Source organism: Lepidochelys kempii, chromosome 1 (assembly GCF_965140285.1).
Source record: "Lepidochelys kempii isolate rLepKem1 chromosome 1, rLepKem1.hap1, whole genome shotgun sequence".
Lineage (NCBI taxonomy): Eukaryota > Metazoa > Chordata > Testudines > Cheloniidae > Lepidochelys > Lepidochelys kempii.
In genome coordinates this window covers 82105928-82223683 of record NC_136380.1, presented here as the reverse complement: position 1 = coordinate 82223683, position 117756 = coordinate 82105928, and the positions used below count along the sequence as shown (strand labels likewise).

At 42.5% G+C, this 117756-nt stretch overlaps 1 protein-coding gene across 3 annotated transcripts; it reads right to left on the bottom strand.

Annotated features, from left to right (window-relative positions):
* Window positions 1-50947: 50947 nt before the first annotated feature.
* On the bottom strand, window positions 50948-117412 carry SLAIN1 (SLAIN motif family member 1). 3 transcript variants are annotated; one of them, XM_073347261.2, is made up of 8 exons: window positions 116405-117412; window positions 112365-112504; window positions 68158-68307; window positions 66187-66336; window positions 61884-62222; window positions 58236-58391; window positions 56276-56558; window positions 50948-51192 (listed from the first exon to the last, which is right to left on the bottom strand). In XM_073347261.2, exons 1-8 carry the CDS (start codon window positions 116905-116907, stop codon window positions 51117-51119), a joined length of 1797 nt encoding a protein of 598 aa, XP_073203362.1. In that variant the 5' UTR covers window positions 116908-117412; the 3' UTR covers window positions 50948-51116. The 3 variants fall into 3 exon arrangements, with proteins under 3 accessions (XP_073203362.1, XP_073203386.1, XP_073203368.1); XM_073347285.1 differs by having other exon boundaries at window positions 112365-112482; window positions 116405-116481; XM_073347267.2 differs by lacking the exon at window positions 68158-68307 and having other exon boundaries at window positions 116405-117411.
* Window positions 117413-117756: the final 344 nt, after the last annotated feature.

Genomic DNA, 117756 nt, shown 5'->3' with positions numbered 1-117756 from the left:
AGGAACAGTCATGGCACTAATTTAAAGCAGTGGCAGCCTTGGGTTTCTGTCCCGAGATCCAGTTTGGGTCCCTCCTCTGAACATCTCATGTATCCAACTGACTGACAACTGCGTTGTTTCCTGGCTAATAGCCATTGCAATGGGGCACTTCTGTAACACTTCCCTTCTGTTGTCAGAGGCCTTCAGAGCTTGTCATGAAAATTCCTCCACTAAGCCTGGGAGGACGGTTAATATCATTGTTTCATTGCTGCCATACTACTTTTATTGTGTGTGTGTATATATATATTAAAATATTGTGCAGAGCTTTTACAAGTCATCCATAATTTCCACTTCTTCTGTCTTCCTTGTATCTCTATGAACAGACTACATAAATTTGCACTTTTATCCTCCTACAATGCGTCTTTGTTGTATTAAGGTTTCTGTTTATCTGCTGATTTGGGAGCTCATTGGACCTGACAAAACACACACCTGCCTATTTTCAAACTGACTCGGCAGGTATTGTGACAATTGTATTCAATACAGAAGGATTTCAATGTAAAACATGTGTCTGAGAAAGTTTAGAGAATGAAATCAGCCAGTGCTGGAATCTCTCATTGTGGACTTGATAAGCAGACGAATTGTGTGTAATTTGAAATATTTCTGTACTCCTTCCCCTCTTTCAAAAGGGATGAATGTTATTGATACAGGTGACTGGGGACTAAGCAGGGCTTAAAGTCTCCAGATTTCCTTTTGTAAACGAATATACAAAAATCAGAAGTGGCATATTTTTAATAAGAAAGGAATGTATTGCCTGTTATTTTTAAACTTTGTCTTGAAGAGAAAATTTGCCTTCATAAGACTGACCCTTTAAACTGCCCCCAGATACAGCTGAAACATACAAATAGTGTTTTATATGGGAGCAAGATGTCTATGGAAAAACTTCCTTCAGCCTCCGTCAGTTTTTTTTATCAGTCCTACTAACTGCTTTATCTACAATACCTTTAACTTATACTCAGAGATCTTGAACATACATCTATAATATGTTGTGAACTAACTGACTTCTAACACTCCCCACAAACATCTCTTCCCACTCTATAATTCCTGTCACTGATTTCCTCTTATCACACACCAAATTTCAGTTCCTGGTCCCCACATTAAAGACTCTACACAACTCTTTCCCCGCTTACATCTCTGCTTTAATTGTTCCCTACTCCCCTTGTTCCGTGACCCTGCTAAGCTTCCATTCTAGTGTTCTTTACCCAATCTTGTCATCATGCTTCTTCCATACTTAGAACTGTCTTCCACTTCTTGTGTGTCAGGTCAACTTGCGTTCCTTCTTCAAATCCCTTCTTAATTCTGTTCTTCCCAGGTTCTTATAATGCACTAGTCACCATTGTATCCAAGTATACTTATTTTACAATGCCTTCCTATGCTGACCTCTTCAATAACATTTGCATGTCATTGTTTTTGAGCTGTTATCAGTTGTATAGTATACCATAAGAGTTAAGCTGCAAGTTCCTTAGGGCCAGGAACTTGTTACTTATGTTTGTAAAGCCTGTAGTCTATCTATTGATAGCACAAAGTTCCCAACCTTGTTTCACTTGTGGTCTTGAAGCTCATAATATTTTTCTCCACATCCCAGAATCCTTTGCCATTTATTTTAAAAAGATCAGAAAAGCAGCTCTTTTGCTGATCTTTACCCATAAGACCATATCACTGCTGGCTGCTCCCAACATGGTCCCTTTATGACTACAACCAGTCATGGTAGTTTAGAGTCACTGTTAGGCAATGCCAAGACCAGAGACAATGTAGAACCAGCCCTCTCAAAATCAGGAGCTCCGTCTAACTCCTTTGTACCCATACCTTCTTCTCTTCTCCCTCATCACATGCAGCCTGTGGATTCTCTAGTTCAGCATGTATTATCATGGCCATGAATTTGGTGATCAGCTTGTTTTCTTTTAAGATAAAGAAGTCCGGCAGTATTTCAGGCTATATTTGCTACCTAAACAAAGTCTTTTTTTGTTTTTTAATTTGGAACCATATTGTACCATCTTTTTTAAGTCATAGCTTCATCAGGTTCAATTATAATTTTTTTTTCTGCTTAACAAAAAATATTACTTCTTCCTTTAAAAAAAAAAATTAATGGCCTGGTATGCTCCCTTATTTTTTTTAAAAAAATCTCAAAATCTCTGCATTCCCAGCATTCTCTCACCCCACCACTTTCACCACTAGAAAAAAACAAATAAAAAAACCCTGCTTTATGCACAAAGATATGTAAAGGGACATCATTCCAGTTCAATGTAGAGATTTAAATCATTCAAACATCAAGTTTCATACCTGTTTAACTGGATACTGTCATCTCCTGTGTCAAATACAAACAGTGAGATCAGGAGAAATATTTCTCTGTGGGAAGCATTTCTACTGTACAGGCACTTCCAAATGATTAGAATCCCTTTATTACCTTTCTGCAGTCTGTAGATCAGGTCTGGACTTTATAAAGTGCTAGCAGGAGTATTTAATGGCTGGTAGGTATTCAGGGGTCATGCAGCAAAGATAACATGGGGAGCCACTATTTCGTATAGGAAAGTAAATTAATCATTTCTTAGTACAGACTGTGGTTAACCATCGCTTGGCTCTAACTTAAAAATAGGATTCATTTGTATTTCTTTAACTTTTTCCATTTTTCTTCCCCTTGGAGAAAACCCAGATGAAAAAAATGTTATTCTGGGAAAGTGACAGGCTCAGTACTGTGTCATCCTTTATAAGATCAAAATTTCTGATAATTATCTCATATGTTCTCTGTGTGTTTCTTTCAAATACACTACAGCAGTATACAAAAGTATGGCTGCAATAATTAGGGCAATATTCTTATATAGAGAAATTATATTTATTATTAATTCATATTTATAGTGCAGTAACCTAGAGGTCCCAGTCTGGGCCCCCGTATGCTATGCACTGTAAAAACGTGCAGAAAGACATAGTCCCTGCCCAAAGATTTTATAATCTAAAAGCCTGACCCTGAAAATACTTATGCATGTGAGTAGTCCCATTTTGTTCAGGGGGACTACCTACATTTTTAAAGGTACTAACAGTTATAAATCTTTGCAGATTGTGACCTGAAAAGATAAATGACAAGTGAGGAGAGAGGGTTATATACAGTTTTATATGCACATATAATTTGTTTTTATTGCTGTTATTATAAATACTTAAAGGAAGTGTCACTCAATAGAGGCACACAAACTGATTTTGATCCAGATTCTGTTTTATCCATTCCATCACTTCTAATTTCTTTACAGTCTACTCAGGGCCATCCTTACCCATATGCAAAGTACGCAGCTGCGTAGGGTACCACGAAATTTGGGGCACCACATTCCCTAGTGCCCTGCGCAGCTGTGTGCTGCTCCAGCTCTTCCCCAGGGCCTCTGCCACTGCTCTGCCCCGCCCCTTACCACCCCAGCCCTGCACTCCTGCTCCCCCAAGCCACCCCCCCCACCACGGAGACCTGGGGCCCACTCTACTCCTTCCCCCGCAGAGGCCTGCGGCCTGGCACCCACTCCCCCCCCCCCCCCGCAGAGTTCTGGGGCCTGTTCCCCCCACGGCCCCAGCAGAGGCCGCGGGCCAGCCCACCTGCTCCCCCCCACACACCCCGCCCCTACGGGGGAGCTGCATAGGGCCCCAGAATTGCTAGGGACGGCCCTGAGTTTACTTCATCATTAATATACTATGCTACTCTACTACCTTTAACCTTTATTTTGGTCTTTCCTGAACAGCACATAGTCATGACTGGACTAAGGTACTGAAGAGTATCATTTCACCATGTTTCTGTCACCCTATCTAGTTTCACTTCCTGCCGCAGTATCTAGTTTCACTTCTAGTTTCACTAGTTTCTAGGGTCCTGGTGCCCCGCACAGCTGCGTGCTGCTCCAGCCCCTGCTCTGGCTCTTTCCGAGGGCCCCCTAATATCTAGAATATCTAGTTTCACTTCCTGCACCAGTAGTTCTAGTTCCTCCATTTTGTTACCCAGCTCCTTGCATTGATATACAGCCATCTTAGTGGTTTCTGCTTGGCTTCACCCAGATTCCTTGCCTGATTGGTTACAGTCGTTTTACTGCTTGTATTGCCTACCTGACTGTTACTGTCAGTGGCATTAGCACTATCTTTTCGCTTGTTTTCCATTCTCCTACTTTTTGTGGATCCTTTCTCCATTCCTGTATCCTTTTTTACTTGATTTTCCTCCTGTTCAGTATTAGAATCAAGCGTAAAGATTACAGGAGCGTCTCCCAACCATCTCCTCTAAATTCCTAGTTTAATTTAGGAATGTCAACCTACATCCCAAAAGTCTATTTCCCTTCCCCCTCAGGTGTAGTCTACCACATTAGAACATCCCAAAGACCCTAAAGCACCACTGGAGATCACCTGAGCCTCCATTTATTGAAGCATCTCTGCTAGACTGTTGTAATATTCTTTGATGCATCCCAGCAAGAATCTATCAGTATCATTTGTTTCCACATGAAGATCAAACAGTGAATTCTTTCCTGCTCCCATTATGATACTCTTCAGTCTCAGGTCCACAACCCTTATCTCATCTCCAGGCAGATAGCATATCCTTCTGTTTTTCAGATTAGCTCTGGTTAAAGGCCTGTCTGTTCTTAATAGGAAATCCCCAAACATGTAGACCTGCCCTTTCCTGGTATTGGTGAGATTCTCTGGCCTTCCCCTTATTTTTTTTTGATGGCAAGTCTTCTTGTCTTCTGTTCTTACTTGCAGTCTTCTGCGATTCATCCTCTATCCTGATTGGGCTCTGAATTCTGGGTATTTCCATTATCTCTTCCCCTCTTCTTGTAGGACTAGCCACTCTTCTCTTCTTCCTTCATCTCCCCTTGTCTGTTACAGCCTGCTTCTCCCCTACAGTTTTGAACTCAGTGAAGGTGTTCCAAAGCTCTATTTCTTCTTCACTAGCTGCTCTTTTCCTCTGCCTTGTTCTCAAATTCACATATTTCCACTGGCCACTTTCCTCATCCAAGCAGTCTACCCTCACTGTTCTCTGGTCCGGCATGCATATACAAGTCTGAGGTTTCTCTTCAGCCTCCTCTCTCGTTCCCTCCATCATTTGCTCAAATCCCCTTCAAACATCAACAACAGTTTCTAGCTGCATCTCCAAATCTCAGATCTTCTCTTCCATCAGATCCTACAGGCAGTTCTGTATACACATGAAACACCTTTCAGGTACCCTCTTTGGAATAATGTACATCCCAGAGCTTCTACTTCCAATCATCTTCATTATCTCTCCCATTCTTTGGGTCACTATCACTGTAGCTGTCACAGCCATGCCTTCTAAGGCCTTGTCAAGAATGAAAAGAAAAAAACTAAACACACACCACCACCCCCAACTTTTCTTAGGGCCTGGCTACACTTGCGAGTTAGAGCACATTAAAACAGCCCAGTGCACTCTAACTCATGATGCGTCCTGTCAAGGCACATAGAGCACTCTGACTCCGTGGCTAGAGTGCTCCTGGTACTCCACCTCGGCGAGTGGAATAACATTTTGTGCGCTCCCGCTGGAGAGCCGCAGTGCCCGTGTGGATGCCCTAGTCTATTAATGCACTCTGACTGGCCTCCAGAAGTGTCCCACAATGCCTGTTCTAGCCACTCTGGTCATCACTTTGAACTCTACTGCCCTGCCCTCAGGTGACCAACCGTCAGACCTACCCTTTAAATTCTCTGGGAATTTTGAAAATCCCATGCCTGGCTGAGCAAACAGGAAGGGAGTGCTCTCAACTAACTTTTTCAGGTGACCATGCCTCCATGCGCCAGGCGATACCCGGTATGGAGCAATGGCGAGGTGCTGGACATCATCAGTGTTTGGGGGGGAAGAAGCTGTCCAGTCCCAGCCGTGCTCCAGCCGTAGGAATTACGATACCTTCGGGCAGATATCAAGGGACATGATGGAAAGTGGCCATGACTAGGACGCTCTGCAGAGCAGGGTTAAAGTGAAGGAGCTGTGGAATGCCTACCGCAAAGCCCATGAGGCAAACCGCCGCTCCGGTGCTGCCTCCGCAACCTGCCGTTTTTACAAAGAGCTGGACACGATACTTGGGAGTGACCCCACATCCACTCCGAGTACCACCATGGACACTTCAGAGCCCAGTCCAACAAGGCGGGAGGAGGAGGAGCAAAGCAGGAGCAAGGGTGCTGAGGTGGAGGAAGACACCCTGGAATCCCTAGATGCATGCAGCCAGGAGCTGTTTTCAAGCCAGGAGGAAGATAGCCAGTCATGGTGGCTGGTGCTTGGGGAAGGACAAACACCAGAGCAGGTTCCCAGTAAGTGGCTTTTATTTTGGGAAGGAAGTTATTCGGTGTGGGCTCTTGGGGCGAGGAGGGTTAGGGCTGCATGCATGCCTAGATGCGGAATAGGGCGCTGATGTCCTCTCTCACATCGTGGTAATTGGCCTCAATGATCTCTGCAAAGGTCTCATCCAGAGCTTGGGCAATGCGCTTGCACAGGTTTCATGGGGGAGCCACTGTGGTCCTTGTCCGAGTCAGACTAACATGTCTGCGCCGCTGTGCTGTGAGGGGTGGGGAGACCATTGCTGCACACAGGCAAACTGCATATGGGCCAGTGCGGAAGCCGCATTGTAGTAGAAGACCCTCCCTTGCTTCCCAGTCACCCTCAGCAGCGAGATATCTTCCAGGACGAACTCCTGTGGAAAACATGGGGACAGTGTTCAGCATAGGGGTCCCCTGCAGCTCTTGGGTCTCCCCAAGGCACAGAAACCCAGAGGACAGTACAGCCATGAAAGAATCAGTCCCCCTTCACCCTGTGCTTACTCACCATTTTGGGGCTCCCGGGGGTTATGTGCGCTCGCTTTGGGACATGCAAATTATGCGATTGTGTAGACTGTGCTTGCCTTCCTTAAGTACAGGAGAATCATTGCTCTGTCTGGTGTGAACAATGCTGCCTCTGTTAAGTGTTGCGTTTTGCCTTTACAGATGTAACCTTGAGATCTCAGCCGTCTGTGTTATCACCGGCCAAGAAGCTGCAAAGAATCAGGAATAGGCCACGAAGAAGCAAAGAAGACATGCTGCATGAAGTCATACAGCACTCCCTTAATGAAAATCAAAAAGTGCAGGAGTGGCGGGAGAGTGAAAGGAGGGTCCGCCAGCAGAATGCGGATCGCCAGCATCAAAGCACAGAGCAGCTGATAAGCATCATGGAGCACCAAGCAGACTTGATCCAGGCACTTGTAGCCATGCAGGCGGAGCACCACCCCGCCCACCCCCACCTGCAGCCCTTGTCCCAAAACTCTTTTCCTTGTGCCCTTATGTCACCTCCAACCCACTTTCCCCAACATCCGGATTTTTATCACCACCAGCTGCCTCCAACACCTGTAGCTTCATCACCCAGCCCTGAAAACTATGACCCTTACTCACTGCACTCAACCCCCATCACCATGCTGTATAGCCATCCTGAAGTACAGCACTCATTGCACATCACTCCAGACAGGAAGGCTGAATATGATAACAGGATATATGCAAACCTGTGATTGTACCGTTCACCACCCCACCCACTTGCCCTTTGTGTTTACCAAGCAGTTGTGTTTCTTGTCAATAAATGCATTTTCTTTTCATTAAATGGATTTTTTTTGCTTTGAAAACATTCTTTATTATTGCATAACATAAAACATACCTTAGCCCAGGAAAGCAATAGGCACTGCAAGTCAGTGTATCACATGTAGCAAACACAGATTCCTATTAACATTAGAACCACTGCACTTCACTCCCGTGCAGGGCACCAGACATTACTGTTGGCTTTCAGCCTCAAATTGTTTCCTCAAGGCATCCCTAATCTTAGCAGCCCCACACTGAGCCCCTCTAATAGCCCTGCTCTCTGGCTGTTCAAATTCAGCCTCCAGGGGTTGAACCTCTGAGTTCTATGCCTGAGTGAATCTTTCACCCTTCCCTTCACAAATGTTACGGAGGGTACAGGACACAGATATAACCGCAGGGATGCTGTCATTGGCCAGGTCCAGCTTCCCATACAGAGAGCGCCAGCAGCCCTTTAAACGCCAAAAGCACACTCCACCGTCATTCTGCACCGGCTCAGCCTGTTGTTGAACTGCTCCTTGCTGCTGTCAAGGCTCCCTGTGTAGTGTTTCATGAGCCACTTCCCTTATGGTGATCTTCTGGTCTGGGAAAAAGTCCTGCTTGCAGCTTTCTGAACAGGCCAGTGTTCTGAAAGATGCGTGCATCATGCACCTTTCCAGGCCAGCCTACGTTAATGTCAATGAAACCCCCATGGTGATCCACAAGTGCCTGGAGAACCATAAAGAAATACCCCTTCCGATTAATGTACTCGGAGGCTAGGTGGGCTGGGGCCAGAATTGGAATATGTGTCCCATCTATCACTCCTCCGCAGTTAGGGAAACCCATTTGTGCAAAGCCAGCCACAATGTCATGCCCGTTACGGAGTCACGGTCCTTCTGAGCAGGATGCAATTAATGACCCTGCAAACTTGCATCAACACGATTCCAGCGGTCGACTTCCCCACTCCAAACTGGTTAGCGACCGATTGGTAGCTGTCTGGAGTTGCCAGCTTCCAGATTGCAATAGCCACCCAGTTCTCCACTGTCAGGGCAGCTCTCGTGTCCTTGCACTGCAGAGTGTGGAAGAGCTCCTCACACAGTCCCGTAAAAGTGGCTTTTCTCATCCGAAAGCTCTGCAGCCACTGCTCGTCATCCCAGACTTGCATGACGATGCGATCCCACCACTCAGTGCTTGTTTCCCGAGCCCAGAAGCACCATTCCACAGCGGTGAGCATGTCCATGAATGCCACAAGCGATCTTGTGTCGTATGCATTACTCGCGTCGATATCATCGTCGGAGCCCTCACTGTCACTTGGGATCTTAAGGAGTAACTTGACTGCCAAACATGACATGCTGGTGAGACTCGTCAGCATACTCCTCAGTAATTCAGGCTCCATTCCCGCAGACCGAAAGGGCAGACAGTGCGCAGTACAAAAAACGTTGAAAGATGGCGCCAATTGTGGACGGAAGCAGGAGGATGCTGGGATGCGAACCGATGCATCATGGGCATTGGGACAGGACCCAGAATGCCTCTCACCCCCCACCCCCTTCCCACAAGCCACAGCGCCAGAATGGGAAGAGGTGCTCTGTGGGATAGCTACCCACAATGCACTGCTCCCAATGCCACTACAAGTGCCGCAAACGTGGACATGCCAGTGCGCTTGCAGCTATCAGTATGGACAGACTGCAGCGCTTTCCCTACTGTGCTGTACGAAGGCGGGTTTAACTCAAAGTGCTCTACATCTGCAGGTGTCGCCATGCTCTTACAAACCTCCACTCAAACTCCCCTGTTTTCAATTCTATTTGCTGTCTCCTGCACTGCTGGCTGGCCAGGCAGCTGCCTTCACAGGCCTGCTGATTAGGTTCACCCCCTATCAAGGTTCAGCTGTAATCAAAGGCTCTGCCTCTCACATAGCACACTGCCCCCCGTCAGACTTTGCAAACTGAAAACAAACCAGTAAGCAACACACACACACATACCCAAGAACTCATTGCCCTGAAGGAACAGAGGCTTACCTCCCTTCTCCAGCTGATTGCCACTCAAACACCCCTGGTTTTCAGCTCTTTTTCCTGGTTCCTGTGCCATTGCATTCAGTCAATGGGAGTGTTGCCTGAGTAAGGACTGCAGAAAATGACCTGTTAACAACAGCTGAACATCTGTGCATTATATTTGTTAGAGATTTCCATGTAGTTCAACCACAAATAAATTATAACCAGCAATGCTTTGAAAAACAGTTACATTTCTCTCTCAATTCTAAATATACATGCTTCCTTTTTCACATCACAGCCTTGCTAAAAAATGTTAATGTCCCCTCCATTGTTTGTTTTCACATAATGACTTTAACATTGTTAATTCTCTTCCCTGTTACTGGAAACTACCTTTTATTTTACCCTCTCTTCAAATATCCTCATGTGCAGACCAGCAGGATACAGAAAGAGACACACCTATTTGCTTAATTTAAACATACCAGAGTTATCATCCCATCTTGAAAGTTCTCCTCTTCCTTCCACTCTGCCTCTCCCACCCCTCCTGTCACAAAAAGACTTCTGTTCTGTTCCCTTTGATGTCAGTGCATCTGGATTACTGGTTTTAGTGTCAGCCAGGATCTAGTACATTTAAAAGAAAAATCAGAAGAGGAGCTACTCAAGCTCTCCAAACACTTAAGCACATGCGCGACTTTAAACACATGAATAGTCCACTTGAAACATGCTCTTTTAAATCATTGGGATTATTGTGAGAAAAGTTATGCAGGAGCGGGGACTAAAAACCTCAATCCTGCAAACATTTAAGGATGGGCATAATTTTACCTACCTGATTCAGAACTGGACATGTGAGTCAGGGTTGCCAGGGCAACACTAGGGCAGTTTCATTACAAAGCTTAAATCAGTCGTATCTTCCAATACTCCAGATAGCACGTTACCCGCTTACTAAAAATCATCTCATAGGCCATTCCTATTTCTACACGATACTATGGGAATCTTTTCCTGAACATTTTAAAATCAATTTTTAATATTTTACAAACTTTTTTATATTTTAGAATGTCTCTGAGATGAGAAAAATAATTCATAACAAGAGTAAATAGTACAAAAAACAAATAAAGCTTTGTATTAATTAATGTGTATTTTAATGTTTGCTATAATAATAAGACTACAATCAGAAAATCTTTTCGGACAGTGGAAGCAACTAACAGAAAGGGTATAAATTCTATTTGCACAGCTGACTAATGGGGTTCCTATGTCTCATAGCCTGAAGGTCCTTTTAGCTCCCAGAGACTATCGGGACTCACAGGTCACATAGGGAGGTTATTTTTCTGCATTTGGCAAAATATTCTTTTCTTTTTGATAAAAACTTCACCGTTGTTAACTATACATTTGTCACCTCAAGGTTAGATTTATAGCACTGTTTTGATCCTGCCATTTCGTGAATGTTGAAACTCCTTGCTCCCTCATCAGCCAGTGAAAGTCATATCCCCATTTGCTTCATCATCTTTTATTTAATATTTATATTACAGTACTGCCCAGAGACCATACTTAGGATGGGGCCTCCATTGTGAATGGTGGTGTTCAAACACATATGAGAATAAAGTTCTTGTCTCAAAGAGTTTACAATCTAAACTGACATGAACCAGGATTATCTGATGCAAACATGATTGCCAGCAATAGAACTTCTAATTGGACTAAAGTAATAAATGACATATCAGATTAAATCCATTAAACCAGGGGTTTAAATAATACCACTAGTATTGATTTGAAACGGAATTGTTCATTCCAACTCCTGTTGATAGGAAGAAGCTCCAGAACAACAAAACAAGGAGCAAAATGACATAGAAATAGGCCATTGTGGTCAAGCCTTCCATGACTCCATACTAGTCCCCAAGGGGAAAACAATCATCAGTTTCCAATTAAGTTCATATGACTTGCACCTTGGCCTGAGCAAGATCATACTACAGATTACACTTTATTCACAACTTCTTAGAACTCCTGTTTTTAGAGCTGGTCTGAAAACAAATTTTCTGTTTTACAAAAAGTTTCGAGATTTTGAAAAAAAATTGGCTTGAATGGAGATGAAGCCAAAATTTTAAAATTTTTCACAAAACAAAATACCAAAACAACTTTATTTTGGGTCAACTGAAACTTTTTTTCTTTTGATAAATTTGAAAATTTCATTATAATTTCAGTCTTTTTTATTTTTAATGTTTTTATATAGAATAAAATAAATTTCAAAATAAAAGCCATTTTGAAATGAAAAATCAAAACTAGGGCTGTCAGTTAAGCACAGTTAATACTTGCAATTAACAAAAAACAAATTAACTATTTTAAAAGATATTTGCAATTAATCGCAGTTTTAATTACACTGTTAAACAATAACAGAATACTAATTTAAATTTATTAAAAATATTTTGGATGTTTTTCTACATTTTCAAATATAGTGATTTGAATTACAACACCGAATACAAAGTGTACAGTGCTGTCTTCATATTATTATTTTTTATATTTGCACTGTAAAAAGATAAACAAAAGAAATAGTATATTTCAATTCACCTCACACAAGTCCACTCAGTCCTATTTCTTGTTCAGCCAATCACTAAGACAAATAAGTTTGTCTACATTTATGGGAGATAATGCTGCCCACTTCTTATTTATGTCACCTGAAACTGAAAAGAGGTGTTCTCATGGCACTGTTGTAACCGGCATAGTAAGGGATTTACTTGTCAGATATGCTAAACATTCTTATGCCCTTTCATGCTTTGACTTGTAGGCTCTAAAGTTTTACATTGTTTTGGTTTGGAGTGCAATTATATAAAAAAAATACTAATTCTACATTTGTTAGTTGCACTTCCAGGATAAAGAGATTACATTACAGTATTGTATGATGTGAATTGAAAAATACTATTTCTTTTGTGTATCCTTTTTACAGTGCAAATATTTGTAATAAATATAATCATATAAAGTGAGCACTTTACACTTTGTATACTGTGTTATAATTGAAATCAATATATTGAAAAGGTAGCAAAACATTCATAAATATTTATAATAAATTTAAATTGGTATTTTATTTTTGTTTAAACAGTGCGATTAAAACTGCTATTAATCGCTTCTTTTTTTACTCTCGCAATTAATTGCAATTATATTTTTAATTCTTTGACAGCCCTAATCAAAACCATTTGTTTCAAAAATGTCAAAATGAGACACTGCAACATTTTTGAAATGTGTTTTCCAATTTTTTTCTACACAAAATTTCACCAAAATCGATGTGACTTTTGTGAAAAAAGTTGGTTTTGTCAAAATGTTTGACAAAAGTTTTCCCCCTGGTTCCACCTGTTTTTTCTTTTTTTGCTAAAGGGAACATGCCATCCTGAACAACCATCAAAGTGAGGGAAAGTAGATAATGCAAATATCATCATAACAAACACAGTTTTAAATATCAGATTTAGCAAAAATCAGTACTAGTGCTGCACAAATACATTATTTATGCATCACTGCACACCATGGTGAGGTAAATGACGGATGAAAAATATTTTGATTTAATATGTTGGACTTTGTCTATCGGAAACTCTGTCGTAGGGAAGAGATATAAACAATTCTGGTAACTATGGACCCAATTCCTGTTCCCAGTGTTATCAGTGGCATAACTCCACTGGGAATTGGATCAGGCCCCATTTCATATAATGTTAAGAAGTATTTTTTATACCTCCAGGGTAATAACGGGGAAGAAAACACAGTAAATGTGAACATGACCTCCAGTCCATCAAAACATTTTCCCTCACAAATCATTATGTACCATTAGTCTTGACATTTAGAGCAAGACTGAGCATTTGATTACTCTCATGATTTCCATTTTCTTATTAACTTGTACACTCTAAGCCCTGAATAAAATAAAATAAAAAAGACAATAATTTGGAATACTTCTGTGCAAGAAATACAAAAAGTAATGAAAAAATCAGTTCAGTTTTCAATACCAAAATAGCACCCACTCAAGGATTCATTTAAAAGTAATATAGTAAGGGCATCATTAATCTGTTAAAAACATTTAACTCTGAAATCAATTAATAATCTACTGCTATTGATATTCCTATCCATACATTAATTAGAGCAAACTTCATTAAGTAGCAAAGTGTAAGGCATGATAGAAATGAGTTCTAAATACACATTCTTAATGTGTAACATTTATTTGAGCATAAGCTTTCGTGGGTAAAAACCCCACTTCCTCAGATACTTATGCTCAAATAAATCTGATAGTCTTTAAGGTGCCACCGGACTCCTTGTTGTTTTTGTGGATACAGACTAACACGGCTACCCTGTGATTCTTAATGTTGTGTAGAGAGCAAAAGACTCATGTTCATATCTGGCATCAATCTACGGAGAAAGAGAATTGCTAATGGACAAATTTTCTTTTACTCTCTTTTTTTAATAGATTATAAATGGGACTGAATTCACCAAACGCTAGAATATGCTGTGGGAGGCTGCTTTGAAGTTCGGAATTGTCTGGCTTTAACTACAGCAAAATAAATAGGTGTGATGTAAAGGTCCATTTTATATTTTGTTTTGAGATATTAACATGAACATTCTACAAAAAATGATTTAAACCGGGTTTTTTATTAAGATAGTAAAAAAACGTAACGCTTGAAATGTTTTACCTGCACTTTTGCCAAACTCTATACTCAAAAATGACAAACAAAATATGGATCAAATGTTTTAAGGTAAAATTGCAGGTCCAGGTTGTATTTCATTAGGTTTTAGTATTATGAATGTAACAAAAGGATATGTGTTTGTAAAGAAGCAGATATTTATGTTTGTAAATTAAGAACATATGAATTGCCATAGTGGAATAGATTAATTGCCTAGCTAGACTGGAGTCCTGAATCCAATAGCAGCCAATATCAGACGCTTTAGAGAAAGTGGCCTGAATGTATGATATTATAACTTGGGGGCAAATTTCATAGGCCACCTAGGCAAGAGCAGGGTATTGTGGGATGTGTCGTTACATGACAATATTACAATTCTGTTTTCTGTGTATTGCACTTTTAAAAGAAAGATGTTCCCTTGACTGACTGGCTACCTGCTGGGGCAAGGCTGTGACTGAACTCTAGAGGCCTGGTTCTCTACTCTGTTACACTAGTTTTACGCTAAAAGAAAAGGAGTACTTGTGGCACCTTAGAGACTAACAAATTTATTTGGGCATAAGCTTTTGTGGGCACACACACACTCAGAACATGAAAAGATGAGGGTTGCCATACCAACTCTAATGAGACAAACCAATTAAGGTGGGCTATTATCAGCTGGATTTCAATGGAGTTGCACTGGTATAAAACTGGTATAACTACTGTAATTGTCAATCAGACACCGGTTCAATTTCCAAATTCATATGGAGCCAAAGCCTGCTGCTTGATACTGTTAGCATTTCTGAGATTCCTCATCAACCAGGATTGAAGTTTTTCCCTCTGTGTAGTTTTGGAAAACAAGGCTGTTCTTTCTGCTCATGCTGATTTGATGATTTTCAATAGCTCCATCATTGTGAAGCTAGTGACAGAGTACTTGGTTTCTACAGTTGTACAGGTTTGAAGCACAAACCTACTTTTGACTAAGAATACAGATGTAGCTTTCACAGAGTCTGGATTCTCTCACTGGAAAAAGAACAGGAGTACTTGTGGCACCTTAGAGACTAACAAATTTATTAGAGCATAAGCTTTTGTGGGCTACAACCCACTTCATCGGATGCATAGAATGGAACATATAGTAAGAAGATATATCTATATACACACACACACATACAGAGAAGGTGGAAGTTGCCATACAAACTGTAAGAGGCTAATTAATTAAGATGAGCTATTATCAGCAGGAGAAAAAAAAACACGTTTGTAGTGATAATCAAGATGGCACATTTAGACAGTTGGCAAGAAGGTGTGAGGATACTTAACATAGGGAAATAGATTCAATGTGTAATGACCCAGACACTCCCAATCTCTATTCAAAGCCAAGTTAATGGTATCTAGTTTGCATATTAATTCAAGCTCAGCAGTTTCTCATTGGAGTCTGTTTTTGAAGCTTTTCTGTTGCAAGATTGCCACCCTTAAATCTTTTACTGAGTGGCCAGAGAGGTTGAAGTGTTCTCCTACCAGTTGTTCAATGTTATGATTCCTGATGTCAGATTTGTGTCCATTTAGTCTTTTGCATAGAGACTGTGCAGATGTCCACATATTTATTCAAGTGAAACCATCGTAGGTCCAAATCACATTAGCCACACCATCAGGGGCTCGTTCACCTGCACATCTACCAATGTTATATATGCCATCATGTGCCAGCAATGCCCCTCTGCCATGTACATTGTCCAAACCGGACAGTCTCTACACAAAAGAATAAATGGACACAAATCTGACATCAGGAATCATAACATTGAACAACCGGTAGGAGAACACTTCAACCTCTCTGGCCACTCAGTAAAAGATTAAAAGCCACGGCCAGGGTCAGGGGAGGCTTAGCCTGCCCTGGCCTTTAATATCCACCACCCATGGAGAGGAGAGGAGACTCTGCTTGCTGGGCCATTTCCTACCCAGGGAAGAAAGGAAACAGAGCCTGCTGCAGGACAAAACTTCAGCCCAGTCCTGGCAACCAAGATGCCAGCTAATGGGAAAAAGAGATGGGTTTAAAGCTGTCAATACCATCAGATGACTGTACCCCTCCTGGGGTGAAGAGAATAAACTGATAGTGTAAAAACTATATTCAACAGCTCTTTTATTATTATTTTTAAATCTAGTCCTCCTCCCGCGCCACCCGCCCCCAAATCAGTTAAAGTTGTCTACGTCACTGTTGCTTCAATGCATGTTGAAACATAAGATCTGCATTGCAATTAGTCTTTTGGAACCATTCTGACATAAACCTTTTGACAAAATTTTGGACATTTAGAAGTATTTGCAAATACTCCAATTTATATCTTGAGGTTTTTGTATTATTATTATTATTATTATATTTTGGCATGCTATCTGTGTTTATATGCATTAGTGTAATTTTGGGCATGGTCTTAAGATCTTTCCTTAGGCATAATTACCCACTGATTTTGCTATAACCATATTATAGATATATATTTGGAAATATTATATCATCTAGAAAAGGATGATGCTGAATATTCAACTCTGGGAAGGAAAATTATAAACTGAGATCCTAATCCTGAATTCTTTGGGTAGCCTAAACTCCTTTCAATATGTTTTGCCCAAGTAGGGGCTGCAGGATGGAACTCCAGATGTGCAAATGAGATAGTTATATGACTTGTAGCTAACTGAGGTCAGATAGGGATTAAGTGATGATGTGACTCATATATTGTAAATTGTAAAATGACACACTGAGGAAGTATTACAGTGTTGTTCTTGCATCTGTTCCATATTTGAGGAGAACAACATGTTAAAATAGCATAGAGACAGGTCTGACTTTTCATTAGGTGGTGAAAATGAATGCTACCCAATGTCTTCTTTTGAAAAGTATAATGAAACATGTATCTTGGACTAAATTCCTCTTTGGGTAACCATGCACAGTAGCACCTCTCAGATACTGTAAAGGCCAGACATAAACCTTAGATTCACATAGCAAATGTATGGCTAAGTGTGGTGAAGATTAAAGCTTTTATGTTTTGTAGGTGATAAGTTGATGGTAATATGTATTGACTCAGATGAAAAAAGATTTAGCATGATAGAGAATGCTGAAAAGCTTAGACAATTTTACTGGAAAAAAAATATTTAGACCGATACAAGATGTTGTCTTAATAACACTCAAGTTATCCCAAAAAAGAAAAAGTCACGCAGTAAGGGTGAAGTGACTCTGAATCATGAGGCTAATTTGTTTATGAAGTCATTGGAGCGCTTATGGCTCATCACAGTTATGCTCCTGGCAGATATAACCACAGTGTTGTGTCTTGTCATTACAAAGCTTCCATTTGTTTGATGGCTGCAAACCTTTGACAGTCATTAGAAAGTCACTAGATCCTTGTAGTAGACTATTAACACTGGGCTTTCTCAGTAATTCAGCCTCCATTAGCAAAAGAATGGTTTCTTACAAGCTGCATCTGCCCTTAAGGGTGCTTTAAAATGAGCACAGTAGCTCTTTGTTGTTACTCTTTCACACGTTAACAAAGGTTTAATAGAGATAGGAGTGGCCCTTACATGCCTACTGCAATTTGTCTTTTGTCAGTTAATTCAGATCTTTATCATGTCCAACCAGAAGACGGATTAATCAAGATGCAAATATTGCTTCCCTATGAAATAGATAATGCACTCAGAACCAATACATCTCTACTACAGTAAACCTATTATGGATATTCATTGAACAACATTTTGATAAACCAAAATGCTGTTAAATGACTAAAAACAAACCCCAGAGATACTCCCCATCATACATTTTTATCCTGATAGTTTGATAATTATTTTTGCCAATTGATGAAGAGGTTTCGTGTAATCACTGTTTTTCCCCCACTGCAAGTCTGAGCAGTGATATTCTTCCTACTGTATTTCTTCATCTCTATCCTTGGCCCCATCTACTCAGCCACTTAAACCTAACTGTAACAGTGCTTTACAATTGTTTATTTTAATTTTAATTCTGTTTAGTCATCTAGCTATTGGGCCAGACCCTCAGCTGGCATAAATTGTCATAGGTCTATCGATATCAGTGAGGCTGATTTACACTAGCTGAGGATCTGTCTCACCAACACTATTTCTGGCATAACAGTGTGCCACCTGTGTCCCATATATATTATATATATAGAAATTCTGGGTAGCAATTGAGCAGTGTCTCTGTTGTTCGTATTTGGGGCAGGGGATTGTGGATGTTTTGTGTGTGTCACTTAACATTCTGGGAAAATTAATGCTCATCTCAGAATCTGTCAAGTGATGATAACCATGGAAGGGAATTTCAACATGGAAGCCAATGTAGCAATCATGCTACTGTGCAAAACTTCCCAGAGACTTCTTGAACATATTGTTTAATTGCTTTGTAAGTTAACGATCCTAGGAATAATCATGACCAGCTAACAAGTTTGCAAAAGTGATACATCCTCTCTTACATTAGGTGCCAACACATTTTTAAACACTACTTAATTAAAAAATGGTAGCTAACTCACATTTGTCCTAGTTTAGACAGGACCAAAAAGTGGAGAATACACAGTTTTTTAATACAAAGGATTGGCTGGATCAGCAGTGTCAATAGTAGCATCCAGTTCATTATAAAATGAACGATGGTTCATTAATTACCAGGGTTTTGGTCACTGTCCAATGGTGAATGACTATTCACCCATCAGTGAATTTCTCTCCTTACAGATACAGTCCTTATAGAAACATTTTATTAGCCTGGAAGATCTTTTCACCCCAGACCCAATGAGAGGCCTCACACCAGCATGGACTGGATCATAGACATGTTCACAGAATGTTTCATGGATGAGAACTCTTACTAACACAACAGTTCAGCCAGAAGCGGCTGTTGGCAGTGAAGCACATAATAGGTATGTCTACACTGCATTCTAACCCCAGGTGGAACCCAGGCTTGTGGACTCCGCGTTTCCAAGTCCATGCTTGAGCATCCACATTGCCTTGTCCAGCAATTGTAAGCCCAGGTTTACGTCTCAGCCACATTAATGCATCCATACTGCCCTGCACAGACATTCTGACTTGAGTTTGCAGCTTGAGCTGCATCTACATTGTAAAACAACAGGGCTTAGACCCTTGACACATCAGGACTCGAGCACCGACCACCCCCTTAGTGGGGTCCTAGGACCCAGGTCCTGAGTGCTTGCTGATCCAAGTCAGACTGATTTGTGTGTGGAGAGAAGGGAGGCTTGGGGTCAAATTTCAGTCAGAGCCAGGGCTTAGCATGCAGGATATGCATACCCATAGCAGCTAGCTCTAGCTGCAACAAGGAATAGAAAATACAAATTGGCAAAGTCCTATTTGTTTATACAGGCAGAATTCCCTGTGGCATGGCTGACACAGGGGATCGAGTCCTGTGGGAGGACTTGTTTATCAAGCACTCTCCATAAGAAGCATTTCACAGTGCTATGGGATGACCTCTCCTAGAAAGAGAAGGCAATTAGAAAGACCATCTAGCCCTTTTACACAGAAATGGTGTTGCATTCCCATGTACATAGAAGTAATAGAGTACAATAGTAGCACAAAAACTATTGTACAGATCAGAGTTAAAATATTATTTTAATGCATGGAGTGTAACCATAGCAGAACCATGATGTCATAGATTCAACTTATGTTTGTCTGCAACTATGCTCTAACTTGGCTATACCATGGCTAAAGGCTTCTGTGTAGATAAGGCCTGTGATTCCCTTTCTCACATATCTCCAGTCCAATAACTTTTCCACAGCACAATGCCAGCATCTCAACAGTACAACTCCGTTTCTGGAAAACCCACAAATGCATTTTCTTGAATCGCTGACTAAAGTGCAAGTCTCATAAGAAGCAGATTATTTATGTTCAGAAAGTTGCTTTGTATCAATAATACTTTCTATGCTGGAAAAGTACACGCAGGTCAGATTACATCTTTACATCTTTATATTGAACAAAATAAAATGTAATTTTCAATAATCTGGGAAAATGTTGTAGAGTCAGCGAGTATCAACAATATTTTATTGTTACCAATGGTTACAGTTCACATGCAATCGATGTTCATGTGGCTCCCAAGGAGACTCGGATTAGCTGCCCGAGCTCTGGTGCAGAGCGCCACGTGAGCTTGAGAGCCCAAGCTGCTTCCTGAACTGTAACATCCACACTGCTATTGTTAGTGTGCTAGCTAACACCTCGCTACCCAGGCCGGGAGACTCACTCTCAGCTGCACTGTAGACATTCCCACTGAACGCAGCACTGACAATTTGTTAGATGGGGACACAAGTGATCTCAGTCAGCTTCCTCCAGCCAGGAAGCATATGTTTACAAGTTGCAGAGGATATAAGAGATTTATTTTTTTCAGAAACAAAAAAGTTATATTATTCTCCTCTAACTAAAATGAGTTACTTTTTTAAAAATGAAAATAACTGGTCATCTTGTATGCTAACCTCTGTTACCATTTATTTCTATCAACCACCAAACATATCATTACAAATACAGTGAGAGCAGTAAATTACATTAACTAGTCATAATAATCACTTTAAATACAGAAGAAACAACATTTTTTATACAATTGCCTTCTTATATGAACTAAACATATAGGGTCCAGTTTTGCCACCTTGACTCATGCTGAGCAATACCTTACTCCACATGGAGTCTCACTGAAGTCGAGGGGATACTCCCTGGGTAAGGTACTATTCAATATGCATATGCGGGGGGGAGAAGAGACTCATTCCCACAGTGAAAAACAAAACCGTGCAAACACGTGCAGTGTTTGTTATAAGACAGTACGTTGAAAAATAAAAACAGGCCCGCATACCAGGCACCGAATGTACAAACCCTGTAGAATATCTAGAGCACACAGATGTGTAATAAGAGGATTTCTTAAAATAGGAGTTATTCAGTAAATATTGAGTACCATTTCTGCATCTTAACAATATTTCTGGGTTTTTCCCCCTACATTCAGAATTACACAGTTTCCACTTTTCTGCTCTTCACTTAGTAGCCCTTCTTGAACAGCTTACATAAAAGTTTGTATACACTATTTACATTAAATATATGTATATTTATTTATTTTATTATTACCCCTGCAAGAGTAAACATAATGCAAGCAGAAGTCCAGCAGTAGAGTGGGAGCTATCCAGTTTATTGCATTAAATGCAGCATAGGTATGTTTACCTCATCCGTGTGCATTCGGTGCTTACAACTTGTCAAGATTCCTTCTCCACTCTGAACTCTAGGGTACAGATGTGGGGACCTGCATGAAAACCCCCTAAACTTATTTTTACCAGCTTAGTTTAAAACTTCCCCAAGGTGCAAACTATTTTACCTTTTGCCCTTGGACTTTATTGCTGTCACCACCAAGCATCTAACAAATATATAACAGGGAAAGAGCCCGCTTGGAAACATCTTTCCACCCAAAATCCTCCCAAACCTTACACCCCCTTTCCTGGGGAAGGCTTGATAAAAATCCTCACCGATTTGCATAGGTGAACACAGACCCAAACCCTTGGATCTTAAGAACAATGAAAAAGCATTCAGATTCTTAAAAGAAGAATTTTAATAGAAGAAAAAAAGTAAAAGAATCACCTCTGTAAAATCAGGATGCTAAATACCTTACAGGGTAATCAGATTCAAAACATAGAGAATCCCTCTAGGCAAAACCTTAAGTTACAAAAAGACACAAAAACAGGAATATACATTCCATTCAGCACAGCTTATTTTATCAGCCATTTAAACAAAACAGAATCTAATGCATATCTAGCTAGATTACTTACTAAGTTCTAAGACTCCATTCCTGTTCTGTTCCCAGCAAAAGCATCACACAGAGAGAGCCTTTGTTTCTCCCCCCTCCAGCTTTGAAAGTATCTTGTCTCCTCATTGGTCATTTTGGTCAGGTGCCAGCAAGGTTATCCTAGCTTCTTAACCCTTTACATGTGAAAGGGTTTTTCCTCTGGCCACAAGGAATTTTAAAGGTGTTTACCCTTCCCTTTATATTTACGACACAACTCATGGTCTTCAGAGACCAAGTAGCGCTCTTAAAACCAGAGTGACTGAACTGGAGAAGCTACAGGAGACAGAGACGGGAACATAGGCGAGACTTTCTGGGACACAGTAGAGGGATCCCACCCACAGTCTGACAGCCTCTGTGCTGTTGAGGAGGAGGAAAGTCTTGGGGAAAGAGAATATCAAGCTGAAGCAGACAGAAATGATTCCATAGTTGGGATCTTCCTTCCAGATGATGTCATGGTTTCCTCTCAAACTGAGGATACCCCTTCAAAAAAGACCCCAAATCCCAGTTATTAGGAAAAGTCAGGTAACAGTAATGGGGGATTCAATTATTAGGAAAATAAATAGTTGGGTTTGTGATGACAAGGAAAATCACATAGTGAATTGCCTGCCAGGTGTGGAGGTTGTGGACCAGTAGAGACATCGAGATAGATTTATGAGCAGTCCTGGAGAAGAGCTGGTGGTCATGGTACATGTAGGTATCAATGGCATATGGATAGGTAGGAGAGAAGTCCTGGAAGCCAAATTTAGGCTCCTAAAAAAGGAGAATACAGTCCAGGATCTCCATGGCAGCATTCTCTGAAATGCTTCCAGTTCCACATGCAGAGCCAATTAGATAGTGTCTCAATGAGTGGACGAGACTATGGTGTTTGGAGCAGGGACTTATGTTTACTAAGAACTGGAGAACCTTCTAGGAAAGTTGGAGCCTATAGAGGAAGGATGGGCTCCACTAAACCAAAATAGAACCAGATTGCTGGTATGTAACATTTAAAAGGTCAAAGAGGAGTTTTAAAACTAAGAACTGGGGGAAAGCTGACAGGTGTAGAGGAGCACATGATTTGGACAACATATCCTCTTGATTAAAGGGAATACTCTATATCCTAGTAAAGAGGAAACAATATAAGTTGATAGAGTACAGGTAGGAACTGAAGAGAAGCAGTCAAATGAAAAAGAGTCCTATTCAGTTATATTACTGAAAGGCAGACTAGTAAATATTCACAAATGTTATGAGAGCTTATATACAAATGCAAGAAGTCTAAATACCAAGATGGGTGAACATGAGTGCCTGATATTAAAAGAGGATATTGATGTAATTAGCATCACGGAAACTTGGTGGAATGATAATAATCAATGGGACACAGTGTGACATACCAGGGTACTATTCAGACTAACAAGCAGCTGTGTCACCCCTACCCTGCAACCTTGGGTGCCTTACAATGCCTTGCTGATGTAGCTTCCACTTGGGTTGCTCACAAACAACCTTCCAGCATGCAAGCCACACCCTGAGTGTGCGTGCGCAACTGCAGCCTGCCAGCCATAGTCATGTTAGACTCAGACTCTCTCCAGCTTCACTTATACTTCAACACACCCCCAGTTTTAGATTTCCCCCCAGAAATGTATGTCCTGTACTGCACAGCCTTCTCCAAGACAATACAAGTTATATTAGGCCCATTATTTCTTTAAAAGAAACAAAATGCACACAACTGGTCACCGCAAATGAAGTTTCCCAGTCAGTTACATTTAAATACAGTGGATTAGATAAAACAATACAACAAGTTTATTACTTACAAAGAGAGAGATTTTAAGTGAGCACAAGTAATGAGGCATAAAAGTCAGAAATGGTTACAAGACTGGTGCCTAACTTAAGAAACAAGGTTAAATTAAAAGCAAAGTTTTCTAACCACATGCTTTTAGCAGTCTTACTGAGAAAAATTCTTAGGTCAGGACCTCTCCCCCAACCTAACCACTGCTTCCTTTTGTCCCTTCAAGTACAGTGAATCGATGGGCAGAAAGAGAGAGAAAATGTCCCTTGGGGTATCTGCCCCTTCTTTTTGTAGTAATTCATAGAATATAGAATATCAGGGTTGGAAGGGACCTCAGGAGGTCATCTAGTCCAACCCTCTGCTCAAAGCAGGACCGGTCCCCAATTAAATCATCCCAGCCAGGGCTTTGTCAAGCCTGACCTTAAAAACTTCTAAGGAAGGAGATTCCACCACCTCCTTAGGTAACGCATTCCAGCGTTTCACCACCCTCCTAGTGAAAAAGTTTTTCCTAATATCCAACCTAAACCTCCCCCACTGCAACTTGAGACCATTACTCCTTGTTCTGTCATCTGCTACCACTGAGAACAGTCTAGATCCATCCTCTTGGGAACCCTCTTTCAGGTAGTTGAAAGCAGCTATCAAATCCCCCCTCATTCTTCTCTTCTGCAGACTAAACATCCCCAGTTCCCTCAGCCTCTCCTCAGAACTCAGTAATTATTATTGATACTGCTCATAATCAATATGAGTAATACAATAATAATCTAGAAACACAAATCCCTTATTACAAGTTAAAGAGCATTTTAAACCATAACAACATACAGCTCAAATGATTCTAAGCTGCACTCTGTCACAGATGGCCAGTCTGTTATAGATCGCTGACAACAATTCTTAAGTATACTTTAAATTTTACATGTATTTTACATTATTTCCCTTTTAACTCATACATCTTTATTAACGCATACATACAAATACTACATTACACTATACCATACTACGCTAGAATTAAAATTATGACTGGCAGGCTTACTCTATCAGCTGACTTCACGTCTGTAGCAGGATTCCCTCCGCTGCAGTTCTAGTCTACTGCTGCTGCTTCTCCTCCATCAGCTTCTGTCAGCTCTCTGACCCTGACTCCAACTTCTCATGGTCAGCTCTGCTTCTCTCCCAATCTTCCTCCAGCTCCTCCTTGGCTTCCCCCCGCCCAGCTACCTCTCAACGTCTGCCCTCCTAACTCTATAGGCTGCCCACTGACTGTCTGCCTTTTACAGTGTACTGTCAGAACCTTCGAGACACCTATCTCTACTGCACATGCTACCAAACATTCCACTGGCTACCTATTTTTATCTTCCAATCATAATCCATTAACAATTATCTGTCAATCATTGTTGACCATTTTCATGACCTTTCCCCTACCTGTGATCTGTAGCTTCCAATCATGGTTTACTTCAGTGTTATGATCTGTTTACTGCAATGCCCTTTAGCCTACGTTCAGTAACTATGTAACCTTTAGCCTATTTTTGACAGTGTAACCTGCAGCTTCCAATAGGGGTGTGACTCTTGCTTATTCAATACGAAGGTCAGGAATACAAAATGGAGGCTGGGGAATTTCTCTGGTATCAGTCCTGTCCCATCTTGAGAAGCATTTCCAGCTGGAAGCAAGGGGTCAGGCAGTTGGAGGCTTTGTCTACACTAGCACTTTTGTCTGCAAAACTTTTGTTGGTCATGGAGTGTGAAAAAAACCACACCCCTGACCAACATAAGTTACACTGAGAGAAGCATGGGTATGGACAGCGCTGTATCAGCAGGAGACACTCTTTCACCGACATAGCTACTGCCACTCATTTGGAGTGATTTAATTATACTGTCAGGAAAATGGCTACACAGGAGACCTGACAGGGGCACAGGTGCAGCGGTACAGCTTTGCCACTGTGACACCCATAGTGTAGACATAGCCTGTGTGGCAGGATGTTCCCTGCTGCTTTTTTCTCAACTGTTTGTGCTTTCTTTGTTTCCCATCCTGCTTGAGGACTCTGTTTACTGCTTAAATGCAAATTAAGCAGTGCATACATTCCTTTGTTTAGGACAGACCGGTTTGCCAACTTTTGTTTGGAACATGTGTTATTATCATCACCACACAGTGAAATCTGATTTCACATACAATGTTGCCACACATATTTTAGAATGACCAGCAAATTACAAGTTTTAAAATCATACCACACAACACGTATTTTGTATAAAGATTATTACAATAGCGGTAGGGTGCGAATACAGGGATACATTCTGTCACACACAGTACAAAAATATACACAAATGACATAGTAGGTCATGCTGTGGAGACGGGGGGGAGTGGCACTATATCCGAAAGAAAGCACAGAATTATATACAGCAAAAATCTTAAAAGATCTCTATGGATAGAAGTTCCATGCTTGAATAAGAAGAGTATAGCAATAAGAACAAACTACCAACTACCTGAGCAGGATGGTGACAGTGATTATGAAATGCGCAGTGAGATTACAGAAGCTGTAAAAACAGAAAACCCTATAATAATGGGGGATTTCAACCATCCCAATATTGACTAGGTACATGCCACCTCAGGACAGAATGTAGAGATAAAATTTCTAGACACCATTAATGACAGCTTCTTGGAGCAGCTAGTCCTGGAACTCACAAGGGGAGAGGCAATTCTTGATTTAGACCTAAGTAGGAGCACAGGATCTAGTCCTAGAAGTGAATATAGCTGCGCCACTTGATAACAGTGACCATAATGTAATTCAATTTAACATCTTTCTAGGGGGCAAAATACCAAAGAAATCCACCACAGTAATAATTACGTTCAAAAAGGGGAACTACACAAAAATGAGGATGCTAATTAAATGGGAGTTAAAAGGAACAGTCACAAGATTAAAGTGCCTGAAACCTGCATAGAAATTCGTTGATGTGAGCTATATCAGAGCTAGCCAAAAAAAAAAAAAAAAAAAAAAAAGGACAAAACTCAGACGTCTGAATTCCCCAAAGCAGAATTTAAAGGTTTATTCTTTGATCTTCTAAAGCAGATTTAGTGCTTAGGAAAAGTGCTGAAAAAATATTGAAAAATGGAATCTTCTGTCCATAGAACAGCTACAGCACGCTCAGTGGCAGTGCAATCTCCCCCGTGCCACTAATGGGTCTCATTTCTGAGGCGGAAGTACCGTTGGGTGTTGGATTGGTGGTTAGCTCATTCCTGTGTCCATTCAATGTATGTCCAATCTACAGAAATTCTGTTTTAGAAGGATGCAGTTTAATGCCATTGTTGATCAAGCACCAATCACCATCTCATGTCACATAGGTCACTGAAAGTCTACCAGATGTCTACCAAAATGCTTTTTGATTTCTTACCAGGCTGGGCCAAGCTTAACCAGAGACCAAGAGGTGAAAGCCACTATGTGCCGTTACTATTTCCCTAAATCCAATTCCTTCTACAAATAATGATTTTATATTATGTATTTACTCAGTAAAACAAAAGATAGTCTATTGTTTGTAGTGTTGGATTAGACAAACTTTGGAGTGAGAGAGAGAGGTCATCCACATGGCGGAATGCAGTACATCACTATGGAAATATAGGGCCAGACCCTCAGCTAATGTAAATCAACATAGCTTCATTGAAGTTAATAGAGCTATGCCAGTCTACAACCACTGAGGATCTGGCCCATACTGTTTAAGAGTTCGCACATTTCAAGGATGGTTGTGGTTACGGCATGGGGCTGGGAAGTGGGAAATGTTCTGTAGGTTCTATTCCTGGCTCTACCACAGACTTCCTGTATAATAATGGACAAATCGTTATGGACTGCGCTATGTCTCAGTTTCTCCACCTTTAACGTAAGGATAGCAATCTCCTGCATTGCAGAGATGTTGTGAGCTCAGTTCATTAACATTGTGATCACTTTGAGATCCTGTGAGGGTAGGTGCTACATACATGCAAAATATTATTGTTAATGAGAACAGACAACCCTTTGTGGTTTCTCACAATGGTGACTCGTATATTGTTGAACTGGCTCATGTGTCCAGAAGTTTCCAGATGGACCTGTCTTCCTCGTCTAACTCTCATTATAGTGTTTTATTATTACTCTTTTATGTTTCATCATTGTGTTTCCCAGCATCTATTTCCCAAGTGAACTTCTTGCAGTGCAATCCAGTCTGATGAGTACCACCTCTACGCAGATTTTTCCCTGCATTTATCATTGCTGATTATTTGGCACACCTCAGATACTACATAGCGAGAGATCTAATCTAATCTTTCTTGAACAAATTTAGTGGATGCGCCTTACTTTAAGTTTCCATTTAGACAGGAAACATGGTGAAATGTTAACAGTTTGTGCTTTTAGAAAACAACCTAAAAGAGCAAGGAAGGTAGAAAGTCAGTCATAAATTGGCAAAGACATATGTTATCCGAAAAGGTTTATATCTAAACCTGGTTGCTAAGTAGATACATAGGTAAAAGCAGATACATAGGTAGCCCAGCTGTCTGTAATAGGACAGCTCCATGACAGTTAAACAGATTGACATAAAAGATGTTTACCTCCTCATCGGCATCCAGGAGCAGCCCATGAGTGCAGTTCACTGTGTCAGCCGGACACACGTCAAATATCTGCTTTTTTTCTAGATTGCAACAAATGTGTGAGAAGAGAGAATATGAACGATATGATGCTACAAAAACATACAGTGTGGAAATATATTTGTAAACATATGGTTTATTTAGCAAAGTCATTTCAGGAGACTTCGAGACATCTGTAATTTCTAGTCTCATATTCAAGGCAAGGAAAATTGTGGGATAACTCAGTCAGTAGCATTTCAGAAAGAAAGCGAGGACCACACACAAACCCTGCCCCATATTCAGGGGGGGAAAAAATCTCTCTCCCTTTCCTCAAAGTGTGGTGTTCACTACAAGAGGGGCACGTGTAAACACAAGATGCTATTGTCCACAATGTCCCTCACAGCCAGTTCTCTGTCTGGAAGAGTTCTTTCACAAGATGCAATTCTATCACAGCATGCAGAAAAGAATCAAGGGAAAAAATGTAATCTATATTACTGCATGGTAATCTAGATACTACAACAATGGATACTTTAAAGGCTTAAAGATAGCAGGATTCCATCTTTTCATTGTAGTTTACATTTCTCACATGAGCTCATTTTATTTTCATGTCAGTTAATTTGACAAAGTTACTTTGGGGAACAATACAAAAATGCGTGTCTTCTTTGTATCATTCCCGCATCCTGAAATGAAATGGCTAATTAAACCTCAAATTACATTTGCAAATTACATTGTTCCCAATCTAGTGGGGAAATGGTTGCAATATTTCATTTCTCTCAGTGTTTGGAGATATTAAACACTGCATATATTAACATAAAAGATGTATTTGTTGACTTTCAACTATTTATTTGCCTGACTACATACAAAGATACAGAGAAATGTAGTTCAAAATCTAGGCAAAATTAATGTGTAATTGGTTTATATGTTTAAATGATGAATGAGCTGAGGGAATGTTGTTAATATTATTGGGAGTAATTCCAAAAGACAGTAGTTGAAAAAGTTGAATGTAAAATGAAAAATTATTTGATTTATGTAGATAAATTAACCCTTTGTTATTCATTAGGATCGGACAGTAAGCTCCCAGCTGCTGTTAGAGCTGATTGATGTGGGAACTCCAGCAACATGGACTGATGGTCATTCAAGGTTGAAATTAATCTCTTGAAATCAGGAATCAATGTTTTTCAGATAAGTAACATGCAGCTACTAAGACCATATTCCTGGCCTGTCACTCTGAGTTTGTCCCAAGCCCCCATTGATTAATCCACTAGGTTCCATTTTTCACAGTATCAAGCACAAGCTTCTCCCCACCTTCAAGACCTTCCACAACTCTGCCCCTATCTATTCCCCTTCTCTTGTCTCTTATCATTAATGCTATTTATTTATTTAGCTGCTCTCTACACTGGCTTCCCATAGAATTTCAAATCAAGTTCAAGAGCTCAGTCCTTATCTTCAAAGCACTCCATGGCCTGGGCCCAGGTCAGGATACCTAAAAGACAGTCTAAAACTACAGGATGAAGACTAAAAGTAAAGGAGTACTTGTGGCACCTTAGAGACTAACCAATTTATCTGAGCATAAGCTTTCGTGAACTACAGCTCACTTCTGCTCACGAAAGCTTATGCTCAAATAAATTGGTTAGTCTCTAAGGTGCCACAAGTACTCCTTTTCTTTTTGCGAATACAGACTAACACGGCTGTTACTCTGAAAACCTGTCAGGATGAAGACTGTGATCCACAACTCCCCTCCTCTGGCACAATGGAACTTTCAACAATAAGAGTTAAACTCATCTGTGCAGGAGGCAGAACTTGCTTTGGGAAAGGCTGTCATTAACTGTAGAATGACCCGGTCCCGCCCCCGCCCCCCCAAAAAAAACCAACTAAGGCCCATCACTAATCTCACCACTTTCTACTCCAAGCGCAAGGTGCATTTCTTTGACCTTTCTTCTCTAACAAACAAATTCTAACAAAACCTTTCTTCTCTAGCAACAGAATACTTAAACAAAGAAAAACCCTACCAAAACAAGACACTCCACTTCACACACTTCTCCCCTTGGGGAGAAGATGAGAAAACAAACAATCCATGACAGATATGAAGTCACGTTGCTTATTGCACTACCAGAAGGCACTCAGATACTCTGATGATGAGCACAGTGTAACAAACTATATAGAACAGAACAGTGTCCACTATTTGCTAGGCACATTTCAAAACATTTAAGAAGGATGATGTCTGTCCAGAGACGCTCACAGCATTATTGTGTTGCCCCCTTTGCCACCAATGATATCAGCCTTGAATGCCCACTTGTCTAATTCTCCCACAAATATGTCTGCACTTGCTTCACTGCTGTTGAAAGGGTCACCAGAGAGGCACTCCCAACACAAAATCAGAACCCCGTGCTCCTCTCTTTTCTCTCTCTTCACTCATGCTTTGTCCAGGCATGGCTACCCAACTGTGCCCAACCACAGTCTCAGGATGACCCCTCATGCTGGGCATATTTGGTGCAGTTTTCTTGTCCTTTCATTTCCCAGTAGGGACAACAGCATTTCATTGCACCCAGACTCACAACTTAACTGTAATTTAACCAAAATACCCAAATTGTCACATAACTGAAATGTGAATGAAGCCAGGCCCATTCAGTCATTTCCCATTGCTCGCCAGCCCCTTCTACTATAGAATCCCGGCCCAACTGGAATGCTCAAGAAACTCTGGGTCACACGTCTCCCATTTCACCAACAGGTGTCAGTAGTGAGCAGAAATCGCTACTCTCTAGGAGGGTTTCAGGTCACAAGATTTACCAAAGTCAATGGAAATCTTTCCATTAATTTCAGTAGGCTTTAAATCATGCCACAGGTATAGAAAAGACAAAAAGCACTCGACTATCACTGCTTTGCAGTCCTCCAGAAGCAGCTGAGATCCAGTAAAGCTCTTACATTATAGATCCAAGTAAAACAAAAGGGTATCAAATCTGCTAGGCAAAGGCAATGGATATAACTTTCAATATTTCATCAGGTTGTTTTCCCCAGCCAACAAGCATAACCCCAGACTTATTATTTAGATTGATTTTTAGCCATTTTACCCTAATCCAAGCCCCAAACTCAGACAGAACAGGGTTTGAAAAGGATTTGTCTGAAAAGATATTCCCCTCCTTTAAGAAAATGTGATTGATTTCAATAAGTGGATATGAAAGCATGCAGCTCACATTGGGCCAAATATAACCCTGCTGCATACTTATTGAAGTTAATGGAATGACACCGTGTCCTTTATGTCTAGAAAAGAACTTTTATTTGACATTATGAGTTTCACTAAAACAAAGAGGAGAGGGAATTTATAGTATAAGTATCAAGTTTGAAATATGCTGGCTTGTTGGAACTATAGGTTAAGATCCTGGCACTGCTAACTTGGCCCTTCATCTTTCTAAGATATACTATAAACTACATAGAACTTTCAGTGTATCTGTTTGAGAGAGTGTGTGAGGTGTCTTGTGCATGAGACATTAAAAACAAGGTCCTGTCTATTCCAAGTGGACTGTAAAGATCCTGTGACACATTTCACAAAAGTAGAGCTTTGTTCTTTTAAGCTTGGCTTGGTAAAATCCTCCCCTTACTGCTCTGCAGCATTGTATACATCAGCTTTGGGATCCTTCAGGATGAAAGTCACTATATAAATGTAAAAAGCATAATGAGGATGAAGAGATTTGGAAGTCCTGCATAAGTTCTCTGGTTTGTGTAAAAGGACAACCATAGCTCAAGTGTGAGCCTGGGAAGCAACTCTGTTTAGAGCAAATCAATTCTAATTAAGAAGCAATACCCAGCTGTTTATATTTTAAGACCATAACAACAAACCTTAGCAGCACAAATACAACAGTAGAAAATGAAGCACTGCAATATCAATGGGTCGTATTTTAGTGTGACAACTCCTGTTTATCTTAACTTTCAGCAGCTTTAAAAATGAAATCTAAAAGGGAGGAAGCAGAAAGACAATTTAGTCATCAAGAGTAACTGGTGTGAAAGGAAGGGAGGTTCCCCTTGCTCTGTGAAAAGATAACTTGCAGTCTTGTTCTCGCTCAAAATGCACTTTAAATCATTGGTGGTAACTTACTAAATACCCTGACCCTGATGTTTTTTAAAAATATATTTATACCAATAAAAAAGTTATGTACAATTTTTTAAGTACCACCACTTTGAATAGCACTGCTGTAGAAGACACTGTCTGTGGGGAGGGAGCTGGAGAATTCCTGGAAGCTGCAGTTCCTGGCACATCCTGGAGGAAGGAGCTGGTGATGTGCAGGAAACTCCACACAAGCCTGGGACCCAGCATCAGGCTCTTTCTCCCTCTAGCTCCCTGGGGGGTGAGGGGTGCAAGTGTCTGGGCTGGGGGGCAGACCCGTAGCTGGGCTCTGAGGGGTAGAGGGTGTGAGTGTTTGGGCTGGGGGGGGGGCGTAGCTGGGCTCGGTGGGGGGAGGAGGGCAGGTGTCTGCCCTCCTCCGCCAACTAGGCTCTGTCAGGGAGGGGGCAGAGAAACAGGAACTGGGTTCTCGTAGGGGTTTCTTTAACTCTCTACTCTTGGGGGAATTTTTGTGTGTGCCTGTATTGTTACAGACATAATTTATTTCAAAGTACTTGTCAGCAACTATCAAAATAATTGAAACTGGCATGATTATATAGTGTTATTTTGCCAAATAAAATATGCAGAATTTTAAAATATTGTGTGCAGAATTTTTAATTTTTTGGTGCAGAATTCACCAAGGAGTGAGTTCAATCCTTGAGGGGGTCATTTAGGGATCTGAAGCAAAAATTGGGGATTGGTCCTGCTTTGAGCAGGGGGTTGGACTAGATGACCTCCTGAGGTCCCTTCCAACCCTGATATTCTATGATTCTATGATTCTTTTAAAGAAGGTGTCCCATGACAATGGGCAATGTTATTGTAGATGGTTCATACAAACATGGAGACAGTTGATTGAGTCACATGCACATGAATTACTTGGTTGCTTTTCTGTCCATTTTATTCCATCATCTGTTTTGTGTGGAAATTTTCAAAAGCCATAGTTTCTATAATGCATCATATTTTCAAACAAAGGAGACAGGCTTGTATTTCTACTTCAAGACTCTTGGATTTAAAGTTTATCATCAATTTCTTAGGGAGCAGATTTTCAAACAGTGTAGAGAGACAATTGTGCATATGGCCAATTCTGGTTATTTCATGCATAATACCAGTAATTATGAGTGCATTTTAGGCATTCAGTTTACCAATCTCATCAACAATATCTAATTAACTAGTACGTAACAGACTCATACACACACAAGTCAAAAGAGTTATCCAAATAATCTTTTCCTTCATTGTAGTAAAAAAAATTGGACATTTGTGCTACAGTTCAACTCAAACATTTATTCTCTTATCAGATCAAAATTAAGCCAACACTTTCATCGCAAACTATTCCTGAAAGAAGATTTGAGGCAACTTTTTAATAGCTTTCCAACAACTTTTCTCAGAGGAGAAGAAACTATTTGGCTACATCAATACCATATTTGTGCCAGGGACACGTTAACATTTCCTGAGAACCTGGCTTTGATTCATGAACAGGAAAACAGGTAGATATTATGCATGCATTTGATCGCAACATATGGTGTGAATACAGCTTTTGCAGGACGCAGAGTGCTCAGCACAGAGCTGGGAGTCATAAGACCAGCATTCTGTTCCTCCCTGTCACTGATTCACAGTATGATGCTGGACAAACCACCTCTGCACCTCTGTCCCCTATCATAAAATGGTAATAATACCCACCTCTGTCACTCAAATGACTGTTGTACACCTTAATTCATTAATGCTTGTAAAGCATTGTGAGGTCCTTCAATGGCATCGGTAGTTCTTTCTTCGTGATAAAAAAACCTCACCAATCAAGTATCATAGAATCATAGAAATGTAGAACTAGAAGGGACCTCAATAGGTCACCTAGTCCAGTCCCCTGCACTGAAGCAGGTCTAAGTATTATCTAGGCCAGGGGTAATCAATTATTTTTTGTCAAGGTCCAAATTTCTTGGTCAAGGTACAGTCACAGTCCAGTCTCCAGAGAAAATAATTTTAAAAAGCAATAATAATAATAAGAGTGGTCTAAAACAATTAGCATCAGCACATTGTTCAAATTTCACCCAACAAAACTAGTGTAATATCATCTGTGCCATAAGTAGGCCTAAAAGCAGATTGAAGGGTGTCAAGAAAATTTGAGGACTCCACTTATTGCCAGAGTTGCTTTGCCACAACCTTCTCCATAATAATAGTGCCAGTTGTGCTGTTATTTTTTGTAATTTGGACACCTGCCCATGGAGAATTAGACTGAGCCCATTACATCAGTTCACAGAGTCCACAGAACATGGTAGTGGCTCTCAGGATTGTTACCAATGTAGGGAAATGCTCCGTAAATACTGAGTTGAATTCACCACATTCACCAAAATCAGGAATGAAGAACCATAAACAATATTTTAGGTCTCAAAAATTCATTCCCATGGAGCAGTAGAAACAGATTTTGTAGATGAAGAGGTATGTTCTTTAGCATGGTTTCCACTTGGATCATCCCATCTCTAGAGTCATGACAGGGTTGTGCAGCAGTGATAATGGTACCATCAAGAATTGATAGAGGACTTTGTGGAGTTCAGTTAAGGTTCAGGAAGTTGAAACATCAAAATCTGGGCAGAGACACAGACGTAGCAAAGAAAATGAGAATTTGGGTTAGGCTCGGTGAGCTCTGAATGCTCAGAAATGAACCATGCCTGCCAATAGTGGGAGGGCAAAGTGAGGGCAGCCAGTTTCAGCAGGTTTATGGCTTCCGTCCATGTGAGCATGCTCAGTACAAGCCAAGCAGCAAAGTGGGGTGGTGGGGGGAAGGAGGAAGACACATGACCTCCCACGCATTGCCTCTGGCTCAGAGACAGGACAATTACATTAGGACTCATCATATTACAGCAGCCACCATTAATTCTTGCTGTGAGCTGAAAATCAGAATTTAGCATATCAATTGACAGTTGCCTGTTTGAATTAGCTAAATATTAACTGACAGTTTACTCATCTAAATTGCAGTTCAGTACCATAACAGCCACTGTGAGTTTTCAACTGAGAACATTTGTCCCCACCATAATTAGTGCTGAAGTCAGAAGACAGCAGTTGTCAGGACTCCTTTGTTCTATTTTTTAAGGCCCATTGAGAAGTGGTAGTGATATGTAGACAGGGCACATTGCTGAGGATAGAAGGCATTAGTGTCTTAGAAGGAAGAGAAAAGTAGAAGAAAGAGCCCTAAAAGGAGAAAAGAATAGCTGGTGGCAGAGACTTCAGAAAAGGGGAGGAGGTTAGTAAAATATGAAAATGTGACAAGTGATATTGTGGATATTGGATATTGTGGATCATGAAAGCTAAAGAGAAACCTAAACAAAGGATGCTGACTATTTAGAATAGACAAAATTCCATTGAGAGAGAAAAGGTGGGTGAGGTAATATCTTTTACTGGACCAACTTCTGTTGGGGAAAGAGACAAGCTTTTGAGCTCCACAAAGCTGAGGAAGTGCTCAAAAGCTCCTCTCTTTCAGAAGTTGGGCCAGTAAAAGATATTACCTCACCCACCTTGTCCCTCTAATATCCTGTGACCAACACAGCTACAACAACTCTGCAAACAATAATGAATGTTCCACTGTCGTGCAATGACTAGAGATAGTGGATCTCCCCAGCTGGGATTCCCAAGACATGAGGGAGGCCCCGACTGGCTTCGTAGAACGGGCAACTAGATCACCCCATGTTTTCAGGAGCTTGTAAAGGGGACTCAAGAGAAGGGTTGTGGCTGGAGTACTGTTATGTTCTAGCAATCCTTGGCTGACTGATAGAACTGATAGGCACCCAGGCTACCAGGCCATAGTTTAACCAGGTGGTTAATTGCCCCTTCACTCACCCCAGAATAAGGAATCTGAATAAGGAAGCTTCTTTGCAGCTCCTAACCTGAGCTGTGCCCTGTGAATACTGGATGCAGCTCATGATTGAGCACAAGTCTTTTAAAAGTACTTTTTTTGAAAAGGCAAGGTTTTTCAGATGATTGTATTTGCATTTTTCTATAGCATTTCAATTGTTTACTATACAGTAGAAAGCAATACAGTCATTTGGCATGCAGATTTAAACATAGCAAAATCAGACCATTAATGCTGTTGTTTAAGACTGTTAATTTTTCCTTTTAAGCCCTATCAATCTTCCCCTCAATCACATGTTGGAAGAATAATTACCATTCCTGTAAAAGGATAAGCCATGTTCAGGACAAGAGACTGGACAGAAGCCACAGAGTCTGTCTCCTGGTGCTAGTTATTAACATCTCTGTAACCTTTCTGTCAGGTGGAGTTGGCAGCAACAAGGGCTGGGGTCAATATCTAGGGAAAGAGTGGGCAAACTTTTTGGCCTGAGGGCCACCTCTGGGTATGGAAATTGTATGGCGGGCCATGCATGCTCAGAAAATTGGGGGTTGGGGTGCAGGAGGGCGTGAGGGCTCTGGCTGGGGATGCAAGCTCTGGGGTGGGGCTGGCGATGAGGAGTTGGGGATGCAGGAGGGTGCTCCAGGCTGGGAGCAAAGGGTTCAGAGGGTGGGAAGGGCATCAGGGCTGGGGCAGAGGCACAGGAGAGGGTAAGGGGAGGAGGCTCCTGGTGGCGCTTACCTCAACCAGTTCCCAGAAACAGCAGCATGTCCCTCTTCCGGCTCCTATGCAGAGGCACGGCCAGCCGACTCTGCGCACTGCCCTGTGTGCAGGCTGTGGTTCCTGGCCAATGAGAGCTGCAGGGGCGGCGCTTGGTTTGGGGGAAGTGTGCAGAGCCCCCTGGCTGCCCCTACACATAGGAGCCGGAGTGGGGATGTGCTGCTGCTTCCAGGAGCCATGCAGAGTGGGGCAAGACCCTGACCCCACTTCCCAGCAGGAGCTCGAGGGCTGGATTAAAACATCTGGAGGGCTGGATGTGGCCCCCGGGCCATAGTTTGCCCACCTCTGATCTAGGGCTCCTCTTAACAATACATAAAAAACCAAACAGCTCACACCCCCGCCTAGAAATCTGGGAAAAAATTAAACATCTCCCCTGGGAGCCTCTAAGAGGCAATGCTTTTACTCCTGGAAGCACTGAGTCTGTGTATCACAAAAGAAAAAAACAACTTTTATTAAAAGGGAAAGAGAACCCAGCCTTAATTTGGGAAAACGTCACAACCACGATTCAAAAGCATCTAGCCATAAACAAACACCCACACCACAGTACATTGGGCAGTGTCCTTTGCCTCAGTTTCCCACCTTGCAGTGTGATAGTCCAGTGAACAGATATCCCTTTAACATACCACTCCCTTTTTCCTCCACTGCACCCCCACTCACAGTTGGTTGTCCTTAATCAGTAAAGACCCAGGGTTCAGAGGCGCATTCACATGGGTTCACCTCCTCCCCCAGAAAGCTGGGGGGCATTGAGCAATGCCTCCTCTGCTGCCACCGCCTCTGCAATTGGCTCAGCGCTGCAGCCACTGTTATTTCTGCTGCTGCTGCTGTTCGCTTGTTACTTCCACTGTTACATTTGCTGCTCACTGCCACCATTACCTCTGCTACTGCTTGCCACTCACTGCCCCATCTGCGACGCTGTAGTCTGAGGTTCCCCCACTTAGCCCAGCGCTTAGTGATTTCAACTTTCAGCAATTTTGCTAGGTTGAAGGGCACCTCTGGGCTACTGCCCCTCTTTGTTGTTTTTCACTGCACTACTCTCTCTACACCAGCTCCAAGGCTTAGCCCACTGCAGCTGCTCATGAGTGACTTCAGCTTTAGTAATCACTGAACAGGAATTCTCAACTGAGTCCAATCAGCTCTATCCTTAAACAGAGAATAGGGTCAAATGGTACCTTGGGCTCAGGGGCAGCAGGTTTGTGTAATTTTTGGTGGTGCCCAGAATGGGTCCAAGTCATGCCCCCACTCCTTAATGGTCTGGGAGGAAGTTTGGGTGTGGGAAGGGGGAGGTGTCGGGCTCTGGGAGGATGTTTGGGTGCAGGCTCTAGGCTGGGACGGGGGTGGGCTCTGGGATAGAGTTTGGGTGAGGGATCTGGGCTGGGACAGGGGTCCAGGAGGGGGCTCAGGGCTAGGGTGCAGGGGGTGAGGGCTCTGGCTGGGGTCACAGGCTCTGGGGTGGGGCAGGGGCAGGGATGCAGACAGGCTGCCCAGGGCTAGGGACAGAAAGGAGGACTCTCCCCAACCCTCTCCCCTACTGCTGCTGCCGCCCCTCACCATAGCCTAACTGGGGGTGGGGGATGGGGCTTCCCCTTGCCCAGCATAGGGCAGAAGCAGTGACTGTGGGCGGGGGTGCAGGGGGTCACTACACTCACCCAAGCCCCAGCTGCTCAGGTCTAGGAAGCCCCCTCACCTCCCCTGTGGTGGGTGGGTGCTGGAGGAGGAGGGGGGCTGCCATCACATGTGGCTTCCTCCCCTGCTGCAGCCTGCTGCCCCACACCGTAGCCTCACGGGGAGGGGCTGTCCCTTGCCCCGTGGCTGTGGGCTCAGGATTACAGGATCAGAGACACTCGAGGAAGCCCCAGCAGCTGCTCAGGTGAGTGAGGTCCAGAGGTGTCTTCCAGCGTCTCCTCCTGGTGGGTGCCAGGGGAGGAGAGGGCTGCCAATCATATGCGCACTTCCTCCGGTGCAGCAGCAGCCAGCTGCCTCACCCTGCTCTCGTGCTGGAGCCGAGCCTTAGGCTGCAGCGCAGGCAAAGGAGAGCAGCATGGAGCTGCAGGGTAGCTGCCCGTGTTTAATCAGGCAGGGACGCTCCGGGGTTGGGAGGAGGCATGCGGCATGGGGGGCCAGGGGAGAGACTTGGCTCCAAACGTTGGGGGAGCTGGGCCTCCAGCCCTGAATATTGCTGGAGCCCGGGCACCACGGGCCCATGTAACTTGCCGCCCCTGCTTGGGCTATGGCTAAATAGCAATGTAAGCCAAGGGCTAGTGGGACTTGAGTCAGCTGACCCATGTCTGGGAGCCCTGGGCTTGAGTGTCTACATGGCATTTTAACCCTAGGTTAGGGCTTTTCTGACCCTTGCTCAAACCTAGGACTCTGGCATCCATGCTGCAGTGCGCAGACCTGAGTCAAAGTAATCCTGTCCCACATTGTCTAGTGCCCGCCCCCCACCTCAAATGTCGACACTCTAGTCCTAGAAATGTGGTGCACTATGGGCAAACTCTAGGGCCCACCCTGTTTCCTAACTGTAGCAGTGCTATTGATGGGACTCGGGCGCCAGAAGGAGCCCACGAGTACACAAGCTGCATAGTTAGCTCCTTTAGTGGCTGTCTCAGTAGAATGAGTGCACTTTGAGATGGCTTTATTCTGCACTACCATCTAATCTGAGAGTTGGGCTCTCCACCTTGAGGCTGAGTCACATGGGCAGGAAAATGCCTCTGTGCACCTGTTCTGAGAATACTTAGGACATCAGTCTCCAGGGCTGTCAAACTACTAAAATGAAACTTTGCAATTCTTAATTTTTCAAATGGGCTGTTCAATGAAGGTGTGTTTGGTTTTATCTGTTTGTTTTGAAGTTTGACATAAAATGAAGGTATCGGAGGGAAAAAACACACACATCCTAGCCTGGCTGCTGCTGACTGCAGAATAGTGGAGTGCATCCTCAGGGCTTTGGGTAAGGGTGCTCCAGCACCCATCAGGGATCCCTTAGTCCTGCCTCTGCTGCACCCCAGGAGGCTGTGGGGGAAGTTCTGGGGCTAGCTCCCACTCACGGCCCTGACAGTGCATGCACATGCAGACCCAGGGCGGGCAGAGGAAGCTTGGGAGTAAGGGCCAGAGATGGGAGCAGGGACCAAGCACTGCCCTGCAGGAAGTGGGAGCAGCAGAGCTCTTAGCTCAGCCTTGCCCATGGAGAGATGATGCCCCAGCAGCCAGGAGTTGCCTCCTGTGTTGCAACTTTGGCAAGCTCCGTGCAGCAGCGAGGAGGAGCCAGAGCTGCTGCCATCACCCCAGGAGGAGCTGGAAGGGAGAGGACGCTCAGCCAGGCAGTAATGGCACTTCCAGCCTACTGCGCTGGCTGCCTGCAGCAGTGCTACTCTGCCGCCAGGAATTGTGGGATTTGCTTGGAGGACTCCCAGGACCAGAGTCAATCTGGGGCCACGTGTACACAGGAAACCAATAGGACTTGGACCCTAGGTGTCGACTTAACATGGGCTTGCACCATCCAGGCCTAAAGGGTCCTGGGACTCTGGGTCTGAGCACAATTGCAGTGTGGATGAAAGGGGGGTGATGCCCTCAGCCCAAGCTCAGATCTAGGTTTAAATTCCTATATGTAGACATACCCGGGGACTCCTTCAGCAGCTACACCCGAGACCATTGCTGGCCCTTGCCTCGGGTACCATTTAATCGAACGCACAAAAATCATGACCTAACACAGAACAAAGCAGGTCCCTTGACTAAAGCAGGCTGCATTCCCCAGTGGCTTTCCACCTTGCCTCTTAGCCCTGGCTGTTTTACCCTGTCACATGTTCCCTAATCTCATTTCCGGAGGTGTAAATCTGAAATAAATCAGCTGAAGTCAGTGGAATTATGCCAGATTTACACCTGCATAACTAAAATCAGAATACGCATCAGCGTACTTTGAAGATCCAAGAGATTATTACAATAGCTAGAGCGTAAACAACTGCTAAATAATTACTACACAGTCCCTCTAGATGGTCCCCAAGTTATGATTTTGGCAGATTACCCTAGAGCTGTTTCGTGTGCGGAGACTACATTGATTTCAATCGGAGTTCTGTAGACAGGCTAGCTCCTATGTGCATAGTCAACAGTTTTAGTGCATTTGCACATGAAGAGAATCAAATTTAATGAGGGCCCATTGTGGGTCTTGAAAAGATAAAGGCCCAATTTTCAGAGTTGCTGAGCACTTACAGCTCCCATTGCATTCAGCTCAGCACCCGTGAAAATTGGAGCCTAACTACTTTTTCTTTTCATGCATTCTGTTACCAGACGTGTAGAGTAAGATCTCAACATGTATTTCACAGCATAATGTTCTGTCAGGGCTGTGACGAAGCAGGACTGTTCTTAATGTTTCCTCTGAATCCTGTAGGGGTGCCTCAGTTTCCCCAATGCATTTCTTTAGTCTCTAGGTGGTGGGATCAGGGGGTGTAATTGTTGCAGAGCAAAGGGCCAGTGTACATAAATGGCCGACACTCTGTCTCTTGGCAACTGATGGCCTGGGCCCTTCCTCCCTGTAAGGTGAGAGCTAAAGGTATTGGAGAACAAAGGAATCAGGTGACCTCCAGGCCTGGGAAAGGGACAAAGCCGCGAGGAGGAGGGGCCGGAGAGTGAGTCAGTTTTGGGCTGGCTGGGGCCGTGGAGTGAAGTGAAGTGAAGATGTGGTGGTCTGGCTCACTGCCCCCCAAAATGGACCTGGCTGAAGGGTCCTGTTCTCTGTACCTACAAGCTCTGTTTTAGACCATGTTCCTGTAATCTAATAAACCACCTGTTTTATTGGCTGGCTGAGAGTTACATCTGACTGCAGAATTGGGGTGCAGGACCCTCTGCAGGACCCTCCCAGGAGCCCCCCCTGTGCAGATTCACTGTGGGAAGCGCACTGTGTGAAAGGGGATGCTGAATGCTCTGAGGTCAGACCCAGGAAGGTGGAAGCTGTGTGAGCTGCTTGCCCTGGAGACAGTCTGCTCACAGAGAGGAGGCTCCCCCAGAGTCCTGATTGGCTTCATAGGGAGCATCGCCCAGTGACTCCATGACAAGGGCTTTGAGTGAAATTATTAGAAACAGCATTCACCATGTGGATAAGGATATTCTTTCCTGAATCAGACTTTTTCTGGAATTCAAAATATTTGTAGTAAAAATTCCAGTGCAGTTATCCTTTCACATTTGGTTTATATTTTCAGTGACATCTTTTCCATGAATGTTAAGACGAATACTTGACTTTTTGACAAGCTATTTCAAGACAGCTAGTATGACAAGTTCCCCCAACACCCTACTGGTCAGAACAAAATTGAGTGTCAGTGCAAATATTCATAAAAGTCCCTGTTAACTATTAACTGTTAACTAGTGAGCTGTAGCTCACGAAAGCTTATGCTCTAATAAATTGGTTAGTCTCTAAGGTGCCACAAGTACTCCTTTTCTTTTTGCGCATACAGACTAACACGGCTGTTACTCTGAAACCTGTTAACTATATAACACAATACCGTTTGCAGGTTGCAGTGGGGCTTACCCTGGTGGGCTGTGTGCCAAAGGTTGCCGATCCCACCAGGGTAAGCCCCACTGGCTGCGATTTGCCTCTCCAGGCCAATGGGGGCTGTGGGTAGTGAACCACGGCCAGTGGGAGCTACAATCAGCCAAACCTGTGGACGCAGCCAGTAAACAAACTGGCCCGTCCCGCCAGGGGGCTTATCCTGGTGGGCTGTGTGCCAAAGGTTGCCGATCCCTGCCCTAAAGTAACATTAGCAGCATTATATTAAGGAAAATTCATTGGTTTAATATTTTTGAGATTGGAGTACCTCAATCTTAAAATCAACAAAGCCTTATACAGAGATTAGTATTCACAAATGATTTTCCTAAAACGGAATTCCAATAATTTTTGTTAGCCCAGAAATATGAAAGTTCAAGTAGGAATAAGTACATCTCAGGAATAAATTGCCAAATGTATTTGAAAACAAAGTCCTTATAACATCCTCTAAGCAAGGCTAGACTAAACAGCGGAGAAAACACCAGGGTGCACTGTCTATACTACAACCTCAGCTACTACAGAAAAACGCTTCCAAACATTCCTATGGTGCAGACATCACAGCACGGATCCAGGTTCAGATCGGTCTTTGCCACTTGAATCTCTTCTCTACATCATGGACTGAATAATGCTAATGCTTTTCTATTTTGGGAAGTTCACTGAGCGTCCAGATCTCAGACTCCCAAGCTTGGGAATATTTGTGGAGCCTCTGACTGAAGTTTGGAGGTGGATCCAGAGTTCCACTCTGGGATTTTGCTTCAGGCCCATCTCTAAAACAAATCCAACAGGGCAGGTTATGAGGTGAAACAATATCACTTTATTTACATATGCCAACGAGAAAAGCTAATGATGAAGTGGGTGGGGAAAGTAAAAAACAGGAACATTATTAAAATAAATTTAAAAATCAAGACCATATGAACAGGAGAAAAAAACCCTTTAAATATGTAAACATGGAGAGTGATCTCTATGAAGTGGAAAGAACAAGTGATTGACGTTGCAGTATGTTATCCTTTGGTTATGACCATGGAAGAAAAACAATATGCTTGAGTTATCTTTATTTAGAAACTTGTTCTCTCTGGCCCCGTAATTAACCCTTTCCTAATTTTCACTTCAGTTTTTACATCATTATTGGGTCTGCTCCTGCAATTGGATCCAGTAGAGAGAGACTGCACTAGTGTGGAGCTTAACTCTCTTTAGTGGAGCTCTCCATAGAACAGGGTCTGAGCTAGTGTATCCAAGTAACTGCTGGATCAGGATCATTATCATCACTTAGATGGTGCTAAGACCCAAAATACACCAAGTACTCGCCAAAGGCAGAGGAAGACACAGTATCGACTCTGAAGAACTTACGCTTTAAAAAGACAAAAACACCTGAAGGGTGTGGGAAAGGAATATATCATAAAAGCAAAAGATATATAAGGGTACATCTACATATTAAAATAAACCAACCCTGCAACATCAAGTCTCAGGGCCTGGGGCTACTTACTGGGGCTCGCACTGCGGGGCTAAAAATAGCAGTGTAGATATTGGACTCAGGCTGGAGCCCAGGTTTCCAGAGCTGGGTCTCAGAACTCGGTCTCCAGCCCAAGCCTGAACATCTACACTGCTATTTTTTGTCCCGCAGCATGAGCCCTGCAAGCCCAGTGCCATGACTTGGGTCTGATACTCACTGCCGCAGGGTTGGTGGGTTTTTTGGCGCTTTGTAGATGTACCCAGAGTGAGAATGTATACACATATTGTTAGTTCCATGGATTTTTTTTTTAATTAAGGTTTTGTGGGTATTTGTTTCAAGTTGGCTTTGTAGAGACACAAGCTCCCTTCGATCCTTAAAACTGCTGGATGGGTTATCATCAGCAGGGATGGACATCTCATATCCTCCACATCTTAAGGTCATTTTACATTATGACACCATTTTCCGTCATTCACTTCCCAACCAGCTTGCAATCGTCTATGCAGCCCAGCCTCCTCCTGACAAAAAGTCATTTTTTAAAGACCTGCATCTGCTTCTACTCCCACTTGGGAGCGTATAAAAATAGAACTACTCTCTAAGGGTTTACACTTGGAGCTCAAAGTGTGGTTCCAGCTTGAGGAGACATGCTCATGCTAGCTCTCAGGAAGCTGGCACCTCACAGAGCGTAGCCATGGCAGAGTGGGTGGCAGGACAGGCTAGCCACTCTGAGTGCATGGCCAGAATCTCAGATGGGCTTGTAGTGGGGGAGGCTTGCCTATCCTGCAACGGCAGTATTTTATTTTTAGCACTTTAGGTCGATGAGAGCTAGTGCGAGTACATCGACTCGAGCTGGGAGTCGCACTCTTCTCCCCCCCAGTTTGAAATGCAGACATAGCCTAAGATGCCAACTCCTCCAAACTGGCCTTAACTCTTATTTTATACTCTAATCCAGGTACTGTGTAAACTAAGAAAGTTACTTATACATAAAACAAAATCAACTGAAAACTAGTTGGTTCTTTTATTTACCTGTCAAGATCTAAGTTCACATTTTATGCTACTTCTATTTACAAATCTTAGAAAAAATAAATCAGTAGCAGATTTTGTTCTTTTCACCTATTCAATCTGACAGGATTCACACTCACCACCCTCCTTAGCCCAGCTCCTTCTTCCAAGCCTGGGAGAACAATGAGGCCTGGCAGCCTGCCACAAAGGCCAGCTGACTCAGGCTTTTTCAGACCAAAGGAGAGTGAACATATCCAGCCACTGGCTTTGTTCCTTCTTGGGCTGCTCTGTCAAGGCTGCTGTAGCACACAAGGAGAGAACAATCTCTCAGGTAGCCAAGAGACACATTTAGGGCTTGATAGATCAAACCCAATACCTTGAATTGCACCCAGAAGCAATTGCCAGTCTGGTTATATCACAGAACACAAGTGTGTTCCAGATGATATCATCATCTCTGAACAGAGATCATAGTATGTAAAAATCTTTTCAAGTTCACTTTTAACTTTAGTTCTGCACAGATTAATTCAATACAGCTCTAACTGCTTAATTTTTGAGGGAGCTGCCGTAAGTCCCATTGGCTGTGGCACTAAGGGGCTCTCCTTTCTTACCAAGGATTTCCCACTACTACAGATATATTTCCCTGCCCTGCGATTAAATATAACAAAGATTTTTTTTTTAAAAAAAGAGTGTGCGCACTACCCTAATTTGCCTAATTGTACATAGAGGCAAGTGGGGGAGGTGATATCTATTACTGGACCAATGTCAGTCAGTGGGAGAGACAAGCTTTAGAACTTCACAGAGCTCTTCTTCAGGTCTGGAAAATTTAACCAGACTGTGACAGCTAAATAGAAGGTGGGACAGATTGTTAAGTATAAGGGGTTAACATATGTTGCAAGAAACCACTTAAAATGAAATGGGCAATTAACACATAAACCACATAATTGTACACACACATCTATTCATATTAAAATGTAACATTCATCAATATTTACCATACAAAGATGCCAAACTATTTCCCCTTACCTGGAATAGGCAATAGCTGTGGTATCTTGGTAAATGTCGACTTTTTAAGATAGCAAGCACTGTACGGTCAAGCTGTTAGCGTTCTGCATTGCCTGGGGGGAGATTCTGACTCCTGCAAAATTAAGAGTGACAGAGGTGTTTTAGAGTAACAGCAGTGTTAGTCTGTCTTTGCAAAATGAAAAGGAGTACTTGTGGCACCTTAGAGACTAACCAATTTATTTGAGCATGAGCTTTCGTGAGCTACAGCTCACTTCATCGGATGCATACTGTGGAAACTGCAGTAGACATTATATACACACAGAGACCATGAAACAATACCCCCTCCCACCCCACTGTCCTGCTGGTAATAGCTTATCTAAAGTGACCACTCTCCCTACAATGTGCATGATAATCAAGGTGGACCATTTCCAGCACAAATCCAGGTTTTCTCCCCCCCCCCCCCCCCCGACACACACACAAACTCACTCTCCTGCTGGTAATAGCCCATCCAAAGTGACCACTCTCTTCACACTGTGTATGATAATCAAGGTGGGTCATTTCCTGCACAAATCCAGGTTCTCTCACCCCCCTCCAAAAACCACACACACAAACTCAATCTCCTGCTGGTAATAGCTTATCCAAAGTGACCAGTCTCCCTACAATGTGCATGATAATCAAGGTGGGCCATTTCCAGCATAAATCCAGGTTTTCTTACCCCCCGCCACCCCCATACACACACAAACTCACTCTCCTGCTGGTAATAGCTCATCCAAAGTGACCACTCTCCCTACAATGTGCATGGTAATCAAGGTGGGTCATTTCCAGCACAGATCCAGGCTTTCTCAGCCCCCCCCCCCTCCGGGAACACACACACACACACACACAAACTCACTCTCCTGCTGGCAATAGCTCATCCAAACTGACCACTCTCCAAGTTTAAATCCAAGTTTAACCAGAACGTCGGGGGTGGAGGGGGGTAGGAAAAAGCAAGGGGAAATAGGCTACCTTGCACAATGGCTTAGCCACTCCCAGTCTCTATTTAAGCCTAAATTAATAGTATCCAATTTGCAAATGAATTCCAATTCAGCAGTTTCTCGCTGGAGTCTGGATTTGAAGTTTTTTTGTTGTAAGATAGTGACCTTCATGTCGGTGATTGCGTGACCAGAGAGATTGAAGTGTTCTCTGACTGGTTTATGAATGTTATAATTCTTGACATCTGATTTGTGTCCATTTATTCTTTTACGTAGAGACTGTCCAGTTTGACCAATGTACATGGCAGAGGGGCATTGCTGGCACATGATGGCATATATCACATTGGTGGATGTGCAGGTGAACGAGCCTCTGATAGTGTGGCTGATGTGATTAGGCCCTGTGATGGTGTCCCCTGAATAGATATGTGGGCACAGTTGGCAACGGGCTTTGTTGCAAGGATAGGTTCCTGGGCTAGTGGTTCTGTTGTGTGGTATGTGGCTGTTGGTGAGTATTTGCTTCAGGTTGCGGGGCTCCCTGTAGGCAAGGACTGGCCTGTCTCCCAAGATTTGTGAGAGTGTTGGGTCATCCTTCAGGATAGGTTGTAGATCCTTAATAATGCGTTGGAGGGGTTTCAGTTGGGGGCTGAAGGTTTGTGTGTTGCAGATCTCATGCATTAACTTCCAGAGTGAAGTATCTGTCACACGTGTGCACTCTTCAATACCTGAAAAAAGAAAAGTAATACTTGTGGCACCTTAGAGACCAACAAATTTATTTGAGCATAAGCTTTCGTGAACTACAGCTCACTTCATGCATCCGATGAAGTGAGCTGTAGCTCATGAAAGCTTATGCTCAAATATATTTGTTAGTCTCTAAGGTGCCACAAGTCCTCCTTTTTTTTTGCGAATACAGACTAACACGGCTGCTACTCTGAAACCTCTTCAGTACCTGGTTAGTCATTACTAGTTCCACAGGAGATGCCAGCTACAGGGGGAGAACAGTAATGCTGGCTTCTGTGGACTGGAACAGGGTGAAGATTAGAACAGATCCAACTCTTTGTAACCTGGATTTCGTGGTGAGTATTATTTGGCAGTATCAGAAAAGACTTTGAAGGACTAACTATGACTAGGAGGCAATAGTTTTATAAGGGTAGAGAACCCTTACATGAGCAAGGGATGCATTGCTAAACTGTGGGTGTTAAATAAACCTTGAGCAGTTCAAGAAATAATTGAAAAACAGTGCCCTATTCCATTTTTTAAAATTTCATAATTGTGGTGATGCTTGTTTCTTCAGTTCTCTACACATACTCTAATGTGATTTTTTAAATCCAAATCATAATCACCTGGGTAATTTGATAACATCATATACAACAATCACTGGAAAAAATGCATAAAGTTTAAACCAAGAGTCTGGGAAACACACAAGGTTTACCTAATAAAAATAAAGTATTTTCAGAGTGCATACTGTCCTCTTGTGTACAACGGAAGTATTACCATTTGTAAAGCAATTTCTACTACTTTAAAAAAAAGAGAGATATTTTATTTGTCATCCACTACTTTAAAATAAACTCACAAAATGGTTTCCAAATGTTCAGTTGTCCAAAACATGTACCTTTGAAGCCCAAATTTTCCATGCTCCATCTTATCTTCTGTAGGATGACTTTAAAAAAAATTGAGTGAAACTCAATGAGTGAGTGAGTAAAAATTCTATGCTCATCCATTTGGGATTTGTAATAGATAAAACGCATTTTGCATGTCTGAGCTATTGTATTTGGCTGTGTGAAAATATGACTCCTTTATACAGCTTTATACACGCACTTCACATTTGGTATATTTTACTCACAAGTATAAATTTCTACCTTTTAAAAGCAAATTAAGGAAGCCAGATATTTGGATGCACATTTCTGAGACAAATTCCATAGTAGCAGAATCACACTGCATAGAATCATAGAATATCAGGGTTGGAAGGGACCTCAGGAAGTCATCTAGTCCAACCCCCTGCTCAAAGCAGGACCAATCCCCAACTAAATCATCCCAGCCAAGGATTTGTCAAGCCTGATCTTAAAAACTTCTAAGGAAGGATATTCCACCACCTCCCTAGGTAATGCATTCCAGAGCTTCACCACCCTCCTAGTAAAAAAGTTTTTCCTAATATCCTAAACCTCCCCCACTGCAACTTGAGACCATTACTCCTCGTTCTGTCATCTGCTATCACTGAGAATAGTCTAGATCCACCCTCTTTGGAGTCCCCTTTCAGGTAGTTGAAAGCAGCTATCAAAACCCCCCTCATTCTTCTCTTCCGCAGACTAAACAATCCCAGTTCCCTCAGCCTCTCCTCATAAGTCATGTGTTCCAGTCTCCTAATCATTTTTGTTGCCCTCCGCTGGACTCTTTCCAATTTTTCCACATCCTTCTTGTAGTGTGGGGCCCAAAACTGGACACACTACTCCAGATGAGGCCTGACCAATGTCGAATAGAGGGGAATGATCACGTCCCTAGATCCGCTGGCAATGCCCCTACTTATACATCCCAAAATGACATTGGCCTTCTTGGCAACAAGGGCACACTGTTGACTCATATCCAGCTTCTCGTCCACTGTAACCCCTAGCTCCTTTTCTGCAGAACTGCTGCCTAGCCATTTGGTCCCTAGTCTGTAGCGGTGCATGGGATTCTTCCGTCCTAAGTGCAGGACTCTTCACTTGTCCTTGTTGAACCTTATCAGATTTCTTTTGGCCCAATCCTCTAATTTGTCTAGGTCCCTCTGTATCCTATCTACCTCTCCTCCCAATTTAGTGTCAATTGCAAACTTGCTGAGGGTGCAATCCACATCATCCTCCAGATCATACACATAGGACTCTGACTCTTATTATGATAACTATAATAGTGTACTTGCAGACCTTGCTTTGGCTCAAGAGGTTTTATATCTTCCAAAAGTAATTTTAAGGCAATAAGAAATGTGTATGTCTTCTAAGCAACATTTGGCTAAAAGAGATTCCATTTTTATTGTTCTTGGAGATTTGCACATTCTTGCAAAAAATTCAATGAGTTCTGAAGGCTGAATAGTAAAATCTTCAGTAGCTAAGTGTTGTAATAAAAAGTTATGCCATGGATAGGGGGGAAAAAAAACAGATACAAACACAATGTTTACATTGCACACTAAAGAACAGCATGATATTGCTGAAATAGATTCTTTATTTCTGAAACATCCAAAACAGCAGTATACACAGTTGTAATCAAATATTAAATCATATGCCATTATAAGAAAGCATTGATTAGTGCAATTGGATTTTGTAAAAGGTCTATCAAAAAGGTTTATTTGCATTAAAACTCATTCATTTCCCATAAGCAACCATTATTAAAACATTACAATTTTATTTTTTGTAATAAAGTATTGAAAAACTAACTGTAGTTAGTGACCATTGCACCTTTTAAGTGAAATGTGGTTTATGCTGCCATTATAAATACAAAACACTATGATAATAAATTAACATTTGAACAAAATGACAAAATTATGTTGACCCAGCTGTATGGCAGTTTCCAGTGAATGCTACTCTTTTGTGCTTTGGAACATAAAAATTACTGCTTTCATATTGCCCATGGTTTGTTTTTGAAGGATATGTTCCTAGTGCTAAAAAATAGTACATGACCACAAAAATATTATTTATGGCACACACAAAAATTTAATCTTCTCTCTGTGGTTTAAGCAAGTGTGAAAGAAATTAAGTGCAAAAAATTAAATTCTTGGAAACACTAAAAAAAAAAATTCCAAGCATATAACATAGGCCCCAAATTTGCAACAAAATGCATAATATCTTTACAGAGTACACTGAATAAATTATCCTACTATATGGCAAAGCTGTTTGAAAAAGTGGCATTTCTTACCTCTCTTGAAGGAAGTATGTCCGATATTTTTCACATATATAAAAATTTCTTAAGTTCTAAATGACAGTACCGCAACTGTTAGTTTGATAACACTGCAGTTTTCCAGGCAAATGACTAAGTGCAAATGAACAATGGTTTTTTTTTTTGTTTTTTTTTTTTAATGACAGGGTATAATGGATATTCTTACATATTAAAACAATGAAAATAGTGTGGTGGGACCTTCCCTTCCTGTAACATAGTTACCCAGCCAGCTGGGTAATAGAAACCACATTATTTTTTTTCCGTTGTTCAGGGGCATCCGACATCAATAGCAGCCGTCTCTCCAATTTCCATCTCGTAGAGTACTAAGAGAAGAAAGAGGCTTTGGAGGCTGAAGAAAACTGTTTTAAAAAATAAGACACATTTCAGGTAAGAGAACAATAAGACATGCATCAGTCACATATGTAATGAAGCTGGTCTTGTAGGTGTTCCCATATACACATGCATGTACACTCTTCCCTGGCATATTTACAGCTCTATGCTAATATATTATAAATGGCATAATTAAGGACCTGGGGTGAAATCCTGACCATACTGAAGTCAATGGGAGTTTTGCTATTGACTTCAATGGGCCAGGATTTCAATCCTAAACTGTAGGATGTGGTTCTGATCTGACGCAGGAACAATGTGGCCTGGCACAAAATGTAAAACTCCAATCCTTCTTTTCCTCCCTACCCCCACCAACTCTTCTCTTCACTCCAATGTTTTGCCCTGCTCATCCCATTCTTCTCCATACAAAGAAAAAAAGCTCATTTCTTGTTTTTCCCCTCTCCCCACTGTTCTGCCCGCCAGCCCACAAAAACTATTTCCTTCTCACATAACAGCAGTAATAGAAGTTCTGCAAAGGAGGCCCTCGGTGAGACCTGTGAAATCTCACCTCTTTCAATAGGTTCACACAGATGGCACAGGCGAGGGATTTAACAACAATTCTGTTGACGATGCACAAGATCAAACAGAACCTCCCTCCCTCTCCCTTAACTGTTTTGGCTCTGCAGGACTAATGGGATTATAAAGCAGTGCAAATACATTTCTGTCACTAAAAATAGTAGCTATGTCCCAATACAAATAGGCTGCAGAAAATAATTTCATCTTAAAAGGGGGGTGGGGGGAATGGACATTCCCGCACATGAACTGTTGCACCCAACATGAATTTGAAAAAAATAAATCAGTGCATTCTAAAAATAGCACCTTGTTTTTTTCTGCCAATGGCAGCATTAGTATTGTCCAGGAGAGAGAAAGCCTTCCTGAAATTGGCCTATTCCATGTTTTAAAAACATAAACTGGGAAACATTAGCACAATAATAGAACAGCCAGTTTAATTTTTATTATAAATTCCTTAGCAATTAACTATCCCCCAAACCTCCAAACGCTACTGAGGATAGCTGTTTCAAATGAGATTTAAAGAAAACCTGCCTTGGACAATTAGTTTGACACTGTATCCAACTCTGCTCCATCTGCTTCTTTAACAATTTCAGGAGGGCTACATACATTTTACAGCCACCATATTTTAACTACATCACTTTGCTTAAATAAAATGGAGGGCCAGAGTCAGGCTGGAAATGCTAGTGGATTTTGTCATATGAAATCTGCGAAGAGAGCCACCAGCAGCCATCAACAGGCACTGGGGGAGCCATAGCCAGCTCCAGTTCCCTGCTACTGCTTCTTGTAAAGCCAGGTTTCATCATCTCAGGTCCTAGCTCTCTCCCTTCCCTGCTCCCCCTCTAGCCACAACTACTGCTGATTCTGCTGGCTCCTCTCCCATCAGGAATCCTGGGCTGGAGGAGGAGGGCAGCCTGCTGGAAGATGGAACCAGTAAGTAAACAGCAGCCACCAGTGCTGATTCTTGCATTTCTCTGCAGTCAGTGGCTCTAGTGGTTAAAAGTAGATTGAAACAGCAGCAGCAGCTCTCCCTATACCATTACTAGGAAGTGGAACTGGACTTCCATCAGTTTCCTTTTCTTTCGTAACCCAGTTGGCTCCCCTCACACACTCTTCTCCTTCTCAGTGTCCAACCCCCTAGGATTCCATGCTCCCTCCTTGTTCCCATGCTAGAGCCTTAGGGCACCAGACAGAAGATATGTCCCTTACACACAAGCAATGTCACCCGTGACTCTTCCTGGAAGCTTAAGCATTTCCAGCACCATAATTTCCAGTCCATGTTGCAACAAGGCAGCAAAGAGGGGATGGAATTTAGAGTGAATGATGTGAACTATTCTTTTTTAATGAACCATTGGGGTTAGGTAGAAGAGAGAGAAATAATTTATTTGGTGGGACTCAACCTTTAACTACTGATGTGTACAGTTTAGCAACACCACATTACTTAAGCTATCAGCACTATTAGAAAGCATGCAGAACTATTAAATGGCACTTTGTGTAATGAAACTAATCACTTAATCAGAATTCTCTCAAAGGAAAAATTACAGCCTACTAGCAGCTCTCAAAACATTTTCATTTTTTGTAAGCAGAAAAGAGCTGCTTTCATTTTCTCAAAATTGCTGCATGTATTGATCTCGCTTATAACATCTGTACCCCAGGGCATAAAAGTTATATTGAGTGTTTGCACCGTAAACCTCTGTAACTGTGTAATTCACCAAATAGGAAAGAAGCATTAATTAATGTAAAGTGCAGGTCCTGCACACAACAAGGCCCACTGAAACCAAATGAGCCATTGTGAAATATCAAAGGACAAAGACTTTGTTGATTGCCTTCCCCCCACACCTGCCCATGAAGACCACAGGGGCACAAACACTTTTCCCATCAGTTTAAATTCAGGGCAAAGGGCATAACAATTTGTGACTAGAAGGAACTATATCACTATGCTGCTTGGAATTTGAAGAGGGCAATATTTCTTCGCGTAAGTAAGCGATCCCAAAGCTGCTTGGATTGGGTTAGCTCTAGAGACATAGAAAGCTTGCATATTGCAGCAGTTTCTATTACTTTTGCTATCTAAGATTAACTCATTTGTGTATGTTTACATGCTTTAACCTTGTAAATAACTCATTTCTTTTTCTTAATTAATAAATCTTTAGATAGTTTATTATCGGATTGGCTAAAGCATTGTCTTTGGTGTGAGGTCTAAGGTGCAATTGGTCCTTTGGGACTGAGAGTAACCTGAATATTGTTGTGATTTTTTGGTGTAAGGGACCATCCATTAAAAAGGCAAATTTGTCTGGGTGGCAAGATAGACCAGAGCACCCAAGGAGACTGTGACTCCATGTATATAGGCTGCTATAGTGCTTGAAGTATTCACACTTGTTACTTGCTTGGTGAAATCTAAAGTATAGAACTCTCAACTAATTTGGGGTTTGTGCCCTCCTTCTTGAGCTACTCCAGACAGCTTGACATGTGGCTTCTCTTACTTTTCTCTATAATAAGTTGTTTGAATATTTATCAAGAGACATGGAAGGAAAGTATGACTAACTATTCTAGAAAGGAGACAGAGACCTTGGGACAGGTTGTACTTGCCCCAGACGGGGGACAAAAGGGTTAACACAGCAGCTCTTGGTGGCAGAAGCCATACCCCCTCATCCCCAATGGGCATGCTCCAACTCCTGCTGCAGTATAAAAGGGAGCAGCCTAGCTCAGTCTGTCCTGACCACTGAGGAGGAAGGATGCACCTTGCCGGCTCCAGCTGAGGAGCAGCCAGGATCCCGGACTGTGACAGCAGGAGACGCCAAGGCCCGGACAAGTGCTTAGGTATCTGCAAAGCCCCACAGAGATTGCAGTCACTAACTGATAAGCCCGGAGACTCCGAAGACACCCCAACTTCAACTGTAGAAGTCACGGTAGGAATTAGCCCAGGGAGGGCTAATGTCCCTGCAGCAGGCGGTGTGTTATGTGCAGATTCCCCGTCGACTTAGTGGTGAACCCATTTGCCATTACCAGGGCCCTGGCTGGGACCCAGTGGACCTTGGTCCCCCTACCCAGCCACCCCCTTTGGGGAGCAGCCCAACAGACCTCCTCCTATTGACTTTGGCCATGAGGCCGCACTTCCCTGCAGCCAAGGGGAATCCTATTGACTCTGGCCATGAGGCCGCACTTCCCTGCAGCCAAGGGGTAGTCCTATTGACTCCAGCCACTGGGCCACACATCGCTGAGGGTAGCCATATTGATTTAACCATGGGGCTACTACACCCTTGCCCAACCCCCCCAGGGTGATGGGGTATACTTGCCCTGTGACAGATCTCTACAATAAACAGTTTCTATTCCAGAAGAGCAAGAGTTCCATCAGGGAACAAAAACAAAACAAAAAAGTTATATTGGAAATCTAAGATTACACACTTCACTAAAGAGGAAACGGGCAGTTGTTTTTTGAAGTCCCCTTTGTACCAACACACTGGGCCAAACTGTTTTAATTTACACAGGTGTAAAACCAGAGTAACTCCACTGAAGCAAAACTGTGAATCAAAAGTGTTTTTCTGGATCTAGCCAATATCTAGTTGAGATTTGGGCCTGGATCAGTTAGGTGGCCAAAGCTCAACCCAGACAAGACCAAGGTGATATAAAGTGAGTTGGAGGAAGAAGCTGGAAGTATTTTTGAGGGAATCCATCCCCCATCAGTCAAAAGAGTTCATAACTTATGGTTATTTTAGACCCCCAGCTGCCGTTATAGATCATCACATCACAGTCTTTATCACCTCAAGCTTGCCCTACATGGGCTATACCTTTAAACCATTTGGAAACTAAAGTTAGCGCAGAACGTAGCAGCTCACTTGCTAAACAGGACATTTCTCTGGGAACAGATGACATCAGGGCTCTGGATCTGCACTAGTTGCTTATTGGTCTCCGGATGGAATTTAAAAGGTATTGGTCGTGACCTACATAGTCCTACATGGTGTGGGAGCTGCCTACCTGACACACTTCCTCTCTCATTGGGCCATTCTGCCACAGCTGTAGTCAGAGGTGCAACCCTCTTGTTTTAAAAAGGAGGGGGCTCTCAGCAAGCCATTCTCTGCGTGGAACTGGGACATTTGAATTTGCTACACCATTTATTCAAAATAACTGGAACTGGATTACCTTTGGGGCACATTGCACAAACTATTATTTGACAGGGTTTGTGGGGAAGGTTGAGGTAAAATGGGGAGTTGGGGAGGGGAGGTAAAATGGGAGTTGTTAATTTACTGTTGGCTCACTGAATTACATTGTTACCTGTATGTGATTATTTAACATTGCTGGGTGGTTATCATTAATTATTAAGGTTCACTGGGGTTTATGAATGGGCAGTTTTCATGTCTTAGAGAGAAGGACATGTATAGAGAGGACAGAATTCAGCCCAGCATCAGTAGCCTGTAAAAGTGTTTCTGTTTAAAAGCCTTAATTCAGACTCTTCTAAAAAAGAAAGAAAAAAGAGTTCTCAAACCCAACGCTATCCATATGTAAAGGAGGTGCATTTAACTCTTTTCATTAATAAGAACATTCTCTTACCTTCGAACTGGCTGTGCAATTTTACTCCTGGGTATACTACTCCCACTTAGGGCCAATGATGGTCTTGGAAGAGCACTACGTCCTACAGTCCCAGGATTTGCAGTCTTGTTTGGCATGGGGATTCCACTGTTAGAATATAATTGTAAGGTGCTGGATAAGGGAATACTATTGCTGCCTTGTACAGTTGGGCTTACATACGCTGTAGCTTTGAGAGGCTGTCTGACAGACACAGGAAAATGTCCCACACTATGAACTCTGTGCTGAAGTTGTCCTGGAGATGGAACTGTAAAAGGATGGTAACAAAAGAAGTATACAACATCAGCACACAACACATAGTACCAGGTATTAACACTTATTTCTAAGTAAGTCTGTACAGTGCTGAATGCACTTGTCATTAGAGGAGGTGACCTTTTGTTTCAATCAAACCAGCTGTAAAACACGTTAAATATTTAGATCCAGTACGAATACAGACTGCATCTGTTAGTCCAGTTTAAGTAAAAATTTTAAAACATCACTACCAAACAAAAATAAGATCATCAGACAAAAATCCCACCCCTACTTCTCACTCCTCTTTTGCTCTGCAATGATTCAATATTTATCCTAGGTAACTATAAGCCAAATTCCTCTAATGTAATTATAGTTTTAACATGACAGACTTGCTGAAATTATAACTTATTCTTTTTCCCAGATCACTAAAAAGTCAGTCATTATAAACCACATGATACTTTTTCCATAGTAAGACAATTATTTTGGCATTACAAAAAAATGTCATACAGGTCTATGCTTTATGTATAAAAACAGCGAAAAGCTATAAAAAGTCTCCTGAGTATAACAACCCATTCCACATACAATGTTACACAAACTATCATTTCAAATCAGTGCTGGAACATCCAAAAGCTTTACAGAGCAATTCTCTACACTACCCTGTCCTCTGGTGTGCATCAACTGCATGCATTTTATGATCCACAAGATAGAAACTAAACACCCAAAGGGCCTCATGTATTTAAAACATCTAAGGCAGTGGTTCTCAACCAGGGGTATGCATACCCTTGGGGGTCCAAAGAGGTCTTCTAGGGGGTACATCAACTCATCTAGATATTTGCCTAGTTTTACAACAGGCTACATAAAAAACACTCGCAAAGTCAGTACAAACTATAATTATATTCAATGACTTGTTTACGTTGCTCTATATAGCATACACTGAAATGTAAGTATAATATTTATATTCCAATTGATTTATTTTATAATTATAAGGTAAAAATAAGAAAAAGCAATTTGTCAGTAACAGTGCTGTGACACTTTTTTTTGGTCTCATTTTGCAAGCAAGAAGTTTTTAAGTGGGGTGAAACTTGGCATATGCAAGACAAATCAGATTCCTGAAAGCAGTACAGTAGTCTGGAAAGATTGAGAGCCACTGTTCTAAGGTATGTCTATACTTCATATGGGTACAAGCCTCCCAGCCTGGGTCCACAAACTCATGCTAACGGGGCTCCTTCTAGGGCACCAAAAATTATTTTCTAACAGACAACCTACCCTAAATTTTCAATTACTGAGGGACAATCTTCACTCATTGGTATATCTGCTCTCCACAACCAACTCTCTGTAACTTTTCATGAGAGATGTACCTGAATACTTGCATGCTAATATCTAAACTGTATTGTTAAATTTGGGTTGTTGCTGATTATGTATTATATGCATCTTACTACTTCTAAAACAAACTTTGTACTTGAGGATAATCTAAGCACTATACCCATATGTACATACACTCTTTTCTTAACCTGTGTACTATACAATTTTTTAACATTAGCTTTAATAAAATCTTTAAATCTGCAGCTCACCCTCTGAAGCCTGAGAGTGTAACATCAAAGCACTACCCACAAAGCTTTGGGTAAAATATTTCACAATTGCATAAGGCAGTGAGTTTCAGCACAACAATGAGCAGTAAAAGATGTATACTTACTACAAGATTGTATTCTTGAAATCCCATTACCGGCTCCATGTAAACTGGAATCAAAGCTTTGACTGTTCCTCACAGAGACTGGTGAGCTAGCATTGTTATTAATGGTAGGAGTACTTGGCATCCGAGCTAGGTTAGGCATGCTTCTTCTGAGTTTATCTGAAGCAAAAGCAAACCATTTCCATAGTCACATCAAGATTTCCATCACAAACATCTGACTGACTTCTGCAGACCATTAAAATTAGCAAAATTATTTCAACAATGAGAAATGTGTTGTCTCCATGGGAGAAAATAAAAATTAAATATTATTTGTTTACTGCTTGAACCCTTCTGACTAATATATTAACATAGCAAGCCATTCACATATCATGCCAAATCAGCTTAAAGAGATTCCCAGATAAAGAATTTTAGGATTTACGGTCAAGCCCAGGTCACAGTCACAGTGAATTGAGTTACTTTGTCATAGTTCAGTCTCCACTGATCACTTCACTTAAACACAGATCCAATTTAGCTCAAGCATGAGCACTTCTAATCCTCGAAGCTGCTAACTGGAGACAAACAGTGACAATGGAGTTCTGTCTAACCACTTTATTAATAGTCACTAACTGTAATATTATTGCCTTTATAACTACAGTACACAGACCTATAACAGGTGCTATAGTATCAACTATTAATTTACCAATTATAACAACTTCAAAAACAGGGCTCCTTTACTCTTCCATGTCTCCCAATTCCTAGGTCTTTAAATGATATATTAGCAGATCAAAATGCACTAATTATAAAGAGGAAGGGGTAGTTCCACTGAAAAACAAAAATGTCTCAAGAAAGTTACATTAAACACAACTGATTTGAAAGAAACTAATTTAGTTTCATAATAAAACATTCCCAGGTAGAAATTTGTGTCACAAATGGAAGCATTTCCCCCAAAAAACTATGTGGGTTTGCTCTGAAAGTTTGTTCCAGAAGTCACAACAGATCCTCTAGCTCCCCACCTGTCTGAACCCACCCCATAGGATCAGATATACCAAGGCCACACCTGAGGATGGGTTCTCACATTAAGCAGAATTCTAATTCAATTTTCCAGAAGTACAATCCTTCCACAGAGTAGAAGATTTATGTTTGCACACAGAGCATCCTCATGTTTGTGCAAGTAAAGAGGGCAGGAGGCAGTGAAGGTGGAGGTTCCTGTGTTTCTTTTTGTGCTGTTGGCAAAAATTCCAACACTAATTCATTGATTTTTGCAAAAGTAAAGATCTAAAGTTAGACCAGGTATTTCAGTCTGGATACTAAAATCCAATCTTTAGGTAGGGCAGCATCATCTCTGCTTGTCACCACCATCAATCATGCTGAAGATCCAGCCAACTCCTGGTGAAACACTGGATTGAAGGCTAAATGCCATCAGTCACCCCACAGCTCTCTTGTCAAGGGGAGGGAAGGCAACTTCGCCGACCTGCCGCAACATGGCACACTGCTTATTTAGTTTTGATAAATTATGCGTAGCACTGGATCTGCCACATTCCCAAGTGACATGTAGCTGGTTTACCAGCTCCTGCCTCCCTTACATCGCACTCTCCCAATGTTCCTGGCATCCAGTAACAGCACCAACATGCCACATACTGAGTTTGATACTGGTTTGACCCTGACAAACACTTATTTGGACCACTACTTGAATTTTGAAGACTTGGAGTTCTGGTAAGAGAATGAAACCATGGCCAGGATTTTGAGAAATGCTGACAGAAATCTGTGGCCACAACACTACTACTAAACTCTTATATATTGCTTTTCAGCTATGTATTTCAAATCAAATTACAAAGGAAGGCAAGTAACATTATCCCTTACTTCTTAACAGAAAACAACCAAAAGGTAAGAGCCTCTCAGTACAGCTATTTACTCAATGTATCTGGACTATAATTGCCTAAGAGTCATAAGCTGAAGGATATACCAGTTGAAACAGGAGTTAGAGTTCCACACTATACAGGCTGCAACAGATCTACAGCTCTATGAGACAGTAAAGCATTCTACAGCTGATTGAAGCTGTATCTTATCTACAGGATGACATCTGGTAGATCTTGCAGCATGTCAACACTCTTGGACAGGAAGGACATCCAAGTGGTAGTCCTGGCATCTGCCAAGTGAGTTTTCACATATCAGCTGGAAGGCATAGAGGAGCCTTTGCTATAGTGTCTCAAGAGTAAGTGGTTTATGAGACGTCCTTAACCTTGGCATGGAACATGAAACAGACATTGCCAAGGGATCTGGGGAGCATACATATTCAATATGCATAGCACTACATCCCATGCACATTCATCATCGATTCCAAACACTCTTCCTCTCCATCTCTGTCACCCTTTTCTGTTAGCCTTTCAATGCTGACTCCTACTCCTGCAAGTCCTTAACTATCAAAAATAATAAAACTGAAATTAACAAGATGTGTTATGTTGCACAAACACACCATTTAATAGTGTTGTAATCCTTCCCTTACACTCTCCACACTTACCTGTTACCCTTCCTGTGCCATGTCCAACTTAAATGTAAAGTGCTTTTGGCAGAGACCTGTCATGTATTATTTGTCAGTAAAGTAACATGTGTACCTGTGGCACTCTATAAATAACCAACTGTTTTGGATACAATGTCTGTTTTCTTACCCAAGGGAGGGAAATAATCTGGGATGTTACAAATAAGATCCTGACTAGAAACTGGACACGGATTATCTTGAAGCGGGGTGAAGGGGACACAACAGCATCATGATAATGATGGAAATTTTAGGGGGGAGGGATAGCTCAGTGGTTTGAGCATTGGCCTGCTAAACCCAGGGTTGTGAGTTCAATCCTTGAGGGGGCCATTTAGGGATCTGGGTCAAAAATTGGGGATTGGTCCTGCTTGAGCAGGGGGTTGGACTAGATGACCTCCTGAGGTCCCTTCCAACTCTGATATTCTGTGTGATTCTGTGTGAAAGAAAGGGGAGAAGGAACAACAGGGAGTTTCAAAACTTAATACTGCAGTAGCACCAGAAAAGTCTCTTTCAGAGATTCTGGAGGACATCAGCCTTAGGCATGGTACAAAAACAGTGATGGCTGCTGGCAATTTGGGAGTAATGAACACCACTTACCTATCCATTTATCAATGCTCCCCGGCATGCCTGAAACTCAGAGTGAAGAGCAGAGGGCTGAACAGAGAGGTCTTACGATAACACTACGCAATTCTGAATGACAGCAATAATAGTGTTCCTCATTTTAGGCAGAGTCAGGAGGTAAGGAAAGTGAGTAATAGAACTAGAGGAAGAAATCGAATCAAAGGGGAACATAAAAATCTCTCCCAGCCTCTTCCCTGGTGCCTATACGTCCAGCATTTTAAAACTGTTTTAGACAACAACCACTTTCACACAACCTGTTCAGGAACTAGACTCTACATGAAGTTATTTAACAATAATCTACCTGAAATGATTCAAGGTCACAATGATTTTAAAAGATTTAAATTTCTGTCCACAGAGATCAAATATCATATCACAATAATTCACTGACATATATCACTGCTGCAATTCGGTCACATTTCACTGATTTATTTAATCTGACCTTTAAAAAAGTATTGATAATTGTGTAAAGTACAGAGGGACAAAGAAAAAAACACTAGTCAGAAAGGCATGTAACCTACCTCCATTAATCCTGTTTGGTTGCTGCTCTGGAGTTTGGGCTTGAGGAGAGTAATACTGCTGCTGATAATTATTTGGAGGGAAATATTGTGAAGTGGGGCTTCTCCTGCACTCCCGAATACTGGAAAAAGTTTGAGAGTGTGGAATTCCTCTTTGGAATGGTGAACAGCGAGTAAGTCGGGGCTGTGGAGGTGGCAGGTGATCAAACTCTTCTTCATCCTCAAGACTATAGCGATCATATTCCTGATCACTGGATGTCCCTTTCTTTCCTGAATGTAGAGATATAGTTGAGCTGTGTCTTGATACAGATGCTGAAGTAGAAGCATAATCTTGTCTGAGACCTGTAAATTTTAAGCAAATGATATTTGTTTTTTAACTAGACGATCAACACTTGTAACTGAACTATACTTGGGACCAGAGCCTCAGCTAGTGTAAACTGGCACTACTTCATTCCAGTTAATGGGGCTACCACTTTCCACTAGCTGAAGAGCTGGTCCTTAATGTTTCAAATGGTTATCATTGAGCTGTATAATTAAGATAGTGTAGCCACATTGTTAACAGAACAATAATATTTCCTAAATCTGTAACCAAATGAGTACTCTGGAGCAGTGGTTCTTGAACTTTTCCATACCATGATTCATGCCAGGAAGCTGTACACATTATGGGTAGGACAAAGTAGTTGTGAGCCCTTGACACTTTTTTGCAAGTGTCAGGTTGAGAACCCCAGCTGTGGAAAACATACCATAATACAATTTTGGAAGTCAAGAAGTTCTGAGAATGGCTGGATGTAAATGCTCCTTAGATTATTAGGAATTGAAAAGTACTTTTTCCTAGACTTATGAAGAGCTCTCAGATTTGACATTTGACTTTGATATCACAACAACTCGAGCATTCCTCCTCAAATGGGAGCTCTGTAAATGAATGTGAAAGAGAGTGTGAGAAAGTGAGTGTGTGTGTTTGTGCATGCGCATAACATCTCCTGTCTCCAAAGGATTAAAGGAACAGCCATCAATATAAAAACCCTCTTTGTCTGAAAATTTTGTACCTACTATTGTTACAACTAACACTTAAGATAATTATAATTGAAGTAGAGGGAAAATATATTCTTCCCTTTTCCAGTATGTTTACCTGTGGCCTGATTTTGGAGGAGTGACTGCATTCTCCTATTTTCACCACTCTGATTATTCTTGCCTGTTTAGTCTCATTGCTCCAGACAGATTTAATTGAGTATTGTCATCTGTGTTACATGAGTGTTCTCATTTAGCCTTTCTTTACTCCCATCTGGCTTTCAACACACCTCTTCCCTATATTACGGTCTCCTTTTTTTCTCTCATTACCTTTTACTGTTTCTATCTCCCCTTTTCTCATCTACCCAGCTTGACTGACACAAAAAAGGGGGTGTTGCAAGGCTATGTTTATTATCTCTCAATGATTTTCATGTAAAATTTATTATTATTTGTGACTAAAAATATGCATATTTTCCAAACTGCTAGTTATTCAATCTGTGGCCTAAAACTACCAGGCTGTTCTCTGGGGCTTATGCATAAATCACCACAGTGCACTCAACCCAGAACTTCATCTCTGAATACCGCAAACATTAAGGTCAGGGGAGCATCTATTTCAGAAGCTCACAAGGTAACCAAAAATCCGTGAAGTATATTTTCCCCCTTTCCACAGATTTTGTGCATGAGGGGGATGATTTAGTCCTCCCTCAACTCCCCCCGTCATAAAAACCCCAACACTGTGTTGCATTAACAGAAAGAGAAGGTAAAACACCTACATTCAAGTTTCTTCCAATGAGACAGAGGTGCCAGCCTCCACTCAACACATACAGATCAAATTTGAAGTTCTAAAAGATTCATTTCCAGTTATCCAAGCACAACAAAAAATTCAAACCATTTTCTCACTGGTGAAAAACACTTCTCCTCCTGCCATTCAAATAAGACACTTTTTATTAAATTTACACTTGGATGTTTTTTAAGTACATCAGAAGCAGAAAGTCTGCCAAACAACCAGTGGGGCCCCTGGAGGATGGAGATACAAAAGGAGCACTTAAAAATGACAAAGTCATTGTGGAGAAACTAAGTGAATTATTTGCTTCAGTCTTCATGGCTGAGGATGTTAAGGAGCTTCCCAAACCTGAGCCGTTCTTTACAGATGACAAATCTGCGGAATTGTCACAGTTTGAAGTGTCACTAGAGGAGGTTTTGGAATTAATTGAGAAACTTAACAGTAACAAGTCACCAGGACCAGATGGCATTCACCCAAGAGTTCTGAAAGAACTCAAATGTGAAATTGTGGAACTATGGTTTGAAACCCGTCCTTTAAATCAGCTACTGTACCCGATGACTGGAAGATAGCTAATGTAACGCCAATATTTAAGAAGGTCTCTAGAGGTGATCCTGGCAATTATAGACCGGTAAGTCTAACGTCAGTACCGGGCAAATTAGTTGAAACAAAAGTAAAGAATAAAATTGTCAGACACATAGAAGAACATTAATTGTTGGACAAAAGTCAACATGGTTTCTGTAAAGGGAAATCATGTCTTACTAATCTATTTGAGTTCTTTGAAGGAGTCAGCAAACATGTGGACAAGGGGGATCCAGTGGACATAGTGTACTTAGATTTCCAGAAAGCCTTTGACAAGGTCCCTCACCAAAGGCGCTTACGTAAATTAAGTTGTCATGGGATAAGAGGGAAGATCCTTTCATGGACTGAGAACTGGTTAAAAGACAGGGGACAAAGGGCAGGAATAAATCGTAAATTTTCAAAATGAAGAGGGGTAACTAGTGGTGTTCCCCAAGGGTAAGTCCTAGGACCAAACCTGTTCAACTTATTCATAAATGATCTGGAGAAAGGGGTAAACAGTGAGGTGGCAAAGTTTGCAGACAATCCTGAACTGCTCAAGATAGTTAAGACCAAAGCAGACTGTGAAGAACTTCAAAAAGATCTCACAAAACTCAGTGATTGGGCAACAAAACGGCAAATGAAACTTAATGTGGATAAATGTAAAGTAATGCACATTGGAAAAAATAACCCCAACTATATATACAATATGATGGGGGCTAATTTAGCTACAACTAATCAGGAGAAAGATCTTGGAGTCATCGTGGCTAGTTCTCTGAAGACGTCCACGCAATGTGCAGCAGCAGTCAAAAAAGCAAACGGGATGTTAGGAATCATTAAAAAAGGGATAGAGAGTAAGATGGAGAATATCTTATTGCCCTTATATAAACCCATGGTACGCCCACATCTTGAATACTGCGTACAGATGTGGTCTCATCTCAAAAAAGATATACTGGCATTAGAAAAGGTTCAAAAAAGGGCAATTAAAATGACTGGGGGGTTGGAACAGGTCCCATGTCAGGAGAGATTAAAGAGACTAGGTCTTTTCAGCTTGGAGAAGAGGAGACTAAAGGGGGATATGATAGAGCAGTGGTTCCCAAACTTGTTCTGCCGCTTGTGCAGGGAAAGCCCCTGGTGGGCCGGCCGGTTTGTTTACCTGCCGCATCTGCAGGTTCGGCCGATCGTGGCTCCAGGCCAATGGGAGCTGCTGGAAGCGGTGCAGGCCGAGGGACATACCGGCCGCCACTTCCAGCAGCAACCATTGACCTGGAGCAGCAAACTGCGGTCACTGGGAGCCGCAATCGGCCGAACCTGCGGATGCGGCAGGTAAACAAACCGGCCGGCCCGCTAGGGGCTTTCCCTGCACAAGCAGCGGAACGAGTTTGGGAGCCACTGTAATAGAGGTATATAAAATCATGAGTGCTGTGGAGAAAGCAAATAAGGAAAAGTTATTTACTTGTTCCCATCATATAAGAACTAGGGGCCACCAAATGAAATTAATGGACAGCAGGTTTAAAACAAATAAAAGGAAGTTCTTCTTCACATAGCGCAAAGTCAACCTGTGGAACTCCTTGCCTGAGGAGGTTGTGAAGGCTAGGACTATAACAGGGTTTAAAAGAGAACTGGATAAATTCATGGAGGTTAAGTCCATTAATGGCTATTAGCCAGAATGGCTAAAGAATGGTGTCTGTAGCCTCTGTTTGTCAGAGGGTGGAGATGGATGGCAGGAGAGAGATCGCTTGATCATTACCTGTTAGGTTCACTCCCTCTGGGGCACCTGGCATTGGCCACTGTCAGTAGACAGGATACTGGGCTGGAGGGACCTTTGGTCTGACCTAGTATGACCATTCTTATGTTCTTAGACCAAGCATGAAAAGTTTCAACTCAAATGATAAGTTCTCTTGAGAAAGTTGTGTAACTGAAATTTTAAAAAATAATTTAAGAAAAAAAGCCACATACTCTCTTCCTGCAGTCGAGCCATGATCTGAACATCAGTGAGGTCCTGTAGTTTATATCCCATGGAGATGGAATCATCCTCCAGTTCGGAGGCGCTCAGTTCACTGTCTATTGATGACTGGGGGCTGAGAGGAGAACTTCTGGAAATGTAACCTATGCAATAAAATAGATTCTTTAGTCAGTAAATATGTACATTAGCTATGTCACAAAGGGTCTGCATTCCAAATATTTTTGTACAGATTGAAACCTTTTGGAAATTTACTACAAAAAGCTTTCTACTAACATTTGCTAGTTAATTTAGTGCTCTTGAAAAGGTGAAGATACAATCCTGGAGTGCAAATCCCTGTTTGTTCCCAAATTAGGTACAGCAAAGACAACAAACAATTAACACAGCACAGTTTGATTGACTGGGCTAGCTTTCATCCCCAAACATTTCGAACATTTGAGCCCTTCTTACTGAAAGTGTAGTTCTAACCTGAAACATAACCGTGTAAATACATCACCAGTTTCAACAGATCGGCTCCTTGTATGGATTCCAAGTCACATTCATGTACTTAAATTTTATTGTTCTTTAAATTATTTATAATTACAGTAGCACCAAAAGACAATAAGAACTGGGAACCCATAGTGCACTGTACAAACACATAGGACAACACTCCCTTCCACAAACACTGTACAATGGGAGAGGAAGCTGGATTCTATTTCTTCTGGATTCTATGGGGTGGCTGGGGTATACTCAATGCTTCTACGTGCAGTCTGGCTGGAGTTTGTGAGGGGGTCTATTAATCTCTTTGTAGTCACAGCTTACACATCATAATGAATTTTGTGGGGGAAAGCTAGTTTATTTGCCACTGTGTAACAACAATAGTCAACCATCACCACTATGTTCTCAGCCTCAAACTAGCTTCTCTTGTTCCAGCTTCCCAAAATTAGAATTTGAACTTACACATTTTCTTGACTAGTTTCCTCAGAGGAAACTATTACATGGACTATGAAGATCAGAGGAGAAAAAAACCCCACAAAAGATCTTACAGTAGCAGATCTAGATGGTAGTAGGGCCAGAGGGGAGTCTACTACAGCTGAAGCAGCAAAGGAGGTGCCTGAATCAATTCTCTCTGCTTGAATGCGTGCCTTAGCCACCCACAGGACATCTGCCTACAACTGCACAGCAACAGAATGGGCTACTGTCTGTCCCTGTGTAACCATAGGTGTCAGTTATCTTTCTAGGGCCCACTCATGGTTCTCCAGCGCCCAGTCATGAAGAGCAAGAGAACAAGGTCACTCTCTGGAATGCATCATGTTTCCATTCAGTGTAAAGAACTACTGCTCCCAGTCCCCTTGTGACAATGACCAAGTTTGGCTCTCTGCACTAGCTGGATCCTGATTTGGGGGATCTTAGGGAAGAGGAGCCAGTGCAGATCAACATACCCTTCTGGTGCTAATACCCTTGGACTGCAGCTATCACCACCTACCAGTAACATGTGAAATTTCTCATTCCAAGGGGATTATCTCCTCCACCCACCCTGCAGTTTTGCAGAGGAAGAACTCCTGATCCCTGCACCGAAAAAGGAGCAACACTAGCATTTTGCCACTTGCTCCTTTGGCTACTTGGAAATGCAATTATGTCCTTCCCAAGCTCCTCTTCCCCAGCCACCCACAATTATCCATGCCCCTTTCAAGGGGGCAACAAGCGCGGACAAATTTTTTGGTCAGGTAAATCTTCGCTAGTTATAGTGACACTCTGCTTATGATAAGGAAAGCTACCTCATTGTATAAAATAGAGGATGAACTCCACTACACGATCATTTTATAATTAAATTAAACGTTAGGCCTAAAATCCTTGAAATCTCACCAGTAAGCTAATAGTTTATACATCCTAAGCAGGTACAATGTATTGCAGTTAAAGTACAGCAAGATAAGATTTAGTAAAGCAATTTTGTAAGCATCATACATCACTAAAAAGTTAAGGATTACCTGGTCTTTCAGGTGTTAGTATTGCTTTATTGGAGGTTTTAGAGAAGCTGGGAGTATTAAAGCCATTGCTATATGGAGTGAGTCTTGCAACAGGACTATAGGGAAAGGCCAAGGAAACAGGTGTAGAGAAGAGGCTCCGCCATCGGCTAGCTGTTACAGATGTAGAAAAGAACAATTTTAGGTTATAAATAGAATATTGTTTTCGGGAGAGAAAATTGTCAAACCATAATCTGTTCACTCTCTTTTCTTGGTTCAGGGTACGAGGAGAAAATGGTCTGAAATTCAGTAGCAAAACAGAGAATTGGCAAAAGCCTTCAACATCTAATAATAGGATTCAGAGTAACAGCCGTGTTAGTCTGTATTCGCAAAAAGAAAAGGAGGACTTGGATTGTGGCTTCTGAAGAGTTTTTTTAACAAACGTATCACAAATTAAAATTTTCTAATACACCATTTTTAGTAGATATTTAGCCGACTGTATGTCAACACACTAACAGCATGAGAAAATCAAATCCACTGCAATTAATAAAGCAACTGAAATTTACTGAAGAGATTTGTGGAGTTTCTGCAAGAGATTGCTTCTGGTAATTGCCATGCAACTAAGCTATTAGCTATGAGACTTCAGATACAGAATACTAAACCACACTTACCCATCAAGTGTTAAAAACAATTGTAATCCCTTTCCAAGCTTTTAAGCTTCTTGTCATACATTTTTCTTCCGTTTACTGTATTAAATTCCTGGTAACATAAGCATGACTTTTTTTTTTTTTTTTTTTGGAGGATCAAGCAAATTACAAAACAGGCCACCTATTTTTCAACAGATTTCTTAACAAAGATGGCAAGGTACTGTATCTGGTCTGCTCAGCAACAAAAGAGAGAGCCCACAATAGGCAAAGGCAAAAAAGGCTTATTCAGTACACTTTAAAAAAAACAACAAAAAAACGTAACCAGGAAAATTGAATTAAATTGGTTTGGGGGCAGGGTTGTTGGAAACTGAAGGGAGGCTCAGTGGGACTGAGAAGGGGAAAAGAGAGTACGAGGGGCAGGTCTGGAGTGAAGCTGACGTGAAGAGACTGTGAAGGAGCGGTGGGGGAAGGAGAGGGCTGGAGCAAACAGCCAATCAGCCCCGGGCAGAGAAAATCCAGTCAAAACTGCAGAAAAGTTTCTGAATGGCCAGAGGTCCCTGCCTTGGCTGTTTCTGCTCCTACCAGCTGGAGTCTCTGGCTGGCTTCTCTCTGCAGTTTTCTCCCATGGCCACATGGCAGGGATAGGGGAGGCACTACCATGATCATATGCCTTTTAAGTTTTCACAGGCCTCTGCCTATTGTGACTCTACCAGACCCACTGAGGAAAAAGGGCCTTTTGACACTCAGAAGGTCTGAGATATATCTATGCTCTATATTGTGTAATGTCTTTACACACTATTCAGCCCATCCACCCATTATCCTTGATAGATCCATGCAGCTGGAAACTATTTTGCAGGGTAGATAAGTAGTATGATGAAACACCAGGTCCCCCTTCTCAGCATAACCATTGTGGATGGTTCATTGGGCGGGAAGAAAGTGTACCAAGTCCCCCTGCTCAACTCTACAGGTTCAAGTGGCTTGTCAGCTGTCCAAAAGGATTCCCCTCCCTCTTCCTCCTCACCCCCGGTTTCCCTTCTCTCATCAAAGGGTATTCTTGGGCCATGTAGGGAATTTTGGTCCTTTTGCACCACCCACTGGGGCCAGTACTGAACCGCTCCCTCTAGGGCTGCTATTGCACAGAACAGCGGCAGCATTGCTACAGAGAAAAAAGAAACAGCTCATTATTACCAAATGACGAACAAAGCAGTCAAGCATGGAAGTGAAGGATTTGCAATGCCCAAGAGTCCCTCTCTCAGTAAGCGAAAGCTAGACTGGAGAATGATCAGGGCATAATAATACAAAGTGAAAACCTGCCCCCCTCTCCCCTAGGAATTATCGCTACTCTCTCCATTTTGCAAGATTATACACTTCCTCCACCCCTCAAAAATAAAAAAATAAAAATAAAGTTCTGAGGTCATAGGTGCACTGGCAGTGTCGTATACAGACCACTGAAAAATGCCTAGCAACATCATTCCTAGCTCTAGATAGGTCAGTGCTATCAGTCCTTAGCATTAGTTACTGAAACCCACCAATTTCACCCAAAAGGAGTTAAACTATGCAGTACATCTTTTAAAAAGGCACAAGGCAGCTGTATGTGTAATTTTTTAACTCTAACATTTAGCACCTCTAGTTAAAAGTCATCATTCAATAGCAAAGGACTATAGTAACAATTCTTATGATTTTATTCTCTTGCCTAACAAAAGATACTGTTTTGTAAGAGTTTGATCATTGGCCAGGCCAATTTGCTGCCTGCATGTTCTCACCCACAGATGCGGTCAACAATACAGCACAAACAAACAGCATTCATTACTTTGTACAATAACTACTGTGAACAGGCCCACCAAGGACAAAGCTACAGTTATTGTAACTCTGAGAGTAGAACTCACATTAAGAACACAATTAGTATTTATGGCAAACAAGATGATTCCACATTACTCTTTCAGTATGTGATCTCAGGAAAAGCTGGGCGGGGTAACAAATATATTTTAGATGGAAATGGGTCAAAAACTTATGTTGCTTGTTTTGAAAGGTTTAAGCACCATATGCTAAAAAATCATTTTATAGCCTTTAAACTTCACTAGGGTTATATTTATTTAGTAAACACCACTGTTTAGAATCAAATTTACAAAAAGTTTTCATTACACTTGAATTTAAAAACAAATCAAAACAAAGCACACAAAATAAATATTTCCACAGTACTCACAAAGACAACAGAGCAAGGTTCAGAGAACTCACATACCAAGCTGAAGTCATAAACAGATGGATTGGAGGAAGGGAGTATGTATGTGTGAGAAAATGTGAAATTAATGTAAAAATTTATAAACTCACCAAAAACCTGGAATAGGTAATGATTTTACCCTAGACTGATTCTGAGGCTGCACTGATTAACATAATAAAAAGCTACTACAGCATGCAAGGATTTGCACGTCATTAACTGTTGCCAATAGACAGTCTTCCACCCCAAAATATAAGATAAAATGTTAAATAAGGAAACAAAGAATGCTTAGGCCTGATCCTGCATTGACACAGTGTGGCCAACACATTATTTTATCATGAGTCTTACACTATATTTGGTATTTTTCTTAAAGCCCCAGATCCCAGAGTAAAGTAAATTATGTGAGAAGTGCAGCTTCCATTTTAAAAAATGAAAGCAAGTGTCCAGCCCTCATAGCTATAGAGAAAAGCTTGAAAAAAAATGACCTGAGTATACTCTCTAAAGATTCAGAAGATGTGTTGACAGATTAAGCTGTTTGCATGGCACACAGAAAAAGGAGTTAAAGTACTGTAACTAGATAATAACCTCAGATAGCCTCAAACAACAAAGTTCAAATCAAATTGGAATTTACAAATTTTTTGGATTTGAGGTTTTGGTCTTGGGCTATATTTAGTAAATGGACAACTTGTGGTATGCTACGTCTATACCAGGGATCAGCAACCTTTGGCACGCGGCCCATCAGGGAAATCCGCTGGCGAGTCGGGCCGGTTTGTTTACCTGCAGCATCCGTAGGTTTGGCCAATCACAGCTCCCACTGGCCGTGGTTCACCGTTCCAGGACAATGGGGGCTGCAGGAAGCGGCGGCCAGCACATCCCTCAGCCCGCACCGCTTCCCGCAGCCCCCGTTGGCCTGAAACAGCGAACCGCTGCCCACGTCTTATTTGCAATGTCATTTGAGCCAAAAATTGAAGGTACATTTACAGTATTGGCAGCCCCAAGAATTCAAATGTCATGAGTCAAGCCCCCCAAAATCATAAGTTTACCTTATATCATGAGATTTAAAAATAAAATAAAATAGTAATAAGATAAACAAATATTTGCCTTCTATGATAGTTTGGGGCTATGTCTGTGTCCCCAATTTGATTCTGTGAAAACCAGGTCGTATTTCAGGCTCCATTTTGGATATAACTTTGATTCGTCCTTCACTGTACACTGTGTAACCATCCTCTTGGATTGCATCATCTCTCTTCTGTTGGGGGGTGGAAGAGGCTGGTGCCTAGCTGTCACTGACCCTGAATGAGAGAGTCATCCAAGGGCTATCAACAATTGACTAGCCTTGCCCTGGTGGGACAATGGGGGCAGAGCCACTGACTGTTAACAACCCTCTATGCCAGCAGCCCACAGTGGAGAGGGGGTGGGGATGGAAAAACCCCAGCAGAAGGATAGAAAAAGAAACGGTGTCTCAGACTAGTTTTAAAAAAAAGAGACAGGCTCTCTAGCAAGAGAAGCAGAACAGGCAGGAGTTTCATCAGAAAATTCCAATTCATCAAACCCAAAAAGTTTTGTGGAAACATACCAGGTTCTATGACCTAATGACACACCACAAGCAGGATTCCATCAGAACCGTCTGGTTTTGGTCAGATTGTCTGGTGGACTGCTAGGGACTCCAGGCTTCCAAGGTCTGTGGCTCTGAGCAGCCCAGCTATCCTAACTGCTCCAAGGCCAGAGTCCTCAGTGCTTCCAGACTCCCAGGACAGTACTTTCCTGCTCTACTTGACTCCCACAGCCTGATGAGCCAGCTGCCACGAGAGCCACGCAGCCCAGGAAATTCTGAATTTCAGTCAGCTCTAGGCAAGGGGGACTGGGCCCTGCTGAAGGACACCAACCAAATCTCCCAAGATTTCAGGGAGCGGTTAGAAGTCCAGAGGAAGGGTCGTAGTCAGGTGATTGTTTTTTCATAGATCTAGAAATATGTTGTGCTGTCTGACTAAAGTGTATATATTGTGACAGGGTCGGGCCAGATGGCTATAAGAGAGTAATAGAAGGCAGATATATAAGCCCCAGGCTAAGTAGGTCCCTTTTCCCTGGGTAAGGTAACAGGGAAGGTTCCAGAACAATCAGGAACCTTCTGGAGACAATTAAGACAGGCTGATTAGAATACCTGCAGCCAATCAAGAAGCTGCTAGAATCAATTAAGGCAGGCTAATCAGGGCACCTGGGTTTTAAAAAGGAGCTCAATTCAGTTTGTGGGATGCATGTGAGGAGCTGGGAGCAAGAGGCACTAGGAGCTGAGAGTGAGAATTGAGGTGTACAAGCATTATCAGACACCAGGAGGAAGATCCTGTGGTGTGGATAAAGAAGGGGTTGGGAGGAGGCCATGGGGAAGCAGCCCAGGGAGCTGTAGCTCTCGCACAGCTGTTCCAGGAGGCACTCTAGACAGCTGCATTCCACAGGGCCCTGGTTCCCCCTAAATCCTGGTCAGACACAGGAGTCGTCGACCTGGACTGTGAATTCAGAAAAACGGCCAAGCTGAGGGCTGCCGTGAAGCTCCAAGGCGAGCAAATCCGCCAATAAGCACAAAACCCACCAAGGCAGAGCAGGCACTTTGTCACAATATGTTTAAGAAGTTCGTCTGCAAAGCATGTGTGTTCCTTACAGTATCTCTGCCACTTTATCTCCAAAGAGCTAACCTACACACCAGAGGTCACGGAGGGTGGAACTCTGGGAAAACATGCATAAACTATTTGGGGGGGGGGAAGGAGGAGAGCTTGGGAGGGCTGAGCACTAGTTCCAGGGTCAAGGCAACTGGGTTATGTTGTTTTGCAACCAAGAGAGGTGTCAAGGCATGGGGTCTGTACCTGGGAAGCACACCTGAGAGAGGTAGGGCTAGGAGCCATAAACATCATTATTAATTATTATTATTATTTGTATTGCCAGAATGCCTAGGAGTAAGACCCAGGGAGTGTGAAATCACATGGAATTCAAAGGTTGGGTCCAATATAGCAATCTGTTCACCGTCCACAAGGGGGACAGCCAGGACTAACACCTTCTGGGTTTTTTTTGTTTGTTGTTTTTTAAATTTTGGGGTACACTCAAGCCATGTTTTCAAGCTTTTCTCTGGAACCATGAGTGCTAGAAACTTTTTTTAAATGGAAGTTTAGATTCTCGCTAATTAAATGCCTCCATGGGCTGGGGCTTTAAAGAAAAAAAAAAAGCATTGTGAAACTCATGCTAAAAATTACTAGAGTTGCTGTTTGCAGACACCAAATTGTACCTGCAAAATTGGAAGTTGGGCAGAGGCACTTACATATACTAAATTCATCAGGTGTAATATGTTTACACAATCAGTATCTTGACTTTCTAGCTAGTGCAGTGGTGTTTCCAGATTAATAATCTCAACTATCATCAGATGAGGTAGCCTCTATGCTTTGTTTTAGAAGTTTATTCAGTACTTTTATAACCATAGCAACAATTTCTTCAGCCATCTAGTTAGCGGTAGGAACTTTGCCATCAGCAGAGAGCCACATTTCAACTGCTTCACGCACATTTGCAGTCACTTTGAATCTATCATTGTCTCCAACTCTCTCTCCACCCCACACAACCCTCTTGCGGCTTCCTTGATGTTCCTGTCTTTTCACTTTTTTGTTCAGAAGATGCAAAGTGCCTTTTTTTTTCCTGAGTGCAAAGCTAACAACTAAAATAACCCCAGCATAAATCTCAGCTGCTCTATCTGATAGTCTGATGTGGGTCTCCCTCCATCCCTTTTGGTGAAGCTGTTCTGCTCTGTATTAAATAACTGAATGTTAATTGGGTCAGCAGAGACTGCGAATGACTTTATAGCCCAGTGATTAGGGCACTCACTTGAGAAGTGAGAACTGCCTGTTCAAATCCCTTCTCCTCATCAGGCAGCGGAGGAGAGAACTGGGGTCTCCCACATCCCAGGTGAGTGCCCTAACCCCTGGGCTAAAGGTTATAAGGGAGGCAGCCTCCTTCACCCATGTTGTGTGGAGTTAGGTGGCCCCTCAGCACACCTACTGAATCAGGCTCTGCCAGAGAGCTAGGCAGAGAAATGTGTATCTTCATCCGGTTTAAGGATCACACAGGGCCTTACCTGTGAGACAGGCATCCATGTCCCTGCCTGAGGCAGCAGTGCATTTCCCCTGAGGCAGAAACTTAGGTGCCTCAGGAACTTTTACAGCAAAAACTGAGGTGCCACATGAGTTTAGGCAACAGTCAAGCAGTGAGTTTTGTGGATCTCAGTGCCCCCTAAATCTGCGGCCATGTCCATATTACAAGCTTCAGTCAATGCAAGTTACATCAGCATAAAGCCACCACAGTCAGTATATCACTCATGCAGGTACATACTTGCCTCTTTGCACAAGCATTGCACCTGCTTGCCAGGAGTGCTGTTGTCAATGCACAGTGCGGTGCACCATGGGTCGGTATCCCAGTGGGCCACTCGCCATAATCCAGCACACGGTCTTTTGAGAAGTACAGGCAATACATAGTGGGGCAGAAACAAGTGTGCAGGGGTGACTGGGAGGGAGAAGTCAAATCTGCATCATGCAACCATCTCATAATGCCATCCCAATCCCATAATTTTCGCTCTTCTTTGTAAAATCCCACAAAGCACTTGTCGCTGTCTGCCATGCTGGACAGAAGCATGGATCGCACAAAGCTCTGCATCTTTTCATGAGTGTTTCAAACAAAGGACGCATGATCCTTCAGTATTTGCAGAGCCACAAGAACCGCCACAGCAGCGAGGAACATGACAATTTCTCGGAGGAGAGAGCACTGTGGGATACAGCAAAAACCACTTCCAGGTTGTTGGTGGCATTAATGGAGCAGCTGCAGACAGTGGAGTGCCACTTCTGGGCCTGAGAAATGAGCACTGACTGGTGGGATTGCATCGTAATGAAGGTTTGGGACAACAAGCAGCAGCTGCAGAACTTTTGGATGTGAAAGGCCACATTCCTGGATCTACGGGCTAAGGTCGCCCCAGACCTCCAGCGCAGGGACACCAGAATGAGGGCTGAACTGACCATTGAGAATTGAGTGGCCATTACACTCTGGAAGCTTGCAACACCAAATTGCAACTAGTTAGAGGGAAATCGTTTTGGAGTTGGAAAATCCACAGCAAGGGCCATTGTTCATGCAAATGTCCAGCATGTCCTGCGATGCAGGATATTGACTATCAGCCATGTGCAGGACATAGTCAATAGATTAGCAGCAATGGGGTTCCAGAACTGCGGTGAGGCTATAAGAACAGTCATACTGGGTCAGACCAAAGGTCCATCTAGCCCAGTATTCTGTCTTCCGACAGTAGCCAATGCCAGGTGCCCCAGAAGGAATGAACCTAACAGGTAATGATCAAGCAATCTCTCTCCTACCATCCATCTCCACCCTCTGACAAACAGAGGCTAGGGACACCATTCCTTACCCATCCTGGCTAATAGCCATTAATGGACTTAACCTCCATGAATTTATCCAGTTCTCTTTTAAACCCTGTTATAATCCTAGCCTTCACAACCTTCTCAGGGCAAGGAGTTCCACAGGTTGACTGTGCGCTGAGTGAAGAACTTCCTTTTATTTGTTTTAAACCTGCTGTCCATTAATTTCATTTGGTGGCCCCTAGTTCTTATATGATGGGAACAAGTAAATAATTTTTCCTTATTCACTTTCTCCACACCACTCATGATTTTATAGACCTCTATCATATTCCTCTTTAGTCTCCTCTTTTCCAAGCTGAAAAGTCCTAGCCTCTTTAATCTCTCCTCATATGGGACCCGTTCCAAACCCCCAATCATTTTAATTGCCCTTTTCTGAACCTTTTCTAATGCCAGTATATCTTTTTTGAGATGAGGGGACCACATCTGTACGCAGTATTCAAGATGTGGGTGTACCATGGATTTATATAAGGGCCATCTACCTATTAATTTTGCAGTGCTTCCTGTACCTTTAGAATTATTAGTCTGTGTGTGTCACTAATCCCATGAGTTCTGTTGACCTGTACAATATCAAGTAGTGGGTTATTTCAGTAGCGCTAGGCATTCTGTATCATATGTTGTGAAATAAAGACAAATTACATTCCCAAAAATAGATTTTTTTTAGTTGCGTACCAAAACCAGTGCATAGAAACTATGTATGATTAAAAAAAAAACAAATACAATCAAAACTTCAGAAATAAATTAAAGGAACAGAACTAAACAAGACAAAAGAATATTCATGTCCACTTCAATCCATTTTCGCTATACATATACCAATCTTCACGCTCAGTGGTCAGGTTATGTGAAACTGTGATTGTCCTTTCTGTCCACTGGTGTGGAGTAGTAGAGTTAGAGATGTGATCCCTGATGCCACATCAAATGATGGGGATTGGGTGGAGTGTAAGGAGGCGCTAAAAGGGAGTTCTCCAGTGACTACAAAGGGAATCAAACCTGTGCTTGTTGAACCCGTAGATGCACAAGAGTCTACAGCATCTGTTTGCTGCTGAAGAAGCCCCATTACATCCTGGGGCATCTCCCTCTCTTTTTCCTGTGTCTGAAATATTCTCCATAGCGTCTGAAATATTCACCCTCCAGGCCTTCTGTTCAGCAGCGGTGTTCAGTATCTCACTGAACAAGTCATCCTGAGTCCGCTTCTTTCTCCTCCTAATCTAGCACAGGCATTCGACGAGTAGGGGGGGGGACCCCTCAAGGCCACAACAACATCAGCTATAGACAAAACAAACAAACAGAGGTATCATTTTAAGTATAGTCATAACAGAAAGTGAAAGTTAACATTGCAGAATTCTGTTCCCTTGATCCTGTAAGTTTTAATCAAGAGATGCTTATTCAGGGCTGTCCCTAGACATTGTGGTGCCTTACGCTGGCCCCAGGCCCCTGCAGAGGGGCGTACCCAGGCCTCTGCGGGGGGGCAGGAGTAGGCTTGGGGGGCAGGGGGAAACTGCCCCCAGCACAAGACGGCGGAGCGGTTTGGGGCCAGGTCTCTCCACTTCCCGCCGCTCAGTGAGTGCAGGGCGTGCCCGACCCCTGCTGCAGTCCCCCGGGACGCAGCCCAGGGGAAGGGCTGGAGTGGGGGCAGAGGCTATGAAGAAGGGGTGGAGTGGGCACGGGGCGGAAGCAGCTTTCCTGGATGGCTCAGCCGGCCAGGGGGATTGGGTTGGCCACTGGAGCAGCAGTAGGGCACCAGGAAATTTGGTGCCCCAAATGTCCTGGTGCCCTACGCAGCTGCGTAGTTTGTGTATGGATAAGGACAGCCCTGTGCTTATTGACAGTTCAGCTATGGAGCGCTTGCATACCACACAACTCACAGTACCAGCCATAAGTATGGTCCACAAAAGGGGAGGAATTGGAGGAAAAATGAGGAGGGAATTCTTCAGTTGCATGAAACAATACAAGTATAGGGCAATGGTTCTGAATACTGGCACTGTTTTCCATAGGCAGTGATGATTTTAGCAGATCTCTCACTCTGGAGGGTGACAAAGGCACAGAGAGCACAGCTGCTGCTGGTGTCCTGAAGGCACTTGAGACCGTATGCCACTAGCCTGTTTACTGCAATGGTGCCTGCCGAAGTTATCATGTTGTGTTGTGGAAAAGTGTCCTACCACAGAGGAAGTAGTAAGACTTCCATCCCCAGAAACCTTCAGGAAAGGACTGCAGAGTACCTCCATGAAAGTTTCATCGAGTTCCCTCAGGATGATTCAACGGACATTCCTGTATACATAAACAACCTTCCCTGTATCCCCCACCCTGCCTAACTCTACAGGGGAATGAAAAGCAGATAACAGCTCTACCTTTCTTTGTTGTACCACTACATCTTCTAGTACAAATAAATTAATGAAGAAAAAAAATCAATAAGTATGTCATGCTATGTGCCCCATCATTACATTTAAACATTGTAATGGGAAATGCATACACCTACTTACCCAAGGTTCCTTCCCCTGCATCAGGCTTGCCCGTGTTAAACTGCCAGGACTAAGGTCCCAAACAGGTCCTGGCTTGCGGCATAGCTGGACCCTTTCAGTGGCATGTACCCCCATCCTCCTCCACCTTGCTATTCATGGCGGTGGGGGGGTGGTTGCATTGTGTCTCGGGTTCCTCTGAGGTATCCACAGTGCTCTGAGACGTGCTGGAAGAGTCTCCACCAAGTAAAGCATGCAGCTCATTGTAAAAGCACCAGGTCTGCATCTTGGCACTGGATTCTGGTATGCCTGCCACAGTTCCTTTGCTTTCACACAGCACTGCTGCTGATCCCTGTTGTATGTCTTTGCCTGCAACTCCTGGGCAATCTGCTCATAGATGTCCACGTTTCTACCACTGCTTTGTAACAGCACCTGCATAGCACTTTCCCTCCACAAGCCCAGGAAATCCAATACCTCTTGTCTACTCCAGGCATGATCATATCTGGACTGTGTAGCTGGCATGGTCGACTGGGCAGCTGCACACAACAATGGAGAGCTTCTAGGTTTGCTTGCCAAGCCAGGCAATCAGGAAAAGGCATTTCAAAAATTCATGGGGTTGTTAAAGGAGGTGGCGGGCATCTTCTGGTCTCTGGGACCCCTGGGCAGAGTGGAGTTCACGATGGAGGAGCAGCCTGGCCAAACCTGAGTGGCATTGCGACGCTGCACACCAGGTCACAACACCCAGAGTGTGGAGCCTGGTCCAGCCCTGTAAGACAGAAGCCAAGCTGCCACTGCCAGGTCAGTGTGGGTTGAGCTCACTCTCCAATCCACCCACTCCCCTCACCTCCCTTCAATAGTGGGGGCGGGGGCAGTTTCATACTTTGTCCCAGGCCCCCATAAATGTCTGTATGGCCCTGAATAGTGTTCTAATTACTGAACCATCCTTCCTCTTCTATGCCTTAATATTTTTTTTTAAAGAGAGAACCACCTAGCAATTGCATACCACCTATAAAATCCAACGTGACCGTAAACATTGTCAAAGAAACAGCCTGTAAAACACAGTGAGAAAATATTTGACACATTTGCATTTTATTTTAAACAGACAGCGTAATTCCCATTAGATTTAACTGCAACAATCTTTAGTCAGTGCAACTTACACTGAAGAGTACTTTCTATATTAAAAGGCCTGGTCTAAAATAGTTGCCCAGTCAAAAGTTGTTTTGTTACGCACAACAGGTTAAGTATGCCTACATTTAAAGCCTGCTTTTGTTGTGTTTTTTTCCCAGAACTGTACTGCAGTTGAATACACAAATACATAGTTATCAATGGTCATAATGACATAATGGAAAGCAAAGTGTTACAGAACATTTTCTCAAATATCAAACAAAATTCTTGGCAGTAATTATCAAAATAATTGTATTCCCAACGCACTTTTTGTATACTCAGATGAAAATAATATTATCGTAGCCTAAACCCCAAACTGAAAGCAGTTAAAAATGAAACTATTAAGAATAAACTCTCTCCAACTTTTATATTGCATCGATCCCTGTGGTACCCAAGTACTGTGACTTCCCAGGCTCTCAGATCGTCTGATTACTGAGGAACCATACAATAATCCCTGTACTTGTTTCTCTCATTTGCAACAACATAAAATTTACCTCCAAAATTCTAAGTACCCAGGGTAGTTTCTATCAAAGCAAAGTTAAAGGTTGCTGGGGGAGGTGGGATGGGGGGGGGAGTTAAATCCTCTTCCCGCATTAGTTTAATATAACCAAGAACAGTCAAATACAACTTCAAATACAGTAGAACATGTTTGATTAAATGACTTTTCAACTTTAGTTTAGCTAAAGAATATTTGTTAGAAGATACCCGAGAAAAAAGTTTTCAAAAGAACAGTTCAGTTCTAACTCTACAAAGTCATTTTTTGAAAAACAAAACTGCCTGTCCTAGAGCAAATAAGAGATGGGAGTACCTGAAGAAGTTTGTTATTTCATATATTACACACCAGTCAACTTCTTTATAAAATTGTTGTATAAGGCCTCAGAATTAACTGAGTCTCAGCTGGTGTACCTCCATTTAAGTCCCTGGATATACCCGCTGAGGATCTGATCCAATATGCATAATATAGCATTTCTGGAAAGGCATAATCAGAATGTCTGACTAAATTGTTATATTTGTGCACCTTTATTTAGTATTGCATAGCAATACATTCAGTGGTGTTTCTGGAGCCGTTCTGTTATTACAAAATTCAAACATAATGAGATCCAGTCTATCACTTCCCAAGTAACTACCAGCAGTCAGTTACATGCCCAGCTTAAGGTTCTGTCCTCCCTCTGATCCTTTATGACATCTGTCTCTCTGGTCAGAATGTCCCCCTCCTGTAGGAGGGTTAACAGGGCCTCGTAATTAAGACGTCCTGCTGGCGGAGTTTCCTTGTGGCTGGATCCCCCTTCTTCAGAGTCCAGTTCTCACCTACGCCAGCCAATGTCATCAGCTGTGGGCTCCCATCTCCCCAGGTCTCCTCGGCTATTTCCTCTGGGGTCTTAGGAGATGGTCAGTACTTCAGAGAAATACTCCCAATCCTGACACAAGATATTGGCGTAGGCTAGTGTTGAGGCCAGCCTCACTACAAGGGACTTAGTGTTCTTCCCAATAGTCAACAGCACTCATGCACTGGGACAGGATTTAACGTCCTCATGAATACATTGCAGGAAGATGGTTCCAGACCCTGAAGGCCCCTGGAAGACTAAGTTGTCACAGACTAGGGCATGCTCACATCTAGAATCCACAAGTCAAATAACCTCAGATCCATTTATCTGCACAGGGACAGTTACTTTCGCTGGGGTGGGCTTATGGGCATGGCTTTCTGCCATCCACACCTGTCCACAGTCACACTCCCTATAGAAGCATTTGTGATACTGGTGACCCAGGCACCCATGTGAAAAGCATACCCCTGCAGTTGGCTGAGAAGCCACTGGCCAGGGGCCTGATATCTGGGGGCACCCTTCCGTAGCTGCCTTGTCTAGCTCTCCCTCCTGGCCTTCATGCAGGGGAGTCCACAATGGTCCCAAGGTCCTTTGTCCGGGCCTGGGTCAGAGAGGCTGGGGTTTCCTATGGGTGGCAGGCTTGGTAGCCAGCTGGGCTCCTTAAGAGACTGGTCCTTCAGGCACCACCCTGTCTGCTCACCAGTTCCCAAGGTTGGACTCTCCCTTGAGTCAAGGGAATCCCATGGCCTCCAGCAGCTGCTCGGGCAAGGCAGTTAGGGCTGTCTCTGCTGCTAAGTAATTCTCCATTAGTCATACCATGTTGGCTAGGGACTCTGGCTGGTGTTTAAGCACCCAGCCCCTACCCACAGACAGGTAAACTGCTTCACCAGAATGAGCTTGGCCACCTTGAGTCCAGTCTGCATCTCTCACTTCAACCACCACCAGCACAGGTCCCTCAGTTTCTAGGCACCCATGCAGGGTCTGGCTCCCCTGGGGTATTTCTCCCTCAGAACTTCTTTCAGGTGGTCTCCTCCATGATGTCGAAGTAGTCCAATATAGCTGCTTTCACCCAGGGACAGATGCTGCAAGTGGACTGGTCCCATTAGGTACAGTGCCAACACGTGACCAAGCTGGCTAGGTGTCCATTGGGCTGCCATTGCCACCCATTCAACTGTTACTAAGAAGGCCTCTGGGTCTTCCTCAGGGCCCATCTTTGTGAGTTTCATGGTTATGGGAGGGGGACCCCTGGCTCTGGCTTATAGCCCCTGCAGAGGGGAAGCCCCGGCAGGACCTTGGGGCTGCATTAAGGCCAAGACTTGTTGTGCAATCGTTGCTGCTGCTCCTGCTGTTGTGCCCCTAAATCTCAGACCAGCTGTTGCTGCTGGGCAGCCATTTACTGCAGGAGCTGTTGCTGCTGCTGGGCTACCTGTTCCTGCTGCTGGTTCTCAGTCATCCACTTAAACAGACGCTCTAGGTCATTTCAACTGATCTCCCAAACCCAGGTCTTCTGATCTGGGATTATCTGACCGTTTGGATCCGTCAGTCCACCCTCTGTCCAGGGGTGGGAAAGTTGCCCACATTCTCCACCAAGTTGTGATAGTCTTTGCTCATGGGGGGCATAGGCCCTTTGACCTGCAGAGGTGTTTGTGGTATGGGAGCCAGGATCCTTCCATTTCACTAGGCTCCAGCCCAGGGTCTAGTAAGGGTGACAAAAGGGTCTGACACCCAATTTGAATTTTAGCTACATGAGGCCCAGTTATGCAAAGTGCAGGATACCCTCCAACTTCTGTTCAACTTGAGGGCACTAAGCTGCTCTCATAACCTGTGGGTCAACCAAGAAAGCATGAAGGGATTGTTCTCTGCATTCCTATTTATGTGCTTTTGTCTTCAAGCCAGGAGAGGTCTTCATCTTATCATCAGTTTGCTTTTTATATCTAAGAATCAAGTGTCCCACATTTCATTAGCCATAGTTTGAGAAGTATGTGGCCTCTTTTCCTTATCTATACTAGGGGTTTTTGTTCATTTGCTCTTTCCAGACAGAAGCCTCATTAATCTCTTGTGTCTGTTTATTGGATGGGTTTAGTTTAGTCGGCCAAAGAAACAGTTTTTAGACCTACAATGATGGCACTTTGTCTGTAATGGCCTTTTCCATAGTTTTGGCAACATTATTTATCATCCCCTGAGAAACTGTTCCTTCATGATCCCCAGAGTATTCATATTTTTCCCAGAGTGCTAGTTCTAGAGTTATCAGGGCCACCATTACTTATTTTCCTATTAATTTTCTATATAGTACATATTATTCCTTTTGCATTGTAATGCAACCATGAGTAGCCACAATACCATTGATTTGGGGAAGTCCTTTTTGCAGCAGCTTTAATCATGGGCATTGAATAGAGAGCAGGAGAAGTCAGGAGTAGCATAACTAGCAGTCTCAACATGTCTGTTACTGGGAGTACTAGTAGGGTTGCCGACTTTCCAGTTTTTCAAAACCAGACACTACATGGCCCCCCCATCACTCGCTTCCACCCATTCCCATCGCTCACGCCCCTCAAAGTCGTTTGCTCTTCTGGGACTCACGTGCTGCCTGCAAAGCTGGGCTCAGAGGAGCTGATGGGGAGAGCAGGGGTCAGGTCTCTGGAGCAAGGGGCTGGAGAGAGCCGGGGTTCCAGGAGGCTGAGAAGGCGGGACAAGCTGTCACGGGCAGTGAACCCAGCTGCCAGCCCTGCTCCTCAAATGCCATGTACTGTCAGGATCCCTCCTCCTTCAGCAGCAGCAGCAGCTGCTCTTCCCACCCTCCCAGCAGCAGAGGCCAATTGCAGTTACTGCAGTAACCGTACATTTGCTGTCTGGTCAGCTGTGCTGACCATACATTGCACAGGTCCTGTCAAGGTTCTTTCCCCACTCTGAACTCTAGGGTACAGATGCGGGGACCTGCATGAAAAAACCCCTAAGCTTATTTTTACCAGCTTAGGTTAAAACTTTCCCAAGGTACAAACTATTTTACCTTTTGCCCTTGGACTTTATTGCTGCCACCACCAAGCGTCTAACAATTATAACAGGGAAAGAGCTCGCTTGGAAACGTCTTTCCCCCCAAAATCCTCCCAAACCCCACAGCCCCTTTCCTGGGGAAGGCTTGATAAAAATCCTCACCAATTTGCATAGGTGAACACAAACCCAAACCCTTGGATCTTAAGAACAATGAAAAAGCAATCAGGTTCTTAAAAGAAGAATTTTAATTGAAGAAAAAAGTAAAAGAACCATCTCTGTAAAATCAGGATGGTAGCTACCTTACAGGGTAATCAGATTCAAAACAGAGAATCCCTCTAGGCAAAACCTTAAGTTACAAAAAGACACAAAAACAGGAATATCCATTCCATTCAGCACAACTTATTTTCTCAGCCATTTAAACAAAACAGAATCTAACGCATATCTAGCTAGATTACTTACTAAGTTCTAAGACTCCATTCCTATTCTGTCCCTGGCAAATCACACAGACAGATCCTTTGTTTCTCCCTCCCTTCAACTTTTGAAAGTATCTTGTCTCCTCACTGGTCATTTTGGTCAGGTGCCAGCGAGGTCATCCTAGCTTCTTAACCCTTTACAGGTGAAAGAGTTTTTCCTCTGGCCAGGAGGGATTTTAAAAGGTGTTTACCCTTCCCTTTATATTTATGACAGGTCCCCTTTTGACTGGACTTTCCAGTCAAAAACCAGATACCTGGCAACCCTAAGTATCCGGTGAATTTCTAGTACTTAAGTTCTAACCACCATTTAAGCCATGGAAAAAAAAGCAAATCTTTTTTTCCCCCAAAACCTTTGTCAGAAAGAAAATTTGTAAGGAGACTTGTTCAGATTCAAAAAGTTATGACTGTCTGTTGTATAACAAGAGTACATAGACTGGAGCACAGTGTTGGGTATACTACAGAAAGCATTAGTCTACTGTAGCCTCTTTTCCAGGCAAACAATTTTCACATATTCCATAGGACAGAAACAGCCCCCACTTTACATTGTAAATGAAATGTGTATTAGAGCCCTTTTCTAATACTTTCCCCAGGAATTTTGGCAACTGTTTTCCCCCTGAGAAAATTAATCTTCTCTTTTTTAATCTCTTTGATTTTGTAATTAGCAAAAGCCCGGGGATTTTATTTTCAGTACTCACCATCCCTTCCCACCCCTGAACACCCCACCTAGATTTTGTTTTGTTTAAAACCATGTGAATTAATTCTATGTCTCTCTCTCCTTCCCGCTCCCCTTTTTTTGGGCAAACTTAGGTTATTATATTGATTTTAGGATTATAAATGTGTCCTGCCAATGATCTAGGAACATGCACATCAAAAATCTCACTGTTATGAATGTGGGAGTGCTTGATAATTAACACTGATCTGTACCTCAATATGGTTCATGTATCTAACTTCTGAGATTGTCTGTTCCACTCTCAAAGACCAAACACAAACACACTCCCCCACATGTAAATACTGTCACAAGGCCACTGATCACAAGCCATTAAGGCTGAATGAGTCTAACTGTCTCACGGGGCAAGGTCCCAGATGGCCTGCCTGGCTGATTAGGAAAAAACAGTCTGATACAAAAGGAAGACATTACACCTGGGCCTTATAACGAAATCTATTAGGTGATATATGGTAATTGGGTCCAGACATGCACTGGGTGAGGGTGAGGACTCAGAGGAAACAGACTGGGAATAGAGTATCTGGGAGTTAAACTGAGACCACGCTGGCTCTGAAGAGCTCCTTGGCTTCCTAAAAGAATGTAAGATAATGTAAGATACAAGGTAGGGGAGATAATATTTTTTATTGGACCAGCTTGGCTCTGCAAAGCTCGAAGGCTTGTACCTTCCACCAACAGACGTTGGTCCAATAAAAGACATTACCTCACCCACCTCGTGTCTCTCATATCCTGGGACCAATGCAGCTACAACACTGCAAATAAAAGTTGGTTCTGTTCTGCACTTCTTGTAACTTAAGAGGGCAGCCCATCTAACTTAGCTTGTAGTGAAGCATAAGTTTAGATGAGACTAAATGTGTGTCTGTTTGTTGTTTTAAAATCCTTTGTTCAACTGCTAAATAAAAAATTATTTGTTTTAATTAAGAAGGCTGTTGTTCACTATATCACTAGTCATAGGCCACTGAAAGGAAGAAACACAGGTGCCTGAAATCCAGTTGGACCTGGACGGTGATAACAGGCTGGTATACACCAGGTGCTATACCCAAGTCCCAGTCTAAGAGCAAAAGAATTGCATGATTCCACCCAGAGACAGGAAAGAGAAGAGGCCCTAGACCTGAACTGGGAGAAGTTTTTCAGGTAGGCAGGGCTTAGGCTACTACCAACTCAGACCGAAGTTAAAAGTGAATAACGTAGCTGGAGTCGACATAGCTTAAGTTGACTTACCCCGGTGTCTTCACTGCGCTGTGTTGACAGGAGACGCTTTCTGGTCGACTTACCTTACTCTGGTCAGGGAGCTGGAGTATCAGGGTCTCAAGGGCAGAGCGCTCTGCCCTTGATTTAGTGGGTCTTCACCAGACCTGCTAAATCGACACCAGCTGCATCGCTTGCAGCAGCATCCATCTCCCCATAGTGAAGACAAGCCCTCAGCCTCACCCCTTCCCCTGCACATCCAGAGAAAACTGTGCCACAAGGAAGGGTGACAGTGAAGATACGCACATGATCACATACATATCTCAGCCAAGAGGTGGCTCTCCTCATCTCTATTAGCACTACAACAACATTAGCACTAGTAGCTTTAGCAGTGCTAATAGAATTACTTCTTCTGCTAATTTTAATAGCATTGTTACCGTTAGTATTGCTATTGGCAGCCAGACCTGCTTGCCCCAAAAACACAGGAGCGAGATGGGAGACAGTACAGGATCTGGAGCCCAAGGTAAAATTCCTGCATTATAGAATGAACCCCAATATAATACTGTAAGCAGGTGGAATTCCCATCCTTCTCTTAATATTTTCACATACTGCATCTAATCCAAACTCACCCCTTCGCTGGGGTTTAGCTTTCTTGGTAATTCCAATAGTAAAAGTATCATATCTTAGCATAAGCTTTCTCCCTTAGCATAGCTGTTCCTAGAACTTCTGTGCAGGTCAGTCCCAAGATCCCTCCACCTTCAAGAGACACACTCCAACCACAAGATCCAGCTGCCCTTATGGCTTAACAATGAACCCTGCATAAAGATGCTGGGTAATTAAGTCCCTGACAGCAAGAGAGTCCTGAATACTCTATGCAGGGTTTTCGAGTCTGCCACCCTATTTCTCACATAATTTGTTTTTCTACACAACACTTGATGTCTCTGCTGAACCAAAGTGCAAGATTTAGAAGTTAAACTCAAATCCAGGTTAACACACAGCAGTGCCCTATGGTACCCTCAGGGCTCCTAGGCTAAATATAACTGGTGTCCCAATGAAGCACTTAAAAAAAAATCTCAACACTTTCTCAAAAGACTCAAACCGGGCAGCGTGCATAAAATGCACATCCGCTCTAGAAATGTCAGAAATAAAGTCTGTAAAATCTGATTTTCATACTTCTAAACACCAAACAGTGAAAAATCATGAAAGTCTAAGATAAAGAAAAGCCTTGATGGCTAAAATGACTACTAAAGTTAGTGAAAATGTATTTGAAATACCAGTGGGTACAATCAGGTTTCAATCTCTCTCTCTCTCTCTCTCTCACACATACACACGTCTCTGAAAGGCACCATTTTCAAGTCTTAAGTATGGATCTGTTGGCATTTATGGAAAGAAAGACAACAGTAGATCAGACAGATGAGATATGGCATCATCATGATTTGTATTGTAGCAATGCCCAAAATGCCCATCATACCAGGCACTGCATAGAACATATAACAAAGACACAGTCCCCACCCCAAAAAGCATGCAGTCTAATCATAGGACAGCCAAGAGGTGGATAGAACAAATAGCTGGGGAGCACAGCATAATCACCAGACCATTAGAGTATCACAATAAGCAGTGGTAACAGCACACTAGCTACTGAATGTTGTCAACTCTTTTGTACGCATTTGATAAAGTTACATTTGCATATTACTGTTTCTGCTGTCCAACTCCTGAAGTATATCAATATAGTTAATGCACTGCTGCTAAATCCTCTTACTCCAGTGACATTTGCTGAGATAAAAGCCACTCTGCAGTTTATTTCAAGGTAACTTTTAAAAGTTACCACCACCACAGTCTTTCTAGACATTTCCAATATTACTAGAGATGGGCCTGAGCTAAAAACTTTATAGATTCATAGATTCCGAGGCCAGAAGGAACCATTGTGATCATCTAGTCTAACCCCTGTATAACACAGGCCATGGAAATTCCCCAGAAATAATTCCTAGAGCAGATCTTTTAGAAAAACATCCAATCTTGATTTAAAAGTTGCCAATGATGGAGAATCCACTATGAGCCTTGGTAAGTTGTTCCAATAATTCAGTAGTTTTCTACCTTTTTTCATTTGCGGATCTCTCAAAAAATCTTAATAGAGGTGTGGACCCTGATAGAAATCTAAGGTATAGTCTGCAGACCACCAGGGGTCCACCATTGTTTGCTTGTATACAGGCTATCAAGGAAGCCTGATTGCTCTGTATCAGTGGTCTACTTCATTATTAACCACTCCCCTAGTTTTGGGGTCACCTGTAATCTTTATCAGTGCTGATTTTATATTTTCTTCCAGGTCATTGATAAAAATGTTAAATAGCATAGGGCCAAGAAAAGGTCCCTGTGGGACACCACTAGAAAAACACCCCCTTGAGGAGGATGATTCCCCACTTACAATTACATTTTGGGACCAACTAAATAAGCCATCTTTTAATCCATTTAATATATGCCATGTTCTTTTTATATCATTATGGAATGTTTGTTCAAATTCATCTCTACAAAAGTATCAAGCGATATTTACATTAAATCACACAACCATCTAACTTCCTCACATACACAGGTCTTAAATAAAAGGAGTACTTGTGGCACCTTAGAGACTAACAAATTTATTAGAGCATAAGCTTTCGTCGGCTACAGCCCACTTCATCAGATGCATAGAATGGAACATATAGTAAGAAGATTTTTACAGAGAGAGAGAGAAAGTTTCCATACAAACTGTAAGAGGCTAATTAATTAAGATGAGCTATTATCAGCAGGAGAAAAAAAAACGTTTGTAGTGATAATCAAGATGGCCCATTTAGACAGTTGACAAGAAGGTGTGAGGATACTTACCATGGAGAAATAGATTCAATATGTGTAATGACTCAGACACTCCCAGTCTCTGTTCAAACCCGAGTTAATGGTATCTAGTTTGCATAATTAATTCAAGCTCAACAGTTTCTCGTTGGAACTACTGTGCTAATAAGCAATGGTCACATAACCACCACCCTATACTGGAAACCTACTGACTGCTATACTTACCTACATGCCTCCAGCTTCCATCCAGGACACACCACACAATCCATTGTCTACAGCCAAGCCCTAAGATACAACTGCATTTGCTCCAACCCCTCAGACAGAGACAAACACCTACAAGATCTCTATCAAGTATTCTTAAAACTAAAATACCCACCTGCTGAAGTGAAAAAACAGATTGACAGCGCCAGAAGAGTACCCAGAAGTCACATACTACAGGACAGGCCCAACAAAGAAAATAACAGAATGCCACTAGCCATCACCTTCAGCCCCCAACTAAACCTCTCCTGCGCATCATCAAAGATCTACAACCTATCCTGAAAAATGATCCCTCACTCTCACAGATCTTGGGGGACAGGCCAGTCCTTGCTTACAGACAGCTGCCCAACCTGAAGCAAATACTCTCCAGCAACCATACACCACACAACAAAAACAGGAACCTATCCCTGCAACAAAGTCCGATGCCAGCTCTGTCCACATATTCATTCAAGTGACACCACCACAGGACCTAATCACATTAACCACGCCATCAGGGGCTCGTTCACTTGCACACCTACCAATGTGATATATGCCATCATGTGCCAGCAATGCCCCTCTGCCATGTACATTGGCCAAACCGGACAGTCTCTACGCAAAAGAATAAATGGACACAAATCTGATGTCAAGAATTATAACATTCATAAACCAGTCAGGGAACACTTCAATCTCTCTGGTCACGCAATCACCGACATGAAGGTCACTATCTTACAACAAAAAAACTTCAAATCCAGACTCCAGCGAGAAACTGCTGAATTGGAATTCATTTGCAAATTGGATACTATTAATTTAGGCTTAAATAGAGACTGGGAGTGGCTGGGTCATTACACAAATTAAATCTATTTCCCCATGTTAAGTACTCTCACACCTTCTTGTCAACTGTCTAAATGGGCCATCTTGATTATCACTACAAACTTATTTTTTTCTCCTGCTGATAATAGCTCATCTTAATTAATTAGCCTCTTACAGTTTGTATGGCAACTTCCACAGTGTGTGTGAGTGTGTGTGAGTGTGTGTGTGTGAGATCTTACTATATGTTCCATTCTATGCATCCAATGAAGTGGACTGTAGCCCACGAAAGCTTATGCTCTAAGAGACGAACAAATTTATAAGGTGCCAGAAGTACTCTTGTTCTTTTTGCGCATAAAGACTAACATGGCTGCTACTTTGAAACAGGTCTTAAATAAAAAACTCTTAACTAAATCCAGCACAGTGGATATATGTTTATCCAATTACAAACAGAAAACCAGGTCTTCAAAATATATATTTAATTTAAAGACTGACTTTCAAGTACAATAAAGTATATCATGCCCATTGCTGAAAAAGAAATAAAAACAAACAACTATGAAACCAGATTTAAATATTGGATGTGCTAAATTCTAGAACAACCTAGGGCTGAAGTGACAAATGAGACAACACAAGCTGTCTAGGAACAGATCAAAGCAGACTCTTAAAAAGATTCTCTTCCTTACTCTTTTCATGTCCTTTTATCTTATGTGCTTAATTATAACTAATACTTATATTTCCCAACTCTCTTTTTCTAGTGAAGCAGGAGAGGGTTCCCCCCCCCGGAGTTTACACTTAGAGTCTGCTGCTACCTCTTTTACGACATCCAGTGCCCACATACCTTAACCCTCATCCCTGGACAAATTAATATATATCTGGCTGGCTCGAATAAAACACACATGTAGAGCAATGCTGGCTATAACAAAACATACATATCTACAATTGCTGCATAAAAATTAATACCCAATTTAGATCATTAACACCACAGATCATCCATTCACAGAACTTCCTAAATAGTACAGAAAACCATCTCACCACTGCTATTTTCAACATTACACCTCATTTACTTACACACCTCAATATAAATCCATTTAAGAATCATGTGCACTGTAATTTCTGAAAGCTGCGCTAACCCTGTATTAATCCCCCAAATACATGAACATATAACTAAACTAAGGTTGAAATCGGGGATGTGTGTTAGCTATTGAGAAGGAGTATTGAGATATGGGCTGAGGGTGGTGGAAAGGAGATAGCTGAGGCTGAGAATGGGAACCGATTAGTGGAGATGAGAGGATCCTCAGTAACACAACTCTTTATTTCCTTGCTTTTGACCCTGTTGGTGGGAAACAGAGTCCAGCAAGCCTAATTCAAAGTAATTGCAGTTCTTTTGGGAGACTATATAAAGGAGTACTGCCAATCCCAAGCATTCAAAAGTCATATGTTAGCCCCCCAGTCCCACCCCAACACAAGAGTCACTTGATCTTTTTTAAGCCAAAGTTTCTAAAATAATTTACTTGGGACTCGTTTTATTTGCCTTTCATGTGCTGTCAGGTCACAATTTCAAGCTTCTCTCTCCAACCATGAGGGCTAGAACTTAGCTTTCATTAAAAAGTGAGTTTCTCAGGTAATCAACTGTATGTAGGACACTTTAGGATAAAAGCCAAATATCGCAAGACTCATGATAAAAATCAAAGTTTTACAATACTGTATAAAAATAGTTTGAAGCATTCTGAAATGAAAAAAATGTTTGTTGTACTTTCCTCACTTTATTTTGCCTTGTCTTGGGAACTGAGGCGCTTAGCATCTTTTGGGAGGATTCAGGATCTGACCCCTAGTGCTTTATAGCAATACATTTTTGCTTCACAGAAAATAGCTGTGCTTTTAATTTTCCACTATGACAAAAGAAGTGTAAGTCCACGTCCAACTAGGGAAAACGATCAATCACTTTGCTGGGAAGTGGATTTAAGTGGGTGAAGAATAGGTGTGTGCAGAGAGGATTCACTAGTATTCCCACAAAAGGCTGAGTTGGCTGATGGAAATAGTAGGAAATCTTAGGTCAAACTTACAAATATACACATACATACACAAATTCCAACTACTTCTAAAAATTAAATAATAGCTTATGTTGCAATCATGCACCAAAGATTTGCGTAGAAGTTTTATATTATTTCAGACACATTTAACATTTATATTGTAGTAGCAACCTACAGGCCAACAAAACTAAAGGTCCTATTATGACAAATAATAATATAATATTAAAGTTTTAAGTAAGCAACCAAGATCTTCCCTTTACGTAGACTTTAAAAAAAAAAAAAAAAAAAAACACATACACACATAGCCTTATGTCAAATTCTGGTACACAAAAATCTTGACAACCATATGCCAATGTACTAATAATTAAAGAGCTTTTAACCAAATCCAGGACTGAATAATTAGAAAAAATTACAACTTTCCCTTCAAAAACTCTTAAAATGCTTTCCCTTAAACTCACACAAATAGAAGAGGCATTCAACAGCTACATGCAGTGTAAGTGCAATTAAATTCCAGAGACATATTCATTCAACATTTGATTGTAAATTCAAATGCTTATTAAAAAATTAAATACAGACATTTGCTTTTCACAGAGACAAGAAAATTATTTTCCAGTCAGAGAAATTACAGCAGGTTTCTCCATCAATATACTAACTCCCTCAAGTGAAGGCACCCTATAGCATGCAATAGTAAACACATACAGACTCCTGTGAATTTGCATAAACACACACATGACATCCAAAGACAAGGAGCTTCCAGCCAGACATGGAGTAAATTGCTCAACAGCAATATTTGGTTCTGATAAATGGACATTTAGATCTGGGTGCCATCCATACACTGAAGGTGCCACAGCTCACCCAGCCCTACCATTTTTATTGCCAACAGCCATAAAACACACTGATCAAGAGAAGTTATAGCACAGAACCAAAAAAAATCCTCTCTCAGTCTTCTCTTCTCCAAACTAAACATACCCAATTTTTTCCTATCTTCCAACATAGGTCATGTTTTCTAGACCTTTAATTGTTTTTGTTGCTCTTCTCTGGACTTGCTCCAATTTGTCCATGTCTTTACTGAAATGTGCATCCAGATGTAAGGGGACTGTTGCCCCCTTACTAACATTCCGTAGGGGTGTTTTAGTTGCTAGCTCCCAGTACTAAAAAGGGGGAAGGGTCGATGGGGAATCAGGACCCTGAGACTGACAGCCCCCAGGAACAATGGGGAGAGGCCAATGCTCCAGGTCAGCCTGAATGACAGGGTGGGCAGGCTAATCAGGGAGTCAGGAGGCCAGGGAGGTCCCGTCCTCCATGGGAGCTGGATTTGCCTGGGTCAGACAGAGTGGGGCCGAGCTAAGGAGAAAGCAGGGGCCCAAGCTAAGCTGGGGAGCAGAGCTGTGCCAGATCCAGAGGGACTAGAAAAGCAGCCCAGAGAGAGCAGACCCTGTCCTGGGAGCAGAGCTGCAGCCCCAAAGCCAGAAGCACAGCCCAGAGAGAGCAGACTTGCCCTGGGAGCAGAGCTGCAGCAACCAGAGCCAGAGGGGCCAGAAAAGCAGCCCACGAAGCAGGTCAGTGCTGGGAGCAGTCACAGAAGCAGCCTGCAGAGCAGACCTGTCCTGGAAGCAGAGCTGTAGCAACAAGAGCCAGAGGGGCCAAAGAAGCAGCCCAGGGAGCTGGAGGCAGAGCAGCAGCAGCGCTGCGACAGAGTGGTGGAGCTGGGGCTGGAGCAGTCCGGAGCTGGGTGCGGTGAGCAGCTGGGGAGAGCGAGGGGGACCCTGGGCAGCGGGCCCAGCACAGGGAGACGCCTCAGCCAAGGCTCTGCAGGCCAGGCTTGGATCCTAACCCCGACAGGGCGGGGGCGACACTGGGAAGAAGGGTCCTACCACTTAAAGCCTGAGAGCGTGTGGCCACCACCAGAGCAAGTGTCCAACCCACAGCATCCCTGCAGCAAAGCCAGGGCCTGAGAAGGCGGCCTGGGACTTACAAGGAACAGATTGTGAACTGCCCTGACATTCCAGAGACACTGTTTGTGATGTTCCCTGCCACAGACCGGGTTGATGTGTTTCCTTTAACCTTTCCCATTTTTCCTTATTCTTTTTAAAATTAACTGTTGATTAAATAACTTGTATTTGCTTTAACTTGTATGTAATGGTCAGTGGGTCAGAGAAGTGCCCAGTGCAGAGAGAGTACCCCTGAGTGGGGACACCCTAGCCCCTGTCCTAGGTGACCAAAGCAGGGTCGGGAGTCGAGCTCCCCCAGGAATCTGGGCCCAGTCTTGTTGAGGTTACGAGGACTCTGCGAGACAGGCGAGTGGAAGGGGAGTCCTCAAGGGCAGGGAGGCCACTGGGTAAAAGGAAGTGGGAGCCAGGACTCAGATCCTTTCGCTAGCCCACTTCACCGGGGTAGTACAGAAGCCAGGAAAGTTCCCCACAAGAGCGGGACTATTCCCCACTTACACGGAACTGGACACAATACTCCAGTTGAGGCATAATCAGACTGGAGTAGAGTGGAAGAATTACTTCTCATGTCTTACTTACAACACTGCTGCTAATACATCCCTGAATGTTATTCCTGTTTGTGATGGGGCATCTGTCCCACACTGGCCCATAAGGAGTTAATAGAGCCCTAGGGAGCTTGCGCAGGAGGCAGCCAATTAGAGAGGGGCTGCAAAGAGCAGCCAATCAGGTCCGGACTTGCCCATATAAGAAGGGCTGGGGAGCAGAGCACCTTCAGTCACACCCTGGAGCTTGAGGAGGAGGACTGGCTGCCTTGCAGTTGGAGGGTAGCAAGCACCCTGGACATACCAGTGCTGCAGGCAAAGACCCAGGGAGCTAAAGGCTGCTCCTGGCAGGCTTCAGGAATCTGAAAGCTGAGGCCCTGAGGCAAGGGCAAAGATGGTGCTGGGGGGGCCGCAGGGAATTGGCCCAGGGAGGTCTACAGAGGAGTCAGAAGGGACGCAGCAAGTGGCAGCCATCAACAGGGTCCCTGGGCCAGGAACTGGAGTGCGGGCAGGCCTGGGTCCCCACCTCCACTCACCACTGAGGGACTGCAAATGGACTAAGAGGGAAGCACAGAGTGTGGCACTGCCGGAGGTCTGTGTCACTAAGAGGAAACTGTAGTCCTGGGAGTGACATGGGTTCCTGGAGCAGAAGTGACAGCAGTAAGATGCACCACCAGAGGAGGGCGCACTGGCATACAGAGCTGATCTCCAGGACAGCCAGCAGGTGGTGCTGGAGTGGTGAGTCGTACTCCATCAGTGTTCTTTGCAACAGTGTTGCACTGTTGACTCACATTTAGCTCATGATCCACTATGCCCCTGAGATCCCTTTCCGCAGTACTCCTTCTTAGCCAGTCATTTCCCATTTTGTATGTGTGCAACTGATTGTTCCTTCCTAAATGAAATACTTTGCATTTGTCCTTATTGATTTTCCTCCTATTTACTTTAGACCATTTCTCCAGATCATGTTGAATTTAATCCTGTCCTCCAAAGGACTTGCAACCCCTCCCCAGCTTGGTATCATCCGCAAACTTTATAAGTGTACTCTCTGTGGCATTATCTAAATCACTGAGGAAGATATTGAACAGAACTGGACCCAGAACCAATTCCTGTGGGATCCCATGTTATAAGTCCTTCCAACTTTACTGTAAACCACTGGTAACTACTCTCTGGAAATGGTTTTCCACCCACCTTACAGTAGCTCCATCTAGGTTATATTTCCCTAGGTTGCTTACAAGAAGGTCATGCATAATGTGACACAGCATCAAAAGCCTTAATAAAGTCAAGATATACCACATCTACCATTTCCCCCCACACCACCACTAGCTTGTTACCCTATCAAAGAAAGCTATTGGGTTGGTTTGACATGATTTGTTCTTAAGAAACCTATGCTAACTTACTTATCACCTTATTATCTTCTAGGTGTTTGCAAACTGAATGCTTAATTATTTGCTCCATTATCTTTCTGGGTATTGAAGTTAAGCTGACTGGGTTGTTGTCATTCCCTTTTTATAGGTGGGCATTTTATTTGCCCTTTTCAAGTCCTCTGGAATATCTCCTGTCTTCCATGACTTTTCGAAAATAAGCACTAATGGCTCAGATACATCCTAGAATACTCAAGGAGCTGATTGAGGAGATATTTCATCAGGCCCTGGTCACTTGAAGATCTCTAACTTGTCTAAGTGATTTTTAACTTGTTCTTTCCTTATTTTAGCCTCTGATCCTACCTCATTTTCACTGGCATTCACTATGTTGGATGTCCAATTGCTACTACTACTAAACTTTTGGTTGAAAACTGAAACAAAAATCATTTAGATCACTCATGGGACACAGGCTAGCTTGTGCCAAGGTGAAGTCGTCACATTGATAGTACAAAAATCTGAAGAGAATTTTCTAGTGGTCAAACCCAATATGACATTTAAAATGCTCAGTGTCGTAGAGCGTGGTGCCCTTTGGCACCTTCTCCTGACCTAGTGTGGTGCTGCAGGCACTCCCTGCCTTGGCTTCTCTTCTCCTATGGCTCTTTAAGAACTCAACATAGTCCAAAAGGACATAAGACAAAATTCCCCTGTTTGGGAGATTCTATTTTTATCAAATCCAAAATAAACTCGAAGTCTCTTCCCTTCGGCTTAGAGGTTGCACAGTCTCAAGAGAATCCTGGATTCTGATTTTTTTTTTTTTTAAATCCATCACTTGATATTTTAGAATTTTCACATCATTGGATGAATGATCACTGCCAAAACACTTCACTTCACATCAGAACTCAGAGTACCGACAAGTTAAATCCTAGGTTGCATGCAAGACTAATAGAAAGCAGGAAATCAACACTGCCAATACACAAAAGGACTGGTCAAATGAACCCTAGGAAAACTTTAATTCCTCTAGAGATGGTAAAATCTCTCATTCATCCTGAGTTAGATTGCATTTACAAAAGCTAACTTCTATGTTCAAGTCTCTTCACTTATCACAATACGTGTCCTTTTTGCCAACTATATGCCATGACTTTTTTTTTAAATGAATGATAAAACAGCCATCAATCAACTTCTAAATCTGCCTAGAAATACTTTTGTGCTTTTTATAGCAAGGCCTTTAAATATATTTTTATTTCTTTATCTCAAGTGTTTTCAAATGCAGTTTCTAAACTGCAATAGCATCTCTGTTCTGCATAGAGTTATGCTATAGTATTATTGTTAACACTCTCTAAAAGTTCTATAGTACTCGAATAATTCAGTCATAGTCCCAAGGTAGCACTATTTAGCACCCCACTACAGAATACCAAGGTTCTATCAAGGACTGGAGAAACATGTAGCGTACTAATGAAGGCCTAGCAGAAAGGCAAAGAGAAGTGGATTAGGAAGAAACCAGTATCAGACAAAGATACTGAGAAAGAGGACAAATAGTTAAATCATCAACCCAACACCCTACTTCCATGGCTGTACAGAGGAGAACATAACTTCAGACAAAAGCAGAGCTAGTTATGCAAGGTAAGGAAGGTGGAATCTTCTGCAGCTACAAAAGGTGATTAAAACCTCCTGCTGTCACAAGAACTAGAATTAATGGATCAGATTCATCAGTGTACTCTGCCTGCTTTGAACTAAACTGGAGTTGCAAGCCAGACACAACATCTTAACCAGCCAGATAAACTAGGTTTACAGGTGCTTAACTTTCCTGGAGAGCTCAAGTGGCCAGAGTGTACCAGTAAATCTAACCCACTGTCTTGACTGACATGGCTTTGCACAACCTTTCATCATGGAAACACAAAATAAGATCTAAACTATCAGCTTTGTATCAATGTAAGACAGTCATATTAGATTTCTGCGGCCTCCCACAGCAAAATGCCCAAATAGCAATTCCAAGAAGGCTTTTAAACTTGAACTTTTGATTTCTTATTAGGTAAAGATCCGGTTTTTGACCAGAACATCCGGTCAACAAGGGACCCCGGTGGCTCCAGTGAGCACCGCTGACTGGGCTATTAGAAGTCTGGTTGGTCGCCCTCAGCAGAGCAGGCAGGGTACCTACCCAGCTCCGCGTGGCTCCTCGGAAGCTACCAGCATCTTTCTCTAGCTCCTAGGCAGAGAGGCAGCCATGGGCGCTCCGCGCGCTGCCCCTACCTGAGTGCTGGCTCTGCAGCTCCCATTGGCCGAGAGCTGCAACCAACGGGAGCTGTGGGGGCGGCACCTGCAGGCAGGGGCAGTGCATGGAGCCTCCTGGCCGCGCATCAGCCTAGCAGGCAGAGGGACGTCGCCACTTCCAGGAGCCACCTGAGGTGAGCCATCCAGAGCCTGCACAACAAATCCCCCCTCTTTCCTGAGCCCCCAGCCCTCACCCCCTCCTGCACCCTACTCCCTCCGGGAGCCCGCACTCTCTCCTGTGCCCTTGCCCCAGCCCTGAGCCCCCTCCCACACCAAACTCGCTCCTGGAGCCTGCACCCTGACCCCCCAGCCCCGAGTCCCCTCCTGCACCCCAAACCCCTCATTTGTGGCCCTTCTCTGGAGCCCACACCCCCAGCCCAGAGCCCGGAGCCCCCTCCCACACTGCAACCTCCTGCCCCAGCCCGGAGCCCCCTCCCACACTCCAAACCCCTCAGCCCAGAGCCCCCTCCTGCACTCCAAACCCCTCATCCTCAACCCCCAACTTCCTGCCCCAGCCCGGTGAAAATGAGCGAGTGAGGATGGGGGACAGGAAGCGACGGAGGAAGGGAGGGATGGAATGAGTGGGAGCAGGGCCTTGAGGAAGGGCAGGAGCGAAGCAAACATGTTCGGTTTTCTGAAAGTTGGCAACCCTATTTCTTATGGATGTTTGTTTTAAATAGCAATTTAATCCTTAAAATTGCCTCCAACGGTCTTTTCATAGCAGGAATCATGTGGGTTTCTCTTCTAAAAAGCAATTTTTGTATCACAGGTGTATTTACATTAACTCCTCCCCCTCAGTCATCTCAAAAGTGTCAAGTTCTTAATTCAGGCATTCAGTGATGTTGGAGAGCCACATTTTCAACAGACAAAGTCATCAACGAAGAGAGAGTTTAAAGTAAATACTTGCATTGTAAAATGTGTTTTATAAATTGAAATGTTTATAACTGCTTTCCATTCTAAAGTAAAATTAAGAAAATTACCTTTGAGAGATGCATGGAAAAACAAGAAGCTTGATTTTAATAATTTCCTACATCTTACTCAGCTGCACTCATTCACCCTACTTATTTTGCTTGCTATGCAAGCCAGCCTCAGTATACTCCCATCAAAAAATATTCAGGATGAGAAGTTACTGACCAGACAAATAAATAAACTTAACATTGTATTAAAGTAGTTTCATTTGAAATATCAGGCACAGGAAACTTTCACACAAAACAACATTTAAAGAAGTTGCTATAACTGTGAAAGAGAGAATCCCATTGCTTTCAGGGCTCAATTTAACAACGTCAGTACGGTTAACCCAAATTCCCTATGGAAACTAATGTTTCCATGCCCTCTAGCAGCAGGAAAATGACAGATGTTCCGGATCTCGATCACTTGGAAAATTGGATGCAAGCAAACATTGATTTAATATGGCCAAATTCAATGTCTCACATCTAGCAACAAATGCAAGTCTCACAAGATGGTGAACCATATCCTGGAAAGCAATGACTCTGACAAGAATTCGCGGTCATAGTGGACAACTAACTGAACATGAGCTCCCAGTGTATGAAGCTCAGTTTTGGAAGGAACCATACCAGCTGAATGGCTTCTCTTGCAAAGGGATGAGCCACCAAATGCATCTGTCTCCCAATACAAATCCACTTTATCTCTCCATAAAAGCTATTTGTAGATTTTGGAAACAAAAGTCATAGTTTGATATTATACAGTGTAGCACATACTTCTAGACAGGATGATTGATAGGCTTGATCCTATTACCATTGCTTTCCATTGTCTGCCCTATTACACATTTTGAAAATACACAGCATGCGTACATTCTTATTTCAAAGAAAGTGTGCAACAATCCTCAAACTAAAGAGGTGAACAAAACAATGACTGCATAACCCAATGATAATACCAAAGATCTTTTCAATTTCTGGCTGTCCTATGACCTACTCATGGTAAGATGGTAGTCTCCGCTCAGTTGGCAGTGGACACTACATAAACACCTTCACTCAAGGATTGGATGGGCATGGTGTGAGGTAATTTATAATGCCGCTTGTATAACACGCGGTAAATATAAGACTATAGTCTGCAAATCCAACACCTTTTTTAAACACATTCAGTTGGAAAAATGTAGGGTTAAGAAAACATTTTCATACAAATTACCTACCTGTCAATCTCTAAAACAAGAAATAATTTGTTTGTGTATTGTATTTATAATTTTCATGAAAAAGTAGTGTGATATGCAAGAACGATTGTAAGATCAGAAGAAAAGGTATCTGCGAATAAAGTAGGGCTGTCAATTAATTGCAGTTAATGCATGTGATTAATGCAAAACAAATTAACTGGATTAAAAAACTCATGATTGATTGCAGTTTTAATCTCACTGTTAAACAAAATACCAATTTACATTTATTAATGTGTGTTTTTCTACATTTTCAAATATTGATTTCAATTACAACACAGAATACAAAGTGTACCGTACTCGCTTTATATAACTTTTGATTACAAATATTTGCACAGTAAGGAAGATAAACAAAAGAAACAGTATTTTTCCAATTCACCTCATACATGTCTACGAAGTCCTACTTCTTGTTCAGCCAATTGCTAAGAAACAAGTTGCCTGCTTCTTATTTACAAGATATCTTGAAAATGAGAACAGGCACCCGCATCGCATTGCTGTAGCTGGTGTTGTAAGGTATCCACATGCCAGATATGCTTTAAAAAAAAAAAATGTATGCCCCTTCATGCTTCAATTTGTAGGCTCTAAAGCTTTAAATTGAGTGCAGTTATGGAAAAAAATAATTGTTCATTTGTAAGCTGCATTTTCCTAAAAGAGATTGCACTACACTACCCGTATGAGGTGAATTGAAAAATAATAATTTTTATAGTGCAAATATTTGTAATAATATGAAGTGAGCAATGTACACTTTGTATTCTGTGTTGTAACTGAAATCAATATTTGAAAAGGGAGAAACACATCCAAAATATTTATAGTCAATTTCAATTTGTTGTTTTACCATGTGATTAATGACTTTTTTTAAATCTCATGATTAATTGCAATTTTTAAATAATTTCACAGCCCTAGAAGAAAGATTTTTAAGGTCAGTATCTCTCATTTTATACACATTCACTGCTGTAAGGTTTTGCAATAGAATGTTTCGATCTTGCAGCATGTTTGCAAAGTAGAAATGTTTTACTGCTGGAGAAAAAATTTCTATTTTAAATACTGGAAAAAACACACGTCTAAGTAGAAATCAAAGGATAGAGTTTTTTTCATATAAATAAAATAAGCAAAACAGCTTGTCATAAATATAAAGGGAAGGATAAACCCCTTTGAAATCCCTCCTGGCCAGGTGAAAGCTCCTCTCACCTGTAAAGGGTTAAGAAGCTAAAGGTAACCTCGCTGGCACCTGACCAAAATGACCAATGAGGAGACAAGATACTTTCAAAAGCTGGGAGGAGGGAGAGAAACAAGGGGTCTGTGTCTGTCTATATGCTGGTCTTTACCGGGGATAGACCAGGAATGGAGTCTTAGAACTTTTAGTAAGTAATCTAGCTAGGTATGTGTTAGATTATGATTTCTTTAAATGGCTGAGAAAAGAATTGTACTGAATAGAATAACTATTTCTGTCTGTGTATCTTTTTTGTAACTTAAGGTTTTGCCTAGAGGGGTTCTCTATGTTTTGAATCTAATTACCCTGTAAGATATCTACCATCCTGATTTTACAGGGGGGATTTCTTTATTTCTATTTACTTCTATTTTTTATTAAGTCTTCTTGTAAAAAACTGAATGCTTTTTCATTGTTCTCAGATTCAAGGGTTTGGGTCTGTGGTCACCTATGCAAATTGGTGAGGCTTTTTATCCAACATTTCCCAGGAAAGGGGGGGTGCAAGTGTTGGGAGGATTGTTCATTGTTCTTAAGATCCAAGGGTCTGGGTCTGTAGTCACCTAGGCAAATTGGTGAGGCTTTTTACCAAACCTTGTCCAGGAAGTGGGGTGCAAGGTTTTGGGAAGTATTTTGGGGGGAAGGACGCGTCCAAACAGCTCTTCCCCAGTAACCAGTATTAGTTTGGTGGTGGTAGCGGCCAGTCCAAGGACAACGGGTGGAATATTTTGTACCTTGGGGAAGTTTTGACCTAAGCTGGTAAAGATAAGCTTAGGAGGTTTTTCATGCAGGTCCCCACATCTGTACCCTAGAGTTCAAAGTGGGGGAGGAACCTTGACAAGCTTCAACAGTTGCTTTTAAAAATCCAGTAATATAGCATTTTGTGAAAACTCCAATTATGCACACGCAGTAAATGGGTCTCCCAAATTAATGAAGTCTAAACAGAGAACTTAGATGTTTGAAAATATACTGTGTGCCTGGAGAACAAGACCTTGCATTTACACAGGAGACTACTACAGGCCCAGTTCTGGAAGATGTGGAGTGCCTCTGCAAGACTCTGAACTCCGGTCCTGATACTGATAGGAGTTCAGGGCACTCAGTATCTCTCAGTATCAGATCCATAGAAATAAAGTAACTGCATCAGTCTTGCAGCTTCTTCAATTGCTTCTAGAGCTTTACAAATTATATTCTCTGTATTCTTTATGATGGAAACAACCATCTTGACAACTGCATATTTCAGCACACTACTCTTCATAATCTGAAAACATTTTACGCAGGATTCCAAACCCCATCTCATATGAAAAATATGTATGATAAAATGGCATTAAATCTCAATCAATTCCTGAGTTCCATAAAATTTTACACCCCTGATGTCTCAAAACATCAGTTAAATCTATACCAAAATGGTTTGCAATTCAAAACACCATTGCTTCAGTTCAAGCGTATAAAACAACTCTCGCGCTCCCTGCCAATATTTTCTGCTCTATTCTGCTCTCAAAGAGCAACTATATCATTAAACTGTTTAATACAGTGGTTCCCAAACTAGGGGTGCCGCTTGTTCAGGGAAAGCCCCTGGCAGACCGGACTGGCTTGTTTACCTGTCGCGTCCACAGGCTCAGCCGATCGCGATTCCCACTGGCTGCGGTTCGCCGTTCTTGACCAACGGGGGCCGCAGGAAGCGGCGCGGGCCAAGAGATGTGCTGGCCGCCTTTCCCGCAGCCCCCATTGTCCTGGAGCAGCAAACCGTGGCCAGTGGGAGCCACGATCGGCCAAACCTGCGGATGCAGCAGGTAAACAAACCAGCCTGGCCCACCAGGGGCTTTCCCTGAACAAGCGGCATCCCTAGTTTGGGAACCACTGGCTTAATAGCTCACAAATACTGCCTTGTTTTTTAAAGAGTCAAAATTATATGAAGTGCAGTGTGATTACCTGAGTGTGGTTTCCCAAAACTGTAAAGAAGGGATAATGGTGAGAGGAGGGGCAGAATCTGTTTCTGTGGTGTTAGGAAGTTTGATGAATTTGAATGCCAACCTTTCATCCAACTAAATTATGGTTGTGGTACATTATGGTTGTGCTAGTCATGGTAAATTGTCTGGTCAGGTGTATATTTGTCGCTGGATGGAGGAGTAGACGTTACATATTCTTAGACGGCTTAGCTTTTCATTTCTTTGCTTTTGAAGTCTTGTGCTAGGTATGTTATGCTCAAGCCAACCTCAACTAATACACAACATAGTGTTTAACTATATTTATGCATGTAAAGTCTAATTTAATTGAGAGGTTCTGGCAGGCTCCTGAATAGTTGTTTCAGGGTCATAATATGCCTTCTCTTCAAAAGATCATACAGGCAGTATTTTTTTAGTTTGGAGGCACACTATTCATTATAATACACTAAGTACTGTTTCTATCATTTAAAAAAAGTAAAACAAAAAACCAGAGACTATAAAAGAAGACTGTGGGCAATGGCAAAACTTCCACAACAGACTTCAGTAGAACCAAGATTGGATCCTATTATTTTTAAACAGCTGAAACAACATTTCTTAAAAAAAAAACAAATCTAGGATGAACTGTGTACTTTAAACAGTATTTTATATTTTGACAGTGGGAATTTTCTATAATTTTGTGTGCCTCAGTTTCCCTCTGTACTTTGCACTGTTCCCCTTTGGATGCAGTGGGTTAAAAAGCTGCACTTGGAGCACAGAAGGAGACAGGAGATGTTGTGCCACAACTCTCTGGGATAGAATGAATGGGTCATTAAAGGACTGGCTGAAACTGACCCATATCCATGGAGGATCCAAAAGGCAAGGACAATGAGAACCCCAAAGACTGAACAATTAACACCTAACAACAAGGAAACTTCAGCAAGTGGAACATGTGAACTCTGTACAGACCTACAGGAGTTGAACAATGGACTGAAAGCTGTCAAGTGTCTGGAATACAGCTAACTTTTGGAAAGACGAGCTCTCACATGGGACTGACAGAGGGCCAAAAACGGATTCCACAGCAGCTTGGCTGGGTGGAATGGTGGCTTGGCTGGGTGGAGTGCTGGCTTGGCCACAATGGACTATGTCTTAACCTTTAAGAACATAAGAACAGCCATACTGGGTCAGACCAAAGGTCCATCTCGCCCAGTGTCCTGTCTTCCAACAGTGTCCAATGCCAGGTGGCCCAAACCTTTATTTCTCTATGCTAACCTAAGAACTTCCTGATGCTGTGTTCCAGTTCACTAATAAAACCTACTCTATTTTGAAAAGCCTCCTGATGTCACTACAAATAACTGCAGAGGTGCACTGGTCCCTGAAGTATATAAGACTCCTGGTCAGAGACTGTCAGCTGGACTCACGTTGTGAAACAGGTGTTCTGGAGTCTAGAGGCTGAGTCTCAGAGGCACTGAGGCTGTCTGGCCTACCCTTAAGGAAGAGTGAGACCCCCTTGGAGGTCTGGCACACTGAAGGGATTCCTCCAAGTGTAAAGATCTTGAGGTTAATCAATAAACCAGTGAAGGAGAAAGGAACAACACTTTTAATAAAAACCAAACTAAGAGCATTTCTGTGGTGAATTGCTGTGCACAGCTACACTGTGTTCTCAACCCCAGCTTCCAGGGCACATCTTTAAACTCCTATATTAATAATACTGTCCCTTATCATAGAATATCAGGGTTGGAAGGGACTTCAGGAGGTCATCAAGTCCAACCCCCTGCTCAATGAGGGAGCATCTCCAAAATATAATCTTCCACAAACATATCACTATACCAAAGGACTGTTAAAAACTGGGGCATGAGACAGATCCTGTGGGCTCTGCTGTCTGGAAGGCTGAGTTTCAAGCCCTGCACAAAAATTAACTGAACTCCTGTAGATGGACTCCTTGCTATGGCACTTAGTTCCTCAATTTATCTACTTGGCTCTTCAATGGCATGCTACTGCAGTATAGCTACATGCAAAATCCTCAGCTGGTGTAAATCAAGATAGGGAATGGGAAATTTGCCCATCAGATCTCTCTCCTTAGAGGATTTGGTACTAAACAGAGTTTTCCAAACCTCCCATAATTACTAACAGAATGTAAAACAGACTCCATCACCCTATTAAGGCTAATATGTGGTCCTGCTGACTTGATAGTGTTGGATCATATCAAAAGTTCTGTATTAAAATCACAAATGAGTTTGATTCCCCATAGTTTAAATTCCAGGGTATTACTAATTAAGAGGTCTCTTGGTTTTTTGGTACTGTTTCTCTCCCTCTGTGTGAAACTTGCAAGCTGCTAATTGCATTGGTACATTCTAAGAGTCTGTTCTCAAAGCAATTCACAGAGAGAGAGAGACTCAAAGCAATACTCTGTAACAACAGAAACAGCACCCAGAGACTCCCCGCCCTTTTATTGTATTCATCTCGCTTTATTAACAATTGTGATTAAAATAGAGATAGAGGATGTATGTGGATGGATGCTTGGTGTGGATAATAACTGAATGATCAGGGAGGTGCCAGCCTAAGAATCCAGTGTCCATTGGCTGAAGAAGGCATCAAGTGGAAATAACCAGAGGACCCCCCCGCCAGAGGGCAGACTGGAATCCACCCAGCAGCCTCAAGGATGGGAGAACCAAAGATTAAGATAACATCTAGCAGTACGGAGCCGTCAGGAATGTGCAATCTGCAGATTGATTCAGCAACAGCATGATGAAGCAATTCCCATAGACTGGCATAGGAAGAAATTCCTATAAAAATGGACTCTACAAAGTGAGAACTTTAGGGTCTGATTCTGCAAACCAACTTCCAGGAGCATCAGATGAGCATCTGACAAGGCCCTGCTCCCTCCTCATGTCCAGGCCACCTGGCCAGTGGCTTGGCATGAGCAACTCTAAGGCTGGTAAATATAACAACCTTGCAGAACCTGTGTGTGTGTGTGTGTGTGTGTGTGTGTGTGAATAAATGTGAGATTGAATGGAATGTTATAGCTAACTGCTTACTATGATTCTTTCTGTATTCACAGTAAATGTGGTATTTTACCTTTTTCCCTTTAAGATCCTGCTGGTTTTTGTTTTTATTGGTACAACAACAGAATGAAAAAGGTGGAGAGCAGTGTTAAAAATGCGGGTACAAATTTAGGAGTAGATAACAAATTGCTGTAGACCAGCCAAAAGGAAACCCTCAGACAAGCAAAGGATCAAAGAGGAATAGTTTTCTTGCAAAAACATGACACTGGCCCTACCTCTTCCTAGCTTCCCTGAATGTCTCTTCCTTGCTTATCTATCCTTTCCACCCACTGCAGCAAATGGACAGTCAAACTCTGCTTCACCAGCACCATGCAATTCACTAGAATTGTTCAATCCTAATTTGTTTCATGTTGTTGCTCTTTCTGTGCACTGCACTGTATGTGTTGTATGCCACTATCTAGGTTAGAAAGAACACTTCAGGGTTCTCCCAATTAGGAAACACACACACACACACACAATAGAAAAAGCAAAATGAATGGGAAAATACAGGATTCTTATAATTCTGCTCCACATGTAAACTTCCACTAGAAATCTGGCCCCAAATTCTAACAGTCTTTGGTTGGAAGTCTTCCATTGCTAAGCATATCTCAGAGAAATAGAGCATAAACATTTGATGACATGAGTGAGGCTCAGCAGTCTTATCTGCATAGCTTGAAACTTATCTTTGATCTACTGCCAATTCTTAAGTTTAGGCCTCCAAAAGATTGTGCAGTTTGAGGGCTTAAAAAAAAAATATCAATCAGGGAAGATATGAAACATCAGCAAATACTATAGAATACATCCTATGTCATGACTGCACTACTGGCCTTAGTGTCTTCCGAACCGTACATTTCTCTCACTCTTACACACTACAGAATTGGGGCATTTGTTTTTTAGTTGTACTTTGGCTACAGCATCGCAGTGGCAAATCTCACCTGGAAAGGTATCGTTCGACCGACTCCACCCACGTGGCACAATTTTCTGGCTGATAAATCAAATTTATGAAATGTGAAAGGTAGCAAGGCTTGGAAGCACAAAAGGAGTTAGGTGCCTAAAACAGAGGCTTAGGAACCTAAGAATCAGTTTTGGGACCACTGTGATGCACAAAACTCCCACTGATCCCTGGAGCTGCCTAAACTCACTCAGAGCCTAAATCTTTGCAGCAAAAGTTCCCTAGCTGCCTAACTTTTGCCTCTGGGCATGCCAACTGCTATCTCACTGTAGGCGTCCAACCACCTACCCTCTCAGAAGCCCCAGAGCGATTCACAAACCAGGGGAATACAGACATTCTTCTATCTAAATCACATTTAGGGCCCAATCCAGTAGGCATGCTCAGAGGGCATCAAACAGAGTAGGCCCCAAAGGTGAGTTCACACAAAATAGCTGGAGTGGGGAAGAGGACTTTCCTCTTACCCTAACCACTGTGCCATAAATTATTCACGTGGAATATGGGTTCAAGTTCCCCCCAGGGGAAGAAGGGATTTAAACAGGGATCTGCCACCTCTCCAGAGAGTGCTCTAACCACTGGGCTATGCGCCATTCTGATATGCTGCTCCCTCAATCTCCCCTGTTGAAGCTGATGCATTCTGGATAAATAGAGAGTTACTGTCAAAGGGAAAATGGATCTGGTCTTTCACCTCCCAAGTGAGCACTCTAACCCCCAGATTATTGAGAGAGTCTCTCTCTCTCTCTCTCTCTCCCCCAAATGGCTTCTTAAGAGTCTTCCTCCTCTCCTTTCCTCTCCCCTAGCTTCTTGCTAACAGCATAGGTGCTTACCGCCAAGAGAGCGTTTGCAGCCGAGAATCCCAGGAAGAGATAAGCAGCCCAGACTTAGGCACCTGTTGTGGGCAGGAGGGTTTAGCATGCATCCCTCTCATTGGCATCTCCCATTGGCTAGTGTAGGCAGCTCCCTTCCTAGCATGCTGGCGTTTGTGAATCACAATCTCCCCATTCATTGTATGGGAGCCTAGACACCTAACTCAGGCTTTGTGAATCACAGTGATATTCTAGGTGTCTGAAAGTTAGACATTAGGACACTCAGCATCACCAGTCCTAACTCCTTTTGTGCATTCAAGCCCAAGTGCCTATAAAACATCATGAGCACTATTTCCCCTCAATATAAAGTTATAAGGAGGAGCTGCAACCACTGCACCCAGAATAGAAGAGAGACTGCTACCAAGCCTGAGTGAGATGCAAACTCAGGAAGAGAAGCCAGGAGCTGCAGTTGGATCTTGTGCATTGTATTCACCAAGGTACACCAGTCTGGGTAGTTTTTGCTTCAGTGAAACTACTCATGCATTTAAAATTGGGCATGTCCTTAAGTAACTTGCTGTACTGGGGCCTGTATGAAGAGCAGAAGGAACAACTGAGCCAAGGCAAAAATAAGTTTTTGCTGCTTTGCATTCCTGTTACCACTATAATGCTAAAATAGCTAGGAGTAGCTAAGATAGCTACACTGGATTCCTTTCTAGCTCATGGATCAACAACAAAATTATTAAGTAAACTCCAACAGCAAACTTTATCTCAGAGTACAGATTTGTACATTGTTACTGCACATGGAGTACACAATAATATTCATCAGCTGAATCAGGGTTACTGGTGGTGACGCACAAGCTAGAAAGAGCATAACTAGATTTTCTGGTACCCGGTGAATTTGAAGGGCTGGTAGCTGAGGGGGAAAGACTTTTTACCTTTAAACTGAGTAAACTGTATATGTTATCACTTGAAATACAACTATTATGGAAATCCATAATGCCACTTTTATAGTCACTTTTTAAGGAAGAATCAAATTGTAATATATAAATAAAAGGGATCATCAATACACGAGGATACAAAATAAAATGAGAAAGGACACATTACAGAAAGTTAGTTTTACTTTATAAAATAGATTTACTAAATTGTTCCAATTGTCCCATCCTGCTCCAAAACAGGGGGAAAGACTCCTATAAAACCTAATCCAACCTTATTACAATTAGAAATGAATGTTAATATTTAATACCTGACATTTGTTGATTAACTATTACATATAGGGGAATGGCCAAATTAAAAAAATTCATATCTGAGCAAAGGTAGTTAATTAGTAACAACAAAACAATTCTATTATAAAAACTGTTGCAATAAAAACATTTGAGACAATTCTCTCCTTTAACACATAGCTCCCAAGATGAGATTTACACGTGGCCTTTGAAGAGAATATAAATCTTCAAATTATTTTTAAAATAATGGAACTTCATGGAGCAATAACCATAATTAGATTATGTAGTAAAAATCACTGTCACAGGTAGCCTTGACTAAAATATTACATTATACATTAAAATTTTCTATGATCTCTCAGATGTTGAAAAATGTACAAACTAAAACCAAAGAGATAGCAATACACTTAAATTTTAAATATACAGGAAAATGTGAAAGCAAATTGCTTTCCTAGTAAATGTAAACAATACCTTGGAAGAAAAAAATAAATAAATTACCCATCTCTGACAGGTTTTAAACACATTTAGTGAATGACATTTTTATAAATTTGCAGTCTTGCCTTTGAGCACCGCCTCTGTTGCACATTATTATTTAAAATTGAGAATGGCAGCAGAAGATAGTTTGTATTGCATCTGTATTTTTAATTTAAAAAAAAAATAAAACTATTACTAAAATCTGCTCTGTTATGCTTTTTTTCCAAAACTGGAGTCTAATTGGATTCCTTTCCAGCTCATACATCATCAGTAGAATTGTTAAGTAAACTGTTGGGCAGGGTACAAACTTCCTGAACTAATCCATTAGAACACTACCCTCTCCTATTTCAAACACTTCCCCAAGACTTATTACTGCTTTGGTACGCACATGTGTGTGCACACACACATTCAATCAGCAACTAAGTATGGCTAGGTTGAAGGATAGTCAGGAATAGCCAATATTTAATTTTAAGAAGTATATATTTTCAAACAAACTGGAAAACGCCAAGATGTAAATGTGAGTCCCTATCCTGTTCCCACTGAAGTGAATAAATAAAACTCAATGGACTTCAGTAGTACAGGATCAGACTCACAGACTCCAGTTCAGCAAAGCACATAAGTACATGCTTAATCTTAAGCATGTGCTTAAGTGCTTTATAAGTGCGTGGCCATAGCTTGTTTACACAACTATATGGCTATATTAACATTAAACTGGTCTTACTTCTCCTCTCCTCTCTGCTTCCCCCCAATTGTTTTCTGAAGTCTCATGTCAAGTCTTGCTCGAAACTGGATTATTGACTGTTTGGGGCAGGAACCACACAACTGTACAGCATCTAACACACTGGAATCTTAACTGGGGCCTGGGGGTGATACAACAAATGAATAAAATAATTAAATAATAATGTAGCTGATTTCTATTTAGAACTGCAATATACCCAGGGAGCTAGACTCACCACAAATAGACATAAAAAGAAAAGGAGTACTTGTGGCACCTTAGAGACGAACCAATTTATTTGAGCATAAGCTTTCGTGAGCTACAGCTCACTTCATCGGATGCTCACAAAAACTTATGCTCAAATAAATTGGTTCGTCTCTAAGGTACCACAAGTACTCCTTTTCTTTTTGCGAATACAGACTAACACGGCTGTTACTCTGAAACCTGTCACTGTTAGACATAACTCCATACAAAGTTAATTGGAATTGAACAACCTTATGCCAGCAATGAACTCGGCGCCCCAATATTCGAGCAATAGAAAGTCCTACACAGTATTATCCGTGATCAAGTTAGATTTCTTGTTGTATTTCCTATAAATAATAAAGCCCTGAACCTACAATGAGATGTGTGCAGTTAGAACCCATCCCCTGTGTAGAGTCCCACTGCAATGTATGAGGCTCTGTGCAATTACAGAGGTGCTTTGTGCACATCTCATTGGAGGATTGATACTCTAAGTTAGGGCCCAAGATTTCTCCCATTAAAGTCTATGGGCCCTTATTTAGAGGAAATGGGGACATCTGAAAATTAATAAGATAGTTAAAAATTAGGGTTTGGAGAGTGGAGGAAAAAGAAGAGGAGAAGGAAACGGAGATTGCTTAAAAATGCACGCTAAGCAAAACCTAAAAATATAGCTGCCACTCATAACAGAGGGAGTTGTATATACTTATATTACAAAACTATGAATCTACCATTTGCTAAACACAGAAAGCTGCTGAAACTGATCAGCATATAGAACTTCAAACTTGAATGCCAAGCACAGATGCTAACTGATTAGTTATGAAATTCAAAGAAATATAACAAGTAAAAAGATCATAGGATTACCTTGTTCCAGTCTAAAGCATAGGGAACGTTTTGCAGCTTCTATCTCAGGAGTTGGATGATCCAGAATATGTCTACACCATTGCAGAGGACTCAGTGATTTCTCTTGCAGTGTGAGGGTCTTAGTAGGCGAGACATACAACCTCAATTAAAATATGCAGAAATATTAGCATGTACACAGTACATAAGCTTTATATTTTTGGATACTTGATTGACTGCATATTAAGAATTTGTTTCTAACACTAAAGTAATGTAATACTACAGTTTTCATAGACAGTACACATACCCCAGAGACAAATATTAACAGAAAATATTATAAAATCTAATACTCACTGTAGATTAAATCATTGCAGTGCTTAACTTTGTATTTAAGAACCTCATAGTAACATCTTTTACATTCTTACCTTCTATGATTTACCCAATCATGTCAGAATTGATATAATATTACAGTTTTCACAGGCAGTATCTTTCCCACATGATACAAAGACTTTATATATTATACTGTACATTATGTACAGATTTTGGAAATTTAAAAAGTTTGCTGGATGATGATGATGATTTTTACACTCCTGGTTCTAGCCAAATGAACCAACGTGCAGAAAAAGAAGTGTAGGAGAAGCTATTCTATTTTGTCTGGGCTTGGAATACAATAAGCAGCTAACCACAGAGACAAGAATATTTGAGTATCTGGTCATCTCCTGTGCCCCTGGGGTAGAGTTTACTTTTCCACGGGTGTTTAAACCACCTCATGGTAGGGGGCTTGATGGCTTTCACAGCTAAATTCTCTAAGCCGGTGTCCACTGTTATTGGAGTCCTCACGGATTTTGACATGCATGTAGACATAGGTTCACCTGGGAAAGCACACATCTTCCTGGATGAACTATCATTAGCTCTCAGCTTCCTCACTGAACATCATACCCTGTTTGTTTCTAAAGCACAGTGTGGTTAAACAAACTCTTAAGTAGGATATCAGAAGTTGGGCAAAAAGGCACACTGGCCAGGAAGCGGAATGCTAATAGCAGATACAAAAAGGCTAAAGTAAAGACAAAGGGACTAAGTCTCAGATGATTACTAATTAGAGACAGAGCTCTTCACATTTAGGTTATTGTGCAAAACCTGCTCTGCTCAATAGCGAGCTATTGCTACGTAATGCCTGCTTAGTAGTCTATTGTTTGGGAGATAAACTGGTACTTGCGATCCAGCTCCGAATGGACAAGTGTCCTCATCACAACTGGTACCCTTGTTTGCAATCCCAGCAGAGTTCCAGGACTGAATTTGTCTGACAATAGGGCTGACCTCCTCTCACTTAATAGAATGGTTGGCTACACAATTAATGCTCAGAATTAAAAACCATGATGAGCCGCATATGTACTGAAAATAACGTCTCAGATCCACTGTTAACTTTCAGCAGTATTTTGAAAGTAAAATATGTGACTGATGAGTTCTAAATAATTTGATGTTTATGCAGAAAGATGACAACCAAGGGAAAGTTTTTACTTTTTTTTTGTAACATGGTTTTTTTTTTTTCCTTTTTTGAACTGCAATTTTTTAGAACAATATTACAAAAGCAGTTAGGGCCTCAATATTAAAAAGTCAACAATTAGGACTGGATTGGCCTTTGGCTTTCTAGATTTGACACATTATTTAAAAAAAGATTTAACAAGTCATCAAAAGCATCATAACAATAACCCCACAGCAGCTAACAGAAACTACCACTGACCAACAATGCAGTTCATTAGAGATTCATCCCTGAAGGAAATATGTAACGCATCTTAGTTTTATTAATTTTAAGAAAGTAACTGTCCTTCAGATGAACACCAAGGGCCAAATTCCGCACCTCTATACATACGTTCAGTCCCCAGTGATACCATACATAGGTGGAATTTGCCCCCAAATAGCAAGATTCTTCCCGAAGAGCAAACCAAACCTGATAAATACTCACGACTGACATTTGTACTGCAAGACTTGCAATAATACTGATCCAATACAGCCCTAAAATGTAAGCATGTACAAAACATTATTAAATGCAACTGACCAAGCAAAGTGGTCACCCCAATCAACTAAATGAGACCAGAGAAACAACACCTTACACATTATCTGTCATGAGCAATGAAGAAAGTTTGAAATTATAAAACTGATTCATCCCAGTCATGTTCCCAGAACAGTCCAGCACAATCTAATCATCTGCAGAATCACCTGGTACTGATAAGTCAAGTATGATAATCACTAATAAACTATCTATCTACAATTGTTAGTGATTTCCAAAAGAAGAGTTTCAAAACTTAGGCCAGTTATCTAAAAAAGCTTTACAGAGAGAATCACATTTTGATGAATCTTAAGACCCTACCTATACTACCACAATAACCATGTTTAAACATGGTTCTGGCTCAACTGCATTATATTATGATATGCTCTTATCAGCATGGATTTTAAAACTATATTAGAACATGTTAAGGAAACATCATCACCTGGATAGACACCCAGGCTAAAATATGGCTCTTTAGCATAATTGTAACATTCTTTTTCTCACTGACATATTTTAATACAGTTGAGCTACAACCACATTTAAATGTGGTTAGTTCTGTAGTACAGATCAGGCCTTCTGGGTCATTTTCCGTAGTATTTATTAGCACACTTGAGGATTATTATACAAGCTGTTGAGATATACAAGTTACAAGACACTAGACAATTCTGAATATGTTTGGTCTGACAAAGTGGGTAAGGTAATATCTTTTTCCAGACCAACTTATGCTGGTGAGAGAGAGAGAGAGAGAGCGCACGCGCGCATCTTTGGAGCTTACACTGGGCTCTTCTTTGATATTATCTCACCCACACTGTCTCTCTAAGATACCGGGACCAACACTGCATATCTTTGTCTATAAGTTTCCTTTCCTGGGCATAAAGAAACAGCCACAAATATTCCCCTAGTTCAATTTTATTTTCTGCTTCTTCCAGTTTATGACACATGTTCATACATTACTCTGGAACCATGTACGTATTTGAACAATATAACTGCACAACAACAATGCTCAAAAGTCCAAAGCCCTCCTATACTGCTGAGGGCTGAAATTCAACTTGAGAGAGGGTAGCATTTTAAGGAGAGTATAGCCAGTACAAGGAAAACTGAAAGCATTCCTTATTTTTTAAAGAAGGCTGTAATCTCTTTGTTAGTCCTTCCTAAAAATGACTGTAGTAAATCTATTCTAAAGGAAGCAACAAAAGCCTCAGTATCAAGACTAAAAGCCAATATACTTATCAGTCATGTTGCTCTTCAGTAACATCTTTTCATTATTCTTTACCCAATTATGTTTTAACCTAAACCAGATTTTTCACCTTAAATCTTCCTTCCTGACATCTACCACTTCATAATTGCCACATTTATGACAGTGTTAATTTAACATCCTGAATGAATGGCTAGTGAGGTCACCAAATCTTAGAAGCTCAGTCAAGCCTGAGAGATGAGCACGAAGATAAATGTGCTTAGTAGGAACAATAAAATTCAGTGCAAAATATTGCTCCCTGTTTTTTGGATCATTACTGAGTAGATACAGTAGCAAAGACAGCCTGTAGTCCTGCTCTTCCCAAGGGATATAGAAAGGCTTGAAATTAGGCATGCAGAGGACATGGAGCATAAAGGGGCGATTACAGGATAAACTCTGGATTTAAGAAGCAGGAGACAACAGGGGTCTCAGAAATGGCCCTTTTTCATTGAGAAAGTTAATCACACAAACCAGATGACACGTTTAAAAAAAGCAGATTTAAGATTCAGCAAAACAAGATCAAGCGGATTTTAGGGTTAATGCTAATCAGTGACTTGAAAGGACCAGCTGTGTAAGAATTAGGGAAGACGGGGGGGGGGGGGGGAAATTAGCCAGGCTGCATTACTACAGCCGGGTTCTCCATGCCTAACGGGGGGCGAGGATCCCGTTGCCGTCCCGTCCCCCCCAAGGCCCCTGGTGCTTCCGGCTAGGGGGATTTGCCCTGGGGCACAGGGGCGGTCAGCTCCGGGGCTGGGGCGCTCAGACAATACGGGGGTTACGTACCATGTGTCTTCGTCCTGGCTGCAGTCACCGTCCTCCAGGTCCAGCACCTCCACCTCGTCCAGCACCGTGGCTGTCCCGGCCGCGGGGATGCTCCCGGCCTCATGCCCGCCTCCTGCTGCCGCGGCCAGACTAGCCAGGGCGGGCTTGAAATAGACGAAGGGCTCCGGCGGGCCCAGGCTAGCGGTGCACAGGAGAGTGGGCGCCGGGCTGGGCATGCACAGGGCCCCGGGGCCGCCGCTCGGGGCCAGCCCGGCCGCTGCGGGGGAGCCGAAGGCCGGGGCCGGTGGCGGCAGCAACAGCAGGTGTGGGCTGGCCGGGGCCGGGGGGACGGCGGCCGCCGCCGCCGCCGCGCGGCTCCGCAGCTGCTCGTTCTGCTTCTCCAGCTTCCTCACCAGCTCCTGCAGCTTCTTCACCTCCAGCTCGGCGCTCACCACCGAGCCCGCCCCGGGCCCGGCCGCCTGCACCTCCGCCATCGCCGGCGGCTGCAGCCAGGCAGCCTCCATCCGCCCCGCCCCGCCGGCACCTGCTCGCCGCAAGGCCGCGGCCAGCCGGGCTCCCTCGGCCGCTCGCCTCCTGCCCTGGTCGCGCTCCTGGCGGCGGCGGCGGCGGCTTTGGCGTGTCCCCCTTGCAGCTCGCGTTCAGCCTGCTCGGCGGTAGCCGCCTCAGCTGCTCCTGCGCCTCCTGTCAGCCGCGACAACACAGCCCGGGGGCTCCCCTCCCACTCTGGCACGGGAGAGGCACCCGCACAATGGGAACAAAGAGCGGCCCGGCTCCACAGCCATGAGCCGGGGAGGGGGACGATACAAAGCGAGCGCCTGAGGGGGAGCGGGGCTCGCGAGAGGCGCGCCCCGCGTCGCCGCGCAGGGGAGCGGGAGCCACGCCCGGCAGCAGCATCCTCGCCCTCAAGGCGCCGGCTGCAGCCCCATTAAAGCCGAGGTGGGTGCCTCGGGGGAGGGGGCTCCTCTATCCCCACCCCCTCCCTAGTCAGACACCAGTCACGGACATCAGCTGTTGACTCCTGGGCACAAAACAATATCGTGAGGAGAAGGGGAGATTTGTCTGTGACCCAGCTTCTGTCCCGCCACGCCCCCGTTCCCTCGTAGCTCGCCCCTGAACCTTCCACTTTCAATGGACCTGCGAAGGAGGACACCACTTTTTTAAAATGATTATTTATTTTAACACGCTGAGCCTGCAGCCTTCATTCGGGCCAAACTACCTGGTAGTTTAAAATACAATTAATCCCCGTGGCCATGGGGAAGTATTAAAACCCGAGTCTTTCAAAAAATAGCCTGTCTACCCAGCTGTGATAGCTACTGCCCGAGTCTGATTCTGAATGAATTGGCTACGCATCA

Bases quoted from the DNA above. Each gene is read 5' to 3' on its own strand.
- SLAIN1 (XM_073347261.2), bottom strand. From the start codon at position 116,907: ATGGAGGCTGCCTGGCTGCAGCCGCCGGCGATGGCGGAGGTGCAGGCG. The intron at 58,392-61,883 runs GTAGGTTACATG...CTTTTGCTTCAG, and splicing joins ACCAAACAGGATTAATGGAG to ATAAACTCAGAAGAAGCATG. The intron at 51,193-56,275 runs GTAAGAGAATGT...TTTTTAAAACAG, and splicing joins ATTGCACAGCCAGTTCGAAG to TTTTCTTCAGCCTCCAAAGC.